Source organism: Urtica dioica, chromosome 8 (assembly GCF_054948205.1).
Source record: "Urtica dioica subsp. dioica isolate 48M chromosome 8, U.dioica_male_clone48M_v1_H2, whole genome shotgun sequence".
Lineage (NCBI taxonomy): Eukaryota > Viridiplantae > Streptophyta > Magnoliopsida > Rosales > Urticaceae > Urtica > Urtica dioica.
The window spans coordinates 44,188,671-44,330,260 of NC_142763.1; the positions used below are offsets into that span (position 1 = coordinate 44,188,671).

General features: G+C 39.8%; 12 protein-coding genes and 1 pseudogene across 19 annotated transcripts; 7 read left to right on the top strand and 6 right to left on the bottom strand.

Annotated features, from left to right (window-relative positions):
* The first annotated feature begins 6,025 nt into the window (after positions 1-6,025).
* On the top strand, positions 6,026-10,290 carry LOC149389917 (P-loop containing nucleoside triphosphate hydrolases superfamily protein). Its single transcript, XM_089621778.1, has 5 exons — positions 6,026-6,799; positions 7,158-8,386; positions 8,604-8,643; positions 9,262-9,730; positions 9,970-10,290. The coding sequence occupies exons 1-5, from the start codon at positions 6,205-6,207 to the stop codon at positions 10,019-10,021; spliced, it is 2,385 nt and encodes a 794-aa protein (XP_089477904.1). The 5' UTR covers positions 6,026-6,204; the 3' UTR covers positions 10,022-10,290.
* A 37-nt stretch (positions 10,291-10,327) lies between these two features.
* Positions 10,328-13,099, bottom strand: LOC149389918 (beta-carotene isomerase D27). Its single transcript, XM_089621780.1, has 8 exons — positions 12,837-13,099; positions 12,630-12,746; positions 12,440-12,544; positions 11,976-12,075; positions 11,804-11,895; positions 11,288-11,368; positions 11,136-11,204; positions 10,328-10,843 (listed from the first exon to the last, which is right to left on the bottom strand). The coding sequence occupies exons 1-8, from the start codon at positions 12,972-12,974 to the stop codon at positions 10,706-10,708; spliced, it is 840 nt and encodes a 279-aa protein (XP_089477906.1). The 5' UTR covers positions 12,975-13,099; the 3' UTR covers positions 10,328-10,705.
* Positions 13,100-19,361: 6,262 nt separating this feature from the next.
* LOC149389919 (pentatricopeptide repeat-containing protein At4g01990, mitochondrial-like) lies at positions 19,362-21,606 on the top strand. The gene is made up of 2 exons (XM_089621779.1): positions 19,362-19,731; positions 20,145-21,606. Exons 1-2 carry the CDS (start codon positions 19,531-19,533, stop codon positions 21,369-21,371), a joined length of 1,428 nt encoding a protein of 475 aa, XP_089477905.1. The 5' UTR covers positions 19,362-19,530; the 3' UTR covers positions 21,372-21,606.
* A 246-nt stretch (positions 21,607-21,852) lies between these two features.
* On the bottom strand, positions 21,853-26,170 carry LOC149389920 (uncharacterized). The gene is made up of 4 exons (XM_089622763.1): positions 25,099-26,170; positions 24,642-25,028; positions 23,315-23,661; positions 21,853-23,250 (listed from the first exon to the last, which is right to left on the bottom strand). The coding sequence occupies exons 1-4, from the start codon at positions 26,168-26,170 to the stop codon at positions 21,853-21,855; spliced, it is 3,204 nt and encodes a 1,067-aa protein (XP_089478889.1).
* A 988-nt stretch (positions 26,171-27,158) lies between these two features.
* LOC149389921 (pentatricopeptide repeat-containing protein At1g02370, mitochondrial-like) lies at positions 27,159-30,397 on the bottom strand. Of its 3 annotated transcripts, none has more exons than XM_089623875.1 (4): positions 30,112-30,397; positions 29,294-29,556; positions 28,392-29,020; positions 27,159-27,911 (listed from the first exon to the last, which is right to left on the bottom strand). In XM_089623875.1, the coding sequence occupies exons 2-4, from the start codon at positions 29,552-29,554 to the stop codon at positions 27,299-27,301; spliced, it is 1,503 nt and encodes a 500-aa protein (XP_089480001.1). In that variant the 5' UTR covers positions 29,555-29,556; positions 30,112-30,397; the 3' UTR covers positions 27,159-27,298. The 3 variants fall into 3 exon arrangements, with proteins under 3 accessions (XP_089480001.1, XP_089479999.1, XP_089480000.1); XM_089623873.1 differs by having other exon boundaries at positions 29,294-29,560; XM_089623874.1 differs by having other exon boundaries at positions 29,294-29,560; positions 30,048-30,397.
* Positions 30,398-30,924: 527 nt separating this feature from the next.
* LOC149389922 (uncharacterized) lies at positions 30,925-32,265 on the top strand. Its single transcript, XM_089623876.1, has one exon. The coding sequence runs from the start codon at positions 31,131-31,133 to the stop codon at positions 32,025-32,027; it is 897 nt and encodes a 298-aa protein (XP_089480002.1). The 5' UTR covers positions 30,925-31,130; the 3' UTR covers positions 32,028-32,265.
* Positions 32,266-35,376: 3,111 nt separating this feature from the next.
* On the bottom strand, positions 35,377-39,695 carry TTA2 (fibronectin type III domain protein (DUF1423)). The gene is made up of 2 exons (XM_089623872.1): positions 36,326-39,695; positions 35,377-36,146 (listed from the first exon to the last, which is right to left on the bottom strand). The coding sequence occupies exons 1-2, from the start codon at positions 39,333-39,335 to the stop codon at positions 35,596-35,598; spliced, it is 3,561 nt and encodes a 1,186-aa protein (XP_089479998.1). The 5' UTR covers positions 39,336-39,695; the 3' UTR covers positions 35,377-35,595.
* A 19,947-nt stretch (positions 39,696-59,642) lies between these two features.
* Positions 59,643-63,634, bottom strand: TWD1 (FKBP-type peptidyl-prolyl cis-trans isomerase family protein). Of its 3 annotated transcripts, none has more exons than XM_089623047.1 (8): positions 63,379-63,634; positions 63,159-63,232; positions 62,724-62,906; positions 62,040-62,129; positions 61,450-61,634; positions 61,241-61,363; positions 60,872-61,024; positions 59,643-60,150 (listed from the first exon to the last, which is right to left on the bottom strand). In XM_089623047.1, exons 2-8 carry the CDS (start codon positions 63,193-63,195, stop codon positions 59,821-59,823), a joined length of 1,101 nt encoding a protein of 366 aa, XP_089479173.1. In that variant the 5' UTR covers positions 63,196-63,232; positions 63,379-63,634; the 3' UTR covers positions 59,643-59,820. The 3 variants fall into 3 exon arrangements, with proteins under 3 accessions (XP_089479173.1, XP_089479172.1, XP_089479174.1); XM_089623046.1 differs by having other exon boundaries at positions 63,159-63,210; positions 63,379-63,633; XM_089623048.1 differs by lacking the exons at positions 63,159-63,232; positions 63,379-63,634 and having other exon boundaries at positions 62,040-62,145.
* Positions 63,635-71,453: 7,819 nt separating this feature from the next.
* Positions 71,454-73,072, top strand: LOC149389925 (protein-tyrosine-phosphatase PTP1 pseudogene; annotated as a pseudogene).
* Positions 73,073-74,977: 1,905 nt separating this feature from the next.
* Positions 74,978-77,502, bottom strand: LOC149389926 (heme binding protein). The gene is made up of 7 exons (XM_089624703.1): positions 77,148-77,502; positions 76,980-77,047; positions 76,572-76,638; positions 76,275-76,506; positions 75,764-75,832; positions 75,575-75,675; positions 74,978-75,420 (listed from the first exon to the last, which is right to left on the bottom strand). Exons 1-7 carry the CDS (start codon positions 77,397-77,399, stop codon positions 75,130-75,132), a joined length of 1,080 nt encoding a protein of 359 aa, XP_089480829.1. The 5' UTR covers positions 77,400-77,502; the 3' UTR covers positions 74,978-75,129.
* Positions 77,503-94,199: 16,697 nt separating this feature from the next.
* Positions 94,200-103,349, top strand: LOC149389927 (Carbohydrate-binding-like fold). The gene is made up of 27 exons (XM_089622077.1): positions 94,200-94,428; positions 94,532-94,594; positions 94,825-94,911; positions 95,014-95,070; positions 95,191-95,255; positions 95,372-95,541; positions 95,886-95,947; positions 96,100-96,183; positions 96,274-96,433; positions 96,522-96,637; positions 96,778-96,906; positions 97,137-97,208; positions 97,311-97,406; positions 97,492-97,569; positions 97,771-97,899; positions 98,148-98,324; positions 98,520-98,723; positions 98,816-98,929; positions 99,044-99,276; positions 99,563-99,608; positions 99,686-99,934; positions 100,171-100,401; positions 101,122-101,213; positions 101,736-101,967; positions 102,054-102,404; positions 102,797-102,870; positions 102,976-103,349. Exons 1-27 carry the CDS (start codon positions 94,300-94,302, stop codon positions 103,082-103,084), a joined length of 3,609 nt encoding a protein of 1,202 aa, XP_089478203.1. The 5' UTR covers positions 94,200-94,299; the 3' UTR covers positions 103,085-103,349.
* Positions 103,350-116,704: 13,355 nt separating this feature from the next.
* Positions 116,705-119,976, top strand: GUN1 (s uncoupled 1). Its single transcript, XM_089623094.1, has 4 exons — positions 116,705-118,232; positions 118,302-118,820; positions 118,892-119,108; positions 119,181-119,976. The coding sequence occupies exons 1-4, from the start codon at positions 116,917-116,919 to the stop codon at positions 119,628-119,630; spliced, it is 2,502 nt and encodes an 833-aa protein (XP_089479220.1). The 5' UTR covers positions 116,705-116,916; the 3' UTR covers positions 119,631-119,976.
* A 57-nt stretch (positions 119,977-120,033) lies between these two features.
* On the top strand, positions 120,034-123,456 carry LOC149389929 (pentatricopeptide repeat-containing protein At4g13650-like). 4 transcript variants are annotated; one of them, XM_089623830.1, is made up of 3 exons: positions 120,034-122,869; positions 122,942-123,182; positions 123,272-123,456. In XM_089623830.1, the coding sequence occupies exon 1, from the start codon at positions 120,136-120,138 to the stop codon at positions 122,851-122,853; it is 2,718 nt and encodes a 905-aa protein (XP_089479956.1). In that variant the 5' UTR covers positions 120,034-120,135; the 3' UTR covers positions 122,854-122,869; positions 122,942-123,182; positions 123,272-123,456. The 4 variants fall into 4 exon arrangements, with proteins under 4 accessions (XP_089479956.1, XP_089479954.1, XP_089479955.1 ...); XM_089623828.1 differs by having other exon boundaries at positions 122,960-123,182; XM_089623829.1 differs by having other exon boundaries at positions 122,960-123,182; positions 123,282-123,456.
* The last annotated feature ends 18,134 nt before the right edge of the window (positions 123,457-141,590 follow it).

The following is a 141,590-nucleotide window of genomic DNA, read 5'->3' on the forward strand; positions in this document are numbered from 1 at the left end:
AAGAGAACTCTGGGGTTGAGAGAATATTTTGAGTCGAGAGAATGACTTGAGAGTCGAGAGAATGACTTGAGAGTCGAGAGAATGACTTGAGAGTCGAGAGAATGACTTGAGAGTGAATTCAGTTTTGAGTTGAGAATGAATGAACTATTTATAGGAAAAAAACGGTGCTTGGCGCTTGTCGCTTGTCGCTTGGCGCTTGGCGCTTGGCGCTTGGTCCTTGGCGCTTGCGCTTGGCGCTTGTCGCTTGTCGCTTGTCCCTTGGCACTTGTCGCTTGCGCTTGGCGCTTGCGTTTGGTGCTTGGCGCTTGCGTTTGGTGCTTGTCGCTTGCGCTTGGCGCTTGGTGCTTGTCGCTTGTCACTTGGCGCTTGGCGCTTGGCGCTTGCGCTTGGCGCTTGTCGCTTGCTCTTGGTGCTTGTCGCTTGCGCTTGGTGCTTGTCGCTTGGCACTTGGCGCTTGCTCTTGGCGCTTGGCGCTTGCTCTTGGCGCTTGGCGCTTGGCGCTTGCTCTTGGCGCTTGGCGCTTGTCACTTGGCGCTTGGCGCTTGGCGCTTGGTTTTAGTCATGCGTATTTTTAGCATTTGACTAAATTGTCCTTTTATATTGTAACGTCGTTTTTGCAATTGAGGCGTCGTTTTTACCATAAGGAAAAGACAGCCTAACATTAACCCCCCAGTTTCGTGTGCGACTTGTCGTGCGGGAAATTTAATTGTCTGGATGTAGTTTTTCCTTGTCTTTTTGGCAATGGCCTTGGTGGGTGGTCATCTGAACTTTGAGCCCGTCGTTGATTTCGGAGCCATAGGGGCTATTAGCGACTTGATCCCGGGAATCAGGCGACCCTAATCCACGGGGGTTGGGATTTTCGAAGCCACGGAGGCCTTAAGCGACTCGATCACGGGGATCGAACGACCCTAAACCACGGGGGTCGAGCTCGCCTGGAGGTCGAGCCTGGCTTGGAGGTCGACCTTGGCTGGAGGTCGAGGCTGACTGAAGGTCGAGCTTGACTGGAGGTCGAGGTTGATTGGAGGTCGAGGCTGACTGAAGGTCGAGCCTGACTAGAGGTCGATGCTGACTGGAAGTCGAGGCTGACTGGAGGTCGAGCCTGACTGGAAGTCGAGGCTGACTGGGAGTCGAGCCTGACTGGCTGACTGGAGGTCGAGGCTGACTGAAGGTCGAGCCTGACTGGAGGTCGAGGCTGACTGGAAGTCGAGGCTGACTGGAAGTCGAGGCTGACTGGAGGTCGAGCCTGACTGGAAGTCGAGGCTGACTGGGAGTCGAGGCTGACGGGAAGTCGAGCCTGACTGGCTGACTGGAGGTCGAGCCTGACTAGAAGTCTAGGCTGACTGGAAGTCGAGGCTGACTGGAGGTCGAGGCTGACTGGAAGTCGAGGCTGACTGGGAGTCGAGCCTGACTGGCTGACTAGAGGTCGAGGCTGACTGAAGGTCGAGGCTGACTGGAAGTCGAGGCTGACTGGGAGTCGAGCCTGACTGGCTGACTGGAGGTCGAGCCTGACTGGAAGTCGAGGCTGACTGGAGGTCGAGGCTGACTGGAAGTCGAGGCTGACTGGGAGTCGAGCCTGACTGGCTGACTAGAGGTCGAGGCTGACTGAAGGTCGAACCTGACTGGAAGTCGAGGCTGACTGGAGGTCGAGCCTGACTGGAAGTCGAGGCTGACTGGGAGTCGAGCCTGACTGGCTGACTGGAGGTCGAACCTGACTGGAGGTCGAGGCTGACTGGAAGTTGAGCCTGACTGGAAGTCGAGGCTGACTGGGAGTCGAGCCTGACTGGCTGACTGGAGGTCGAGGCTGACTGAAGGTCGAGCCTGACTGGAGGTCGAGGCTGACTGGAAGTCGAGGCTGACTGAAGGTCGAGCCTGACTGGAAGTCGAGGCTGACTGGGAGTCGAGCCTGACTGGCTGACTGGAGGTCGAGCCTGGCTAGAAGTCTAGGCTGACTGGAAGTCGAGGCTGACTGGAGGTCGAGCCTGATTGGAAGTCGAGGCTGACTGGGAGTCGAGCCTGACTGGCTGACTAGAGGTCGAGGCTGACTGAAGGTCGAGCCTGACTGGAAGTCGAGCCTGATTGGAAGTCGAGGCTGACTGGGAGTCGAGCCTGACTGGCTGACTAGAGGTCGAGGCTGACTGGAGGTCGACCTTGACCTGCGAGGCTGACGAGGTTAGAGGTCAGCTCTGGGCGTCAGGATGGGAGGTCCCCTTAGGGGCGAGCCCGACTTGTCTTAATCCCGGGCTCTACTCTTTGGGTCGGGGTCGCTGCGATCACCCGTCCTGTGTCCCCAACTTCCTGGCTTGTTGGCATGTCTGACGGGGAGCGGGTTCTCAGGGGGGGTGTTCCCACGTAGTTCGTGGATTACGCCCCTCTCCGGGGAGATTAGGGTCGTGTTATCTCTCATTGTCGGTTTAGACGGTGCCTACGGTCTTCGTCCCTGCCCTCTCGCCTGTGCATGTCGACGCGGCGGGGCGAGTCGAATTGGCTTAAGTCGCCGTCGTCTGCCACTTCTTCACTGCCTACGAGGTGGGCGAAAGCCGACCGCCGGGACGCGTTGGTGTACGCAATAGAGTCTGCGCGAAAGTCTTGGGGGAGTGGGTTTTCGTGAGGGCAAGTCTTGTCGTGCGTCCTCTCTCGTTAGACGCCTGGTCGAGAGGCGCAATGTGTGGTGGAGTTGGATCGGTCGGGATCGGTCCCGTTGCCGCTCGGGGGTTCACCGGGGGGTGGGGATTCCGTGGAATCTCTCATCGAGCGTTTAGCTGTTGCCTTTGGTCTTGGTCATGGCGGGTCCCGGGTCTCGGGTTATGGATGCGTCTTAGTGGCGCGAACCTTCGAGTATTGCCGCTAGCCGCCATGTCCTCTTCGTGGCCTCGGCGATCGAAGGTGGACGGACGTGACCGATCCGTTCTAGCCTCGACGAAGGAGCGAGAGCTTTGTGAGGCGGGCGGGTGGTTTCGTGGCCTTGGCTCGACCATCGCTCGGCTAGCCTGACGGCGTCGGTGATGGTCATGAACTCCTCGTGCTCCTTCGAGGTGGTTGTGGCCGATGTCCTGAATGCTCGGATCGGGGACGTCATCGCTTTCTCCTTGAAGGGGTTCGGGTGCTTCGCCTTCGGGGTTGTCGTCGGGGATTTGCTCCGAGTCTTCAATTTCCGGTCCCAACGGGATATACTCTGGTATGTCTCGCTCGTCGAAGACGTCGTTGATGAGGGTGTCTTGGCCTCCGAGTCCCGCGACAACGCCGGCTAGACGAAAGATACTTTTCTCGATTCGCTCCATTCTTGCGTCTCGGTCGCCTTGAACGAGTGCGGGGGGAGATTCCTCTCGGGGGCGTCGTTCTCTTGGGCTTGGCGAGCTCGGGCCCGAGTGTTGAATGCGATGCTTCCCGCCGGAGGGGCGCCGCCCTCGGAGATAGCTAGGTGGCTAGCCATTTGTTGTACGTGAGTTTTGTGGTCTTCCGTGGAGGAAGTGAGTTTGCCGGTGGAGAGCTCGTGGCTGTTCTCGAGATCCCCTCCTTCTAGCGCCAAAATGTTAATGCGATTTCTCGGATAACATTTGCGGGACACGTGTCGGGGTGCGAGCTTGCGACGTGTCTCGATATTTTGTTGTCAGGGTCACGTTTCCTCGGCTCTCAAGAGGATTTGTGTTTTTTGAGGAACGAGTAGGGTGAATGGGGGGTGTGACCGTGCTCTTCGTGAGCTGCCTACGTACCCGCTATGCGGGATCAGGTCATGACGTAGTTCAGGGCGAGTGTGTTTGCTATGTGAATGGATTCTTGGATTTTTGTTTTTCTTCCTCCCGTCGAGAGGTGGCTCTCGGTCTTTGTTTATGATCCGGGGTAATTTTGAAATTGGAAGAGTATTTGGCTAAGAGAACTCTGGGGTTGAGAGAATATTTTGAGTCGAGAGAATGACTTGAGAGTCGAGAGAATGACTTGAGAGTGAATTCAGTTTTGAGTTGAGAATGAATGAACTATTTATAGGAAAAAAACGGTGCTTGGCGCTTGTCGCTTGTCGCTTGGCGCTTGGCGCTTGGCGCTTGGTCCTTGGCGCTTGTCGCTTGTCGCTTGTCGCTTGTCGCTTGTCGCTTGGCACTTGTCGCTTGCGCTTGGCGCTTGCGTTTGGTGCTTGGCGCTTGCGTTTGGTGCTTGTCGCTTGCGCTTGGCGCTTGGTGCTTGTCGCTTGTCACTTGGCGCTTGGCGCTTGGCGCTTGCGCTTGGCGCTTGTCGCTTGCTCTTGGTGCTTGTCGCTTGCGCTTGGCGCTTGCTCTTGGCGCTTGGCGCTTGGCGCTTGGCGCTTGCTCTTGGCGCTTGGCGCTTGGCGCTTGTCACTTGGCGCTTGGCGCTTGGCGCTTGGTTTTAGTCATGCGTATTTTTAGCATTTGACTAAATTGTCCTTTTATATTGTAACGTCGTTTTTGCAATTGAGGCGTCGTTTTTACCATAAGGAAAAGACAGCCTAACAGCTTCTAAATGCTTCATGTCATTTCGCGGGTGCCATTTAAGGCGCCAAATTTTTTGGACTTAGAAGCGACCCTAGAGGCGATAAGTCGCTTCTAATTTTTAGAAGCGACTGACTTCTAGAAGCGGGATGTAAGAAGTGATTTTGTCGCTTCTAAAAGTTCATTAAAAGCGACTTTTTGGCCTTTAGAATCGATTTTTTTCGCTTCTAAAAGCTTTTTTTTTGTAATTGTTACACGCCTTTCAACAACAGCACTCGTCGTTTGACATAATATCACTAAATGAGATACTAGTGATCAAATTGACTTCTATGTTAGAAAACATGTGTTAGTGTCAAAATCACATTTTGTCTCCATTTTTTTTTTTTTTTGCAGGTTTTAACTTTTCAACTCCCCAACTTGAATGCCTCATAGTTTTATATCGACATATGAGAGCCACAGTTCAACAATTACCTCAACTTGTTCTCCTACTTTTAAATTTCTACGATTGCCATAAGAAACTAAATGACGAGCCTCTCACACGTTGCTCGTGTTATTTTCAAATTCCGCAAGATGGAATGAGAAATTCGAAAAATATCGGACTAATTTGCTCTAGTTTTACTTATTTTGCAAATTAATAAGGTTTTTTTTTTGGTAAGGAATGGATGAAAAATGATTATTTTGTAATTTTTTTTTTCTTATAAACCGTAAAAAAAATTGTTTAAATTTAAGGGTAATTAGATCAGTAGCACAATAGTCCAAATTTTCTTTTAAAAAAATAGCAAAGTTTCATTTTATTAAGAAAACATCACATTAGGTTCGCAGTAAATTAATTAATTAAATAGTAAATTAAATTAATTAAAAAGAGTAAACTAAATTTACTTTTAGTTAATTAATTTATTGCAAGTTTGATGGACTATTTTTCTAATAAAATGAAGGGAAAATATCAAGAGTATCTCTCGTGTTTAATCGAAATGCGAGATTTATCCCTTCGATTTCTAGAAATATCAGACATATCCCTTCAGTTTAATATAAATGACATATACTTCCCCTAAAAAAATGTTATATTACAAATATCACCATTTTCATTTATTTTTTACAAAAAAATAATTTGAACTCCCCAAAATACCATTAATAGAATAAATATTTATTTACTATTTTATTTAAAAAAAATCAAAATCTCTCTTTATAAAAAAAAATCCTTAACTTTTATAATGAAAGTTTTTAATTTTTTTTTTTTGTATATAGAATAGAAAATAAAAAAATTATTTCATTAAGGGTATTTTGGGGAGTTTAAATTTTTTTTTTTTGTAAAAAGTAAACGAAAAATGTGATATTTGTAATATAACATTTTTTTAAGGGAGATATATGTCATTTATATTAAGCTCTAAGGATATACCTGATATTTTTAAAAATTGAAGGATAAATCTCGTATTTCGATTAAACATAAGGGATACTGTTGATTTTTTCTCTAAAATGAAATTTTTGCTATCATAGAAAGAGTAAAAGAGTTAAGGGATTGACTAATTGCACTTAAACAAATTCTTCTAAAATTCAAGTAGAAAATATTATTGAATAAGTACAAAAAGTCCAAAAGGTTTTGATTTAGAACAGGGAATTATTGACGAGTGCGAAACTATCCCAAATCCCCAATTATCGTCAAAAATCCTCAAAGTTCAAACTTCAAACCACCATCGTCAGTCGGTCAGCTTTTCTCCGTTCGACTCTCTTTCCCGATCTAGGGTTTCGAATTAGGGTTAAGTTTTCCATGTCGAAGAGAAAGTTCGGATTCGAAGGCTTCGGAATAAACCGGCAATCGACCTTCGACTTCGAACGCTCTCAACAGCAGCCTCAGAGACTCTACGTTCCTTCTCCGTCGTCTCGGTCCCACGCCCACGACAACTATGAGGATACCGACCTCGACAACATCGACTACGAAGAGAACGAAGCTCTGAAGGACGATTCCGTCGCCGGAGAGGACGATGAAATCGATCCGCTCGACGCGTTCATGGCAGGGATCGACGCGGAGGTGAAGTCGGCGCCGGAGCCGAAGGCGAAGCCGAGGATCGAGGATAAGTATAGGGACGAGGACGAGGACGATCCGATGGAGAGCTTTCTTAGGGCGAAGAAGGACCTAGGGCTCACTCTGGCGTCGGAGGCGCTGAGAGCTGGTTACAACTCCGATGAGGAGGTTTACGCGGCGGCGAAGGCGGTGGATGCTGGTTTGATCGAGTATGATTCAGATGACAATCCGGTGGTCTTGGATAAGAGGAAGATCGAGCCGATTCCTGCGCTTGATCATAGCTCCGTCGACTACGAGCCTTTCACCAAGGATTTCTACGAAGAACGAGATTCGATATCCGGTGAGTTTTGTTTAGTTTTCGTCTTGATTTCTTGGAATACACTCATTACCATGTGGTGGTTCTGCTTCTAAGTCTGCTCATTCGTTGTACTTGTTGTGTAATTTTGAGAGAGTTAGTTTCCGGTTAAAACTCAGGATGAGTTTGGAATTTTTTTATTTTTAGATTTATAGTGAGGTTCCGTTTTCGGTTGAATAAATTGAATTCCTTTTACTTCTCGCTTGGAATACAACAATTGCTTTTGAATGACGAAGCTCTTAGCTTTTACTTGGGAGTTGCATTTTTACTGAAGACTTTTCTTAAATACCCCAAATGGTTGGTGAAACTTTGATTTTTGTCTGATGCGGTGATAAATTCTTAGGGATGAGCGATCAAGACGTGGCTGCATATCAAAAGAGCTTGGGAATTCGTGTCTCGGGTTTCGACGTACCGAGGCCAGTCAAGGAATTTGAAGATTGTGGGTTTTCTCCGCAACTCATGAGTGCTATCAAGAAACAAGGTTACGAAAAGCCGACATCGATCCAATGCCAGTCTTTCCCCATCGCGCTTTCTGGGAGGGATGTTATCGGTATAGCCAAGACTGGTTCAGGTAAGACCGCCTCGTTTGTTCTTCCTATGATCGTCCATATCATGGACCAGCCTGAACTTGCGAAAGAAGAGGGTCCGATCGGAGTCATATGCGCGCCCACTAGAGAGCTAGCTCACCAGATTTACTTGGAGTGCAAGAAATTTTCGAAATCGCACGGAATACGTGTCTCTGCTGTGTATGGTGGCATGTCCAAACTCGAACAGTTCAAAGAGCTGAAGGCAGGGTGTGAAATAGTTGTTGCTACTCCCGGGAGATTGATTGACATGCTCAAAATGAAAGCAGTGACGATGTCAAGGGCGACTTACTTGGTACTCGACGAAGCCGATCGGATGTTTGACCTCGGATTCGAGCCACAGATTAGATCCATCGTCGGTCAGATTAGGCCAGATCGTCAAACCCTACTGTTTTCCGCGACGATGCCCGGAAAAGTAGAAAAGTTAGCTAGAGAAACTCTGACCGACCCCGTAAGAGTCACGGTCGGAGAGGTCGGAATGGCCAACGAGGATATCACACAGGTCGCCGAGGTGATTCCTTCAGACGCCGAGAAGCTACCTTGGCTGCTGGAGAAGCTACCCGGGATGATCGACGAAGGCGACGTCTTAGTCTTTGCCTCGAAGAAGACCACTGTGGACGAGATCGAATCGCAGCTGTCACAAATGGCTTTCAAAGTCGCTGCACTTCACGGGGACAAAGACCAGTCTTCCCGAATGGATATCTTGCAGAAGTTCAAATCAGGCGTCTTTCACGTCCTCGTTGCAACCGACGTCGCCGCTCGCGGTCTCGATATCAAGTCGATCAAGTCGGTCGTGAACTTCGATATCGCGAGGGACATGGACATGCATGTGCACCGTATCGGTAGGACGGGCCGCGCTGGGGATAAAGACGGAACCGCGTACACCCTCGTAACCCAGAAAGAGGCTCGCTTTGCCGGCGAGTTGGTCAACAGCCTGGTTGCCGCCGGTCAGAACGTGTCCGCCGAGCTTATGGATCTCGCCATGAAGGTAATGAATTTCTCTCATCGGGATTCCATAATTCTGTAATGTGTTCCCAGCTATAAGAACTAACAAATGTAAGTTATTCTGTTTAGCTTTTTATTGATGCTTGTACATCAGAATTTGTCCAGCGTTTTTTTTCCCTCTGGAAACTATTGAAACGCGATAATCCACGTCATATTATATTGCGTGACTGGTAAATTGAATATTTATCTTTAATCACCAGGACGGAAGATACAGATCGAAGCGCGATGCTCGAAAAGGAGGTACCTGTTGTTTACCTCACCCTGTCTTACATCTATCAATATTCTTACCTCAACCTCTCTGTTAGTTCTATTAATATTACTTAGCACCGATGGTCCCTGAACGTTTATGCGATTGCCATTTTCGACTAAAATGGTCTTCAACCTGTTAATATTATAGCATTTTATTCCTTTTCTATTTTTTTAAATAAGATAAAAAAACTAGACAACTTAAAACATATTTACTAACTTAAGTAACTTAATTTTATACAATAAATCAATTATATTATATTGTCACTCTAAAAATATAAAATAAAAGTTTAATTTGTTTTTAAGATTAATTAGAGTAAAATTTTGTTTCGATGATATTTTATTAAACTTATAAACAAGTTATTTAAATTTGTGTATATATTTTTAAAAGATCAGAGTTTCTTTTAAAAAAAAAAAATTGTGTATATATTTTAAGTTGTTTAGGTGTGTGTTCACTTAAAAAAAAAAAATAGAAAAGGATTAAAAGGCTTCAAAATCCAGAGGTTGATGAACATTTTGCTTGAATAAACGACTCTTCACACTGATAAGCAAGCTACTTGTGCTTAGTACATGGTCTTTATGAGTAAATAATAATAATAACAATTTGTGCAGGTGGGAAAAAAGGTAAAAGTAGAGGCGGTGGTGGTGGCAGTGCCGGTCGGGGTGTTCGTGGTGTAGATTTTGGTTTGGGCATAGGTTACAATACAGAATCGAACAACGCTCCGCCTAGTAATCCGGCTCCTCCGGCGCGATCCGCGGCGGTGAATTCTCTGAGGACGGGAATGATGGGCCAATTCAAGAGTAGCTTCGTTGCTGCTGCCTCGTCGCATTCCCCGAGTCACGGTTCCAATTCGCCGGCTAATCAGAGACCTGTTTTACGCGGCTTCGTATCGGGTGGCTCGATCGGGCCTTCTGCGAGTTCACATTCAAATCCGAGACCTGCGTTACGTGGTTTTGTGTCGGGTGGTTCGATCGGCGGCGATGGGAACAGATCTCAAACTACCCATTCAACTGTGTATGCCCCGGCTTCGGACTCCGTTCAAAACCCCATTGAAAATGCAACCCGAAGGGACTCGGAAAGGTTGGTCATACCTTTTCAGCTTTTCTTTAACGTCTTTACATGTATAAACTTTGTGATACGACCCGGGATACTTAAGGAACACGAACAGTAATATTAGTGATAAATTCGGTTCAGTATTTGAGAGATGATATAATCCCTCAACAGCTGTGGTAATCCTAATTAAAAAAATATAAATTAAGTTAGATAGATATATTACTAATTTACCCTTCCGTTTTTGTGTTCTGTTTTTTCTATTGCAGTTCTAGAGATAGGCCTCGAGAAAGGCGGAGAGCTTCGGGTTGGGATCGTTGAAAACTATACTTGATGGTCCTGCTTGAACATGAGGTCTAGTCTTGGATTGTCTATAATTTTTCGATTTTGCTTGTTGAGTTTTGTAATTTTTTCTAGTTTATTTTATTTAATTCCCTGTAAGCACTTTTTCAGGCTCGCTGATATGTATTGGTTTTGTTATCTTTGCAACTCAAAAGGAAAGTTGGAAAATTATGAGCACTAACACAAACATATTTTGGTTTTTATTCCAATATATAAAAAACTGAAAAAAATAATTTTATGGTCTGTCCCGCATATGGTTGTAGTAATTTAATTCAGAGAGTCATATTTTCACGAGCTAAAATTCCTATATTACAATTTTTTTCATTCAAAATACAAGTAAAGCTTGGATTGACAAATGAAATCAAGTAGTAAAAAAAAAATATATGCTTGATGCAAATTTATATATATACACACGCTTGCATAAGAAGAAAGAGGTGACAAGAATGGTCAATTCTTTTTGTTAATACTGGGGAGATTTTTCCTCCAGGGAAAGAGCCTGTAGAACATCTGTACCAGTTCCGAACTTTCTTTTTCTTCATCGATGAATTCTCGAAAGATTCAGTCTTACAAGTCTACTACTGTTTGTGTTTGTGTTTGTGTTTTTTTTTTTTTTTTTTTTTTTTTTTCATTCTAAAATTGAAAAGAAGAAACTCTGAAGCTACTTCAAGCCTTAGGACATTGCTCCACGTTTCTGTTACTGGAAAGTTCTCGACGCCTGCTTGCGTTAGGGCATATCTCCAAGCACGGCTCATTGAGAACCACATCATTCTCAAGCGCCGGAGGAAGTACACCGAATTTGAACTGTCACATGTAATAATTCTCTCAACCAAATTATTACATTTTACTTTTTGAAATTTAGATCACTCAAGCAATTTAAGTCATTTTCAAGTTAGATTATTGTAAAATAGCCATTGTTATACAATTGTTGAAGAACTAGCCAAACTAGCCAAAAGAATTCACTGCATTCAAATTTGAATATGCAATTTGATCGAGTTATCTACATAATGTGAAACACCAACTATTTTACTATTTTTTTTTTTCAACACCTCTATTTCATTTAGTTTCTCTACATGTAAATATTTTCTTATTTTACCTGGCAACTATAATCTGTGAAGTTTGGCTCCATCAGCAGAGGAACTCCCATGTAATCCTGGAAGAAAGACTGAGCCAAAGAAATAAAAAACATAAACTCCACGATATACATATGTATAATCATACCATCTCTACGCTGATCATCAAATTTACCTGAGTTGGAAGTTTACAAGTATTAATACAAATCCCTACACATTTGCTTTCTTCCAAGTACTTACACCTCTCCACAAACACCTACACCATTACATCACCATCGCAACTTAACAACTATATCTATATATATATATATATATATATATATATATAGGTCTTCTACTTAAATTAAATAGCCAATCGAAACTAATAGAAGAGTAAAATAGCCAAAGTTTGTCTAAGATTAGTGAAATATCCTTAAATTTCAAGAGGTAATAATCTTTTTTGACCATGTCAATAAATTTATATACAAAGGTAGATACCTGTATACAATGTAAAAAAATAAAAAAAAATAAACAATGTCTTTAGCTATTTTGGTAAAAATAATTACGAATCGTGGCTATTTTGCTAAACTTCTAAAACCCGAGCTAACTTTCGTACAAATTTTTCATATGATACATAATATTATTTAGATATAAACATTCAAACACTAAATGGAAATGGCAACCAAGAAAACATGAGACCTTTTTTTCTTACCCCGCTTTCGCACGGAGTTCCATCGGGAAGATCGATGGAATTGACTACGCAATGACCCATCAGCCATTGGCAAGTGATTGCTGTCACTCTTGCTTCAACAACAAGCAATCAATTAATCAACCAACCAAAAAAAAAAAAAAGACTATCCAGAGACTCAGAATCTGAAACTCACCGACCATAACCGCAGCCAGTTTTCCTCCGGCCAATGGAGATACGAGCATTTTGTACAGCTCCAACAGCCATGAAGGAAACAGAGCTCTCAATACCCTTACCTGTTTTTAAAATGATTTATTTTGATTACTTATTGCTGACTTGTGGGGATTGAATTATTTTGATTACTTTTATTTATTAGTTAACTATGATTTTATTGAGTACCAATCAGTAATTACCCAATTTTTTAGGGTACTATATAAAGCTAAGCTTGTAATTCCTTTTGAGTTTTTTTGTTTCTCTATCTAGGCTTATTTGGTGATAATGTAACCTTTGGTTTGATTTTATTTATTTATTTATTCTTTAAAGTAGATATTATTATTGACACATACTTAGAGTTAAAAGCATGAAAGATATTATGATTATAAAGCTAAACAAGAAGAAGATTAAAAAAAAAAAATTGTAAGTGAGAGTGAAAGAAAGTACCGAAGCCTCTTTGGTATCTGAGTTGGTTCTGCTCTTCATGACCAGACGATTCACAACTTCGATTAGTCCCTCGTACCCAGCTTTATCCGAATCCCATCCAACTTCCTGTTTTTATTTATTGATTCAATCAAACAATCCTCAAGAACAACCATGGTCCAGCTTATTGTAAAAAGTATTAATAATTAATCACCTGAACCATTTTTGTTCTAAAAACGTTGAGGAACAGATCGTCGAACACACTAGGTTTGTATTCGATCTTCGAAGAAGAAGAAGAAGAAGAAGCGATGGCATTGCTTTCGTGTCTTACCTGAGACGATGAATTGGATTAAAATGGTCAAAGAGAGAATGAAAAATGAAAAGGAACACAAGAGAAGATTTGTATATTGGTTGAACAAACCGGTCCGACGAGGGCGCGAAAAGCGCGTTTCCGATTAGGGCTCGAAGACGGGCTTGAGAGGTGAAGTGTAATTGTTGAACAAAAGGAAGAAGAAGAAGAAGAAGAATTGGTGAGGGAGCCAAAACGATGAACCAACATTTTCACTCTCTCTGCTTTTGTCTGTTCCGTCACAACCCACAAATCACAACCCAACTGTATTTAAAAATAATATCAATAATAATAGCAATTGATTTTGAGTCCCAAGACCCACGACCACCATAGATATCTGCTTAAGTAATTCTATTCATTAAATGTTATCTCGGAATATATTTATTTAGAAAAAATTAGTCATATCATATACAAAATAGCTGGAGTCACATCGTAAAAAATAAACAATTTATTTTTATCACATGGTTAAAACATTTTATGAAATCTAGTACTTATACATTTTTATAAAATTTAAATATTTAATTAATTTTACACAAGCATTAAATAATTTACAAATAGATTAATTTAAATGGATTATTTAGCAATAATATCCACATATTTATTGAAATAATAATTTTTTTTCTCGAACTTTGAAAAACGACTTTATCTTAATTTTGAATTAAATCAACGATCTCAATTGGGATCCGGTCCGATTTTTAAGATATGGGAAAATTAAAGTATAATCACAATTTTGATAAATTAAATAAATGTTTATTTTTAATTTTCGTAGAGTTTAAAAAAAATACATAACTCGTGGTCCAAATTTTTATTTTTAGTAAATTTTTGAATGCCTGGACGGACTACTATATTGACATCAATAAAGATTTATTTCTAATATGTGGTATATTTTAAATTAATGTGGTTGCTATAAAATTAACTGATATTTAAAATTTATGTCCATTCTTTAAGAAATACTCTAAAATAAAGACTCTAAAATGAACTTTTCCATTAACATAGATAGAAGAGGCAAAGCCTCTTCCATCTTTAATCCTATGATCGTCACGTGACGCTTCCAGGATGCGACACGTGCGCCTCTTCCATCTTTAATCCTATGATCGTCACGTGACGCTTCCAGGATGCGACACGTGGCGGTCCTTTTTATATCTTTTGTTTTTTTTTTCTTCCGGGTTTTAACTTTTTTTTTTGTTTTCTTCCTTCCGGGTTTTTTTTTTTTTTTTTTTTTTTTTTTTTTTTTTTTTTTTTTTCAGAATTTAACTTTTTTTTATATATTTTTTCTTTTTCTTTCCCCCGGTTTTTATATTTTTTTTCTCGGCTTTTAAATTTTTTTTCCCTCTCATCAATATATTTTGTATCTTTTTTATTTATATTTTTTTCTATCTCTTTCATCAATATATTTTGTATAATTTTTTTTATGTATATTATACTCATAATTGCTAATATTATATTATATCGATAACATACATTATCCTTTATTTTTTTTCTTTCTGCCTTTAATTTTTTTTCCCTCTCTCATCAATATATTTTTTTATATCTTTATTTATTTATCCATAACATACTAATAAGAGGCAATGCACCTTTAACTTTCAATCTAGTTCCGTCACGTGGCGCTGCTAGGTGGCGACTTTAATTTTTTTTTTTTGTCCCTTCTCTCATCAATATATTTTGTATATTTTTTTATTTATATTTTTTTCGCCCTCTTTCATCAATATCCTTTGTATAATTTTTTTATGTATATTATCATCATAATTACTAATACTATATTATATTATATCAAGGGCACTGTAGCGAAATAGCCAAAATGAAACTATGAAATTTGTTTTAGCCTATATTTCACAACTTTTAGGGATATAGCCAACAGACTTATGTGGCAATAATTAAGGTCTGATTTACCATTATTTATTAACAAATTCGTCACTTTCTCTCTCCTACTTTTTTCCTACACTTTTTTTTTACATAAAAACTTCAAAAAACCATATCTATCTCATATGAACTCGAAATTGAGTGATTCCAAATCCTACAGATGCGTGACGCCGAGATCTTCAAAAATTGATCCATTGTGTTTGATGAAAAATCATGTTTAATACCATAGATGTAGAAAAATCATGTTACTATTTTAAATATAGAAATAACTGGAAATTTTTGAAATTATCAAAAAAATAAATGGAAACGTAACTATGATGCATTAAACATAATTTTTCATCAAACATAATGGGTCTATTTTTGAAGATCTCGACGCCAAGAATTTGTAGGATCTGAAATCACTCAATTTCGAGTTCGTATGAGAAAGATACGAATTTTTGAAGTTTTGATGCAAAAAAAATTATTTAAAAAAAAAATAGGAGAGAGAAAGTGACGAATTTGTTAATAAATAAGGGCAAATCAGACGTTAATTATTGCCACATAAGCCATTTGGCTATATCCCTAAAAATTGTCAAACATAGGATAGATCCAAAATCACATGTTTAAAGTGGCTTAATTACTTACAAATCTCTTATATCAATAACATACATTATCCTTTATTTTTTTTTTCATGACCTTTAAGTTTTTTTTCCCTCTCTCATCAATATATTTTGTATATATTTTTTATTTAATTTTTTTCTCTCGCTTTCATTAATATATTTTATATAATTTTTTATGTATATTATAATCATAATTACTAATATTATATTATACTATACCAATTACATACGTTATTTTAAGTATATGTTATTATATATCTATAACATAGTTAATAAGGAGCAACTTCTCCCCCACATGCATCCTATGGCCACCACATGGCCCCGCTAGATGGCGACACGTGGCGGGGGGTTTTTTTTTTTTGTGCTTCTTCTTCTTCTTTTTTCAGCTGTCATATTTTTCCCCCTCTTTCATAAATATATTTTGTATAATTTTTTTTTATGTATGTTAATTTTTTTTCCTCCCTCTCTTATCAATATATTTTGTATAATTTTTTTTTTTGTATATTATAATCATAATTACTAATACTATATTAGACTATACCAATAACAAACGTTATTTTGGTTATATTTTTTACGATATGTTATTATTATTATAATATATATATATATATATATATATATATATATATTATTCTTGGAAAAACTATGTGGTATTAATATTACACGTAGATTTTATATTTAATTGTTTGATGTATAATACACTTTTGCAATTTAACATAACAATATTTATTATTAATATAAATATAAGAATTTTTTTTCTTTCTATTTCTTTATATATATTTTTTTAACTTCTTTTATCAAAATTAACTTCAACTTTTACTTACCTAATTTTTTTTTGCCCATAATGCTTCTAAGAAATCTGACAAATAGGAAATTATGCAGTATTTTAAAAACTTTTGAATCATAAAAGAGTTTTTTCTACTTTTTTATTTTATTTTTTAAACATCATTGACAACGATTTTCCTAGATTTAATTTAATAAAATTAAAAGTCTTAAACTTATTTTATTTTCTTTATTTTTATTTCTCACTTTCTTTAAGAAAACAATAATAATTTTGCTGACTCCCGCATCGCGTGTTTATTCAACTAGTATTATTAGAAGTTAGAACAGAAACTATGTCATATCGTCTGTAAGAGACATGTATAGCTGTCAGGGTCGGCCCGAACTCATCCGGGACCCTTGCCGAATAAACATTTTGGGGTCTTTTGATAACAATAAAAAATTAAATATAAAACAAAAAATTTAATAACATTAAATACATAAATTTTTTTTGGGGTCTATCCACATATGGGGCCCTAGGCCTGGGTCTAGCCCGCCTTACCTCAAGGCCGGCCCTGATAGCTGTAGATTTGCAGACGATATGACATCTTTTGAATAATATTAATATAGGAGATTGCTACATTTCTTAAACAAGCTGGGTTCTATCATTTTCCTTGCTAGAATATTTACTCATTATCGGATAATTTTATTAGCTGAATTTATCTGATATTCAAGCCGCACGAGTCAGACTGTTAGAACTTAGAACTTGTGATATGACTGAAGATAAATTGCACACCAATCACGGTGATTCACGGCTCATATTTATTTATACATTGCACTTCTTTACCGTCTCCAAAGAAAGAACAAAAAAAAAAAAAAAACTACCAGAAAAGAGAAAAAAAAAAATGAATGGGCCAATACATGTAAAACGTTCGAATCTTGATTGAAGATTTGGCTACCAAATATAAGATATGCAGACATTTATTAAAGCAGTTGCAATGGAGATCTCCTAGTGATATTAACTTTTATTATAACTAATCACCGCCACTGTCATGTAATTAATAAACATAAAACAAATTATATATATGAGCAAGCAAGAACAAAATCAAGAAAAATAAAGATGTTTATGTAGCAATATAAACAAAATAAACATGTTATTAGCATATATAAAAGTAAATAAGAATTGCAGTAGTAGTGTAAGGGTGACTGATGAGGATGTAGTAAGTAAGAGACTAAGAAGTGAAGTGGAATCCATAATCTGCTATGTCGATGTCGCTGAGTTGCTGTGAGGGCCCGCCGTACCAGAACGACATGTAGTCTGGGTGTTCATGAACGAGATTGTCATATTGAGGAAGCTGGAAGTTGGTGTCGTTGCACGATGACAAGTCCAAACCCGCGCCGTCCAGGAAATCCAGATCTTCCCAATTAATGTCGTTTCCTTTCCCCGAATCCGTCTCCTCGGCCGGAGAGAGAGAAGCAATGTTGTTGTTGCACTTTACCAAGGAAAACGACATGTCGTTTTCCTCACCACCACTCCCACTAGAAGAAGCGGAGGAGGAGGGGATGAAAGGCACAATATCGTTTTCTTGACCACCGCTCCTCCTAGAAGAAGCGGAGGACGAGGGGATGAAAGGCACAATGTCGGTTTCTTGACCACCGCTCCCACTAGAAGAAGCGGAGGACGAGGGGATGAAAGGCACAATGTCGTTTTCTTGACCGGCGGAGGGGTTCGCCAACTTCCGGCGAACTTTGTGAAGAAGGTTCAAGTACTTGGCCTTGATTTTCTCCAACTCTGCCACGCTATGGCAATTCTCGTGCTCCTCTCTTCTCGAACGGTCTTGCTTTCGAACCTTAGCCCTAAAAGCTTGAAGCTCCGACGCTTTCCTCTTCCATCCGGCAGCGGAATCGTTCTTCTCCGGCGGCGTGGTTGTGGAAGCGTTGGCGTAGCGGCGGAGAACTTGGTCGACGGAGGAGTGGCCGAACGAGAATGTGTTGCCGGACTGAGACACCACCAACACCGCCACCTCAGCGTCGCATTTCGTGCACAGCTCCGACGCCTTTCGGATCAGAGCTGTCCGTCGCTTCGAGAACGAAACCAGTAGATTTTTGGCGGCTTTGGGCTCTTTCGTCGGCGTCGCCATGGAAGAAAGTTTAATTAGATGAGAGAGAGAGAGAGAGAGAGAGTAGTGAAAAGTGACATAGAGCCCTAGCTCATTTATACACGCGAGTACTTTCTAATTCTGACTCTTGAGAATGTGATCGTTCGTAGTATGTTCGCATGTTGTAAAACGGAAAGTTGCTACCTTAACGGAAAGTAGAGAGAGAGAGAGTGTGTTGAGAACATGTTATGTTATACATATAATATTATTATTATTATTTTTCGCCGAGTATAATCACCTATTAATTGTTATTTATTTATTTTATTTATATTAATCGATATTTTTTTCGCCGATGCCGGCTTTGCGCTCCGTCGTCGGCATCGAAGAAAGCTTAGAATGAGAGAGGGAGAGAGAGTAGTAAAAACCCTAGCTCATTTATATAGAGATCTCTTTATATTACTTTCTAATATTGATGCATCTGATCATGTGATCATTCATACATGATACATGTATTGTATATTTCGAACATATTTTGTGCTCTAAGAGCATCTCCACTGGAGCGCCAAATCCCAGCTATTATAGCGTGGGTGCTCCAGTGGGTCTTCATATCTCACGCTATTATAGCGTGGGATGGAAATTTTGAACAGTGCAGCGCTATTTGTAGCGCTGCACTGTTCACTGCTCTATAAGTTTTAAAATTTGCTCAAATACCCAGATTTTATATAATTATTTAATATTTATCCCTAAAATTATTTAATTTATATAAAATTTAATATTTAGCATAATTTAAAAGACAACAATATTTTAAAATACAACAATGATATATGCACATTGCAATAAAATTATAATATTAAAACGGTCATAATAAATTAATATCAAACACAATTACATTAACAATTTTATTTTTTTGTGTTGTAATTTTTATTAATAGAGTGAAAAATAAAGTGAAAAATAGAGTGGGAAATAGAGTTCGATTGGAGAGAAATCACTGTTTACTGAAAAATAGAGTGAGAAATAGAGTGAGAAATAGAGTGATCGGTTGGAGATGGCCTAAAACGGAAAGTAGACTCTATTGACTGTTGATATGCTTATTCGTTTTAGCCAGTAGAGAACGAGCTAATTTACGATTTACATATAATATTATTATTATTTTTTAGCCGTGTATAATTATCAATTTTTCTGTTGCCAGAATTAATTGTTTGTAATCAGCTTTCTTCATTTTCAAGAACGACGTTGCGTTTTGAGATACGACAATTATTTGCAAAACCTACAAACTCAATTCATTGGCCCCCCTCTCTCTCTCTCTCTCTCTCTCTCTCTCTCTCTTTTCTCTTCTCTGAACTTTCAGGAGGAAAACCAGGGACATAGGCGCGAGCGTTGAAATATAGCATATTCGTTTAGGATTATTTATATAATTAATTTATATTAGGGATAATTATAGAGAAAAAAATGTTGGGAAGCCGAACAATGTCGTCGGCGGCGAGCAGAGGCGGGGCGAGCCTTCTGAAGAGACTGCGAGCTGTGGGAGGTCATGGAGTTTGGGAGACTCTGAATCTGTATTCTTCGGAGCGAAAGCGCATCGACAGGTACGAAGTTGAGTCCACAATCAAGCACTTTCGTAAGTTCCGAAAGTTCGAACAAGCTCTCCAGGTTCGTTCGCTTTCTCAATTTCACTTTCAATTTTCAAATTAGAGACACAGTTAGTAGTTCGTTATTTTGACACAGCATTTGATTTCATACCAGTATTGTCAAATAAATCGATGATGATGTTGGTTTAGGCGTTTTAAGCAATTGAAGAAGCAAAAAGAAACAAAGTTCTTGCTCTCTCTGTTACTCTTATTTTTATTTTTTTCCTTTTAAACTATTTGATATCATTAATTAGTGAGTTGAAAGCCATTTTTTTTTACTGCTACTAATTAGCCAATGTTGATCGTGTTTTAGGCCATATCAGGGTAGGATTAAGTCTTGCTTTTTATGTAATTGTTGTTTAGTTTATCCTATTTCAGTTGATTTCAAGGTTGAATGAACTGAGTTGAATTATTCTGATTTGAATTGGTGTTAAGATAATGGAATGGATGGAGATGAGAAAGATGGAATACTCTCGGGCGATGCGATTAGATCTGATATCGAAAGCGAAAGGGGTATCGGCCGCAGAGCATTACATGAAAAACCTTCCGTCCGCTGAGCAGAACCGCAACACTTACGGAGCTCTTCTGAACAGTTACTGCGCGGAGGCAGCGGAGCAGGAAGCCCTCGACATATTTGCGGAGATGATTCAGCTGGGCTTCGTCACAACCTCTCTCCCTTTCGACAACCTCATGACAATGTTCCTCAAGCTCCGACGCTACGACACAATCCCATCTCTGGCTCGCCAAATGAGGGACATGAACATATTCTTCAGCACTTACTCTTACAATTTGTTGATGAAGGCCTTTGCGGGGATGAATGACATTGAAGCCGTCGAGCGAGTCTTGGAGCGGATCCATTTGACCGATTCTCAACGGATCGACTGGACTACGTACAGCAATCTTGCCTCCATATACGCCCACGCCGGACTCTTCAACAAGGCCAAGCTCTCTCTCGCCAAGATCGAGGACATCATGAAGAGGACGGCCAGGACCCGAGAGATGTACCATTTCTTGCTCAGGCTCTATGGTTCGATCACCGAACCCAACTGCGTTTTCAGGGTTTGGAACGTCCTCAATGAAACCCACCCGGGATTCAATAATACGAGCTATCTCGCTCTGCTTCAGGCACTGGACAAGCTCAATGACATCGAGGGCCTGAGGGCTTCCTTTCGAGAGTGGCTCGATCATCATTCCTCGTACGACGTCAGGCTCGCGCACGTCTTCGTCGGAGCTCTTCTCCGTAACAATCTCTACGACGAAGCCTTGCTTGCGTTCGAAGACGCGGCGAAGAGGACAAGCGGCCCGTTTCTGAAGATGAGAGAGATTTTCATGCTCTACTTTCTAAGGATCAGCCGGCCCGATCTGGCTCTAGGCTATTTGGAGGCGAACGCGAACGAGGCTCGGTTCTTGCGTAGAGAAGACAAGGTCGTGAACGCGTTCTTGGACTATTTTGAGAGTTCGAGAGATGTCGATGGTGTCGAACGGGCTTTCGAGACTATGAAGAGGATTTACCCGCCCAATTCAGATGATTACCAAAAGCTGATGAGAATTTACATAGCAGCAGAAAAGCTTGCTCCGGAGATGCGATCCAGGTTGGAGAGAGAGGGTGTTGAAATCAGCCCCGAGCATGAGGATTTGCTTCGAAAGGTTTGCCCCGAGTAGATTAGATTAGATTATGGATCAAACGGTCTATTTGAATTCGAATTTTAGCCTTGTTGTTTCTTGGATAGAAAGTTAGAGATTTTTATTTAATAGTTTGTCACTAGAAATAATTAGTCTTGTGAAAATGTACAGACAACTGTTGCTTTATATATATACTTATTTACTAAGATTTCATTTGATCCTCTGTTTGCTAATAAAACAAGAGAAAATAAGCTTGTCATGTTTTTTGATTGAGAAATAATACGACTGAATGATAATGGAGAGAGTGTTAGGGAGAATCGGAGAAATTCTCATTAGGATAGCCAAACAGATTTACAGAGTATATATAGCTCAAAAAATAAAGGAACGAAGAAGAAAAGATGAAGAGCGGGAAATATATTTTCACGCCCAAATACTAGCACACATCATCTGTGACTAGGATTAGAAAAAGAATAAATAGACCAATAACAAAGTGCCAGGTCATAGTCTCTAATACACCCCCTCAAGGTGGACGGAAAATGTCTTTGAGGGACATCTTGGCCACAAAACTTCGAAGAAGTGGAGCTGGGAGAGGTTTCGTAAAGACGTCGGCGAGCTGGTGTTGAGTTCGGACTGGAAGAAGCTTCAAGACACCCGAACGAAGATGATCACGGACGAAGTGACAATCGATCTCGATGTGTTTGGTACGCTCGTGGAACGCTGGATGTGAAGCAAGGTAGACAGCAGCCTGATTATCGCAGAAAAGAGTCGTCGGAGAAGACGGCGGAAATCCAAAATCAGTCAGCAGTTGTCGTAACCAGATGAGCTCGCTAGAGGCCAAGGTGAGAGCGTGATACTCGGATTCAGCCGAAGAACGCGAAACAGTGGTTTGCTTCTTGGATTTCCAGGCGATAAGAGAATCATCGAGAAAGACGCAAAAACCAGTGATAGACCGACGAGAGGTCGGACATGTAGCCCAATCAGCATCCGAAAAACCACGAAGGGAGGTTGATGAGGAAGCAGGGTAATAAAGCCCCAGACTTGGCTGACCCTTGATGAATCGAAGTAAGTGATGAGCAGCTTTCAGATGAGCATCACGAGGATAGGATAAGAACTGACTCAAATGATTGACGGAGAGAGTAATATCCGGTCGAGTGATGGTTAAGTAGAGTAATTTCCCGATCAAGCGGCGATAATGAGTGATATCAGTCAACTCAGAGCCACTATCAGCGAAAAGAGTAACCCGTGGATTCATTGGAGTCGATACAGGCTTAGCGTCCAAAAAACCAAAGTCCTCAAGAAGCTGCAAAGCATATTGACGCTGAGAGACGACGATACCAGAGTCAGATCTAGAAACCTCAAGTCCAAGAAAGAATTTCAAGGCTCCCAAGTCTTTCAACTTGAATTGTGAGCTGAGGAAAGTCTTAACCTGGGCAATGATGATGGGACAAGGACCTGCGACAATAATGTCGTCCACATAAAGCAATACAGCGACAAAAGATGGACCGGAACCTCGAGTAAAGAGTGAATAATCGGATTTTGATTGGGTAAAACCATTGTGGAGGATAGCAGCAGTAAATTTGATGTTCCACTGACGAGAGGCTTGCTTCAAGCCATAAATCGATTTATGAAGCTTGCAGACAAGTTTTCCATTCCTTGGCACCCCCTGAACCTTGTATCCCAATGGTAAATCCATGTAAACTTCCTCGAATAAATCGCCATTAAGAAAGGCGTTATTGATATCAAGCTGAGCGAGCTCCCATTTTCGAGAAGCAGCTAAGGCAAGCAATAGCTTTACGGTCACAAGCTTTGCCACATGAGAAAAAGTATCCAGATAATCGATCCCTTCCTGCTGATTATATCCTTTAGCGACCAATCTGGCTTTGTGCCTTGCCAAGCTTCCATCAGAATTGATTTGTTCCTAAAAACCCATCTGCAACCAATTGATTGCTTGTCTGAAGGTAAACGAACAACAGACCAAGTACCATTCTCATGCATAGCCTTGATCTCATCATCCATGGCAAGTCTCCAATATCATGCTTGACAGCCTGGTGATAAAACTGAGGCTCAGACTCAATTGAAACAGCCAGAGCAAAGGCTTTATGGGATTGAGAAAGATTTGTGTAGCTCATGTATTTGGCAAGATTGTGTGGTGAGGTGATGATAGGGTCAGCAGTGGCAATGTTGCAGTGAAAATCCTTCAGGTAGTTTGGTGGATGACTTGGTCTCTTACTTCGTCTGTTGGAAGTAGGTGGAGTAATGGAAGTTGGGATGATATCAGGAACATGTTCAGGGAGGTTATCAATGGAAGTGATTTGTGTTTGAGGGAAGTCTGTGGTTTCATGGGAATTATCAGTGGTGAGGGTAGTGGTATGAAAAGGCTCATCATCAATGAAATGAGGTGAAGATAAGGGTTGAGACAAAGGTAATGAGAGATTGGGGAATGGATCAGGGGTGGATATACAAATGGATTTATTGTGAAATGGAAAAATTTGTTCATGGAATATCACATCACGAGATGTGAATAGTTCTTGTTTTTCCAAATCATATAACCTGTACCCCTTAATTCCTTGAGGATAGCCAAGAAAAACGCATTTTTTTTGCTCGTGGCTCGAACTTGGTTCGGTGTGACTTCAAGGTAGAAGCGTAGACGAGGCTTCCAAAGACTCTCATAGAGTCATAGTCAGGTTTGTGACCATATAGGCATTCAAACGGAGATTTGTGTGATAATAATGGAGTTGGTGTGCGATTGATCAAGAAGGTGGCTGTCAAAACACATTCGGACCAGAATTTTATCGGCACCTGAGACTGAAAAAACAGTGCTCTTGCTACATTCAGTAGGTGTTGGTGCTTTCGCTCCACAACGGAGTTTTGTTGTGGTGATTCCACGCACGAGAACTGATGTAGAATGCCTTGTCTTGAGAAAAAATCTTTGAAGACGCTACTCATGAGCGTTATCTGATCTGAGCTGCTTGATAGACTTTGTAAATTGCGTTTGAATCATTGAACAAAACTTCGGAATGATAGCATGAACATCTGATTTCTGCTTCATAAGAAATATCCAGCAAAAACGAGTGCTATCATCGACTAATGTCAAGAAATATCGGTGACCTGAATGAGAACTCACATGATAAGGTCCCCAAACGTCGCAATGCATCAAATCAAAGCAGTTTTGCGATCGATTATTACAACTCACAAAGGGCAAACGTCTTTGCTTAGCCAGAGGGCAGATCTCACAAGGCTTAGACTTATTTTCAGAATGAAAATTTAAACAATGCCGTAGTGGCTCTAATCTCTTGAACGACAAATGACCGAGCCTGTTATGCCATAATTGAGCTGAGACCTTGTTGACGATGGAATGAACTCCTGGATCAGCTTGATCCATAATGACATACAGGTCCGATTGCATTTCACCCCTGCCAATCGTTTTCATGGTGCTTGTATCCTGAATCACAAGATCAATATCCGTAAACTGAACGACAATCTTGGAATTTGCTGTCAACGCACTCACGGAGAGCAGATTATATTTGAAACCAGGTACAAAAAGCACATCACGAAGAATAAGATCTGTGTTCACTTTGACATCTCCACAATGATGAACTGAAATCACTGTGTGGTTTGGCAAAGTCACTGTTGAATCTCTTAAGGATCTCAGAGACATGAACATGGACTTGTGTGCACAGATATGGCGCGAGGCACCTGAGTCCACAATCCATAGCTTGCTAAAAAAAGGAAAAGCTATTAACAGATTTAATGGAATGAAAGGCACCTGCGATGTATGATGTCTGATTCACATCAGAATTGGAGGTCGAAGCTATGAAGGTGTTGAGCTGGCTTGACAGAAGATTAATCAACTGATGACATTGATCTGAGCTCAGACTTGTCACGGAGTTGATCTGATCATTACGAGCTCCGATTGTACCATTTGCCTCCGCAAGATTGCTTTGACCTTTAACACGAGGCTTGTAACCCGGAGGATAGCCATGAAGCTTGTAACATTTGTCCACCGTGTGTCCAAGTAACTTGCAGTGAGAGCATACAAGTCTTTCTTTCTTGTTGATCTTCTTTAGCGCATCTTCCTTAACAACCATGGCGAGAGCATTTGAGGAATCCAATGGCTTGTTCTCAATTCCGATTGAACGTTGCTTCTCCTCCTGAGTCACCAAGGAGAAAACCTTATTGATTGGTGGAATTGGATCCATCAATAAGACTTGGCTCCTTGCGTTGTTGAAGCTGTCGTTCAATCCCATCAGGAATGCCATGACGTATTCGCTCTGAAGAAACTCAGCCATTTCCTTCATGCCTCCACAAGAACAATGACAAGAGCAATTCGGTCTGAAATTGTTCAATTCCTCCCATAGAGACTTGAGGCGAGTGAAATAATTTGCAACAGATTTCTGATCCTGTGAAATGTTAGCAATTTCACGCCTGATCTGAAAAATCCTAGGACCATTGCTATGTTCAAATCTTTCCTTAAGGTCATTCCAAATCTCAACAGCACAATCACCAAACAATATGCTAGAGGAGATCTCTTTCACCACGGAATTGAGGATCCATGAAATCACGATGTTGTTGTTTCTTTTCCATGAATTGTACAACCGAACATCTGAGATTGAAGGTTTAGGAATTGTACCGTCAACAAAACCGATCTTGTTCTTCACTGAGAGCGCAATTAACATCGATCTGCTCCAGGATGAGTAATTCTCTCCATCTAACAACTGAGACACGAGAGTTGCGCCAGGATTGTCTGAATGATGGAGGAAGAAAGGACTCATTGGATCATCGATCGCTGATTTCTGCGAAGCCGCTTCAGAGGTCGTCTTCTCCAATTGAGCTTCCATGACTTCAAATCGCCGATGCAGAAACTACTGGACAGGACGAGAATTCGATGAAGAGCTTCCGATAAAGAGCTTCAGAGAAGAATGAATTGTTGCGGAATCACCGCTCTGATACCATAATACGACTGAATGATAATGGAGAGAGTGTTTGGGAGAATCGGAGAAATTCTCATTAGGATAGCCAAACAGATTTACAGAGTATATATAGCTCAAAAAATAAAGGAACGAAGAAGAAAAGATGAAGAGCGGGAAAGATATTTTCACGCCCAAATACTAGCACACATCATCTGTGACTAGGATTAGAAAAAGAATAAATAGACCAATAACAAAGTGCCAGGTCATAGTCTCTAATAAGAAAAAAATCTGTTTCTTCAAATTGACCTGCCGTCATAACGAAACATAACTGTGAACTTGTTGTGAACAAAAAAAAAAAAAAAAACATAACTTTGAACGGCAGCCAATATTTACAAAACGACACAAAACATGAAATGCCAATAACCATTATAAACATAGTTGTATTATGAAAATGTATGTTATGTTGATTTTTTTTTTTTTTTTTTAAATTTAAGAATCGAAAAAAATTCCCCCAAAACTTTTACTAAACATGGTCGAATGAAAATGGATGGACACGCAATCCATCTACCCGTATGAGGTATTTTAGGAATAGAAATATTTCGAATTCCAGACTAAGATCCAATGTGTTTCACTTGAGCTCGAGTTTGGAATCTTGACATTTTAAAAAAAACGGATTTTTACTCTATCCCGATGGAGGATTTGGCGAATCCAAATGGAGGAAGAAGAGAGTGGCGATTGTTAGGGGGAGGTTTCTAATGACGTGGTGGCTGAGAAAACAACCGACTCTCACTCGTTGGCAGTAAGTAGTGTGACGTCCAGGACGTGGAATGTATGTCAAGGAGATAGCCTTGAAGCGCCATATCTCCTTTACTCTTGTTCGTTCCTTTTCGTGCGATTCTATTCCAGTAACAAGGAATAAGTTCAGCATTTTCGTTTTATTACTTGAGAAATTAGTTATTACGTACACAATTTTCCCTCAAACAGTAGATCAGATCAATGATGTTTATACTGATAATGGAACACCACAATAGGCAGCCATACAAAAGCTTAATAAACCTATTTGGGACAAACCCTTTGCAGCAAATCCTCAAGCTCGGCGGTAACTACGATACCATCCTCATCCAATCTTGAGCGCATCTCCGTGGAAAACTCCCCGGCCGCGGCGTATACCTTTAAGAGCAATCCATACTCTTCGAAATTGGGCCTGTGAATGGGCCTCAGAATCTTGAAAACCCGCTCGGCCTTATCAACGTCCTTCTCCTCCAAGAAATAGTTGAAGAAAGCGGCCACGAGCTGGGGCTTGAACGATGCCCACTTGTTGGTCTTGGCCTCGGAGACGTTGGCTTGCAGATAGACGAGAGCAAAGTCGATCCGACGATTCTTGATGAAGTAGTAGATGAACCTCTCTCTGACGTTGAAGAACGGGCCTTTGCTCGTCCGGGCCGTTTCTTCGAACACCAAAGCGGCTTCTTCGTACCGGTCATGCCTGAGATATGCGTCGATGACCGAGATCGGGAGCCTCGTATCGTGGAAGATATAGCCGGACTGCCATTCCCGGTAGAGTGTCGCCAAGCCATTAAGGTCGTCGAGCTTCGACAGAGCCTGAAGCATCACCAGATAGCTCACGTTGTTGAAACCCGAATGAGCCGATCTCAACTCTTTCCATACCCTGTAAATTAATATACATGTTCAAAAGGTTGAAATCAGAATTTTGATTTATACTTTAACCTTTTTTTTTTTTTTTTTTTTTTTTAAAGTTAACCGGGAATAAATAAAATATGTTAGAATTTACACTATTGAGCTCATTTTGGTATTTTAAAAAAAGAAGCAATTATTCAGTGAATTGTTAAGTTCTTCAACATCAACTTCAATTTTCGGCTAATGGTTATAAGTTATAACCTTTTACGGAAACTTTTGCTGGTTTGTAACCTTTGCCTTATCAATTCAAAAAATTATATATTGGAGACAAGAGCAAGAAAGAAATACTCCACATATCCTTAAACCTCTTTCACATAAAAAGCTAACCCTTTCCTATACTTTGAGAATGAATACATTTACCTTCTCAATAAGTTTGAGTGGAAGATATGGACGAACTGTGACATACCTTCAACTGAAAGTTAACCATTTTAAGCACATTTATTTCTCTTACCTGTAAACATCTTCGGCTCGGCCGATCCCAGCATAGAGACTCATCAGGAAATGGAACGACTCTCTGGTGCCGGGTCTCATCATCCTCTCCACCTTCCCGAGAGCCTCTTTGGCCTTCTCGAAGAGCCCGGCTTTGACGTAGATGGTGGCGAGGTTGCTGTAAGTCGTCCAATCGAGCATCCCAGAATCGGCGAGCTCGATCTGCCTCAGGACTCTCTCGACCCCTTGGATGTCGTTCATCGCAGCGTGGCTCTGCATCGCGAGATTGTAAGTGTAGGTGCTCATGAAGATGTTCCTCTGCTTCATCTCCGCGGCGAGAGAGAGGACTTTCTCGTGCTTTCCCATCTTCATGTACATGGACATGAGGTTGGCGAAAGGCAGTGCGTTGGTGACCAACCTCTTCTCAGTCATCTCATCGAAGAGCCTCAGGGCTTTCTCCTCCATGGATTTCGTGCAATACGCGTTCAACAGAGCCCCGTGGGTGAGCTTGTTATTCTTGTCGTTGGGGCTCAGACTGTTCATGTAATTCTCGGCCTCCGAGACTCCTTTGGCTTTCGCAATGAGGTCGATTCTCATCGAGTGGTCGCTGTGCGTGTAATTCACCTTCTTAGCCTCCATCCATTCCAAAATCTATACCATTAACACTCATTTCTCATCATTTTGGTTTTCTCTCTCAAATCAAGTCGGAGTTTAAGTAATGAAGCAGGTTCGTATAAAATGTTAAGAACTTGACTTAAGAGGCCATGAAAATAAGTAAAGCTTGGAGAGTTTTGAGCGAGAAAGCTGAACCAATCAAAGGTTCGCTGAGCTACGAATCTCTTGTCAACAACAGTTTGTGCGGATTTACAGTGGTCTAAGAGAAATATTGAAAAAAAAAAAGTTGGAGAATGGAAGAGAACAAACCTGAAGAGCATGATTTAACTTTCCGAACCTGCGAAGCTGTTTAATGGCGGACCAAAGGTCGTACTTCTTGACAAAATGTCCCTCCGACAAATACTCGTTCAAAGTGTCGGCAACGCTGCCTCCGGTGCCTCCGAGAGCCGAGAGCCGACGGTACAGACTCTTGTCCTCTGATTCCGGCGCCGGGAGAGGAGGTTTAGGGCTTTTCTGGACCCGAGACCCGACCAATGTTGAGATGCCTCGGACACGGGCGCATTTCTTCATTTCTTTCTGATGCAAAAAAACTCTTTTGACTTATGAAATCTTGCTAAATATTGAGATGGGCGATTAAAAACCCCCACGCAACAAAAGCATAATAAAATCTTATATTTGACAATATTAAAGCTGATAGATTGGGAAAGCACTATCCATCAAAAATGAATTTCTTTCCTGAAGAAGGTTGTAACTTTTTAGTTTGTATTCTCTACTAAGAATGACGCATAATAAGTACAATGTTCTTAATATAGTTAAAAAATTAAAGCAAAGAAAGTCCGTAACTATGACCGTCAATTTACATATATCCATGATATCATTCCACATTTCAACAAACACATGGCCGATATATAGTATTAATATTTCCTTATTATGTTAGTATCCATATAAACACATGGCCAATTTACTAAATACTGCTATGAAATCGAATGCTGTGTCAAAATAACGAATTACAAACTGTGTCTCTAATTTTAAAATTGAAAGTGAAATTGAGAAGCGAATGAACCTGGAGAGCTTGCTCGAACTTTCGGAACTTACGAAAGTGCTTGATTGTGGAATCAACTTCGTACCTGACTGTCGATGCGCTTTCGCTCCGAAGAATACAGATTCAGAGTCTCCCAAACACCTCCCACAGCGCGCAGTCTCTTCAGAAGGCTCGCCCCGCCTCTGCTCGCCGCCGACGACATTGCTCGGCTTCCCAACATTTTTTCTCTATAATTACCCCTAATATAAATTAATTATATAAATAATCCTACACGAATATATTTCAACGCTCGCGCCTATGTCCCTGGTTTTCCTCCTGAAAGTTCAGAGAAGAGACGAGAGAGAGAGAGAGGGGGGGCAATGAGTTGAGGATTTTAAGTTTACAAATAATTGTCGTATCTCAAAACGCAACGTCGTTCTTGAAAATGAAGAAAGCTGATTACAAACAATTAATTCTGGCAACAGAAAAATTGATAATTATTATACTTGGCTAAAAATAATAATAATTATATGTAAATCGTAAATGAGCTCGTTCTCTACCGGCTAAAACGAATTAGCATATCAACAGTCAATAGAGTCTACTTTCCGTTTTAGAACACAAAATATGTTCGAAACATACAATACATGTATGATGTATGAATGATCACATGATCAAATGAATCGAAATTAGAAAGTAATATAAAGAGATCTCTATATAAATGAGCTAGGGTTTTTTACTACTCTCTCTCCCTCTCTCATTCTAAGCTTTCTTCGATGCCGACGACGGAGCGCAATGCCGACATCGGCGAAAAAAATATCGATTAATATAAATAAATAAAAAATAACAATTAAAAATAAATAAATTAATAACAATTAATGTCAATTCCAAGCTTTCTCCTCTCTCTCTCTCTCAAAAAAAAAAAAAAAAAAAAAAAAAAACTCTCTCTCTCTACTTTCCGTTAAGGGAACAACATTCCGTTTTAGAACATGGGAACATACTACGAACGATCACATTCTCAAGAGTCAGAATTAGAAAGTAATCGCGTGTATAAATGAGCTAGGGCTCTATTTCACTTTTCACTACTCTCTCTCTCTCTCTCTCTCTCATCTAATTAAACTTTCTTCCATGGCGACGCCGACGAAGGAGCCCAAAGCCGCCAAAAATCGTCTGGTTTCGTTCTCGAAGCGACGGACGGCTCTGATTCGAAAGGCGTCGGAGCTGTGCACGAAATGCGACGCTGAGGTGGCGGTGTTGGTGGTGTCTCAGTCCGGCAACACATTCTCGTTCGGCCACTCCTCCGTCGACCAAGTTCTCCGCCGCTACGCCAACGCTTCGACGCCGAGGCCGGAGAAGAACGATTCCGCCGCCGGCTGGAAGAGGAAAGCGTCGGAGCTTCAAGCATTTAGGGCTAAGGTTCGAAAGCAAGACCGTTCCGGAAGAGATGAGCACGAGAATTGCCATAGCGTGGCAGAGTTGGAGAAAACCAAGGCCAAGTACTTGAACCTTCTTCACAAAGTTCGTCGGAAGTTGGCGAACCTCTCCGCCGGTCAAGAAAACGACATTGTGCCTTTCATCCCCTCCTCCTCCGCTTCTTCTAGTGGGAGCGGTGGTCAAGAAAACGACATTGTGCCTTTCATCCCCTCCTCCGATTCTTCTGCTTCTGCATTTTGTTCTTCCGGCTGTATCGAGAACCACAACGCTGGCTCTAGTGGAAGCGGTGGTCAAGAAAACGACGTTCCGTTCTCCTTGGTAAAGTGCAACAACAACAACATTGACTCTCTCTCTCCGGCCGAGGAGACGGATTCCGGGAAAGGAAACGACATTAGTTGGGAAGATATTAGCTTCGATTTCCTGGACGACGACGCGGGTTTGGATTACTCATATTGCAACGACACCACCAACTTCCAGCTTCCTCAACCTGATGACCACCAAAACTACACGTCGTTTTGGTACGGCGGGGCCTCACGCCAACAAAACGACATCGACATCGCAGATTACGGTTTCCACTTCACTTCGTACTAGTCTCTTACTAAGTACATCCTCAATTCTTATTTACTTTTATTGATGCTAATAACCTTTTTTTTATTTTGTCCAAAAGTGTAACATATCATATATATAGTAGGAATGAAAAGAGATTATCACCGTGATTGGTATGCAATTTGTTTTCAGTAATTTCTCAAGCGTAGCTCTGAAGTATTTTTACCTGAATATCTGTTAAATTCAGCTGGTAATGATAAACATCCAAGGCTTGTTAGATAATTGTAACAGTATTGTCCTAGAATGGAAAGATCTATTAAAATTTTCCAAATGTTGCTTGTTGGACATATATAGCAATCTCATGAATATTTACTCAAAAGATGCCACATTTTTATTTAAAATCCAATGCCTTTACTTGCAAAAAATCAGTCCTGGCTTTGGAAACGCCCAATATTGTGCTGTGACTCGTGACCAAACTTGTCTTTGCCTTAAATAGTGTTTCTTGGGCTTATTATGAAGTTAATCTGCTCTGCTCCCAAGTTGTAGACATTCAATTGTCAGCCTTCTCCGATAACCCAACTTCCCCAAATAAGGGACTCCCATAAGTATGAACAATGACCGATGATCGTGGCTTTGTTGAAGGACGTCGTGGCGAAGTACTTGGCTTTAAGAACCGTGGCAGCCAAAGAGGAATGATTTTTAATGTAGTGGCATCCCTATTTTGCATCTTTAAAGCCCATCCCTCCTTTGGCTTTTGGCTTGCATAATTGCTCCTACTTTTTCCAATGCATTTTACGCTACGTCGGTGAACCACCCCACTAAAATCGCGAGATAAATATTTACATCACTTCGCAAAGAGAGATCGAGAGGCGAATACTCGTATCATAAGTTATTAGCTGGCTCAGCAGAAAAGGAGCGAGTCATTGACAAAGAATAAGAGGTTGATTCGCGGCCCGCCCTTGTTGCATGCGAATCCAGCGATGTCGTCGTCTTGGGATACCTTGTTTAGAGCCACTAAGAGCCATCCGCATAAATAAGGACAGAGTCCTTATTGTTGTGTGACATTTCCTTAAATCGTCCCGTTGACACAAAAGGTGTAACTCGGTATGGAAATACAATCCTAATCAACCCCCGCCATCTATTCGAGAAGCCCATTTTTTTTCATCACTGCGTCAACATATCCCCATTCGACTCGATGGCATGCTTTGCTCATATTGAACTTTAGACTGGCCCACCCATTGTGCCTGTTATTCTTCTTCTTCTTGAGAGAATGCACAACGAAGGTCACGATGATATTTGTCGAAAATCAACCTCTCGGAAATTATGTATACAATATATTGTATGTAGAATCTCGCAAACAAAAACCTCATAAAATATTGTCCTCTTAACATTAATGGCAATTTTATGTTTTATTCACCTTTCACAAAAAAAAACTTTAAAGTAAGATGCACCTGGGCGTGTTAACATCACAGATGCAGTTTATTCATGCCTAATTGTCATATTTGGTAGCAAATCCTCCATCAAGATTCCTACATTTTACATTTTGCCACATTGTTTCTTTACTTTTATGTTCTGTAATCATTGATTATTTTTCTTTTCAAATTATTTTTAAAATTTACCAATGATTTTAGTAGCAATTTTTTTAATTTTTATTATCACTGCTTTCAATATATTTAATTGTAACATAATTTTGGCTTATCTTCTTTAAAAGAAAAAAAAAATTAAGTTCCTAATTTTATTTTGGGTCTTTTTAGCTATATAACCATTTGACTTATAGTATTTTGTATAATAATCAATCTTTTGTAAATTCTCTGTAAATAACCACCTCAACTTATTTACGGTACTCAAAAAGACAAAAAAAAATCCAAAATAGGTGGGAATGTTTTTGGATATTTTTGTCTTTTTGAGTATCGTAAATAAGTTGAGGGGACTATTACAAAAATTTTACGAAAAGTTGATTATTTAGCAATTCTTAGATTTTCGGTGGCTTATTTAGCTAATTTTTTGTTTTATTTTTCTATGATTTAAACTTCAGATATTTCAGAATCCAGATGTGGCCATTTTCCCGGCACCGTGATTGGCTTCTTTTTTTTTTTTTTTTTTTTTTTTCCATCATCGCATTAAATATACAAAAGAAAAAAAAATGTGCATTCCACTTTCATTTTGAAAACGTGACAGACACTACAAATTAATAAATGTCGCGGTTCGTAATATTGTATTGGTAGGTCTATTTTTCAAAGGCTAATGTGAACCATCTTCGGTCTTTAATATGACGATCTCCTTGCAAGTCATATATATCAAAGTCTCTCTACACTTTATAAAGCCAAAATCGACAAATTACAGTTTAGGACAAAAACTAAAAAAATACCCTCAAAGAAACATCATCACCAAGAAATAGCAAAACCCAAAACATCCTCTCTTTTTCACACTCCGAATAACAGAAAATTCAGATGAATAAATGGATTAGAAGCAAATGACACTTAGAAGTTAGAACATCAACGAAGGAACCATCACAAGCAGGGTCGGATCGGATGTACTTAAAAAAATATATATACGCAGTCACTTGTATATAAAAATAAATAAATAAAAACATACAAGTAACAAGTAGAATAGTATGTTTATTTACTCGTGACTGACTCACGGTCACGGTATACTTTTCAGCCTCCAAAAAAAAACGGTACGGTTTACATTTCTAGTTCTACTCTCTATGCACAGTTAATGCATCACAATTTACAAAAGAAAATTTTAGTTTCTAGATAATTATCATCACCATATGTGTTCGACTCCCTATCAATCATCATCATTGGTTTTTCTCTTCTAAAACCGTATCAATGCACTTAAAAAAAAAACTACAATAAATAGCTCACTAGTTTTATTTCACAACAGAACAATAAAAACACATACTAAAAATTTTGGGAGAGGATTTCTAACGTACAACTTCGTTTTTAAAGCAAAAAAATTGACTTAAGACAACACACATGGTATGGTGAAGTTATCAATTCTAAGTTCAATTTTCAACCTTTATATTTTTTTTATGCTGCATTTACTTTTTATGATACTACTGTTTTGTTTTATTTGTAATCAGGTGTGTTGGTAAAAGATTAAAGATATTTGGTGAAGATTAATTGTAAGCCTTTTGTTGCTATAATACTTTTTAGCTACTTGTAAGTCAAATTTTTTTAATTATCTTTAATTTTGTAAAGCTTGTTATTATGTTAGTGTTTTGATTCTAAATCATTATTGTCGTAGTTATTATTATTCTTTTAGTAAGAAAAAAAAATTAAAGAATATTAAGCTTGAAATTTATTGTGTTTATATTGATATTTTTTATACTTTTAAATTGGCCCCCCTAAGTTTAAATTCTGGCTCCACCTGATCACAAGGAAGCATGAAATTCGTAAAAAAGAAACCATAAATTGATAAAAAGAAGTACAAAATACAACAAACACAAGTTATCAGACTCTGTACACATTTGGTTAGCAGCTCAAAAAGACCACAAAAGGATACAGATATTTAGAGACATTAATAACATTTAAAAAAACACTACAGTGGATCAAAATGAGACCATTACCTAATGAAAAAGAGAGAAAAACAAATAAAATCTAACCGCTAATCACGCAGCCAGGTTCCGCTTCGTGGCTTCCATTTTCAGCAAAAGATCTTTGATTTCGGCTTCCATTCTCATCTTCATGTTAAAATAATCGCGGTGGGCTCGTTCGAGGGCTTGGAGTTCATCGAATCTCTGCTTTCGAGACTGCTCGGCTTCGGCCAAGCGGAGCTTGGCGATCCGAGCAGTGAACTCTTCGTCGACCCTCTCGTTCTTCGCGAGTGCTATCCTTTGAAGCCCCTCCGCCTCTCGCCTCGCATCGTCCGCCCGAGTCTGAAACATTTTGGCCTCGGCTAGCTTCACTCTCACAATGCTCTCCAGCTCATCGAACAGAGGTTCCTTCCGAATCGTCTCTGAGTCGGCCAAGCGCTTAATGTTACCGTTGTTATTATTATCGTTCCGGTCGTAGCTGTAGCTCGGAAGTAAACTGGACGGCATGTCCAAGAGAGGGACTTTCTCCGTGTTTATGGATTTCAGCCACGAGGGTGGTGGTTGTTCTTGACTTGGCCCCGCCATTCCATTGCTCCCTTTGCTTTGTAACTTCAAAGAATCACTATCTGCAAAATCAAAGAAACTTTCTGAGCAGACATAACATTATTTTCAACGAGTTTAGCCCCTAGGTGTCCCGGCTGGAAACACTAGCAATTGCTAAGTGGGTATTCTGAATAATAGATATTATTGTCATTTAAAAAGCTATAACGAAAACATAGTCGTGATCGAATACTATAAATATTACCATTCAAAAAGGCCATGATGTAATTGTAAACGTCGGGGAGGTCGGACTTGTTCGTCAATCTCGCCGACATCTGTCCGGCAATCTCGTGAAGCCGTCTTCCTCGGGAGTCCTTGCTCGCGGCGAAGATTCTCTTGACGCATTCAAGCTCATTGGAGAGAGTCTCGGCAGACCAGTCCTTGGCGAAGTTCGTGAAGACCTCCTTGACGAAGCCGAACATCTCAGAAGGGTGGTCACATGCGACGCAGTGGAATTGCATCTCGAACGATCCGTGGGGCCCGGAAGCGCTTCGGCCGTTCCTGATGTAAGACTCTCTGAGGCCGCAATACGTGTGGCACCAGTGGAGACACACGTCACAGCCGACCCAGGTACACGTGTTCGAGGCCATGTCGAACTTCGAGCACACGAGACACATACACGTGCTGCAAAACCCGTTCTTCTGACTGCAGACTTTGCAGTCGCATTCGTCCACGGGGATGTGGCTTCGGCAAGAGGGATTTTTGCATCTCGAGTCCGTGTAGATCTCGGCCAAGTCCGAGGAAGAAAAGGCTGTGTCTTGGTAGAGATAATCCGGGACGCCGGTTTTGAGAGCGACCAGTATTTCCAACTGGGTCCTGTGAGATTTCTTCAGTGTTTCCGCGGTCGTGTCGGGTCTGTCCCGGAGCATTTTCTGTAAAGCAGTTATTTGGTGACGCTTATCGGGGCTCAGCAAGATTGCTCGGACGTTGTCCTTCAGACACGCCAAGTACTGTCCCGTCATCTCGTGGAATTTCCTAGCCATTGATTGTATCGGTTCCGATACGGTCCGGGCGATGACCGTCTCGACGAAATTAGTCCCGCTTGTGAGAATCTGTTGTTCTTGTTCCGTTTTGGAGGTGCTACTTCTGTACAAGCTACCGCTACTTTTCTCCCGGGACATCCTCTTCCGGTCGTGACCATGGCTTGAGCCGATATCGTGAGACCCGACACTGTGCGATGGAGACTTAACGTCATCGTGATGCCTTAAATGACCTCCTGAAAGCTGCTTATGGAAGCTGAGCTGCCTTTCCACTCCGTTGGACAGTTTCGAGCTGGCTGAATGTTGGACCTGAGCAGATTGAGCGTTCATATTGGGCTGAGACTGAGAGCTGTTTCCATTCATCAGACTCCTCTGATACAAAGGACCATCTTTATTACCCTTGGGCTCATTCTGCGACAAAGCCTGCCAATCAATCCCCTGAAAGATGGGACGGCTTTTAACTGACTGTTCGAGATTGTCCAAGGAATTCTGCGTCGTCATGGAACAGCTCGGGTTGTGATAAAACGACTGAGAACCCGAGTAAGAGACCGAAGCAGTAAACCCATCAGAATTTGTGCGGAACGTATTATTACTCATGGACTGAACGCTCGTGGCTCGACCGGGAGAACCGGGCGCGTTGGCACCAATGGGTAACAAAACATTCGGCAAGCTGAGTGTGAGATCAAGTGGCTCGAATCCAAGCTTGTCTTCCTTCCGGGCATCGTCACAGCCAGATTGAGCCGTTTTCTCCGGTCTTTTCACAGGAGAGCTACCAAAGAGCTCGAAACCCCTGCAACTCATCAGATCTCTAGCTTCTCTTTCGACCCAGTTGACATTATTACCCGCCACAGAGTCTTCCACATGGGTCGGTGGTGTAACCGCCACGGCCTTCCCTTTGTCCTTAAAACTCAGATATAGGCTCTCAGCTGGCAATTCCTTCTCCACTAATTCTTCGCTCACTGTGTTCTCTTCCGTAATTTCCTTACCGGGCCCTTTATCTTCGATATCCATATCCTTGACTTTGAGATCCGCATTATTTTGTTCCATTCGATCCGCAACCGATTGCTCGCTTCTCTCCTCTACTGTAACTTGTGCTCCTTCATCCTCACCCATGGCATCACCTTTCTCAACATCTTTATCTCCCTCGACCCCGTCTTCGGTACTGGTCTCCATGGCAGGAGGACTACCCGTTTTGGTGGCAGCATCGGAATCACCGCCGGGCAAGTTTTCCGCATTAATTGGTGATCCATCAACCACATTATCGGAAACTTTCACTTCACATGCACTGTTCTCATCAGTTTCCTTCACTCCTTCTTCGTCTTCCTCTTTACTCAATAGCTCATCTTTACCCTTGCGCTCACTCTGAATCTCGCTGATGTCGGCATCGGACTGAGCACCAACCGGGGCTTCTTCTTCCTCCTTTTCTGAATCAGCTTCATCAACCACTTTCTGATTGTTATCGGCCTCGGTTTTCTGATCAGAAAGCTCCTGAATTTCCCGCTTGAGCTCTGGCTCAACCTCCCCTTCCTCCATCTCGCTGCTACTGCCACTCTCCACCTGAACTTCATGCTCGCTCTTCCTCACCTCTGCGCACTTTGACTGCTCGCTCGCCGCAGAATCCTTTGACCACGTGGGGGATTTTGACTTCGATATCGACCTTGGCCCCCTCGGAGGAGGAGACCTAACCCTAGACTGATCGCTCCCTGACCTCGTCGGAGACCTCACGTCCCTCAGTCCCTTGTCGAATTCCTTGTTCCCGGCTCCGATCCTCCGCCACGAGGTCACGCTGCCTTCCCGCCGTGGCCGGTCCCGCTCCGACCGAAACCCCTTCGGAAAATCCCTCCTCGGCCCTGAAAAGCTCTCCGATCGATGCATCATGCTCCGATCGTAACCCCTGCTCTCTCCGCCGCCATCGCCGCCGCTTCCGCTGCCTCCACCTCCGCCGTACCGATCGAATCCTTTCCTCCGATCATAGCCGTCAAAATCGTGCTCCGATCTCTTCCTCACCATCCTCGATCCCTCGCGATCGTCCTCCGCCGAGCGATCCCAGTCGTACCGGCTCGCCGACGACGGTGAGGACAAGAGTCCCTTCCGTATATTATCAGGCTTATAGTAGAAGCTTCTGTGCGACGACACCGACGGTCGGATAGTGTTAGGGTTGGGATTCGGGTTCGAATTCGAGTTTGACTCCTTTCCGTACGAATCAAAATCCTCGCTCGATCTCAACCTCTTCATTTCTTCTCACACGCCAAAAAAGCCTTCCAAAATCTCGCCAACGCACAAAAACCTATATATATCTATATATTCGTACACGTATATATAACAATTATACATATACAACAAACACACCTCGGAATCGACGAAACCGATAGAGAGAGGCGAAAAAACCCTAGGCGCAGAGCTCGAAATGAGAGACGAATAAAGCAAGGCACGAGAAGAGTCTCGTAGTCGTAGAGAAGTGAAACGACGGCGTTTTGGTCGGCGGCGAAGGAGAAGAAATGGTGGTCGAGGCGTAAATGAGGGAGGTGAGAAAGGACATAATTGGAAATGGTGGGATGTTGGGTTGGGTTTACATCAGTCAACGCAGTTTTATGTTTAACCACTCAACAGTTTGAAAAAGCGAGAGAGAGAGAGAGAGAGAGAGAGTTTGATACGCAAAGTGGAGAGAGGAAGGAAAAGTTGAAAAAGTGGGACCCACAGTTGGTGGAGGGGTGTGTGTAGTGTCACACACAATTCCTCAAACTTTTGATTTTGACTCTCTGTCTTGAAATAAAACAATAATTAATGTCGCAGTAAATGAAGGGTCAGAATTCTTCTGCGGTAGGGCGAGATCCAGCGTTGGATTTCGGATGGGCCCACATTTGGGTATGGTAGCCCATACGTGAGGTACAGTCCTCTGTCTGGTGGATAGTCAAAGGCTTAATTAGACTCAAAACCCTATATTTAACGCTATGGTATCATTTAAAAAAAAAAAAAAAAAAAAAAAAAAAACGCTAAGCAATTCCAATGCACAAGCAAAATTGTTTTATTGCAGTGACACCGTGTTGTCACTTTCTAAGATTGATGCACACAATTTCTTTTATATAAAAAAAAATTAATAATAGACACATCACTACTTTAGAATTAGATCAAGTGAGACTCTTCAACCACATTTTGGTATTACTATTATTGATACAACAAATCATACTAAATAGTCACTAAGGTTGTGTTTGGTAGTTAACTCAAAAAGTTTTTGTTTTTTATTTCCTAATTTTTGTAGTTGTACTGAAAAATTATTTTTGAGTTGTTTTCAAAAAGCTGTTTGGTACAGTTTTCATTTTTGTTTTTGAGAAAGTGAAAAAACTGAAAAAAGTGTTTGGTACAGTTTTTATTTTTGTTTTTGAAGAAATGAAAAGAGAAATGAGGAGAAGGAGGAGAGAAGAGAAGAAATTTTTTTCCAAAAACACATTTTATTTGTTTTCAGTTTTCTTTACTTTTTTACAAAACAACTTCAAAATTTTTTGAAAACAAACACATTTTCACATTTTGATTTCAAATTTTTCAACTCAAAAACTGTTTTTGAGATAAGAACCAAACATGTAATAACAAATTTATGATTGGAAATAGGTAAATTTAGATTCGTAGATGGGCCTCAATTCTCTGTAACAAGACCAAATTAAAACTCTTGAAGAATTGTGATTCAAACACGTAACTAAATAAAAGATGAAAAAGCATGATGTAAAATCAGTTCGGAGCCATTTGTGTTAAGATCACTCGGAACTGTACAAAGATGTGAATTTGATTACAATAATAATAATGATAATGTAACGTATCCGACATGGGCTTAATTATCGTATAATTATAGTCTGAGAAGACGAGGTTGTGAGCTCCGGACTGTTCGGGACACGTCGTGTGTTAGTTGAAACTCACTACTGATGTGATCCCACGTGCAAAGGAACAAAGGCGCTTCATCGAACCTATTCCTAATTCAAGAGTACAAGACTTCAACAAAGAGTTTCATGGTTTGACCAAAGCTGAATGGAAGAAATATAAAGGTAGAGCCAAAAGCGACGCAAGAAGAAAACCCAACCACGAGGCCAAGGGCGGCGCAAATATAGGAAAGCTTATTCACGTCATTTTAAGCAGTTTGAGCTATTTATTTGTTATTTTCGTAGTTAAAAATAATAGATGAAGTTAGAGTCTTTTTAAAGTGTTTTTGGGCTTTAGTTATGCTTAATGAAGCCCATATGTATTAGGTATTAAGTTAGGCTTTTTAATTTTAATGTTATCAGGCCTAAATAAAGTTTTGTAGGCCCATTTAAACTAGGGCAACAATGTACTCCGAATTTGCTTTGTATTTTCCTATTTAAATGAGGTTTCAAGCTGAATGAAAGGCATCCAGATTTTTATAAAAAAAAATATGAGAGTCTTCTCTTGAGTTCTTATGAACTTTTATCGAACTTATCAAGACTAGTCTTGTGGCATTCAAACCCGACTCATCAGACGGTCTTTCGCAACCGTTCGTGGCATCAATCGATTTACCATCGTTCCTAAATTGTAGAACGATCCACTGCTGTGCTATTTAGGATATTGGGTCTCGGAGCAAGTCGATCGAGGTTCATATCAACTACTGTATCTCGAGACACTTGTCGTTCGAGACCTATTGGTGTGAGAAGCGGTTGCGGATCGACCGGGCTGACGAGCTTTGTATCTTCCGGTCTTCAAAGAGCGATTATCTCGAGCTGACATTTGAATCTTCTAACGGCTTGGTGTAATACCTGAACCTGCTAACGACAAATATGGGCTTGGGCCCAACTAACTTGTACGGGGCCAAATACTTCTCTCGTTAGATTGAGGACAAAATTCGACATCAACAACTATCATTGGAGTTATTTTTATGTAATGTTCTACAATTGATGATGTGCATAAATAAAAAATAAATAAATAAAAAGATTTGTTTTTATGATGTGTAAAAATTTAACAACTTATGCATTTGAGTTGCTCTAAGGGAATCTTCCTAACTACAAAATGAGAGTTTAAAAGCTCTCTAATCCAATGGGGACCCCTCATTTTGAGGATCTCAAACCTCAAAAATTTATTTATATTACATATTAATCTTTAATGTTTAATAGTATTTAATATTATTATGTTAACAATATTACGGAAATATTGAAGGAATGCAAAGACAATTTGCCAAAAATTAAATAAATAATATAAAAAATCAATAAAAATTAATTTGAAGAATACAACTCGATAAAATGCAAAAACCAGATAAACCTTAACCAGTATGAACACAAGAAGAGTTGATCGGAAAGAAAGCGTTGAGACCCATTCGGAAAGAAAGCGTTGAGGCCCGTTTGACGGTTTCATTGAAGTTTTTTATCACTCTCCTACGAGTGCCGGATTACTTGAGCGAAAGCCTCCCAGGATACAATGATGAAACAAGATAAGATTTGCACCACAAGACTTGACTTCGGCGAACTAGAACCAAGAGCAAGAAGTTAACACTGGACTACAAAAGAAAACAAAATACAATTTCTTGAGGGAGAGAAGAAAGCAAGAACACTTTATTTCGGATTCTGTTGGTATGTTATGAATGAGAGCTATGGTCTTCCTTATATAGACAATGCATGGAGTTGTTACAAACGTCTATTATTAACATCCAATCAAGAAATAAGTGTGCGTTGAAGGAAAAAGTTACATTTCGTTTAACGTTTCAAACGTTCAGTCTTTACGCGGGCCATTAAGACTCTGTTACAAAGAATAAACCGCTGCATTAAGTGCACGGTTACAACACCAATTAATTATAAAGATTTTATTTTATTAATAAATAAAATAATATAAAATCGGGAAGAAAAAAAAATTAGAGGGAAGGCCCAAGCCCAACCCGACCGCCCGCCCGCCTGACCGACGGCGGCGGCGTCGCTCGTGTATGGTGGATATGGGCTTCCCTAAGCTCTTGCCCCTCTACAAAACTGGGTCACCCTTTGAAACCCAAACCCTTTTGACCAAAATTGGTATATAAGCTCTCACAAAATCCACACGTGTTGCAACTGTTGTAAGAGCACTCCGAGCAATTATTGGTGTTTTCCAACACACTTTGAGCATCAATTTCTCATTGAATATAGCATTGATTTTTAAAAATAAATATGATGAATTTAATCAATTCCGATGAGTGGACCCCACTCAAATACCCGTCGCAACGAGGAATATAAATACAACGAAATTAATCAATTTCGATGAGTGAACCCCACTCAAATATTAGCCACAAATCAGCCACTTAAAAAGTATTAGTGTGGTTGCTATGAGTGAGGTGGGGCGCCATTATTCGTAGAGAATATTTGAGAGAATCAACCTCGATCAGAGTGAAAGCAAGTGCGGATGGTTTTTCGGCAGGTTTCACAACTCGGAAGTTGAGTGATTGTGCAAAGAGAGAATAGATGTTGGAGGGCTGAAAAGAGCCCTAAACGTCAGATTGGCCAAAAGCAAGGTGCGCGCACATGAAAGTACAGGCGCGCACGCCTAGTGTTCACACTTGTGCCGCGTGCCAAGGGCTTTTTGGTCTTTTTCTTCATTTTTTTTCACCTTTCTTCATGGGCTTGTCTCGAGTTGACTTTTTGGCCTTCGTGGGCCTGGATCAGGCTTCTTTGTGGGATTTATTTGAGCTTTGACATGGAATTACTTGCAAGTCACAAGGAATTTAATATTTACGAAAACGACCAACAACATTAGCTCCCCAAGTTCGTTGCTTAGAGGACTCCGAGTGGCGAACTTTCATAATCTTCCCAACAGTTTGAGGAAATTTAGCTCTCTTGATTCATTGTCTTTCAGCGAGCGTGTCGGATTAGATCTCACAGTGGTAGATGATTTTGTTGCGCCTTGTGACGTCTTTAATGCATCACTTGTATGTCTTTGATGCACTTCCTTGCTTCTTCAGCAAGCCATGTTTCGGTTTGTTCAACAGTCGTTGATTCGATTGTGTCTCAGAGGACAGCCTTTACTGCATCTTGAAGGTGTCTTTTGTTGTCAATGGTGCCTACAAGAAGAGTAGTAGTCTTTATTTATGTACATTTGATGTAATAAAGTCTCACGAAGACTCTTGCTTGTAACTACTGAATTATTAATAAAAGTTGAAACGTTCATTCATTCTTCCTTGTCTGTTTGAAGCTTTATGATAAACTATAGTCTTTAGTCATTAAACAAACCTAACAACAAATGAATAGTCAATTATAGATTTGCATGAACAAACTCTTCATGGTTTGCTTAAAATAGTATAGTCACAATCTAAGGATCAAAGGACTATTGATCTCAGTATGATTGTTAGGAGAATCTATGATGTCTGATTATGGGACATTGAGAGTTGAAGACTCTATAGTTCTTCCTAGGTATCTTCTGAAGGTACTGAATTGACTAATGCACTTCTAGAGACAGAATAAGAACAAACCATTTAACCTCTTATGTCTCGAAGTCACTATGTATGAATTGCATCGTGCTTACCTCAATCCTGAAATGAGACATATCATTTCATAGGTTACGTATTCTCATTTGAGAAAGTCAGAGTTCTAGATTCACTATGTGATATAGACAAGACCTATTGGTGAAGTACTAAGTTGTGAAGATGTCATGAGTAACTTTGTGATGATCTCATAGATATGGAATTCATGTACAAGATTGCTGAAATGCAATGTATATCACATCATGCTTTGTTCCTTGGAATGTGAATAAATGAACTGGCCAGTGTCCAAATTGAGTCATGGCTTTTTTGGATGAATCAATGTGACTTGTTAGCTCCTCGTTAATACATTGCTTCTAACTTATTCACAAGTGACAAAGGAGTTGAGGAAATTAACAGCTAGAAGGGTAAAATAGTAATTTTATAAATCTCATCTAGTTGATGATATTCATGAAGGGTAAACATAGATAATATTCAATGGATCCACTCATTATAATTAAGTAGAATTCTTTAGTAGAAAATATATTCATTTGAACCGAGAGATTTCAGTGTCAACTCTTTAGTGGAGTCAATTGACATTAAGCTAGAACTTGGAAAAAGTTTGTGAACTTTTGAGTCCAAGTATGCTAGCTCAAGCTTTGTTCATTTGAATCCATGAGGTCACTACCACAAGTCATTTGAGTAGGATTAGTTAAACTAGAAGCTAAGTCAAAACAAGAACTAGACAAGTTTTACGAAAATGGTCTAAAAGGTAATTTGGTCCTTTTGGACATAGGATGGTATGAATGTCAATAAATAAGTTTTTTGACATGTCACACGGCCATGTTGAGAATATTGGGCCTTGAGGATTAAATTTCATTTCATGGAATTTTACTTGAAAATTCTTAATGGGCTTTTCTTATGTTGTCATGAACAAATAAAGAAACATCTAGAAGCTCCTTCTAGAAGCCTCAAAACTGTCCAACATACCTAGAGAAGAGAGTTTATTTTGTGCATTAGTGTATGAAGATACTTGCCAAAAGAAAAAGAGGAAACAAATTTCCTTTAGAATGAAAGGTAATGGGCGGCCAAGGCTAGGAGAGAACAAATGAGGAAACAAATCCAAGGCCTTCTAGAAGGTAGCTTGCACGTCCAAATGGAAAAGGGAAACAAGGGATTTTCTCATGAATATGTGATATTCAATAGAGAAGAGGAAACTACCTTTTGAAGGTAATCCTCCTCCTATAAATACCCCACCTCATTCACAATTCACAACACACAATTTTAGAGATTGAGAACTTATCTCTCTAGACTTGTTGGCCGCCCATCTCTCTCTCTCTATCTCTCTAACCCTTCTTGTTCTTTTGTCATGACACCTAGGTCCTCATTAGACCTGGCATTTATTTTAGCTCTTTGGCTCAAAGACTTGTTCTTGAGTCATCGTGTTTAAAAGTGCCCATACACTAAATCAAACCATTCTCTTAAGACTCTAGTGGTAGAAACTTTTGTGGTTGCTCAACAGGTTCAATAAACTAGTGAGAGAGGCGAACTACGTGGGGAGACGAACGTTTCAACCTTCTAAAGGCTTCTCAACGTTCAAGCTCCATTCAAGGTTGGTACTGAATAAAAACTAAATGTAGTTTTAAGATTTTAAATTATATGTTCATGTACTTTGTCTAGGTTGTAAAAACGTTTTACGTGTTTTAAAGAAATTTTTTATATTCCGCCGCTTGCTAGAAGCGATAAATCTTTTCTTAACCCTATATCTATTCCAACATCTTTAGTGCATCTCAAGAGATAACCTTGGTGCTCTTAGGTGAGGCGTCTTTGGTGCGCCACTCGGGGCATCTTTTGTCATCGCAAGGCAGGGTAGCGAGAAACATATGAGCTACCGAATGAGATTGTGTCGGCCTTCATCTGTAAAGCGGGGAATTGATTTTTATTTATCCATACTGATCTCAACCTAATTTTCATATGGGGATCACAACAATTTTGTCCCCACCCATTGATTTATTGAAAGCAAAAAAATAAATAAAACCCTTGAGATGTTTAGGTGACAATGTGGAGAGGTTGTGCGTGATCGCCGTTATTTTCTTGGCGTTGTCAATTATTTCGAGGACAAACTCTTTTAGCTCTCATGTTCGGATGAAGTCTTCGATTTGCATCCTTAAGTGTCTGCAATCAGATGCCAAGTGATTATGGTCCTTATGGAACGTCTAATACTTGGTCATATCGGCGAGGCGTGTGGCTCTTATAAGCGTGGGGTCGCGGAATTTTTCGCGTCTTGGTGCGAGGATCTTTTCTGGCCGCGTGTTCTGCGGCGTTTAGTTTGCATAGTCGCAAAATTTGTCTTGTAGTTGAGGCCTTTGTCCCCCAGGTGTGTGAGAGCTGTCATCAGACTTTGCTCTTTTTCTTCGCAAGTCACGGTTTTCAGAGTCTTCATCCTCGCTACGGCGATCGTCGTGGGATTTTTGGCATTGAAGAAGTCATCTAGGGACATGTATTTTTATGCACAAGTCGAGAGTTCGGCCATTGTTCGCGGATCTCGCTTGACGAGGGAGCTGAGGAAGTCCCTCATTTGAAGCCCATCGAGGATAGTCGTGATCATATCTCTGTCCTCGAACTAGTTTACCTTGTTGGACTCTTATGTGAATCTAACCAAGTATCCGCAGATGGATTTTCCTTTTCTTTGTCTGAGGGATCACAAGTGAGCATTCTCTAGCATTCTTATGCAAAAAGCCGTTGAAGCGAGTAAGTACGGATCGCTGTAGGTCCTCGAACGAGTTAATCTATACATACCTCAGGTTTTCGAACCATTTGAAGGCGGGTCCGCCTAGTGTGAGGCTGAATGTCTGACACAAGATTACCGACGAATGCCTCTTCACGACCATCCGCATGCGATATTGTTGGATGTGATAAATAGAGTTTGTTTTTCCTTCGTATCGCCGGAGATCCGGCATATGAGAATCGTCAACAAATTCTTCGGTAAGGATGTTCGCCCTAAATGGGGAAGATGTAAGTTTCATCATTCCCTAGACCTCTTGAGTTATGTTTCACCGTAAATGGGGAAGATGTAAATTTCATCATTGCGAATATTGCTTCTGAAATCGTGGAGCATCCTAGCCATGTGTTGCAGGGGCATCAGTTTGGGCGAGTAGGGTTCATTGCCCTCTTTCGTTGGAGGCCTGGTCCACGAGGGTCGTACGGGGAGGAGTGACGTTGCTTTGGCTGAGCTTATTTGGCGGGCGTTGAGGTGCTGTCTCAAGTCGCCCGAGCGGCGAAGTTCTGGCACCATTGCATCCACGGGCTGCGATTCTAGCCCAATTCATGTGTGTACCTGAACGGGAGTGAGACTTCTGAGAGAAAGTGGGATTCGTGCCAAAAAGAGCATCTGTTGCCGCATTCCCATGTCTCGAAAGATCGAGACTCTGTGTGTCAGTATTGGGAGTGTTGCCACTCTCGTCTGTTTGAGAGTGGGTGCGATCACCCTCGCCCCTCGTTTACATGAACATAGTCACGTTCATCCTTGGGGCTCCCCGAGTGAGTGAAACTACCAACATGCCATGTCGGACCGAGAAGGTTCTTAATGGTGGCTTGGTCATTTTCCTGTCTTGTGAGGTGGTCTGTCAGTCGACGAACGTTTTTCTCAAGTTCAATGATGTAGGAGTCCTATGGGTTTTGCTCAGGGATCGCATCTACGATCGCTTTTCAGAGGAAAGTCTTGATTTCTCTGCTCCAGTCGGCGCAGAGTATATTGAGAGCATTCGGCGCGGGAGTGTGCACTTCCCGCAAATGTGTTGGGAATCTGGGTTCCAGGCATCACGATCAAAGGGTTATGTTGAAAATTTTCTATTTTTCCATGTCGGAAAAGATTGTTGTGGGAGCTTGTGAATGTTTCTCGAGCCCCTCCTTCTACCACCAAAATATTATCGCTGGAAATCGAACAACGCCGAAGATTTTGGGTGATTGACCCAAGGCCGGACCAAGTGTTTGTAGAAACTCGAAAGTCACGTGTTCCCTCCCATAGCTCAAGAACGTTCTTTGTCCATCGTGGAGACATGACTGTAAGAAGAAGAAGAAGAAAATAATCTTAGAAGGGCACAGAGGCGGTGTCTTTGGTGCGCGATATGACGCTCAACATTAGTCTGATTACTATTAGTAAGGTGGGGGTGTTGTTATTCGTTGAGAATATTTGAGAGAATCAAATTTGATCAAAGTGAAAGCAAGTGCGGATGGTCCTCGACAGCGTTTCACGACTCTGGAATCGAGTGATCATGTTGAGAGATAATTGTATACCTTTATCCCTCTGAAGAGAGAGGTAATTATAGTTGTTGAAGGGCTAAAAATAGCCCTCAAAGTCGAATTGGGCGAAGGTAAAGCGCGCGCATGAAAATATAGACGCACACGCATGATGTTTACACTGGCGGGGCATGCCAAGAACTTTTTGGCCCTTTTTCTTTGTTTTCCTCGCATTTCTTCGTGGGCTAGTCTCGAGTGGACTTTATAGCCTTTGTGGGTCCGGATCGGGCTGCTTTGGGGGCATTATTTGAGCTTTGACATGGAATTCCTTGTAAGTCACAATTAGTTTAATATTTCCAAAAATGACTGACAACACAAACATCTTTAAAAGTTGTCCACTTAAATATTATTTTAATATTTTATTATTATTTGTTTTCATTAATTTTATTTTCAACTTATATATATATATATATATATATATAGATAAATTGTTAGTAAGCATTGATGCCATATTTGAGTATCATTGCCATAATGATTATGACACTCTAAAGTGCTCACAATGCAATAGCAACTCAAAATGCTATTCACTTAAGCTCCAGCTAAGCATGAACACTACTCATTGGAGTCGCTCCTAAAATATATTAAAATACTATTTAAGTGTGCAACTTCTAAAAATGCTTGCATTGGAGTATTTTCTACAAATATGACATAAAAGTAATATTTAGTAAAAATATATTATTTTTTATTTTGTATAAATAAGCATCTCCTAACACTGAAGTTCCTCTAATTATTACTTATTTTTTAAATTATTTTTGAGCTTTGTGGATATTTTACGTAGTATTTGAAAAAACAGAGTCCAAATAAAAAAAATTTAATAACGTTAAGAAATAGTGGAATTTCATATATCTTTAACATACTATAAAAGAGCGCATAGTAAACGTTTCGTACGTTTTTTATATCATACGTGAGCCCACGTGGAATTTCGGGGTATCTTTCTCTCTTTGCACAGGCCTCACATTAAACACCGCACAACAGAGCATTTCTTTAAAGATAACCCAATAAATCACGTAAATAAAATTAGTTATTAACTCTGTTTAATATTGTTGTGCTTTTAAAAAAATGCTTTTAGATCCGTTGTAAGAAAAAAATGTTGTTTTTAAAAGCAGATAAATGTTTGGTAAACTATTGTAAAATAACTGTAGCTGTTATCAAAAGCAGATTTAGTGTTTGATAAAAATATAATTTAATGTTTGTAAGTAATAACTATCTATATAAAATGTAATTAATAAAAATAATAAGATATTTTTCGCTATATAAAAAATATATTAAAGTTGGTGTCTATAGATTGTAAAAAATAAATTATAATTTTTGTTCATATCAAAAAAATTATTTGATAAAAGAATATAAACATAATTAGAATTAAAAGTTAAAGTAAGATAATAAATAAGTTCGGAAAGAGAAAGTACAAATCAAAAGAAAAGCTGCGTCCAAAAAACTTCAAAAAATAGCTTTTAAATTTTTAATTAAAAATTGAAATCTCTTTTCAACTTTTTAAAAAAAAGTAATATTACAAACACTTAAATATGATTTAAATTTTAGAAAAAGTTAAAAACATACTTAATAAGTTATGCTTAAAAATGGTATTATCTTCACTCACTTAAGATACATATTTGGCAAATCTTTACAAGTCAGTTCCAATTTAATTACACTTTAAAGTTGGCTAAAGCAATAGGCACGAAATTCATCAAATAAAATATAATAGGTACATGATGTGAGGCTAGATGATTGTTGAACAACTGATTGATTTTAGTTGGATTAATTAAAGTAACTATCAATCAAATAATAAAACTGAAGGTACTAAAAGGCACACAAAATTGGTAACCATGTTCGGTGAAAAAACACCTACTCAAGTAAACTGATACATTTGGAGTGAAAAGCAATCTATTAACTCAAATAGTCAAAAGTATAAGATTATTAAGTTTGACGACTCCCTTGCAAACACCTTTGTTTTTTACTTATCCAATGGATTCTGCAATCTAAACTCCCTCATATTTGAGACTCTCTCTACCTTTCACCCGATCTTCTTATGAAGATTGACAATCATGTTAATGAAAAAACACGCTCTCTCACACATAGTACGGCGGTAAAAATTTGCAAGGCTATTTCAATTCGTAGTCGATGATGATCTCCAAGGCAGAGAGATGAACACAAAGATATGATTGCGTGAATTAACCAAACAAAAAAGTAAAGTGATCGCAAAACAAATCGTAGGTGAGTTTTATATGATACACTTCTTCATCTCTCGCTAAATCTAGTTAGCCGGATTCTCCTAGCAAATCCGATCTTATACGTCCATAAAAAAAACGGAACCAAACAGTTTGTTTAGTTTTTTTTTCACACGGGAGGAACAAGACTTAAGTACCCCGAATCTTTAACTTGTTCGAACAACTTCGTGAAGGTTTGACTTGAACAACTGTTACAATTTGTTTTGCCAAACTAAAATTTATGTCATAGAGGATCCAATCCAACATAGGAAATATAGTGATGAACATTTACATAAAAAGTACTTAAGGTTTAAAGGTTTCAATCGGAAAAAATTAGGAACTTTTTTTTATTCTCACGTACAACAACAATAGAATTACTTGGTAAAACTAAAAGGTGGCCATTAAATTTGTATATATATACATATATATATATATGGTATTTTTGATTTTTTTAATATTACTTACATCAAATTAAATATTAGGATCCTAACTTTATTAATTGCATTAGGATCTCCTGCAATTATAAATAGTATAAATATGCGAGCATTGCAAAGAACTCGTAAACATATAGGGCTTGTTTGGCAGTTAATTCAAAAACATTTTTTTACTTTTCAAATCATAAAAATAGAAAACAAAAGATAAAATTGATGTTTTGTTACAGTTTTCAAGTAATATCATTTAAAAAGTACTGAAGTTGTTTTTAAATATATCAAACAAAATAGAAAACAAAAAATCGGTGTTTTGTAAAACTGTTTTCCTTTCTCTCTCTCTCTCCATATACCCAGAGCTCACCAAAAAATTGAAACATAGAGAGAGTGTGTCTTCTCCAGTCACCACGGCATCCATAGCTCCAGAGCCTCCGTCGGAACCTCCGCGAGCCTCCTCTGTGACGACCAGAGCTCCCTCACGTAGTTGAAGATTCCGCCCCGAGAATGTCACCGACGAGAGTTCTTCATCTTCATCAAGTTAGGAGATTTGATTATTTTTCTCTTCTTCTAGGTTTGGATCTTGGTTTTCATATTTATGTAGTAGTTTTTGTTTTCATTTTTCGATTTATGTGGATAAATTGATTTTGGTCCAGATCTTGTTTTTGTTTTTTTTATTGATCTTGGGTCTTCTTTTTTTTCCGATTGATGTTGGAGTTTTGTAGGAGTTTTGTTTGATTTTTGGAGTTTAAATCTGTGTTAAAATCTTGGACCACTATTTTATCCTTTATTTGAGCTCTCAGATCAACTCATCTAAATCCAACCTCTCAATTTAGAGCTCAGTTGAATCTTTAAGCTTAAATCACTACCTTAGAAAACTAGACTCCATCTTGGTTTGTTCACCAAAAATGTGTGTTTCTTATATATGTGTGTTGGTCTGTTATTCATGATCGTTTGCTCATATTCATGGTTTGTTATCCAAGATGAGAATAATGTGTGTGTTTGCTTATTTGTGATGGTTGAGTTTGAGGGTTTTTATCTTGAAAAATTCAGTTTTTGAATAATGGATGACGGTGCTCATTAGCCTGAAGATGCCGAGACATTTTTCATTGATCTTTGTTATGAAGAGGTCAAACGGCGTATGGGGCCATCTAAATTGGATGAAAATTGAGTTGGATATGATAGCTGAATTCGGTAAGGCTAGGCTAGACAAGTTGAAGCAAAAGTGGCACCGACTTAAAAATGCCACTAAGATCTTCTAAGGACTTACGGAAGCCACTGGATTTGGATGGGATGCGGAAACAAATACAGTGACCGTTGATGATGAAATTTGGGAAACATATATTAAGGTAGTAATTTTTTATTGACTCTTTATTAACTCATATATGTTTTGTCATATTTATTGTCTCCTCTATTTTTTTTTCAGAAATATCCCGATGTGAAACGGTTTAAGAAAATGGATTGGCCCATTACGATAAACTTAAGGAGATATTCGCAGTAAGTCGGCCACCGGTGCATTGGAGATGGTACCAACCGAGTTAGCCGCCGTCGACAAAGTTGCGGCAATTGTTCGGGTGATGGAAAAAATCTTGTGTGTATCTGCCGCGAGAAGTACGCCCGATGTGGAGGAGGTTGGGGAGTCATCTAATGAGGTCTGAGAGGTTGAAAAAAATCGTTAGAAAAATCCACTACGAGAAAGAGAAAGTCTCCCATGAGCGCTAAAAGTATGGAAGTCATGGAATCACAAATTGAAAATCAGCGATATTCAAGTGATCAGTTGATTACATTTTTGGAAGAGAAAGAAGCAAGGAGAATGTCTACGCAAGCAGAGTCAATGGCTAGAGATGAGCTCCTTCTGAAACAATGTGTAGAAAAACTTACAAAGCATCAAGAGTTGTCTTTTTGCAAACAATACAGTGGATTCATGATAGAGCTTGTGAAATCAAAGGACTTGCGCATTGCATTCATGACTATTTTGGATGAGTTGACTTTACATTTCTCATGGACCTACATGATGATTAGAGACTTTATGTTGATTTGTTATCAAACTTGTGCTGATTTTTTTTTTTTGGTGCGTGGATGATAATGAATTTTTATGGGATTTTGTCAAACTTGTTGAGCTTTGATAATGGATTTATTTGGAAAGTGATCTTATAAATTTATTTGATTTCATGTAGATTATGGATTCAAGTGATGACAAAATAGTAATCTTAGACGCTCTTCTTCGTCGTGGTAATAGACGCATTCGAAGAAGGATACTAGAACAAATGCGCGAAGAATCACAACGAATTGAACGGCTACCTCAGCGAATGGCATTGGAAAGTGGGAGTGAATATGTGTTTGGTATATTATATAATCCCAACAAAGAGCCGTTGTTTGAGATGTGTCGCATGTACAAGTAGCCCTTCACTGCAATTATTGGAATGATTCGGCCTTTGCTCTCGTCCGGTCACATATCACCAAAAGAGTCGTTCATGATGTTTATGAAAGTTCTTGCACATTCAGACAGAAATAGAGCAGTTCAAGACCGATTTAATCAATCCGGTGAGACGGTTAGCAGACATTTTGGATATGTTTTCGATCCAATAAGTCAGTTGGGGCCCGATGTAATAGAGCACCCCGGTTATACAACGACACCCCCTGAAATTGCAAACAACCCAAAATATTGATCATGGTTCAAATTAAGTAATATGGCTTTTAATTTTTTTTAATGTAGCTCAATTTTGAAAGGATGTCATCTAACTCAAGGTTTCATCTCTTTGAAAGGATTGAATCGGTGCTATTGACGGTACTCATATTGGTGTAATCATGCCCACTGAACAACAGACCAATTATCGAGGTTGGAAAGGAACATGTACAACTAATGTGATGGCCGCTTGTACATTTGACATGCTATTCACATACGTACATGCAAGATGGAAAGGTTCAGCGGCAGATTCACGAAGATTGCGTGAGTTATTATTGACCTAGAATACAAATTTTTTAATACCACAAGGAGGAAAATATTATGTAGTGGATAGCGGATATCCTAACGAGCCAGGTTTTTTGTCACCGTATCGTACCGCACGTTATCATCTATATGTGTTTAGACAAAATAGGCAAATGAGTAGACCAGAAGAACTTTTTAATTATAGGCACTCATCGTTACGCAACGTGATAGAGAGATGTTTTGGCGTAGTAAAAGCTCGTTTCCCCATTTTAAACCACATGTTATGCTATCCGTTACATAAACAAGTTCGTATAGTTCTGGCATGTTTTATATTACATAATTTAATAAAAATATTTGCAAACGAAGACCCTTTGTTTACAAGATGGAATCAAGATGTTCCTATAAAGGATATTGACGGTGAAAGTTTGGAAAAAGTCGGAGGTCAAGGTGCGTAAGAGGTTGGTGATTCGCCTTACTCAAGCACAACTACACAGGCTCGACGTTTGTATACGGAGTTTAGAGATTTTATTACTCAAGATATGTGGAGTCATTATGCATGATGTTATTTTTATGATGTAAAAAAATGATTGTATATAATTTATAATAGAAGTCATATTTATGTTATGTGTAGTTAAATTTATGTTTAAAAAAATTGAGTTAAAAAAAATTCATGTACCAAACAGTTATTCTGTTTCTTTTTTCATTTTCTCTATAACAAAAACAAAATCTATACTAAACAGTTATTGTGTTTTTTTTTCATTTTCTCTATGACAAAAACAAAATCTGTACCAAACAGTTATTTCCAAACAACTGCAAAAACATTTTACACTACAACTATAAAATTAAAAACAGAAAACAATTTTTTTTTTGAATTAACTACCAAAAAGGCCCATAAAGTTTCACGATGGAGTTAACATTTTATAATATTATATTAGTTTTATTATTTTAAAATAAGCTCAAATTATTTTAATTTATACATTTTATATATAATTTTATTATTTTATAGCAAAATCATTTTTATTTTCATACTGTTAAAATTATTTATATCATTCTAATTAGATTTTGTGCTATCAAAATTAATTTTTGTATCTTTGATAATTAGTTTATGTAACATGTTGATTTTTTAGGTATGTAATGTATTTTAATTAATATCTTATTTCATAATTTGTATAATGTTATATATAAACCACTCATTCGTAGACCTATTTATTCGATCGAAGAGATTTCTGAAACACTTCTAAGAGAGTGATAAATATTCAATTTTGAAAGAACTTATTGTCACTCTTTCGGATATAATTCTCTCTTATTCAGAAGCAAAGAACGAAACAAATATTTATTATGATTCAAAGTCAACAAGTTATTTTAAATTCATGAATAGAAAATGCAATAGTATAAGTTAAATAAATGGGCGCTAAAGTATGATTTGTAGAAAGTTGATAAAAAAAATGTTAAAATAATAGATATATGAGGAATATGATTTGGTTGATGATAAAATACTATATGATATGACAAAAGAAACTGAATGAGATTAACTAAAACTGATAAAGTTTTTAGTTGGAGATTATCTTACTTAAAATTATTATTTTACCATTTAAAACTAATTTTGATCATTTGTTTATTAAAACTAGCCTTCTTTTTTATTTGCCTCATCTTATTCTTCATAACATTAAGACGAGAGGATGTCGTTTGAAAACAAAATAACAAGGGCATAAGTAAAATATTTAGTTGTTATGCACTTCATTCTAAATTAGTTTTGAGAATTATTATAAAAATAATCATGTCTTTTTTTATTTTTTATCAAATGGTTCCTCAGCATATATATATATATATATATATATATATATATATATATATATATATATAAACGTCAAAACGGCTTAAATTATGATGAATGCTAAAAACTCTCTTTAAAAAAAAAAGTGAATCAACAAATGCAACCATAATTTCAACCAATTTAGGTTACTGATCTTTTAGATAACACGTATCACCAACGACGAGTTTCATAATTACAACCTAAACTTTTCGTTATCAATCTTCTCTCTAGTCTCTAGTGTTTATATCATGTATTTTTCTTGGCAACTAGCCTTTGCTTTATGCCCTTCACAAGGAAAATTTAAATGAAGTTAATTAGAATATATATTTAGAATTTACTTATCATTTTAACATTTTTTTAACAAGCAATAAAACGTATTTGATTCAAAAATAATTTCTTTTACCACCAATATAAGTAATATGTTTATAATTTTATATGAAATAGTATTTATTAATAGGCGGTTCAATCTGTTCCAAAATTAGATATATAAAAAAAAAAAAAAAAATTGGCTACGTAAATCACATAAATGCTAACAATTGTGTTTTAGCCAACCTTTCGTTAATAATCTATAAATAGTCAAGTTGCTTACGTGGCATCTCATTAATTGACTTTGAATTTAGGCAGTTTTTTTTTAAAATTTTTTGAATCAAACCGATTAGAAAACTAGTTAACGTGATTTTTTGAATTTTTGGACGTGTGGATTTGAATAATTTCAGTGGTTGACTTTAGCTAATTAGTTTCTATTTTCGTGGCAAAACATTAATATATAATCTGTAAATATATTCTTCATTTATTGATATTATTTTGTTTTCATTTTGACGATAATTATGATCCTTGATTGGCCGCCAACTGTAATTCAAATTTTACCATTCTTTTGTGTTTCATAATTTCAGAAATTTGAATGTCCAATTTTTTTTTTCTTACTGTCACCATTGATGATTGTTCTTCAATTTCGCTCATAGATTCTGGTAAGTTTTTTTATCTGTTTTTCAATCACACTCATACTAATATAAATTGATAGTTAATTAACTAACATGCATGTAAATAGACAAAAAAAGATCAAAGTTGTAGTTATACACATACTTACAGAATTGAGCAGAAACTCAAACTTCAAAAACTGAATTAAAAATTTACTTAACTACTACATGAACATGGCATCAACAATAAATACTAGAGTTTTAGGACAGTAAAAACAGTAAATAAGTTCTAAATTCCTAAGTCAAAAGATTGTTGATTGCTTGGTTTGTCGATGATGTCATCTTTGGCCGTGTCGGAGCAATTTCTTCCTGAGCAGCGTCCTATTCATTAACGATGACATAGACATTCAATTCACAAATCTACATCTAAGTCAATTTACTATATGTTATTACTGTCATAATTAACAACCTATAGTAGCATATTACCAGCACACTCTCAAAATGATTTGTGACTTATTTACACCATTAATAGACTGTTTATAATAACTTATTAACAGCCAATTTACAGATACTTATTTTCATATGCAGATTCAAACAATTTTCTACAGCAGATTCAAAAAACGAACACTATTCACTCAAACAATACTATTGATTTCAAACCAACGTCATTCTCATATTACAAACCCTTAATTAACAGTCTTGAACAAAAACATTAGCATGCAAACACAATTTCTTGGTAAAGAAAGAACAGCCATTTTTGAAAAAAAAAAATTAGAACATCCGTCAAAAAAATTTAGAACAACCATTTTTTGAAAAAAAAAAAAAAAAAACTCGAGATATTACCTTTTTCTTCGGCATCGGGTTCGAGTGTTTATGATCTTCAATCGTATAAAAGCTTCCGAAAAACTCTTCGATCGTCTGAGTTTCGGTCCGAGATTTTTTTTTTTTTTTTTGCTATGAAATGTTTTGGGTTTTTCTTTTTTGAAATTGTGTTCGAGTGATTTGTTGAGGCTGCGTGATTTGGTGTATTAATTAATGACGTTAATGATGTTCCTCGAATAACGCGAGTAGTTCAAGTCTTTTAACATGTTGTAAATAGATTGCTATGGCTATTAACAGGAAATTAACAGAAGGTTGGCTAAAATCAAAATCCCCGTTTGGCTATAGACCTATATAACCCTAAAAAAAATCAAAGTCGAAGTGAATAATATCCAATCCGATCTCGAATCTAGTTTCGTTTCTCAGTTTTAGAAAACTGAAATTCTATAAAAAAAAAAAAAGAATATATAAAAGAAGCTGAATGGGGTCAATTATATTGAATTATGGTTTTGTTCATAGCCTAACTCTCAAAGTTAGATTAATTCTAAATTGAAAAAGAAAAAATCTGTCTCAAGACTCAAAGTCAATCTACACTTGTCATATTTTGTTGGAATATAAAAAATAATAGCTTGTCAAATTTCAATTCAAAGGGTCCACTTTTCACTAACCCGCGTCGACAAGGCCAAAGTCTTATCCATATTCCATACCATAGCCTTTGAATGGCTCGTTCAACACAAATGTCTATTTCTTCTACACCAAATTTTAATGATAAGGTTCAGGGCAACAAAAAAAAAAAAATTAATGATAAGGTCAATCCGTCAAATATCAAAACACACCAAAAGATATTACTAATATCATAGCCTTGGCGACCAAAAAGTCCAATAATATCTCATAACACCATGGCTTCTATTTCTCATCATTTCCATGTCAAGATCATGAGTCCAAGAGTCAGAAGTAATCCTCCTCCGAGGAGTCTTGTGATCATGTCTTGCCATGGCCAAGATTCAAAGGAAGGGAGTGAAGAAAGGAAAAGGGTTTCTTTAATACCCGGTTTTTTGAGGCTCGACAAGCTTGGAGAGTCTGTGAAGGAGAGTTTGAGGCCAAAGAAAAAGGGTGACTGGAAAGACTTGACCTTGATGAGCTTGTCTTTTGCTGTCTACGTCTATATTTCTCAACGGATAGTTTGTGCCTACTTTATTTGGATGTCCATTCCTTTGCCTAGACAACAATGGTAGATCTTGTGTTTCCAAATAAAACTGTGTGTTTAAGCTTGTAACCTCTTCTAGTTTTGGGTCTGTCATGTAATTTACTATTAGCAGTCTTGTGTATAGTTAAGTTTTATCTATGTAACAACCCTAAGCAAAAAAGAAAGTAAAAAAGTGTTGAATATTTGTAGATTGTGTTATCTTCTGGGAATCTCATATTGATTTGCCACAATGTTTTGATCTATGTAATTCTTAAGGGTTCAATATAGGATACTTTGAAGTTAAGTTAGCCAATACGTGAAATGAGTTTATAGACAAAAAAGGATCAGGCAAAATTGTATTAGAGATTAGTTGAAGAGATTGTAATGTATGATGTCCATCAGTATAAATTCCCTTTCCCTCGGTAATCTATATATATATATATATATATATATATATATATATATATATATATATATATATATATATATATATATATTAAACAGTTCATATGATATTGGTATAAGTAATCAAACAGAAATATGTCCATATATTGAAATAACCACTTGGGATTTTGAAGCCATAAATTAAATCCTCAGAGAAAGGCCTAAAATCATGGTAATGAGTGACAAAACAGTTCAAAGAGCAAGTAGAAAATCTGACAATGCTGATTCTGTAAACTAAGTTAAGTCATTCCACTCCAGAAATGCATGATCAAGCTAGTCGGATTTCCGGTTGTGGCATCTGAAAAGGCGACAGAACAACGAGAGTAAGCAGTGCCAGAAAAGGACGAGCCAGTTGGTTGGCTTCGGCTTCGGTGGCGGCGGAGGAGGACCGAAGATCCCTTTGTAGAACTCTTTCTGCTTCTTGTAAACGGCCTTGTCGTGGTCGTCCAATAAACGCAGCTCCCTCGTGATCGCCTTGTCTTCGGGGGCAAATTTCCGAGCCTTTAAAAAGTCTTCCCGGGCCGAATCGGTTTGCCCTAGCTCCGCCCTGGCTTTGCCTCGCCTGAAAAGCGCTTTCACGTTGTTCTCTTCCTCTCCCAATACCTGCACACGTACTCAGTAGAATTTCCCAGCCTCAACGAATAAAAACCTAATTAAGTGTCCCTCCAATCTATTTATAGACTGACATATTAGTATTTGTTCCCCTCAACGAATTACTAATTTCCCTCTACCCCTAAAAGTAACTTTCTGACCTTTGATAGTTTATTGGTAAAAAAATACAACAAAATTAACTAAATTGGGTAGTGTTTTTATTCTGCTACTCCATAAATAATAATAATAATAATAATAACAACATTAATAATAAAAACAATAGATTATGTATTGACGACTTAACTGCTCTTATGCATTTTTATTGACCATGTTATCAGCTGACGGCAACGTAAAAAAAAATATAAAAAAATAAAAAAATAATGAATGAGTGTTTTACTCAAAGTCTGCATGTTTTGTTTTAAAAAAAAAATGATTGATGCACTAGATGCTTGAAAATATAGAGCAATAAAAAAGTGATAGTTAAAATTTTAATTTCTAGTGATTTTGCAATGTGTGGTTTTTTGTTTTTATTTTCTTTTTTTATGTTTGAATGAATTTAAATATTTTTATAAAAGGCCCTTTCTTTATCTATTGGTAAAGGCCCCCAAATAGGTCGAACCACGTCTGAGTTAACTTCTAAGTATCCTATATGGACCCCTTATCTATTTGTCATTATATTTCTCTTATATCAGAATGTCCCAACAGATTTGTCACTAATATCATTTCTACTCACCATGGTGCATTGTCCAATAGCTTCATCGTAGCGCTCGAGCTTTATTAAGCAAGCCGCCATGTTAAGATGGCACGGATTCTTAACAGCCATGGCCATGTCTCGGTACTTCCCAAACAACTGGAACAAGAAGTCGTCGCCCATATATGTTATGGCCTGTTATCATCAAGAAAACACAAGACTTGTAAGAACGTGAGTGGAAATTAGCAAATCATTAGGGTTACAAGAGTAGTGTTCAATTGGTTCGCTTCTTGAATGATGAACTGAGTTTATCGGTAAAATTACTGGCTACTTCATCATCCTGGGTCGTATAGAAGAGACATCGAAGGAGTACAAAGAGTCAGTAACTGAAAAAGGAACTCGAGTTATCACCATTGAGTACTGTTGCATAGCCTCCTCAAGTTTGTCCTCCTTAAACAAAGCATTCCCGTCCATCTTTCTTCTGTCCGCTGCTCCGATCCTTTCTTCGACAGTCATTTCGCCGCGGGTTTTTCCCTGTCAAGCCCAAAACATAGCTCTTGAACATCTATAATATAATCTATAAGCATCATGGAGTTCATTTGGGATGGGGATCAACTTACTTCTTTGGTCTCGTCGAACCCAATGAGCTCAACCTCGTATATTAAATCGGCCTTGGGTGGGACGTTTGGAAAAGAAAAGTTCCCTTCTTCGCCGTAACCCAATTCCCAACCAACGTGTAACAAGGCTCGCTCACCGGACTTCATGTGGGACACACCGATAGCCAACCCTGTCAGCTCTTTCTTCTCTGATGAAACAAAGAAAGAAAGAAAAACAGCCGAAATGCCATTTACAAAGAGAGCCACATAAAAACCATGTGTTTATCTATCCATCTAACTGAAAAAATGGTACAAAAAGCAAAGATAAATCGATTATTACAATCTCCCAAAAGGATTTTATTACAATCTTCCAAAAGGATTTTATTCCTTTCCCTCTCTCTTCTCATATAGTTTCCATGCCTTATGGAATAAGATATCCTCAATTATTCAACTAATAGCTAATTATTGCAGTTATCCCAGCCCCTAAGGTATCATCACTAACAAACAACCAAGAGCCAAAATTTAAAGTGAATGACGAGTTCATAATTTCACATGCATGTACAAGTGTAAATATTTGAAACGTGAGAAAAAAAATATAACAAAAAGGGTGATACCTTTTCCTAGAATAATTTCGATCGGCTGTTGTTCAAGCCACGTGTCTTCAAACTTATGTTGTGTGCTCTCGGTCCAGCCCTTGTAGTGAACTGTCATTTGACAACACTAGTCACATAACCGGAAAAAACCAAGCAATGTTATAAGGTCACAGAGCTACATATCCGAAAAATCCGAAACATGAATGGCATACTATTCAAACCACGACAAAAAAAAAAAAAAAAAAAAACACTGTATGACGTGGAGAAGATTTGCCAAAAAAATCATTCCTTAACTTGGAAAAGAATTTGGGTATAGTTTCTGTAACATATATATAAAGACACTCAGACACAGAACAAGAACTTCGATTATAAAAATTTATCATCATTTTCATAGTCGGAGCACACAATCTCAGCAGAAAAATAAAAAGCAATGTTATAAGGTCAGAATTAGTCGCACGCTTAACAAAGCTACATATCTGGAAATATGAAACTTGATCTGTAAGCAATGCTCAGCAGATGAATAACACCCAAAAAATTGGGTCCGAAATTGCCAAGAGAATAATAGTTATCTATAATCTGTATGGACACTCAACAAAAAACAATAACTTAGATCTAACAGTCTTTCATCATTTTCGTAGTTGGTGACAGAAACACAATTCTGCAGAAAAATAAAATAAAATAAAAATTAAAACTCGGTGGTCATACCAAAGCAAGTGGAGTATTTGGATGGCTTGGAGCCATGGCCTTCCTTGATGATTTGTTTTGTAACCTTATCTTGAAGAACTTCCACCTCTGAGTCGGCTTTTGGAGGCTCATCACCATCTGGACGAGGATCTCCCCGAACAACAGCTGAACTTTCTGCCACTATTTCGCTCTCCTCATCTTGGCCTGTAAATACAATATTTAGCCTCTCCAATATTCTATGAAAACCCACTCTACGCTTTCAATTTCAAAAATACCTTAATCACGAGTAACATAAAAAAAAAAATTAAAAAAAAAAAATCGAAAAGCAAATAGACAAAAAAAAAATTAGAAAATGACTTCAACTGAAAGGAAATCACTGTACAAAAACGAGGTATCAGATCTCTCTTATGTCAATCAAGAAATAAATTTTAACAACGAAAAGGAATAAGACATTACCAAGTTGTTGATGCTGGTTCGCTTGAACATCGTCCATTTCGCTCCAAGTTCACTTACATAAATCCAAACAAAACCTTCAAACATACTAGTTTTCATAAACAATAGAGGGGAAGAACTTGGTGACGGATTTTTTCTCTGTCTTCCGCGGCGTGAAACTGGAATCATTACAAGCAACAAGAAATCGAATTCGAGGGGAAAAAATCACGAGAAATTCTCTTACCTCGAATCGGGTTCAGAACTCAGAGTCGGACGATGAAAGAATTATAATTGCGATGCGATGGAGAGACAGAAACCCTAGAATCAGATTCAAGGAAGTCGATCATAGGAAAATTGAATAACAAAGTGTTTCATTTATCATCAGTACAACTTCTTGAAATCGATTGATTTTCCATTGAAAGCTGGTGCTAAAAAATACATCAACCGAAGATGATATTGAGGGACGCTTTTTGCAATTTTGACTAGAGACAATGACCGGTACTTTTTCTTTCTTTTTTTTTTTTTTTTTAGGACAATGTGAAATAGCTCAAGGTTCGGATAGGTCAGGCGGCTATATAGCCAAAAAGGGTCTTAGGGCGCCTTCTTCGAAGAAGATTCTCGGAGCAACGTCGTCACCGGAGGCGGCGATGACAGAGACGGTGAGGGCGGCGAGATCGCAGAGGGAGTGGTGGTCGAGAAGGACGAAGCCGATTCCGCCGATGAGGACGAAGTCGATTCCCCCGGCGGCGAGAGTGAAGCCGATTCCGTCGATGAGGACGAAGCCAATTCAATTATCTGGTTAAAGTTTTTGAGAGATTGCTATTTACCAAACAAATGAAACTATGGCTATTTCGCAAAAGCAATAGTTTAAGATTGGCTAGTTCATACCATTTTTCCTGGGGAAAATGGGAAGTTCCGTAAAAAAAAACTAAGATAACAGCCAAAATATCGTTTTCTTCCTGAAATACCGTTTTTATAAAAAAATTCCTACAACAGTCAAAACATAAAAGTTATTTCTGAAATACCTATTTTCATAGCTCTAAACATGTCCAAAATTTAAACTTGAGTTCCGGGGAGGATGAAGACCCATTATTGCGTATTAAAATTCATAGAACTACATAGGTTTATATGGAGTGATTTTTTAAATTTATTAATTCATAATAAGGTGAACTTTATTGTTAGCTAAATAAATGTTATATATTCAGTCATTACGTATATTTATAGATATAAATATACATATATATCTATATAGATATAAATATATATAGATATGTTATATATATATATATATATATATCTATTTAAAATATAATTGTTATATGTATCATTAAATTATACATACATTTTATATATTTTTATAGGATTTTTGTCGATATATCTGTCGATAATCGATATATCACCTATATAATCGGTAGTTGGTATTAAAATTGTTATAGAATATCCGTCGATGTTCGATATATCCGTAAAATCAGAACCTCGGTATGAGTATCGGTATCGATATTTTAAACATTGAAATAGCTCCACCTTTTAAAAGTTGAGGCAAAATGAAAAAAATTTAAAGATGCCTTTACACACAAGATACCCAAACAATTCGACATACCCAAACTGGATTTCCCAAACCATACGATCAATAAAAAAAAACTATATAAAAATCTCGATCGTCAAAACCGTCGTAGCGATCGATCGACATTTTTGTCTTCCTCGATCACCATCGCCATCCTCATCTTCGTTGATCATCGTCCTTATCTCCGGTGCCTTCAATCTCATCTTCCAGCGGAGGATCTCGACGCGTTGGTTTCGATCACCGGGAACGAGCATACCTGATCGAAGAATACGACCAAACATCAACGCTCAGAGATCTCCGCTGCCGAATCTCGCCACGTTGCATCGGTGCTTCCGCCAGATCCCGCCGGCGATGCGGAATCACAAGCCGGTTCTCCGGCTATCAGAAGTTCTAACGCCTCATCTTCATCTTATCCGATGCGAAACCCTAATTTTTTGCCGGAATCGCCGTGATTGGGCAGCTTGACAGTCTCTAGATCGTCGTCGCCGATCTCTGTGGCCTACATCGTCATCGATCTTCATCACCACCACCACCATCTTCTTCTTTTTCTTCTTCTTCTTCTTCTTCTTCTTCTTCTTCTTCTTCTTCGAAAAGTGGATTAAATATGTTGAAAGCGGGATTAAATATTTTGAAAGCTCCGTTGCCTTCTCGTTGTAGATGACTAGACTTCAAACATTTTGTTGCCTGAAATCATATTTTGAAGGCACAATTAAAATTTTTGAAGGCACAATTAATTTTTTGAAATCATGTACCCCGACTGAAATCATGTAACTTGTTTGTTTGTTTTGAATAAGGATTAACAAAACTGAAGGCATAATTAAATTTTTTTAAAAATTTGTTGCCAAGCTTTGATGGTGGAATTAGTTTTGAAACTATTTGGTATATATAAAAAGTGCATTAAAAAATAGTGGATTAAAATTTTGGACACCTAGATTAATTATTTTGAAATTATGAAAAAACAGGTTTATACAAACATTAAGGGTATATTAGTATTTTTTTTTTTACATTATAAGTGGCTAGAGTGCACTAATTTATGAAAGCTTAACTATTTTGCTAAACATTAAGTTTGGATTGACTACTTCATACAAAAATTCTTTTTTTTTTATTGAAGCAATGACTGATACTTGATTTTCATATAGAAGTTATATGACACATTTTTTTAAATATCTTATTCTTACATTATCTAAAATTTTCAACCGATTAACTATTTCAGCACAAATATCAGAATAAAGTTATACTTCAAAAAGCCGCTGTCGTGCTTGCTCTCTCTCTCTCTCTCTCTCTCTCTCTCTCTCTCTCTCTCTCCCCAAAAAAAATCAAGATTTGGGCTTTCGATCTCCGGTATCGTCGCCTCTTCTGAGATACGGACACTCCGGTAATATCCAGCAATGGAAGACTCTTCACCTAGGGGAATTTTTTTATTTTTTATTTTATTCTTCATGTTTTGCATTTTCTTTTGATTATGTTTCAATAATTTCAGACTTATTAGATCTGGTTTTTGTATCGTCCGATCTTTAATCGTAGTGGTTTTGAATATTTATTTAGATTTGAATCTCCGATCTAAGATATGATTTTCTTTGTGCGTAGATCTCAGTCGGACAAGATCCTTAAAACCGCAATCTGCAACAGGTAAAGACCAACTTTTCCGCTCGTAATTCGTGTAGTAGTATGATAATGATTTGTTACCAGCACAAACGGGTAACCCACATGTTATTTTGTTGTATTTATGATTGTTTATGGTCTACTTTTTCATCTTTTTCCTGTGAATTTTTGAATTTCCTTGCGCTATTCTTGTAAACTAAGCCTATGGGTTTTATCAATATATGCTTTGAGAAGACCTTTATAAAAAAAATACTCCAAAAATGATGATTTTTTTTACTGGTAGGAATTGAATCATGTTCCTCCAAAATAGGTTGAAGTTCCATTGATTCAACTTAGAAGCTCATTTTTGTTGGGGAAATTTACATTAATATCACTTTACTAAAATCAATCATAAAACAAATTTTTACGATTTATTAATAATGAGTTGTGAAAAGACTGTTATATCTTTAATAAAATCAATCACGAACTTGCAGGATTTCGTAACAGATCGATCACGAATTCTACAATTTTTGTGACAGATTAGGATTTTCATGACAGATCGGTCATGAAATTGCTGATTTTCGTGATTATTTTCTGACCTATTTGTCACGAAACTAGCAATTTCGTAAACGATTTCATTAAGAGTATAACGGACTCTTTCACAACTTATTTACTAATAGATCCGTGATAATTTACACTATAGTTTGTTTTAGTAAAGTAGTGTTGAAATGGTAATATTCATATAAATTTCTCTTTTTTGATGGCATTATGGTATTTTTTTTTTTTTGCACTTTTAAGAAAATTAACAGCGTATAATGATGCATGTATTTGTTACATCTTGAAGGTCAATTACGCTTAGTACGTATTGACATTTTTTCGAGAATTTACTTTTACATACACTTATGTAAAATAATATGTTTGATTGAACGGATGTAGTTATGTTTGATTGGTGTTTAGATTTTTATTTTTGTAAAATAACATATTTGATTGAGCAGAACTAATTATGTTTGATTGTTGTTTAGATTTTTACTTTTAATGACATTGATGGTATTCTTCAGAAATTAAAAAACATGATTACATTTGTATACAAATTATAATGTCTACTTTCACTAAAAGAACTTATTTACAGTCTAAATTTTCGTCAAACTTAAACTCGGATAAATTATACAGCTTTCCAAGTTTCATAATATTTTTTATGTTTTTTTTTTCATAGATAGTAATTGTAGGTGGTGCCTTTGGAGCAACTTACCTTCGCTCCAGAGGCGACAGTGAGGCACTACGCGACACAGATGATGAAAAGGTTGAGAGTGCGACGGTGGGTCAACAGTATATTCCAAATCTAAGGATTCACCATTTTGATTTTGGGTTTCAATTGTAATCTAAAAGAACCAAATTTAAGGGAAATGTGATTCAGAGTTGGGTTTTACGTGTGAAGTTCTTAGTGTATTTATAAATGCTTAGGCGATTTGGGTTTGTTGTTGGTATTTATGCCCACAAGTAGATACAAAATGATAGATTTAGTTTAAAAGTTGTAAGGCAACTCAAAGTAAACTCTCAGTAAATCAACTAACCTAACCATTCATTCTTTGTCATAAGAATGAGTTGTGACGACTACGTCTTGCCCTGAAGTAATTAATATTACAAGAAGAGTCCAAACTAGTTTGCATAACAAACTCTTCTAATAGTTATTTGAAATAGTTATGATGGTCACAGTGAGACTTGATCTAAATTCTGAATGCGGGGGCAGTTACCCCAAATCGACGCCACTGAGCTCGCCTCGAGCATATTTCACAACGAGGAAATCTTTCAGCCCCCTGCAGTCTTCGATCTTATGACCATAGTTCTTGTGGAGACTAAAATACGCCAAATTATCTGGGGTCCATGTGTTTGATCGCGGGGCGAATTATTTCCCTTTGTTATTCCCAGCGACCGCATACGAGAAGTACCGTGGGAACCTTGGTTTACCCGACTAGGGATAAGAATGGTTTCCCTGGGAAGGTGTGGGTCCATTGTTACGCCTTTTGGGCGTATATGGATGGGGATTTTGAGTGTGTGAATTTGTTTGGCTCGGGGTCGCTTTTATGGCCGCGAATCTCTTTGCAAGGGAGGCTTTCTCTTCTTCGGCAGTATCGCACTTCAATGCTTGATGCATAGCATCTTTGATTGTAGCGGGCTGATTTATGATTAATTCCTCGCGGAATCGAGATTCATGCCATAGTTTGTTCTTTAGAGCCGCGATTGCTCCTGCATTGCTAATACCGCTAATTCTTGACATAACCCCTTTGAAGCGGGTCATGAAAATTCTCATCGATTCTTGGGCTCCTTGCTGGTTGCGATTATAGGTCAGCATCTGAAGCCTATTCCTCCACGTACATGAAGTAGTTCTTCAAAAAGACTACTGATAGCCGGTCAAAGTTATCAATAGACCTTTCCTCCAGCTTCGAGAACTACTATAAGACGTTCCCTGTGAGATGTTCAACGAAGATGCGGCAATGTCCGACATCTCTCTAGTTGTTGTTCAGATAAGCCCGATCAATGGCAATTCTGAAGGCGGTCATGTGCGCTTTCGGGTCAGTCTTCCCTTCATAGATGGGGAGTCTGAGCTTTCCCGCGTCCCTGATCCGAACGTTGGTTATTCGGTGAACGGGGTTCTACGGGTCTCATCGATCAATTTCTGGGGCGTCGCTAGTGGCGTTATACACATGTGTCTTAACGGCCTGCTGCCTGGCCGCGATATCGGCCACAGTGCGACGTAACATAGCGATCTCGTCACAGTTATAACGAGCTTCGAGCAGAGCGGGCTCGTGAGCTTTCTCCTGCTCCCCATCCTGGCGAGAGGACCAATATGGATTCCGAACTCCTCCGTTTCATTCTTTGGCGAAGCCAGTCGACTCGTGGGGCGTTCTGTCCTGCAAGGTGCGGGCTCAACAAAGCTCGCCCGTTCTCGACGAGGCTGAGAGGCCGGGAAAATAAATCGAATGGGTCTATTTCTCAAGGTCTGCATGTGTTGTTGAAGTTCGTGAGGCGGAGGTGGGAGTTCAACATAAATTTCATCCCTGTTAGGTTCGGGAGTCATTTCGACTTCCGAGAAATTTAGTCTAACTCCTGGTGGGAGATTTCTTCCCGGTCTGCTAGTTCCAATAGCATTCAAGTTCGAACCCGCCAAAGGGAGTCCACTCGTGTCAAGCGAGATTCCAATGCATGGTGTTTCGACGAGAGCGCTGAAACTTCACGCATTACGGTTTGTTAGGATTGATCCTGGTGGGCAGCCTTCTCCATGAGAGCTTCCAACATGGATTTCAGCTTGGGGATTAATTTCAGGCCGGATGCGGGGGTTGAAGGTGGGGACACCATTCGGACAGGATGTAGTGTTGTTGATGTGTGTGGTCGGAAAGGAATTTAGGCTCAGGGCATGAGAAAAACTTATTGGCTTCCCACAGATAGCGCCAAACAGTTGACGTGAAGAATCACACCAAAATAGTCTCGTCAACTTGTGATGAAATTGAATCGATTTGAATTTGTGATGGGCCTTAGATTTCCATAAGTAGCTTAAACTCAAATCCAACGTATGAACAAAAGAAAGATATATAAATTCCAAAAAAAAAAACACAAGCAGGAAAGAAAGGGTCTTATTGTACTAAGCACTTTATAAAAAAATTATTACAAGAGAATAATAGTAAATGGAAAGTAAAATAATAAGCAGATGTAACGTGCGTACTTAGGCCTATCGACTGGGTATTTATAAATGGAGGGAGGAGTTAGCGATCTTCGGTCTTCTAGGCCACGTCATGCGTTAAGCTTGAATCTATCCATCATTCAGTGTAACGCTTGTTGAGGTTGATCCGGTCTTCTTGGGGCAGTTAGGAGATGTATACTTCGATGGACAAGCGTTGTCCGAGTATTCAGGGACAATACGTGTCTTCAATTAAGTAAACTAAATCACCTCGCGGCTATAAACCAATTTAAAGTCGATGGTTTTCTCATATTGGGCCAACGTTGTGGTTTCAGGCCACGCTAGGCCAGTGTCGAGCTTGGCCCAATACGTTTATTAATGGAGGATGAAGTCCGACATCAACAACAGAGAGGTTATGAAACAAGCATGGCGATGGGAGATTCCGGGAGTGCCGAGTGACAAATTAGCAAAGATAATTAAAAAAAACAGCATGCACTGAAGGTGTGGAACAAAGAAGTCTTCGGCTTTTGTGCTAATCGCATTTGGGACTTCAAAAACACACTCTGTGAGATTCAGCGTGATTCATTTTCCGTAACAAATTAAATGTGAGGCTGGCACGGTAACCATGTTGGAAGAGTTGCTCGAGCGACAAAGCTTAATATGGAGACATAAATTGCGTGAATCATTGATGATAGATGGAAACCGCAACACGTGGTTCTTTCATACCTCCGCTAGTTATTAGAGATCAAATATGTTTGTAGTGTCGTTTATGTCTATAAAACGACAAGTTCAACAAGTTGTTTTTCTTTTATTTGTTTCATTGAATTTTCCTTTATTTCTTTTATGTTTCATGGCTATATAAAGCCCTTTACTTGTACATTTCTCATAAGATTGGAATAAACATTTTTCACTCTCAATCATTCAAGATGAGAGTTAGTTTTTCCCCAATTCTCAAATCCAATTTCTATCTATCATAACCTAGAAACGTAATATGGTATCATAGCGAATTTCCGCATTAGATTTTCTAGGTTAGAGAAATTCACTTCGTCCTCCCCGATTTCCTCGACGATCGGAAAAGATCTCCGACGCGAGCCCGGTGGAATTTCACGAAGGTCAATTTCCTTTTACCTCCAAGTATTCCGGTTTTTTGGCGCCTCTTTTTCTCGATTTCAAGTTCTTCTCACCATCGCTTCATCGACGGAGCGCATTGGAAGTTCGGAGTGTTTTTATCAAGATTCTAGTCCGGCAAATTCAAAGCCGTTTCATCAACAAGAATCTATTTCCGGCGATTCAAGCCGTGTTAACTTTCAAGATCTTCTTCCGGCGATTTTTCGCTTTGTCAAGACTTAAAGATTTTTTTTTTTCGGCGATTCAACGTCGTATCAACGGGTTCAAGATCCCAATCCAGCGAGTCCCGCCGCGTCGACATTCAAGATCTTCTCCGGTGAACTCCCGCCGTGTCAAGGCTTCAAGCTTCCTTTTTGTTGCTATGATGCCGGATAATGAAGCTTCATCGACGGAGATGGTTCATACGATTACGTTTGGCCCCCAAATCCAAAATTTGTTTCTTCTTCATTGTCTGTTTCATGACGCTTCAAGAAACCTCGACGGAAAGTGGATCGACGACGTTACTATGCCTAATTCAAGATACCCAACCAAATCAGGGTTCTTTCTTCCACGTCCGTACTCTAATGGCGTCCATGGCTGCCGTAGGAGCGAGTCCCTTCGTCTTCATCTCTCTCTCTCTCTCACATTCTGGGGAACATCACTTCACGGCGATCCAGAGCCCACCGGAAATTTTCCTCCGCCATGGACTCCGTCGCCGCTAAGCCCTTGGCGCCTTTGACCTTCCCGCCCGAATCTCCACCGCGAGCTTCGCTGAGCCCCGACCAGCTCAGGTGGTGCTCGGAAGCCCTAGGGCTCTTCAAGGACAAGCTCCGAACCCCGCAGAGGATTCACAAAGAGTTCGCTTCGCTCCAGGCTAATAGGCTTTCTCCGATCGAGATAATGAACAGAAGTACCGTCGCTTTCGACCCCGTCAACTTGAGCAAGAATCGATACACCGATGTCGCGCCTTTTGACAGCACTAGAGTCGTCCTCGAATCTTGCAAAGATTACAGACCTTCGGCGAGGGGCTACATTAATGTCAGCTTCGTCACGGCCTCTGATTCGGAGAGCGTTTCCCGGTTCGTAGCCACACAAGGTCCGCTTCCAGAGACTTACGAGGACTTCTGGGAGATGGTGATTCAACAACGATGCCCTGCGATTGTGATGATAACTCGGCTGATTGACAATTATAGGACAGAGAAATGTGGAGATTATTTCCAGGCAGAAGATCATCCAAGAGAATTCCTGTTCTTCTTAGCGCACTTGAGGTGTTCGACAAAATATCTCAGAGAAATTTTTTTTTTCTCAAAACAAGACCGGCTCTTCACAAAGTCAATTTTTTCTTCATTCATTCGATCGAGGTCTTCTCCGAGTTGTCTTCTCCGATATCAAGTTCAATCCAAGATGAACTTTCGGGAAAGTTCATCTTGCGGAGGTGTATTAGAAATCAAATATGTTTGTAGTGTCGTTTATGTTTATAAAACGACAAGTTCAACAAGTTGTTTTTCTTTTATTTATTTCATTGTATTTTCCTTTATTTCTTTTATGTTTCATGGCTATATAAACCCCTTTACTTGTACATTTCCCATAAGATTGTAATAAACATATCAGAGGCATTTGTGACTCAGGAGGAGGATGGTTGGAATCCTGGGTTGAGATTGGTGAGTACTTTACTCGTAATTTCAAAAATATCTTCACTTCTTCCAATCTTGTTATAGGAAATCAACTCGAGGAGCTGTTCGAAGATAAGGTTTCGGAAGATGTGAACAGCGAGCTGATTTGCATCCCTACTGAAGAGGAAGTTTGAAGTGTGGTATTGGAAATGGACCCTACAAAGGCACCGGGGCTAGATGGCTTTTCGGGCTGCTTCCCTAGGCGATATCGGTCCACTGTGAAAGGAGAGGTTGTTGATACGGTTCAGAGTTTCTTTCGGTCTAGAAAATTTATCAAGGAAATCAATAACACCTTCGTGTGACAATACTGAAGTGTATTAATCCGGTTTCTTTTGACAAATACCGACCAATAAGTCTCTGTAATTTTAGCTACAAAATCATAGCTAAAATGGTGGCGAATTGTTAAAAGCCCCTTATTCACAATGTCATAAGCCCATTCCAGTCCGCGTTCGATCCGGGGCGATGGATCGCGGAAAATTCGGTGTTGGCGCAGGAGATTATGTATCGGCGAAAGAAGAAACAAGGGTGGTCTCATGGAATCAAATTGGATCTTAGTAAGGCTTATGATAGAATCGAGTGGTGCTTCATCAACAAAGTACTTGCTGCAAACGGATTCGGAGATCATTTCCGAGCCATGATCCAAACGTGCTTAGCTAGCACCTCGCTCTCGGTGCTTTTAAATGGCAGCCCTCTCTCATCACTCAAACTGAGTCAGTGACTCCGCCAAGGCGATCCACTATCGCCATATCTTTTCCACTTGTGCGGACAAGTACTTTCCAGTCTCTTGCTTAGAGCTGAGAAGATTAAAGGGCTTCATGGGGTTAGCAACTCTCGATCCATGCCGGCGGTGACTCACCTAATGTTCGCTGAGGATACATTCTTGTTTTCGAGAGCCTCGACAAAGGAGGACATCTCCATTACTTGGAAGGCTATCGTCTCAGCGACTCACTTAGTCGAGAAAGCAAGCATGGTGAGTATTGGTGAAGGGGATGAGACGGACACTTGGAATAGCCCTTGGATCCCGGGGGTGGGACAGCCCCCTTCAATCCTCTAAGAGCAACTAATTATATAGATGGCTCAGTGAGTAAGTTATTCATCCCAGGGTCGCGAGACTGGGATCAAGAGCTAATCAGAACGGTATTCACCCCGATTATTGCAGATGCAATCTTGCAAATCAGACCTCGCCCTGGGTCGAGATCTGATTCTCTGGTTTGGCGTGGTACTAAATCTGAAAATTTCTCGGTGAAAAGTGCTTATTGGTTCCTTAATGAGGAAAGATTCGGCGAAGATAACCTGGCGACAAAGAAGCTTTGGAAGTTGCTGTTGTGGAAAATAATCAAAGATTGCATGAAGACCGGCGAACACGTAGGTGGCTTCTTCCCGGGCAACCAGCTAAGGTGTTTGCTCTGCCAGCAAGCACCGAAAGAAACGATCGACCATTTGTTTCGGGAATGCCCGGTGGTGAAGGCTTTGTGGTTTGGCTCTAGGTGGAGCTTTCGTACTGAGTTGTTGCGCTGTCATTTGTGACCAAGTCTGGTAAACACGGAATACCGTTTTCCACGGGGTAAGATGCCCTTGATACAAGATCTAACCAATGAGATAGAGAGCAGGTGCCTGGACTTTGCACCGAGTCAGAAATTAGCAATCTGGCTCCTGACCCGTCGTGGACGTGGATCCGTGTGGATGCAAGTTGGCTGGAAGAAGGTGGAGCGGTGTCCGCTGTTCTCATCATCGAGGCTGGAAGAGGAGTCTCTGCAGCAGCGGCGGAGCTAGAGGCGATTTTAATGGCTTCCTAATGGACTCGGGAACAAGGCTGGATCCAGTCGGACGCCAAAGTGGTGATGCATGCGTGCTCATGGAAGACGAAATAGAGGTTGTTGGGGTCATTTTCTTTTCAAGTTTTGAATTAATTTGGGTTCCAAGAAGTTTTAATGATCTTGCTCATTAAGCTTGTAAATGGGCAAAAAATCAAAACAGTTTTGGTGAGCTCTCTGATCAGACACTTAGCTTAATTTTGAGAGACACTTAGTTCCAAACTTTCAGTGAATTATCTTTTTCTGATTAATAATAAAAAAAAAAGGAGTTCAAAATCCAAAAGTTCAGCCAAAAATGCAGCTGAATATATTTGCTAAAGACTATAATTTTTTGTAGAACAATTCCACCTAAATATTCTGATAAACATTTTAAATTTCTCTAAAATACACGTCGATATTTTCATCAATATTTCAATAAAATAGATCATCAATGACATAATAATCCTACCAAAATTTGATATAAAAATTTATAGCTTTGTCACAATGTGAAGCATTTTTTTGTCTCCCCCAAAAAAACACAAATTATACATAAAAATTACAATGGGAATGAAACAGAAACGACTCAACTATCAACAAATAAGACCTAGAGATTTTCCATTGGTGAAAAGGGGATTGTCTTGGGTCTGAAAACAACCCAATACCCAACAAAAACAGAGGCACACAGAGAAACCACGGAGAGAAGGAGCGCAAAGACGCTGGACGCCCCTCCCGAGGAGTTGGAGCCGCCTCTCATGCTGTGTTGTGAAGGGACGTCCAATGAAATCCAGTCGCAGCCAACTGTGAAGTGTCCAGAGCCGTGCCATGGAAGCTCACCGAGAGGGTACCAAAGTGCCACCGACATCTTGCTCCTTTTCCCGATCATGAATTGGACGTCCTAATCAAATGCAAAAATGTCCCACTCGATAATGTCACCCATTCGGGAATTTGATAGCATTTCCCAATTAATTACTAACAACTTGATATGCAGATGGAAAAAGATTCAAGCACATAAGAACATCTTAAGGGAATCGGTTAATTAAAAATAGTACCTGTTGAAGACGATCCAAGGTTCTTAGGGGGCGCGAGAATTCAAAGTAGTAAGTGCCTTTTTTACCCTGTTCCGAATATGGACTCTCGTCCTCCACAAACCCTGTCATCATAAGATAGTTATATCAAGAAAGTAAGTACACACACATATACATATATTTATATATGGACTGCCATGATCATAAATTTACCCGAGGGAGAGTTGAGGCTACTGTGCCACCATGCTCCTTGCCAATCGTTCTGGGAACGAGAATCATTTACTGATAAAATAAATAAATAAATAGCCAAAAAAACATTTATTAATTCACAGAAGCTGAATTCAGTTTCACTCTCATGTAAAAAAAACCCATTTATTTCTCACTAAAAAATGAATAATATTTCTAATCATGGATTTCTCGCGATTACGATAAACAGAGACCCTCAAGAAAAATATAAAAAAAAAAAAACAAAAAAAACAAAAAAAACAAAAAAAAACAAACAAACAAACAAACATTATATTTATGATTGAAACTCTGCAAATGCCATACTATATTTTTATATGTTTAGAAGAAAGTTTTCGTCACCGATAACTGAAATCGGTTGATTTGTTCTCAGTCCTACAAACTCAAGAGTAAAGTGAAATACATTATTGGATTTAAACTAAAAAAAGAATCATATAAACACTGTCTCAACGATTCATCAAAGTTCAAAAACAAGGAATACCTGTGCCGGATGGACCGTTGCCATCAAGGTAGCGACAATGGGGGTTCCAGGAATAGAGATCAACGAGGTGTCCGAATCTGTCGTTCCCGGAGCCCTCGGCGTTGTCCACAGGGTTGCTACCGTAGAGCCTCCCCGGGATAGCGCTCCCTATCGAAAAGTGCATGATATCGACTTCATGGCCTTTACAAGTCTTGTTGGTGCAAGAGCTCATTCCTTCTTTACACCCACCCATCTATCATTATAATTACTTGATTAGGGTTAGGGTTGAGACTGATTGGGGATCTTTTAGAAGCTTACATTGTGATAAGTCGCTTCGTCACCGATTTGAAACATCAGAGCAACAGATGGGCATTTCTTGTTTTCACTTCACCAAAACCAAAATTTAAGACTTTATCAGGGACCAAAAAAAAAAAAGCTTTTCATGTCAACTCATAAAAAAGTTGATTGGCTATGTAATCCTGTTCATACCCACCCAAGACCAGTAATAGGAAAGATCTTTCAGCTAGCAAAAAAGATTGAACCGAAAATCTTTCAAATGTGAAATTGATCATCATGATTTACCAAAAGAAATAGAAGTCAAAGATCAAGGCACTCATAGACACAGATCTCAGATTCAAATTGAAATTGAATCACACACAATCTCAACATGAGTCTTGGTTGAAAAAGGAACTTAACTTTATGAGTCAATCAAATAAAATCACATACCCTTTTGAGTACACATAGTCACTGTCAACTTGGAGCATGAAAAACACATCACGACCATCATGCAAAGCCTGTACATCACATACACACACACACACACACACAAAAAAAAAATCACTTTTTTAATTTCTTTCAAGACATTTCCCAAAAGAAGAAAAAAGAATTATGTACCTTAAGGGTCATTTTACCAGCTTGGTACTCGTGTTCTTGATCTGGGTCGAGAGCTGGGAGGAGAGAGAATTCGTAGCCATCCACGTCATCCCAATCTTCCGTGTTGCCGTCCACAGTCACGAGTCCGGGTCTGAACTCGGCAGCAAGTTGGCTCTCCGAGTCCGACTCGCACTTCCACTCGCCCGATTCCTCGTGCGCGCTGACCCGGGCGATCAGAAGAGAGAAAGATAGCAGTAACAACACTCGAAGCATTATGGTCGCGACGAGGGGAAGAGAGAGAAAATCTTAGATGAGTTTTTGTTTGGTTTTTCAACCGTTTGTTCTCTTTCTCTCTAAACGAAATTTCTTCGAGACACGAATTTATTTATTTATTTATTCTAAGACATGCCCAAAACTAAATAGAAAAATACACAAGAAGATAAAAATTACTAAATTATTTAGTCAAATTATAAGTCCAGCCATCCTTAGAATATTCAAATTATGTAGGTCCAAGCGAAAAAATAATTATTGAGCAAATTTATGAAGAGAAAAAAGAAATAGTAGTGGTAAGAATAAGATGATGATAAATAACAACATTAATTAATAAATAATAATAGCGACACACCGGTACGTTGAAGCTAAAAGGAAAAATATTGATGAATGCACGATTTATTCTTTCGATTTTTATGAAATATTAGACATCTTTCTTCAATTTAATATAAATGATAAATATCTTCCATAAAAATATGTTATATTATAAATACCATTTTTTCATTTTATTTACAAAATAAAATTTGAATTCCTCAAAATGTCCTTAATAAAATAAATATTTTTTCATTATTTAAAAAAAATCATAACCTCTCTTTAAACAAAATCCTTAACTTAATTTAGAAAAACTAATTAAGTATCAAGACTAGGCTCATTGTGTGTCTTTCATCTAAAATTAGACTTTTATCATATTTTTGAACAAAAATATCCCTTCAAATAATTTTATCTTTCATCTCCTTAAATATCTCGGTTCTCACTCTTCTAGCGACCTCCGATGATTTCTAATGATCTCCGACGATATTCGACGAACATGCGCAAAATTAATATTAAAAAATAATGTTATTAATTTTTTACTCTATCAGTGAAGAAAATATTGAACTTCATCACTTGCAAACCATCACAAATCTTGAATGTAATCGCAAATATTCGCAATAAAATTGTAATTGTGTACAACAACAACCCATTTTGTAGTTGTTTCTCAAATTCCAATTTATTTGCGATAGTTTGCGAGTATTTGTGATAGTTTGCGATGAAATTCAATATTTTTTGTCTTTTGGGTAGCAATAACTCTTTTGTAGTCGGTGTTGCCCATCCCAATCTATTTTAATGGTTTGCGATGAAATTCAATATTTTCTTCAATAATAGAATAAAAAATGAAAAAAATTATTTTTATTTTAATTTATTTAGCGTATGATCATCGGAGATTATCGAAAATCATTGGAGATCATCGGAGCTCGTTAAAGAGTGATAGTTGAGAGAATTAGAGGGTTATTGAAGTCAAATTTTTTTGGAGGGATATTTTTGTTAACGTGTTTTTACTTATGCAATATAAAATTTCACAATAAATTAAAAAAAAAAAAAAAAAAAAAAAAGTCTACGGCTCAATAAAACTGGATTTTAAATCCTATGAATAAGTCAACATGATTCACTATAATTTTAAGTTCTGGAAAAGAAGAAAAAAGATTGTCTATTTTCTATTTAGACGACAAATATTCTAATGTCGTTTGCATTTCCCGTCGGATTATAAAAGATAACATTAGTTGCCTCTTTTTTGTAATGATAGAGTTTCATACCCCTTATTTATTTTTCTAATATAAATATATCAAAATGAAATATAAAATAACACAAAAAGAGGCACTGGTTTAACAACACATGTGAAATGTGACATAAAAGCGTACCGCTAAAATAAATTGGACCGTCGTGTCCAAATCTTTTCGATTAAACACCGTGTTCTGTTGTCGTTTTTATTTCAAGGGTATAAATATTGTCATTTCTGGATAAATGATAAGTATTTCACTATCCCTTTTAACTTATTTTATTGGATATTTGGACATGGTTATCCCATTTATCGAGCAGTAGACTTTAAATACCTTAATATATGTTTGTTGTCAAACTAATGTCCATTTTTAGTGTTAAATTATATGTAAATCTGAGACTTTATTACGAGACACACGTGAAAGAGATAATAGTCTATTATTTTAAGAGGAAAAATGACATACATGCATTGAGTTTAAGTGAAATGCTATGCTCGTATCTTTGGTTCTAAGAAACATCACATTTTACATCCTCGCCATATATAATAAAGAGGTATATATGTTAAAATTCGTGTCATGTGTATATCATTTTTTATTACTTATTTTTGAATTTGACTCTAGCAATGTCTTGCTATTTTAAATATATTGATTGTGTCCTACGTACTTTTAAAAATTTCCATTCTTTATGTATGTGTGTTGTATATGTAGTATTGTGACTTCTGTAGTTTTTATTATATGAGTTGTATTTGAATTAATTTTCGGAAAAATGGTATGAAGTAGCCAATTCAAACTATGACTTTTGCAAAATAGTCGTAGTTTCGTTAGGTATAGCAAAATAGTCAATTGAGAGTACAAATATCATTATACCCTTTGGTATATAAGTTTCAGTTTTCCTTCCGAGGCCTTCTCCTCGATCGATCGATTTCTTTCAAAATTCTTCTATTTCCCAATTCAGTTTCCCTTTCGGCTTCGGAGGAGTTCATAATCGCGTTCTTACTCGTCGTTGGCGAATTTCTCGGATTTATGCTCGCGTTCCTTCAGTTTCGAATTGCTTGTTTTTTTCGATCGTCAATTTCAGTTTCGGCTTCCTTCTCGTCGTCGGCGAATTGCTCAGATTCTCGCGTTCCTTCTCCGAGTTTGCGTTGATTCTCAGTCGTCGGGCAAATTCTTCAACGAATTCTGACAGCGGTCTTCATTAATCCAGCTGACTTCAAGGTGTTTTTGTTTTTGTTCTGTATTCTGCGTTTATGAATTGGATTTCCAGGTTTTCATTAAATTTAATCTTGCCTCGATTAATATTTGGAATAGATTGACAGGATTAATTTTGTTCATATATTCATGAGTTTAAGGTAGGATTAATTTTAATGCAGCCTGGATTAATCATATTGACAGTGTCATATTTTTCTTGAATTAGGTCAATGAAGTTCATTTGATGCTATTCGAGGTGGTCGACTTATTCCAAATGCGTCTATCCTGTAAACGAGAATCAGGTCTCATTGGTTCGTGCTTGTGATACAAGCGTTATCAAACCGCCTAAGTTCAAGACTCTTCCCGGAAGGCCTCGGAAGAAGAGGATGTGCTCTTCGAATGAATTCATCTTGTTTATTTTAGTGTTTATGAATGTTTAGGCACTGAAAACTGTTTGACATTGTAGTTTAATTCAGAATATTTTGAATAGATTAGCAGGATTAATTTTGTTCATATTTTCATGAGTTTAAGGTAGCATTAATTTTACTCCAGCCTGGATTAATCTTTCAATGAAATTAATCCATGTTATAAACATGCTATCAATTAAGTGTCATCTTGTTTATTTTAGTGTTTATGAATGTTTAGGCTGTGAAAACTGTTTGACATTGTAGTTTAATTCAGAATATTTGGAATAGATTGGCAGGATTAATTTTGTTCATATTTTTCATGAGTTTAAGGTAAGATTAATTTTAATCCAGCCTGGATTAATCTTCCAATGAAATTAATCCAGGCTTCAGTAATATTAATTCATTAATTGATTTCGCACCAACAACAACAATAAGAAAAAATTAATTAATCCATGTTAATCTTTAATCAATAAGCTGATAAATTTCCACAATCTAATATCAATCTAGATTCGTTGATTAATCTACCATTCATTAAATTTAATCCTAGGTTATAAAACTACAATCCACAACAACAAAATTCAAACAAGCTAAAGATTAACCACAACTTCTCTCGCCGAATCCACGATCCAGACCAACCCGAGCCTCCGCGCCTTCGCCGGAACATTCGCCCTCCGATTCTCCTCCATGCGTCACGAACGACGATCCCGGCGGCGCGGAGAGGCGCGACGGTCTCAAGGACGGAGGCGCCGCTGGTGACGAGGTCCTCGACGATGAGGCAGGTCTCTCCGGCGGAGAAGTGTCCCTCGATGGACTTGGCGGTGCCGTAGTCCTTGACCTCCTTCCGGCGCATGAGCATCGGCACGGCGGAGGAGAGAGAGTCAGGGAGAATTAGGGTTCAGAATAGCTTGAGAAGAATTAGGGTTCATAATCGTTATTGGGCCAATGATATAATTGAGCTTTTTAGAACTTGAGCTATTTTGTTCTTAGTTGGCAAACTATAGCTATTTTGCAAAAGTTTAAGTTCTATTGGGCTATATAGCCGCTGGACCCTTAATTTTTTTAGAATATTTAAAAAAATAAATGATATGTATAAAACAGTAACATAAATTAAAAGTGTCCATTATATACATAGTCATAAGAATTATTAAACTTTTCCATTTAATTAACTTTTTCTAAGTTTTTAGTAAATGACCACTAAATGTTATTTAAAAGTCCAAATTGACGTAAATAGCATATTAAATTTAAAAAATTAACATGAAATACAAAGACAAATTTGAAAATCATATATGTCACGTTGCCATTATAAATACAAATATTTAGCGATATAAGCCACGAAAATATAAACATGTGCATTTTAGCCAACGTTTTGTTAATTTTTTGTAAATAGCCAAAAATATGACGTAACCGAAGTTATTTACAGATATATACTAGAAATTTACTCTGCATAAATAGATTTACATGGCTATTTATAAAAAAATTAATGAAATGTTGGCTATTTATAAACACTACAACAAATAAGACAATTACCGACGATTTTTTTCGTCGGTAATAACCCTATAATCGTCGCTAAATCTATTTAGCGACGACTTTAGCGACGATTTTTATCGTCGCTAAATCTATTTAGCGACGACTTTAGCGACGATTTTTATCGTCGCTATATGTCCGTGCCTAAATATATTTAGCGACGATTTATTCGTCGCTAAATAATTACCGACGATATTAGCGACGATAATGTCGTCCCTAAATGTCGTGACGAGAAGTTTTTTTCCATTTTGAAACATGTAATTAGCGACGATTTTGTCGTCGCTAATTCACGCGCGAAAATTTCCCGCGTGAATTAGCGACGACTTTGTCGTCGCTAATTACTTCTATGTAATAATATTTAGCGACGACTTTATCGTCGCTAATTATTATTATTATTTTTTTTTATTTTTTTCGTCGTTAATTATTTATTTTTTATGGTTTTTTGTTTATGAAATTCTAAAATGAAAAATCAAATAAAAACTAAATTATATTATCCAAATCAAGAAATATATAAAATCCGATTACGTACGTTTTCGGTTATCGAGAAATATGTAAATAATAATCTACTATACACAAAATATCTAATAAAACACTAGTCGCGACGTTTGCTTTGTCGTCCCGCCGCTCGTTTTCCCCCTCCTCGACGTGAAACGCTCTGTTGCTGGCGCTGAAGTTCTGCAGGCTGCGGCGTCGGAGTAGACTGACTTGGTCCGCCGGGCGTCGTTTGCTGGCTAGCGTCGGGAGTCCTCTGCTAGCCGCTCGTCGGAGTGTGGACACCGGGCGTCGGAGTGTGGACGCCGGCACTACTACAAATTAACATATTAGGTGCGGAAGGGTATTAGGTGCGACATGTCGCACCTAATAGTCGCACCTAAGCACATATTAGGTGCGACAGGTCGCACCAGATAGTCTTCCAAGCGACTAAAAATTTCGCTGATGATTAGTGCTATCCGGTGCGACTTTGTCGCACCCGATATGATATTGTCGCACCTAATACTATTGGGTGCGACATTTGTCGCACCTAATACTATCAGGTGCGACTAGTGTCGCACCTAATGGGTTTAAAATTTAAAACGGTCAGAAATTCCCCCCGAATATTTTGGGTTCTAGAATTTCACATTGGGTGCGACAGTGTCGCACCTAATAGTCATATTAGGTGCGACATTTATGACTATTAGGTGCGACAGTGTCGCACCTAATAGTTTTAGGGTATGTTTTATACCCGAGCGGCTTCTTCTTCGCCCAAACTCACTCTCTCACTCTATAACTCTCTCTTCTCTCTCTAACTCTCTCTCTCTCTCTCCGATGCTCGTCCCCGGCGCGACCAGCCCCGCCTCCAGCCCGCCACGCCGTGAAGCTAGCCGTCCTCCAGGTACGCCTCACTCACTCTCTCTCTCTCTGTCTCACTCTCTCTCCGTCAATCTCACTCTGTCTCTCTCCGACCAGGCCCGACTCTCTCTCCGACGCTCGTCCCCGGCGCGACCAGCCCCGCCTCCAGCCCACCACGCCGTGAAGCTCGCCACGCCGTGAAGCTCGCCGTCCTCCAGGTACGCCGTGATTTATTTTGCTTTTTGAAGTCATTGATATATTTTCCTCTGCTTGATAACCCATTTCGAAGTTGTATTACTATCTTTACCTCTGCTTGACAACCCATTTTAGAGTTTTGAAATTATATTTGACGACGCATTAATTTCGAAGTTGTTGATATTTCTAGCCTCTGCTTTATGTTATATTTCGAAGTTTTTGTGCCTTGTTCTTAAGTTTGTATATCACTTCATTTTAATCATTAGGTGCTAGATAGAAAAGTTTGAGAACATTTACATTTCAGATTTTGTTTGCCAAACTGATTGGCTTATTTAGGAGTTTTATGCTTGTATTATTGTTGTAGCTTATCGGAGCGCCGCCGCACAACAGCGAAGATGCAATACGTAAGTTAATTTTTTTTATTTACTATATTTAATTACTTTATTTCTTCTTATCTAATAAGTTTTTTGTGGTTTTATTTTGAAGGATCAAGTCACCGCTCAGACGATAGATATTTTGCGGCAAGCGGAGGAGCAAAACATCGTGATCTCCCAAGAAGATGCGGAGATGTACGCGATGCGCGATGTTTTGGGAGTGCGCAGAGACTGGGAAGTCGGTTTAGGGCCTTCGATCCCAAGGTCATCATTGGGTGTTGCCCAAACGCTAGATGGAGGCTCGTCAAGTTCGTCATCTCAGACCGATCCATTGGTTGCCGAGATGCGAGCTCAGATGGATGCCCAACAAGCCGAGCTGCAAGTGATGCGGCAACAGATCGCCTTCCTCAGCCAGCAGCACAACCAGCCTCCCACGACTCCTCAACCTCCGCCTGCATCGCAACCAGGTAGGACGGATCAGCAGACGCCAGGTTCCACGCCGGGTTCTACGCCTGGTTCGATGGATTACTTGCGAGACCGTCCTTACGGAAGCGGCGGAACGAGCGGCAGTGCGTCAGGCAGCGGTGGACGAGGACGCGGAAGCGGTTCTCGAAGTTCTGGCAACTTATTCGGTAGAGGAAATTCTACTATCGATAAGTTTTATAAGAAAAAAAAATAGGAATTCATTTTTTTCGCTTTTTTTGGAAAGAATTTGTATTTTTAATTAAGAATTCTATTTTCAGAATATTATTTCTAATTCATTTAGAATTTTGTTTAATTAATATTATTTGAATTTTTATTTCTAATTCATTTAGAATTATGTAATTCATTTTTATTTTGTTAATTTACTTTTTTAATTTTTTTTGTAATTGAAAAAACATATTCGGTGCGACATTGTCGCACCGAATACCATGGCGCGAACACTTTCAGGTGCGACATGTCGCACCCGATATGCATTTACCTGCCAATTCTATAAAATTTGGCAGGAAAATAACTTGGGCATTAGGTGCGACATGTCGCACCTGGAAGTGTCGCACCCAATACCTTCTGCGACGGGTTATCCGGTGCGACGCTGTCGCACCTAATGTCGCACCTAATAAACCTTTAGGTGCGACATTTGAGGCATTGGGTGCGACATTCGTCGCACCGGATAACGTATTTTGTCCTAGTGCGGCCGTCGGAGTCTGCTGGCTGTGGGATGACGGAGCCTGCTGCGAACTCTGTGGAAATTGGGACATGAACGAGCTAAGGTTGAGGCCGGGCACCTGACTCTGTATTGTCTCGGCGAACGCGGCGAGGGTCGATGTCAACACCTCCTGCGAGATATATCCTGGTTGCGACGTCCCAGCCTCCGAACCGTAGACTTCGGCGACTTCAGCCGCCATCCGTGCTCCCTGTGGCACCAAACGTCCGACGCCGGTCAAGTGATCAGTCCGCGAACCCATAATATCGCGGATCGCCTGCTGCTCTAGGACGGAAATATCAACGTCCGCTCCTTGTTGCTCAGCCTCCGCTCGCAACGTGTTGAACCTATCGACCAGTCGATCCTGATATAATTAACTAGTTAGTATATATTAATCGAAAAATAAAAAAAATAAACGTAAACTTACATAACGTGCGGAGGCTTCAGGAGTCAACCATTCGGACTTGTCGGAATGATGTTGGCGCTTGTAGTTCGCAAACAAGCTCTCGAAAGCGCCTCTCTCGGCGCTATTCTCCATGTAAACAAAACTTCAAGTGTTAGATAATTTTAACGATTTGATGTATCATATAAACATAAAACTTACGTTCTTCATGCGATGGGTCGAGAACCCAATCGTCCCCTGTCGAGTCTTCGTCTTCTTCTTCGCGCGATTCGCCTTGTTCTTCGCTTGTATGGCCTGTAATATAAGTAAATGTACACGTAAATAACAAATCGTTTAATAAAAGGGTAAACACATATTTAACGTAAATGATTTGATTACCTTAAACTCATCGCTCGTATATCGTTGTATCGGCGTCTCCCATTCGGTGTCGAGTTTAACGGTCCTCGGTTTCAGCGACCGCGCCACATGTACGCTGCTCTTGCAGTCGATGTCGAACCATGACCGCAAGGTATGCCTCCAATCGCGAAGACGAGTCTTCGCGTCTCGAATGATTGCCGCATCGACAATCGCCTTCTTCTTCCCGATTGTCTCGAATCGCTGCTCGGATATCGGCCTCCTTCGCCGGCCCCACGTTCGCATTCGTCCACCTTGGGACCGTAGGCGAGATCTTGTCTCGGACGATCAAACCGAGCGTCTTCGCGAACGTCGCGAGATCCGGATCCATCTCGAGCTCTGGCTGCAAGAACGACTGAAACTCCTCGTTATAAACAACGACTTCCTTCACCCCGGGGCGCCGTGCACGCTCAGATCGAAGCCTGACCGTCGGCCCACGCACGGCCGGTTCAATATCCTCGTCTTCTTCTTCGACGCCATCACGTACGGGCGCCGACTGTCAATAATTCGGGAGACGGGCTAAGAAGTCATCCCCGCCTCCGCTGCCTCCAGCTCCTGTAGCAGCAGCCATCTGAAATTCAAAACAAAATACGATCCTACCGAAATTTCGGCAGAACCTCCCCTATAAACTTAAAAACCCGGCATCAAGCCTTTAACTTTAAAACCTGCATAGAAACGTCCTAAAACTAACAATAAATCAAACCTCAGTGGTTCGATTATTAAAATTCATAATCCATATCAACTAATTAATTTCACATTATTAATCATTTGTAACAAGAATTAAATACAATTCCATTTAAAAATAAATTGATTCCGTTAATTTCTAACACTTTCAAGTTACTCTCTCGCTTTCTCATATAAGATACACTTAGTATTAAAAAATAAATTGATTTGTTCGCATTGGTAAAAATACATTTAAGAAAAAGATCTTATATATATATATATATATATATATATATATATATATATATATATATTTGGTGGTTTTTGAGTTTGGTGGTTAAAAAAACTAAAAGAAAGCATCTATTCCACTCCAACCCACATATATCTTATATGTATGCTAACTCATATTACCTACATTACTCATAAATTAATGTAAACTAATTTGAAAGCGCTACTTGCAGAATTGAAAACTAATTAATATAAATAACTAATTTAAACTAATTAATTCTATAAACTAATTTAAATTACCTAATATAAATATTTATAACTAATTTAAACTAAATTATGTAAATATAACTAATTAATTCATTTACATTTCTAACTAATCAATTCATTTACATTTCTAACTAATTAATTCATTTACATTTCTAACTAATTAATTCATTTATATTTATAACTAATATATAAAAAAAGTTATATATATATAAATAACTAATGTATTAATTCTATAAATAACTAATATATATATATATATATATATATATATATATAAAGTTATAAAAAAAAAAACTTACCGATCGAGTGAGACGGGTTCGCGGGGAAGAGGGCGCGGGTTCGCGGGGAAGCAGACGCGGGTCGCGGGGAAGAGGGGAAGCAGACGGCGCGGCGGAGAAGGGGCGTCGGCGGCGGAGTGGCGCGGCGGAGTATCTGCAACGGGAGAGAGAGAGAGAGGTAAGGAGAGAGATGCATGTGAGGAGATAGAGAAGTAAGGAGAGAGAGAGAGACTTACAGGGTAGCGTCGACGGCGTCGGCGGCACACGGCGAAGGAGGGCACGGTGACGGAGGGAGAGAGAAAAAGAGAGAGAAAATCGATTTAGGTTACAGAAAGAGAAATGGGGAAGCTGGGTCGCGATCTGGTTTTTAATGACATTTACCGACGATTTTATCGTCGCTAAATGATTTCATTTCGTCGCTAAATGAACTTACGTTAACCAGGCATTTAGCGACGATTTCTTCGTCGCTAATAGTAAATTTCACATATTTAGCGACGATTTTATCGTCGCTAAATCATTTCGTTTTAATTTAATGGGAGGGATTTTTCCCTCTTTAAAATTCGTCAAAATTCGAAAACATTTAGCGACGATTTCGTCGTCGCTAAGTGTATAGCGACGACGAAAAACTATTTAGCGACGAGAAAATCGTCGCTAAATGTTTTCGTCTGAATTAAATTGGAGGGATTCTTCCCTCTTTAAAATTCGAAATTAATTCAACATTTTTAGCGACGATATTTTCGTCGCTAAATGAATTCAGAAATAATTAGCGACGAATTTATCGTCGCTAATTATTTTCCCGCGAACTTAGCGACGACAAAACAGAATTAGCGACGATAAATTCGTCGCTAATTTTCTTTGCCGCCAAACTTTAATATTTTTCGCACCAAAGAATTAGCGACGATAATATCGTCGCTAAAAGGGTGATTAGCGACGATTTATTAGCGACGACTTAATCGTCGCTAATAGTTTCGTCGCTAAATGTGGTATTTCTTGTAGTGAAATTTTTAACGTTTCATATGGCTAGATAGCCATTGGACCCTTATAAATATTTACTTAAAATTTACAAAAAGTTTGGTATTTAGCAAACCTCTTATGTCTATGGATTTTGTTGATGATCATTTATGATTAACTTTAAAATCTTAGTTTATAACTTCATTATTGTGTGTAATCCGAATTTCTATGTAAAAAAAACAAATCAATATTTTCCTTAGTTTAGAAAATTTGAATGTATTTTTTGAGTTTTTTGTTAAATTAGCTTTAGAATATGAAAGTTTATATATAACTAGTTGATTTTGTATCCAAAAATTGGTGTAAATTTGGTTGGATCCGAATTCTTGAATGTATTCGTGTTTTTTTTTTTTTTGTTAAATTAGTGTTAGAATATGAATGTTATGTATACTTGTTGATTTTGTATTTGAATATTTGTGTAATTTTGGAGGTTTATATAGATTTGGAGATGGGGTCTTCACCTTGCCTTTTTTTTTATTCAGGTTACGGGCGCGGTCACCGTTCATGATGATTTTCATGTGACCTGTGGGCCGGATCGATCACGAAATGCATCACTTCCATTACACATCAGTCACAAAATGCATCAATTCCGTTACACATCAGTCACAAACTGGATCCATCATGTGACACATAATAAGTCACGAAATGAATATATTTCGTGACACATCAGTCATGAAATCAACCAAAACAAATTCACAGTGTGTCCAACTTTATCTTTACCTCATATGATCCAAAGCACAAGTCCTGGTTTTGCTTCTTCAACAAACTAAAGTAAGCAATGAGGGAGAGAAATAACATGGTCGTCGTATCTGACCGAAACATCGGGATCATTAATGTCGTGAAGAATGTTTATCCAAGAGTTGAACATGATTTTTGCGCATATCATATGAAGAATAACATCAACGAAAAATTCAAAAAAAACTTGGCAAAGAATTCAAATGGAAGTTGTACGATGCAGCCAAGATGTATACTGTCTTTGAATATCAAATTTTATGTGCATGTTGGACAAGAAAGACCCGTACAGCCGTACCTTGTGAATGAAGTACGAAACGAGAAGTAGGCACATTCTTTCGTTAAGACCTCAAGGTACTCGATCGTGAATTCAAATAACTTTTAGTCGTTAAATGCGCTAATCGTAAAAACAAGGTCGTTGTCGATAGCGAAGTGCCTTTATTGGTTGAGGGAGAGAATGCAAGTTTGGTTCTACGAACGAAAAGAAAAAACGTCATCAACTCAAAGTGTGCTATATGTGAAATATCTTGCAAAACTATTAAAAAAAACCTTGGTGACTCGACTGCATAATGGTATGTGTATTTGTTATGTTTAATTTTGTTTGAATGAAGTGGTCATATCCTAATTCCATGGCATTGTGTCACGAAGTGATAATATTTCATGACATATTTATCATGAAACCATTATAGTTCGTGACAAATATGTCATGAAATACTATCACTTCGCAACAAATTTTATGTTTACAAGTATTTTTTGAATTTGGCACATATCTCTTTTGTAATTTCCTTTACTGTTTAACTTCAAAGGTGATTACATTTATTGTATTTATTTTAATTTGCACGGACCTCTTTTGTAATTTCCTTTACTGTTTGATTTTCAAGGATGATTTCATGACAGATTTGTCATGAAATCATGTAATTTCGTGATACATCTGTAACAAACTCAGGTGACTTCGTGACACATCTGACACGAAGTCAGGTGAGTTTGTGACAGATCTGTCACGAAATCTTGTAGTTTCGTGACACATCTGTAACGAAATCAAATAGTTTCACATACACACAAAACATTCAAAACGAATCGAGATATTTTAATATACATACAAAACATTCAAAACGAACTGAGATATTTTAACATACATACAAAACATTCAAAATGAAAGCTGGTTATTTATTATTCCAAAAGAGTTAAATTGTATCATACAGACATACATAGAAGTGTTTTTGAAGTAGCCATCTGATTGACATTTGCATGTGTATGTAATCAACAAAAATATTCAACATACGAAACACTTTTGACACTGTTAAATCAAACTGAAGAATTCCTCAGGTTCATGTCCCTTCTTCCTCGATTCCTCGTCGTCAATCCTTAGGCTCGAATCCAAACCCAAAACCAAATAAGAAGCACTTTTTTAAATGTCCAAGAATAACAAAGTGACAAATAATTTTATCCTTTATGGTATTATCTTTTGACCATTTGGTATCCACTTTTTTTTTCCATCTCTCAACAAAAATGGCCAATTTAAAACATACCGGTTACCACCCCCATTTTTTTTTGGCACTCGTTCTAATAATTATTTCAAATTTAGTTTAAACAATTGAATTTCCTATCAATAAAATATCATTTAGCAACCTGTTTTTCGCTTGCTTTGTAATAGAGCTATAACATCTTCTATACATAGAACATCATATTGTTGTCAATGGTGCCTACAAGAAGAGTAGTAGTCTCTATTTATGTACATTTGATGTAATAAAGTCTTACGAATACTCTTGCTTGTAACTGCTGAATAATTAATAAAAGTTGAAACGTTCATTCATTCTTCCTTGTTTGTTTGAAGCTTTATGATTAACTATAATTTTTAGTCCTTAAAACAAACCTAACAACAAATGAAGAGTCAAATATAGATTTGCATGAACAAACTCTTTATGGTTTGCTTAAAACTGTGTATTCACATTCTAAGGGTCAAAGGGCTATTGATCTCAGTATGATTGTTAGGAGAATCTATGATGTCTAGTTATGGGACATTGAGAGTTTGAAACTCTATAGTTCTTCCTAGGTATTTTCTGAAAATACTAAATTGACCAGTGCACTTCTAGAGACAGAATAAGAACAAACCATTTAACCTCTTATGTCTCGAAGTCACTATGTATGAATTGCATCGTGCTTACCTCAATCCTGAAATGTACCTCAATCCTGAAATGAAACATGTCAAGTCATAGCTTACGTACTCTCATTTGAGAAAGTCAGAGTTCTAGATTCACTATGTGTAATAGACAAGACCTATTGGTGAAATACTAAGTTATGAAGATGTCATGAGTAACTTTGTGAATATCTCATAGATATGGAATTCATGTACAAGATTGCTAAAATGCAATGTATATCACCTCATGCTTTGTTCCTTTGAATGTGAATAAATGAACTGGCCAGTTTCCAAATTGAGTCGTGACTCTTTTGGATGAATCAATGTGACTTGTTAGCTCCTCGTCAATATATTGCTTCTAACTTATTCACAAGCGACAAATGAGTTGAGGAAATAACAGCTATAAGAGTAAAATGATAATTTTGTAAATCCCATCTAGTTGATGATATTCATGAAGGGTAAGCATAGATGATATTCAATGGATCCACTCATTACAATTAAGTAGAATTCTTGAGTAAAAAATATATTCATTTGAACCGAGAGATTTCAGTGTCAACTCTTTAATGGAGTCAGTTGATATTAAGCTAGAACTTGGAAAAAGTTTGTGAACTTTTGAGTCCAAGTATGCTAGATCAAGCTTTGTTCATTTGGATCCATGAGGTCACTACCACAAGTCATTAGATTAAGATTAGTCAAACTAGAAGCTAAGCCAAAACAATAACTAGACAAGTTTTACAAAAAGTGTCTAAAGATTAATTTTGTCCTTTTGGACATGGGATGGTATGAGTGTCAATAAATAAATTTTTTGACATTGTCATATGATGACAATGGGTTCAAGTCACATGGCCAAGTTTTTTGACATTCTCATGGAATTTTATGAAAATTCTTAATGGGCTATTCTTATGTTGTCATGAACAAGTAAAGAAACATCTAGAAGCTCCTTCTAGAAGCCATGAAACCGTCCAACCAAGAGAAGGAAAGAGGAATTATTTTGTGCATTGATGTATGAAGATACTTGCCAAAAGAAAAAGAGGAAATAAATTTCCTCTATGAGGAAAGTAGATGGGCGGCAAGGCAAGAGAGAGCAAGCAAAATAGGAAACAAATTTGCTTTTAGAAGCATGAGTTGGACGTGCAAGTTGGGAAAAGAGGAAATGAATATTTGCTCATGAATATGTGATATTCTATAGAAAAGAGGAAACTACTTTTTGAAGGTAATCCTCCTCCTATAAATACATCACCTCATTCACAACTCACAACACACAATTTTGAGATCGAGAGCCTCTCTCTCTAAGTTGGCCGCCCCCTCTCTCTTTCTCTAGAATCCCTTCTTGTTCTTTGTTTTGGCACGTAGGTGAGACCTAGCAGTTGTTTCAGCTCTTAGGCTCAAAGACTTGTTCTTGATTCATCGTGTTTGAAAGTGCCCACACACTAAATCCAACCATTCTCTTAAGACTCTAGTGGTAGAAACTTTCGTGGTTGCACACAGGTTCAAGAAGACTAGTGGGAGAGGCGAGCTGCGTGGGGAAACGAACGTTTCAACCTTCCTAAGGCTTCTCAACGTTCAAGCTCCACTCGAGGTTGGTACCGAGTAAAACTAAATGTAGTTTTAAAATTTTAAATTATATGTTCATGCACTTTGTCTAGGTTGTAAAAACGTTTTACGTGTTTTAAAGAATTTTTTATATTCCGCCGCTTGCTAGAAGCGATAAATCTTTTCTTAATCCTAGATCTATTCCAACACATGTATCCTTGAGCATCACATGTGAGCAAACTCATGGACAACTAAACAAATACCTTTTGATTGGATTTCAATGTCAAAAGTTATAAATCTCTAAATCAAAAGCTAAATAAAAAACCCCTAATTCACTGAGATCACCAAAATTCGTCACCAAAATTCGAACTAAAACCTTGATGAAGGAAGATTACTAACTGAGAGAGAGAGAGAGAGGGGGAGAGAGAGAGAGAGAGAGAGAGAGAGAGAGAGAGAGAGAGAGAGAGAGAGAGCCTGAACGAATCGATGGATGGAAGACTAGCGAATGCTTTGTCGGAGCACCAATAGAGAAATGAGACGGGAAGAAGACGAGAACCTTGACGGTTGCAGTGAGGCTTCTGGTGGAGGTAGAGGAGAGGAGCACAAGTGGGTGAACGAGGAAAATAGGCCTCTGTGAATGACCATGCAGTCTCTCCGCTTGTAGAAAACGAAGGAGAACAAGATTTGCTGGAGATGAGGTCGATAAGGATTTGTGGTCGTCGACGAGGTCTGACGAGATTCTGGCGGGCTTCTAGGGTTTATTGGATGAGCTAGGCAGTTGAAAGGTTGACACCCTCAAATGAGAGCCTTAAATATCGAGAATGAGAGCTGAGGGGAGAGAAAAAGAAAATGGAACAAAGTAGAAAACGAAAAAGAAAAATGAAAAGAATATAATTTTTTTGTTAAAGGTAATTTTGTAAGAAAACAATTCTCTCACCTAACTTTATTATTAGATGTGTCAATTTTGAGTTTTGATTGATTTTTGGAAATGCATACCAAATAGTATTATTACTGTCAAATTCCGTAAGATGAGGTGGAAAAGGAAAATTCATTTATTCTTCTAATTTAAATTTGTTTTTAAAAATTAATATTATATTTATAAATAGATAATATGCGGAGTTTACTAAAATAACTTTTATTTGAGTCTCACGTGAAAAAGTGTGCATAATTAATTTACGGATTTGGCTCAAAACAGACGGAAGAACTGTAATGATATAAAACATGATATTATGGAGTTTTTATATCACGAGAAACACATTGTAACAGGTGTAGTTCAGGGGGCAAATATGTCATTTTTATGTTGTTTTTTTATATTTAAACTACAAGTGTTTTAGTGTCGTTATATTATTAAACGACTAGTGTTTCACTGACCAGGGATAAACAATTTAATTATAATAAAAAAAAACCTTAAACCCTCCACTCATTTTAACACCAGTCTCAGCGACTGAAGAACAGAACGAGCTATTAAATATATGTGAAAAAATAAAATAAAATCAGATCTGATTCATATGATATATATACACGTATAGATGCACTCTCTTCCGGCGAACGCGACGATGAAGATCGTTCACGCTATGATATTATTATTCCTTGTTGCGCTCTCTTCGATTTCTTTTACCCTTGCCGATTCCATCCATGGCTGTGGTGGCTTTGTCGAGGTAAGTCATCTCTGTCTCTCAGTTTTATTTTTATTGATACTCAAATTGAGCTTTATTACTTCTGGATTTGATTATCAAGTTTTTTTTTTTCCTTCGGTTTTAGGCAAGTTCGTCACTGACCAAAGCGAGGACAAGCGATGTGAAATTGGATTACTCGCACATCACGGTAGTTCTTTAATTGCATATTATTCTGGGATTTGGAATTTGGACTGGTATTTTTTCTTTGAAATCTGTAATAATGATTGATTGTAATGGTATAAAAATGTTATAAGTTTACAAAAGGAATTGGCCTTTTTAGTGAAAACAAAAAATCTTTTTTTTTTACAAGGCTTTGATTGATTACGAAAGCTTTGTGTTGAGAGAGATGTGATAATTTGGATCTGTTGGTGATTTCAGATTGAACTTCGGACACTCGACGGACTTGTCAAAGATCGAACTCAATGTGCTCCGAATGGTTACTATTTCATTCCAGTGTACGATAAGGTATTCATTTTAGTACTCGACCACTGAGTCATTTTGAATCGATGTTTGTTGTATCTGTACTGTTCTGTGCTGATCATGTTGTGTTTTCAATTTGTTTGTTAGGGTTCTTTTGTTATTCAAATCAATGGACCAGAAGGTTGGGCGTGGAACCCAGATAAGGTTCTTATAAATGAACATTCATCCATGCTCACACAATATTCCTGGATTCTGACCGCTTGTTTGTTTATTTATTAATTTATATTTTCTTTCTGCGTATTGAAGAAATGTTTTTTTTCACAGGTTCGCGTCGTTGTTGACAATGGTGGCTGCAATGGCAACGAAGATATTAACTTTAAGTTTACCGGGTTTGTTTTATCAGATCTCTGCTTATGTTTTGTTTCAGTTAGTATCTTTGTTTCTGCGTGGTTGGCATATTTCGGTTAAATAAATATAGTTGACTTTTTTGTTTATTTGGGTTTAGGTTCACGATCTCTGGTAAAGTCGTCGGAGCTATCGGCGGTGAGAGTTGTCCGGATAAGGAAGGAGGGCCATCAGACGTTAAAGTCGAGCTTTTATCTCTGGCAGGTGATCTAGTTTCGTCTGTTTTAACTTCACCTGGAGGGAATTACTTGTTCAAGAACATTATTCCAGGTAAAACCATGATTCTATTTGAAATGACTTTTATCCTTAACGTTTAAAAATAGTCTCAGAGTTGTATGTTTGATAAGTCATAGAGGTCTGTCTCACTGATAAGAACCTCAATCATTTTAGCAGTGAAAAATACGATAAACAAAAATATGATTTGTAGCTTTTCCGTACTTCCGAGAGGTTCTCTTTTATTCGAAGGAATTTCTTCTATTCCTCTACACTCATATAACTATAGTTCCTCAATCCACTGTAATTTTATCTATTAATAGGCTAAGATATCATCAAACCGCCTGGTAAGAAATAGCTAATTGTTTCACTCTCCTATATGTTGTTTTCTTCTTGTTCAGGGAAATATGAACTGCGTGCTTCACATCCTGATTTGAAAGTTGAGACAAGGGGTGCAACAGGAGTATGTCTTATTTATTTATTTATTTTTTTTACGTCGTGTCATATGATATTCTCTTACCTCTCATTTCTTAATCCACATTTTTTTACTAATCACGGGACGACATTGATGCGTAAGCTTTTTTTAATTACAAGAAATAACTAAACCTTTTTCAGGTGAATTTGGGCTTTGGGAACGGTGTAGTCGATGACATATTCTTTGTCCCCGGTCATGATATTCGTGGATTTGTTGCCTCACAGGTAGAAGTTAGAGCTTTTACTTAAGACACTTGTAGTGGAGACTTGCTTATACTTATTCACTTTTCTGAAATTTTATTTCCTACTGTGCAGGGAAGTCCAATATTGGGAGTTCAAGTCTTTCTAACCTCAGGTGATGTCTTAGAGGTTGATTGTCCTCAGGGTTTCGATACTCCCCCTGGAGAAACCAAGGCTCTATGTCAGGCCGTTTCTGATGCTCAAGGAGTGTTCACGTTTAAATCTGTACCTTGTGGTAATGCTTCATTCATGTTTGTCTCTGTAGAGATGACCAACGTAAAAAAAAGACTATTATATTGCTTATTTACTTCAATAACTGGCAGGAAGTTATGGGCTTGTACCTTATTACAAGGGTGAAAACACGGTATTCGATGTTTCACCTCCGCTCATGTCGGTGACTCTTAAACATCAGCATGTGACGGTTCCCCAAAAATTTCAGGTAACTAGGCTAACGTGGGATGATTTCTCTGGCTATTATTGGCTTTGAAATAAAAAAGCTCTATTTAGCTGTATTGGATTTTGTTTTATTTCCCAAGGGATTCTTTATCAATTTTTTTTTTCTCTGTAAATTCCCCACAGGTCACTGGGTTTTCTGTTGGTGGTCGGGTTGTTGATGGAAATAACATGGGAGTGGAGGGTGTTAAAATTATAGTTGATGGTCATGAAAGGTCTATCACTGACAAAGAAGGATATTACAAGCTTGACCAGGTATACGTGCAGTGTTTTTAATACATAATAACGAAAATATGTGAATTTCCTCCTTAAAGGTGATATTATTTACTTTTCTATCGTGCTGTTGAATTTGAAATGCTAAGCATATCATGGCAGTGCTGAGATCTTTATACGTAGTTGCAATATATAGAAAACTAATATTTTTAATGGCTATATCGATACAACAGTTTATTATACTTATTTTCTAATTTTGGTTAACATTTTAGGTTATGTCCAATCGCTATACGATAGAGGGTGCTAAGGAGCACTACAAGTTTAGCAAGTTAAAGGAATACTTGGTAAGTATTTATGAGATATTTGGAAACCACTCGTGTTCGATTGTATAAGGTATGCTGATTATTGTTTATTAAATTTCTAATATATTTCTGATTCTGTTGCAGGTATTGCCAAACATGGCTTCGGTTGTGGATATTAAAGCAGTTGCTTATGATGTATGTGGTGTGGCTAGGACAGTTGATTCTGGTTTCAGGGCAAAGGTAAAAAAAGATAACTTTGTTCTCTCATCAGCTTCTTCAGTTTTGCATTCTTTTTGGGTTAACTGTGTAACATCTGAAAATATAGGTTGCTTTGACCCATGGACCAGAGAATGTAAAACCCCAAGTGAAACAAACAGATGAAAATGGAAACTTCTGCTTTGAGGTATAATAACTGTTACGCAGTACTGGTCGGACTTGATCGATCAACTTCTTTCTCTGATTGAGTCGTAGGATAACGATATTAAGCATCTTTTTTCAAGCGGCGTTTGTGTATTTGGTCGATCAGTCGTAATCCAAGACATTTACTTGCGAACCATATGTCATGAGGAATTTACATATTTTCTCTATCTTGAATGCTGTTCAGGTTCCAGAAGGTGAATATCGTTTATCTGCACTTGAAGCCCAATCTGACAGTGGTTCTGGGTTGATGTTTTTACCAAAGTATAGGGATGTCACAGTAAAAAGTCCATTGCTGGACGTCGAGTTTTCTCAGGTAAATACTATTCATGGGTTTTAAATTTTTTTGCTAGTTTAATGAGTTTCAGTGCTGCTGTTTATTTGGAATTTATTTTTCTTAGATTTGTTTACCAGCGATCGCGACTCTTGGTGATCTTTCCTTTTAATGAAAATTTTCACGACCTTATCGATTTTCCTTTTTATTTATTATTTATTTTTATTTTGAAAAAAGCTTGATGAATACAATTGTGATATTGTCATGATTTTTCTTTGGGTAATTATCAGGCGTTAGTCAATGTACATGGTTCTGTAGCATGCAAGGAGAAATGTGGTCCATCAGTTTCAATCGCTCTTATGAGACTGGGTGATAAGCGTAATGCTGAGAGAAAGACTGTTAGTTTGACCGAAGATAGCAACCAGTTCTCGTTTTCGAATGTCATCCCTGGAAAGTACAAGCTTGAGGTTTGTGCTTATTTCTTTATAATTTTTGATGACCCTTTCAATGTACCGGTTTCGCAATAAGAGTATTCTTCTTAAAAAATGTGTTGCTACCTGGTTTTGACTAGTTTTACTTTCCCATACAATTTAGAACTGTTTAACATACGAGCTCTTTTTAATATTGGAACTCTTTTCATGCTAATGAGCGTATTGCTTTAGGTCAAGCACAAATCCCCAGAATCTACAACTGCTGAAGATAATTGGTGCTGGGAACAGAGCTCCATTGATGTCAGTGTTGGTGCTGAGGATGTAGACGGAATTGAATTTATTCAAAAAGGTTACTTGATCAGCATTATATCTACCCATGATGTCGATGCATATATGGCTCAACCGGATAGATCTCCCATGAATTTGAATATCAAGGTAGGTATCTCTTAGCCAAGACCTACCTAGAAACCAGCACCATTATGAAATTCTCGACATATACTATATCGTTGCCTTTTTTACTATTGCAGCGAGGTGCACAAAGTATCTGTGTAGAGCAGCCTGGTGTGCATGAACTATACTTTGTAAATTCATGTATTTCTTTTGGAAGCGCATCAATCAAGATTGACACTCTTAACCCATTGGTATGATGCTTATTAAGGTCTTAGACTCGAAAAAAAAAGTTGGTGGTTCTCTTTTGTGGCTTGCTCGAGTAAAAACTTCCATCACCACTCATATTACGATCTGTTTTTTGATAGCCTATTCATCTAAAAGGAGAGAAGTATCTCCTTAAAGGAAAAATCAACGTTGCGCCAAGCTCATTTGAAAGTGTGCATGAGTTGCCTGAGAAATTGGTCGTGGATATCCTAAACAAGGAAGGCAGCATTGTCGATACTGCAACTTCTGGACTAATCTCAAGTGGAGCTCAGTACGAATATAGTGTATGGGCTAATCTTGGAGAAAAACTTGTATTCGTTCCTCGAGATCCAAGGTACATTTAGTTCAGTGACCGAATGGCTGGAAATGCATTTGTTAGGGGAGTCTTTTTCTTGATTACTTTTAACTTGTTACCACCATATCTTATTCCAAATGAGTAGCTTTAGCTGATAATTTATTATTATTATTATTATTATTATTATTATTTATTTTTCTATTCCCGGTCCAAGGTTCTGGCCTATGTTCTGTCCTTTCCTATTCAAGAAGCCATATTTATGTGACAGACGCACAATTGTTTGCATTTTTATTTCTCAATGTCTGATGTCTTACTATGTTTGTAGGAACGATAAAGAAGGAACTCTATTGTTCTATCCCAGGCAAAACCGAGTAAGGAACAGAGTTGTTTTTGAAATTTCTTGTCATTTGATATGTATGTTTGGCATTCAATTTTTTTTCCCTTGCAGGTTGTGGTATCAAATGATGGTTGTCAAGCTCCCTTACCTACATTTACTGGGCGCAAGGGCGTATACATTAAAGGATTTGTCTCTCCTCCGATATCTGGAGTTCATGTTAAAGTTTTTGCAGCTGGGGACAGTAAAGTAGCTCAACTTAGGAATGGTGAATTAGTACTTGAAACTGCCACCGAAACTGATGGTTCTTTTCTTGGAGGGCCTTTGTATGATGATATAGACTATAATGTTGAAGCTTCAAAGGTTTGAGAACTATTCTTGTTACAATGTTTTCTCATAACTCATGTCAAATTTTTGCATTAAATATTGAGGATTCAGTAGACAGTTGTTTTGAGTTTTATATCTGTTTAAAGAAAAAGGTTCTGGGTTTGAGTCACATTTTTATTGAACATTCGTGTATACATCTGTAGCATTCAGAACCTACAGAAAGCTCGTTTTTCATTGGTGTCATTGATGTTATTCTTCTCTCTCTATTTCAGCCTGGCTATCATTTAAAGAAAATTGGACAGAATTCATTTTCTTGTCAGAAGCTTAGTCAGATATCTATAAGCATATATTCGAAGGATGAGACCAATGAGCCTATTCCTTCTGTGTTGTTATCACTGAGTGGAAATGACGGCTACAGAAACAATACAGTGTCGGAGGCTGGCGGAGCGTTCCTCTTCAGTAGCTTATTTCCCGGGACTTTCTATCTCCGCCCTCTTCTGAAGGTACTGCTCTAAAAAAGTGATATGGCCCGGGGATTTAGATCTCGTAATGGGAACAATTGATGATTAGATTTTTGGTAATAAGAAGGATGAAGAACACAAAGCTCCACCGGAACTTAGTCTCCTCGTTCTTGAGAGAGATTAAATTATTGGTTGGAGGCTGATTTTCTCATTGACTTAGGGTCTCTTAAATAGACCTAGGTTTACAACCTAATGGGCCGGGCGCAATACTATAAACCTAGATACACAAATAAACCCTAATTAATTAACCTAAATTCGGAATAATAAATATGCATCATTAAACCCTAATTTCATAATAGAAAACCCATAATTTCTCAAATTAATAACCCTGGATTCTAAGCATGTAACAAAAAGTCTTTGAAACTATTACAATTCTATAATTTTCTTTTAGTCCCTCTGTCCGATGTACAGACTAGGTAGTTTCATAAACTCCTTACAACTATTGAGCTCGTATAACATTTCCCCCCTCGTCTATTTTAATTTGTAATAGTTTCCGATTTGGTAAATAAAGATGATTTACTCTTGAGATTTTACCTTCATCATATTTTAATTCGGAAATTTACTAAAATACAACTCAAGTATACCATCTGCTTGGTAGGTAATGGATAGTCTTAGCACCGAAGAACTGATTGATGGTATGAAGTTTAGTTTATTCAAGTTCAACTTCTGTGCTCAGCGAATTGTACTTTGTTCTTTTGGTAGGAATATGCTTTCTCTCCTTCAGCACAGACGATAGAACTTGGTTCGGGCGAGTCCAGAGAAGTTGTTTTTCAAGCATCTCGCGTGGCATACAGGTTTCTTTCTTCAGCCTACTCCGTTGTTCTTTCTTATGTTTATCATATATAACTTGGAGCACTCTTCCGGAATTATGATTCATTTGTGTAATTAACCTATTTCCTAAATTTAACATGGGATAACTAATTAAAACAAACGGTAATTTTATTGATAAATTTAGTTCACTATTCGATGATATAGTACTACTATACCACAAAGGAAACTTGAACATTAGAGTGACCACAAAGGAAACTTGAACATTAGAGTGACAACTCTTCTCCTAACCCTAATGACCCCCCTAATGACTTATTTGTAGTCAAATGTAAGTAAAAACGGAATTAAATAAATAGTGTACAAATTTACCCTTCCGGGTCAACAATTTCATTCATGTCCTCGTTATAGCCCGGGATTTGGATCTCTTAACGGGAGCTGCTTAATTCCATAAGTGAAAACCCTAAATAGCTAGATATGTAACAGTCTTCGAAGTTGAAAATGTGTTCTTATTGCAAGCTTAAGAAAAATTCCTCTTAATTGCTCTCCAGTGCCATGGGGGTTGTCACTTTGTTGTCTGGCCAACCAAAAGAAGGTGTCTCAGTCGAAGCCCGATCAGAGTCAAAAGGCTACTACGAGGAAACAATGACAGATTCATCTGGGAGTTATCGTCTGAGAGGATTAATTCCCGACACAAGTTACATCGTAAAAGTAGTAAGCAAGGATGGTTCAGAGGGAAGCAACAAATTCGAACGTGCGTCGCCAGAATCCAGAAGCATTGAGGTAATTAATCCTTCTTAAATACATGGCGTAGAAATGAACAAAATATTGCTTTTTCAATGCTAAAGTTGGGTGGTTGTGTCTAATAGGTTGGATTGGAGGACATAAAGGGATTGAATTTCCTTGTCTTTGAAGAGCCCGAGACCACTATCTTAAGCGGACACGTTGAAGAGATCATAACAGAGGAATTGCATTCACACCTTTTGGTCGAAATCAAATCGGCCACCGATTCGTCCAAAGTCGAGTCAGTGTTCCCTCTTCCACTCTCCAACTTTTTCCAGGTCAAAAACTTGCCCAAGGGAAAGCACCTTCTTCGGCTCAAGTCTAGCCTTCCACTTCACAAATTTGAATCCGAGGTTGTCGAGGTCGATTTCGAGAAGCACTCCCAGATTCACGTCGGCCCGTTGAAATACTCCATTGAAGAGGATTATCACAAGCAGGTCCATTTCTTTCTTTATTCACATTATCCGAATACTCCTAATAGTTTGGGTCCTCTATTCAAGCTAGCTCCTATAGTAAAACGTGTTAAATTTAGTCCTTAATGTTAAAAATTATTATTTAGTCCGACAATCCATTTTGATAGAAAAAATGTATATCCAGAGTATTTGCATTACTCTTTATTTTAGATGACTTGTACATCTTGAAACGTATTTGTTTAATCAATTTAATTAATGTTCTAAGCCTAGAAGCTAAGAATACGATGTTAGTTGAGGACTGAAATTGACACCCTTTAATAATTAAAAAAAGGCAAACCGGAACAAAACGAACAAACTTCTGGGACTATTTAAGATTTCTCCTTAAGATGAACTGTCTCCGATCTGGTGTCCAACAGGAGTTGACAGCGGCGCCGGTCTTCCCTCTTGTTGTCGGTGTCTCGGTGATTGCTCTTTTTGTCAGCATGCCAAGGTAACAAGTCGCTAACTGTTACATGTTTTTTTTCCCCTTCTTCTGCTCTGCTTTAGAACAAAATCACGAGCTATGCTATGCTTATGTTGTGTCTCTGTTGTAAAGGTTAAAAGACTTGTATCAATCGGCAGTTGGGACACAAACGCCAGGTGGGTTTGGCTTGGCCCCAAAGAAAGAAGTCCGTAAACCAATTTTGAGAAAGAAGACGTATTGATTCCGCGTCACACTTATTCTAGAAGGCGTCAACATTTAGTTCTGATTTTTGATGCCTTTAAAATTAGCTTTTTTATACCTCATTTAACTTGAATAGTCCGGTAGAGTTACGGTTAGGCCTTGTATTTTCTTCTCTATATACATGTTAAACCTGATTTTCCGCCTATTGGGCTCTTTCTCCTTGAGTAGTCTGAATTAGCTTTATATTTTTGTTTTGTACAATCTTTTAGACATACATTTAAACATTTGATTATTTTTAGTGGCTCCATCACCTCCTGAACTAAAACTGAGCTCATGATCCTCTTACCAGGCAACTAATCCAAAATATATAGTGTGAATTACCCCGAATCAAGTAATGTGACTTAAATCAGTATTTCAAGCAAAACAACGTAGGTGTAAATTGTTGGGTACCAATCAATCTCACTATTTTAATTGAGTGAGGCCCAGGCCCAACTAAATCTCGACAGGCTCAGCTGGACGAGGCCCAAATCGGAAGCACAAATGCTTCTTCACCATGATGGATTATAAATAATCACGCTATCTAGCTAATTAATTATACGATTATATGATTTAGATTTGTTTAAATGAGTAGTAAACATTAGAGAGCAATTCAAGCAACCAATTTATAAGAGATGAAAGGAATATCATAACACTTACGAGTTTGAGTTGAGAAATTTCATTTTATCGACCTAAAAGTTAACAAAATATCGAGATTAGACCTCATATTTTAAAAATATCAAAAAAATGGATTTTGTCTCAATTTCGGACACAAATGCCCTTTTGAACAAATAAACTCATTCACTTTCATTCTTTCTCTTCTCAATCCCATATTCAGTCTTTCACGCTCGATTTCAACAAGATATAACTAAATTCGACGAGATACGAGGGAATCCGACGAGCTATGATAACCTAGAATGATAAAGTTTCATGTGAATTTGACTTTTTCCGCTTAAAATGCCCCAAAATATGAATTGTATCGTATAGCATCATACATTATCGTACGGTATCGTACACTATCGTATATTATTGTACATTATAATGCAATTTCATTTGTATGAATTTTACAGTACATTATAATGATAATGTATCGTATTTCATCATATTGTATTGTACACTATCGTACGGCATCGAATATTATCGTACGTTATAACTATAATGTACATTATAATTGTATGATTTTTATCGTACATTATAATGATAATGTATCGTAACTCATCGTATTCTATCGTACGACATCGTATAGTATCGTATGTTATAATTATAATGTGCAATAAAATTCATACAAATTAAAATATACATTATAATTATAACGTACGATAATATACGATGCCGTACGATAGTGTACGATATAATACGATGAGATACGATACAATATCATTACAATGTATGATAAAATTCATACAAATGAAATTTCGTTATAATGTACGATAATACACGATACTGTATGATAATGTACGATGCTATACCATAAAATTCATACTTTTTTGGGCATTTTAAGCGGAAAAAGTCAAATTCACGTGAAACTTTGTCATTCTAAGTCATCATAGCTCGTCGGATTCTCTCATATCTCGTCGAATTTAGTTATATCTCGTCGGAATCGAGCGTGAAAGATCGAATGAGGGATTGAGAAGATAGAGAGTGAAAGTTAAATGAGTTTATGTGTTCAAAAGGGTATTTGTGTCCGAAATTGGGACAAATGTCCATTTTTAGATATTTTTAAAATATGAGGTCTAATTTCGATATCTTGTTAACTTTTAGGTCCATAAAATGAAATTTCTCTTTGAGTTTAGCTACAGAAACTTCCAATTGAGTTCGTCAAGATCAAATTTTGAGGTACAGTTACTAGATCTTCAAGCTTTGGTCTCCGGTGTTGAATCTTTGGGAACGACGACTGGAATCTCGTCATTTGGATTTCCAATGGATGATATCGTAATCTCCGAATGAACAAGAATAAAGTGTGAGCTCTCTCGTTATCTCACAACGACTACCGATTTAGGAGTCCGGGTCGTGTTGTGTTTTTGGGATTGGAATCACGAATTTCAAGGGAGAGTGAGAGAGAGAAAAATCGGCCACCACAAAGAGAGTGGTCAAATTTTTTCTCTTCTTTTTCGTGTGTCACACGTATGTCTTTTTGTGATCTCCATGACTCATATTTATAGTGATAGGATAGAGATATTTTAGGAAGCCATTAGGGTTTTCTTATTCTCCTATATTCTTTCATATTTTGTAGTTAAGCATGAACCATTGGATCTTGACTACAAATTATATTTTTTTCTCTCATGCATCATATTAGAATCTAGGATATTATATTTTCTTATTTTTCTCATATATTTAAGAAATCTAGATATTTGAGAATAATAAGGACAATATGTTATTTCCTTATTTAATGGAGATATTATTCTCCTAAATATTAGGAAATTATCCATGAGAGAGAAGAAATGACAATATCTTATTTTTTTTTATTTAATGGATAGAGAATATCTCAACCATTATTCTCTCCTAGATATTAGGAAAGTAATTATGAGAGAAAATAAATAATAATATCTCATTTCCTTATTTAATAGAGAGAGAATATATCAACCATTATTATTCTCCCTCTTATTTATTTAGTTATCTGATTTCTTTTTCATAAATCTAGCAACTAATCAAAGAGAGAATATTGGGTATTTAAACCCTATAGTAGGCGGCCAACATAGGTGTACTGGGCCTAGGAATTTTCGAATTTTACAATGTCCATGATGCCGAACTTAAAATTCAATTAATTATATACTTGTTCTAACAATAAATAATTAATTCCACAATAAATATTTAATTCGACAAGTAGATAAATTTCCGAATGAATGCTGCTAAGAAAATTTACAAGTGTGAGATTGTAAACAATAAATTTTACTATTACTTGAGAGTTTTTAGTCATTTTTATCAGAGCCGACTTGGGGACTATGAACCTAGTAACAGAAGCTCCTACAAATTTGATTAAAAATAGACGAAAAAGTTCTTTATCTTATTTAATCAATTCGTCAATCTTGGTGATACTCCACAAAATGAGCCAAGGCTGCACTCTTCTTATTGCTAGAATTATATTTTACTCATCGTAAGAGTGTCCATTGATATAGTCAGTTCATGAGTTTAATCCTCCCGGTTCAACTCGTACCGAAAAATGTCAATTATTCCGTTATACCTTTCTTGGTACATATGAGCCCTAAGCATCGTTACTTCCCCAATGTAAGATTCTTTCGTATGTACTTACTACGAAAGTGTGCACAATCAATTGGTTATGGAATTAACCCTTAGGCGAGTGTACATTGTGTTAGGAATATTGCCCACTAGAAGATGATGATTACTAAATAAGATAAGAAGTTACTTTATTAGTATAATATGATTAGTGGGTTGAGGTATGATAAAATTCAGAATCAATAACAACTATCATACGTAGTCTCCCTATCAAACTGAGTCGCATGCTAGGCATCCGAGTTCGGACGGTGAACTAAAACAAGGTCGATGACTGATATGCGACTGGAAAACATTATCTAAAGTCATATATGTAGAACATGAGTGAATGTTGATCACTCAGTGGGAGCATTCTAAAATTTTGGTAAGTGTACGACCTGGACAGACTTTGGTTTGGATAGATGTGTCGTTTAAGGACCGTTACGACGCACTAGCCGATGTCGCTTATGATGTTCATAGTGACGCTTGATCTAAATCCTGAAGTAATCAAGGACTTCTAGGTCATGTTACCGGGTTATTTGATTCACCACATTAAAGGCTAATGAAATGCTGACTAAATAGGTGTTTTGAGAAGTCGAGAGATGATCGTAGAAGAAAATGATTTACAGATACGAAATCCAGCCTTCCTGAAAGATACGAAGTCGAGAGATGATCGTAGAAGAATCTTTCGCTGGGGAAGCAACTGTGCTTAGGGTACATATGTAACGAGAAATGTATAATGAAACAAATTGACCTATCTCGATACGGGTGAACCTGGAGGATCATGATCACGTATTGACTAAATCAGTGGACACTCGTCACGATGAGTAAATATAATTCTAGTATTATGGGAGAGTTCAGTCTTGGCTTACACGGTACTGACCAAGATTAGACAAAACGATACGTAAAAGATAAATGATTGTTTCGTCTTTTGATCGAGTTTATTAAGCTTCAAATACTAGGTCCATAGTCCCCGATTTGGTTTCAATAAAGGCGGATAAGAACGTTCATATAATAATGGTTTCATTGTTATAGTCTCATTTGTTGTAATTGTGATTCACAACATTAATTCTGAAAAACGGGTATTTGCGAAATTAAATAACTATTTATAATAGAATTGTTTATTTATTGTTGGATCAAGTAAGTAATCAATTAATAAATTATTTATTTATTGTTGGATTAGTTAAATAAATAATTTTGGATTTTTGGGCCGGGCCTTGTACTGAAGAAAAAATTCGCCACCTCCCTACTAGGAGGTGGGCGATTTTTTGATATTGTTTTATACTAGTTTATTCTCTTTATTTGTTCCTAAAATAAAGGAGAGAAAATATAAGAAATTAGTTATTGTCCTATATTCTCTCCTTATATTTAGGAGATATAATATTTTCCTATATTCTCTCAACAAATATTTATATTTTGGTATAAAATAAAATCCTAGATACTGATGTGATGGATGATCGAAAAAGTAGGATTCATGAGATGAGATCAAATGGCTGAGAATAAATCCACTAGTGTGAACACAATAAAATGAAATAATATATTCTAGAATATCTCCTTTTAACTGCTATAAATAGGGGGCTGATGAGAAGCAAAATTTAACCTAAACAATATTAAAAAGTTCGGCCTCCTCTCTTTGGTTTGGCCGAGACTTTACTTCTTCCTCTTCCCCTCGGAATCGCTTCAATTCCATTCTTAGAAATAAGAAAAAAAGATCTGAAACACGTCGTTTCAAATCTAAGTGAGATCAAGAATCTTTGCCCACTCATTAGTCTTATCTTCCTCGAAGATTACATTTCGGAAGACTATGGTGTTATCAACACGATGAGAAGGAATCCGAGAGTTTCAGAGTCATCCCGAAGGTCTGATCGTGAGGAGTCTTTTATAGATTGAAGAAGGATTGTGAAAGCTTGAAGGTTCGGTTCGTGAGCCCAAATTTGTTCACTTGCATTAAATTTATCGGTTGCTTGACATATTGCGTTAGCTCTCATTAAATAATGTAAATCTAGATCTTGTTTAATTAATAACCATATTTTAATTAGTTTATGACAGCGTAATTAATATTTTCCGCATTTAAATGGTTGTTTGAGGTGCAATAATCACCAGCACATTGACCTTCTTTCAGGAAGGCTGGATTTCGTATCTGTGAATCACTTTTCGCTCAAATCATATCCCGAATTTCCAAGACATAAGTGTTCTGGCATCTTCAATTTGCCATTAACAAATGAGTCAAAGAATCCGGTAATACAACCCAGAAGTCCATGACCACTTCAGGATTTAGACTGTGTCTCACTATGACCATCATAACAAACCTGGTTAGTGTGTCATAACTGTACTTAAACGATACATCAACAACCAAAGTCTATCTAGGTCGTACACTTACTAAAAATGTAGAATGCTTTCACCAAGTGATCGACCTTCACATGCGTAAAGCGTTGAAATCAACAACCAAAGTCTGTCACTTGATATCCACAAAATCTCAGATGAGATTCTATTTGAAACATTACAGAGTTGTATTCGCTGACCTTTTTTGAAATCTTAGACATGTAAAGCGTTCCATTTATCACAATATACTGGAGGCATTATCTCTTTCTTGTGAAAATACTTATCATTCAGCTCATTCTAGAGTAAACTTGGATCTCTGGTGGTGAGTAATAAACAAGATGTAAATGTATGAGTATTAAAATGACATAGCTAATCAAAGTAAAATATTAAATAAAGCAGTTAAAATAAATTTGCAATTAATAACATTTTTCTATAAGGTGACAGAGCCTCATATGTATAGAAAATTGACATTAATTATAAATAGTATTAGATGTAGTTCACAAGACTTTTCTATAAAGTGGCAGAGCCTTCCTGTATATAGTTTTATGATGTTATACATTACTGAAGTTAAAATATTGTAAGTCACATCATATTAATATAAGGTGGCAAAGCCTCATGTGTATAGTAATCTGGTGCTATGCAATAAATAATAGTTATACGAGTTTTAATGTTTAGAGTATTATACTTACGAGTTGATTCTAACGAGATTGATCGTGCTGATAACGTGTTACAAAAACCAAAGCAACAATTGAAACTAAAGGTATTTTAAACACTAAAGCAGAAAGAGATATAGAGAGGAGAGATAGAGAGAGATATTGATAGTGAAAATGTAGAAAACCGGGATGAATTTATCTTCATGCATTCACTTGTTTTTATAGTAAATTTGGTGTATTTAGTCAACATAGGTAATTAATTATTTACCAACATTTCTTGGCTTTTGAGCATACCAATTATTTACAACACTTTCAAAATTGTTTCGAATTCTCTTGCCATTTTCCCCAATTTTCGTTGTTATCTTTATGATTTTTTACCATGTTGATACGAACCTCGGCCGACTAAGCTCCGAGACCCGATACCCCAATAGAACAGCGACGGATCGTCTACAATTTAGGAACGAAGGTGGATCAAATGATGCCACGGACGGATGCGAATGGCCGTCTGATGAGTCGGTCTCGAACTCTTACACGCACCGCTTTGTAAGAAAACCCGAGTCGTTCTAAACGAACCAAAGAGAGAATGAAAATCCTCACAGAAAAGTGTTTAACTCGAAATCAAATTGTGTGTCTTCCATTCAGCCTAAAGGCTTAATTTATAGAGTTTACAATGGTCAAATTCGTAGCTCCATGGGCCCCATAACCTAATAAGCCCATTTAGCCTTATTTAAGTACTAATAAACATAAAACAAAGGACCAGCCCAATACAAACATATATGGGCGTTTTAAATAACATGTCTTGGCCCAAATAACACAAACTGAAATAGAAAAGTAGGAATAGTCCGACTAATTCAATTCAGCCCAAATAACATTCTTCATTAGTGTTTCTTGGCTTCCTTGAATTCTCTCCTTTGCGAGCTTGTCCCCTTCTTCATCCTGGAGCTTGATGATCAGATTGTTAAGCTCATCCTTGAATCTCCTCGCTCGAGCCCTCGTCACGGGTCCTTCCGACACTTGGTATTTTGCTTGCGGCTCATTTTGGGGCATGTCCTCATCATTCCCCTCGTCTTGAAAAGGATTTTCCCTCAAATCATGATCTGCATCAAAAGGAGATAAGTCAGTCACATTGAATGTAGCACTAACATTATACTCACCTGGAAGATCCAATTTGTAGGCATTATCGTTGATCCTGTGAATAACTTGGAATGGTCCATCGCCACGCGGCTGTAGTTTGGACTTGAGTTGCTCCGGAAAACGCTCCTTGCGCATATGTAGCCAGACCCAATCACCGGGTTCGAAAATCACTCTCTTGCGGCCCTTGTTGGCTTGCTGCGCATACTGCTCCGTTCTTCGCTCAATGTTGAGTCGTGCCCTCTCGTGAAGCTGCTTAACAAGCTTTGCTTTCTGTTCACCATCTAAATTCACATGCTCAGACATAGGAATATGAGATAAATCCAACGGTTTTAGTGGGTTAAAACCATAGACAATCTCAAAGGGTGAGAACTTAGTAGATGAATGAATAGCGCGGTTATAAGCAAACTCAACATGTGGTAAACAATCTTCCCAAGTTTTGATATTCTTCTTAATTATTGCCCTCAACAAAGTCGACAAGGTCCTATTAACTACTTCGGTCTGACCATCAGTTTGGGGGTGACAAGTAGTCGAAAACAACAACCTAGTACCCAACTTAGCCCATAAGGTCTTCCAAAAGTAACTTAAGAACTTGGTATCCCTATCCGAGACAATCGTCCTAGGCATGCCATGCAACCTAACAATCTCTCGAAAGAACAAATCAGCAACATTAGAAGCATCATCGGTTTTGTGACAAGGGATAAAATGTGCCATCTTTGAAAACCTATCAACCACTACAAAAAAAGAATCACGACCTCGCTTAGTCCTAGGCAAGCCTAACACAAAATCCATAGATATATCTACCCAAGGTGAGCTAGGAATAGGTAAAGGTGTATACATACCGTGTGATTGAACTTTCGACTTAGCTTTCCTACATGTGACACAATTACCACAGATCCTCTCAACATCACACTTCATGCGAGGCCAATAAAAGTGCTCTTGGATCACTCCTAGAGTTTTTGCTATCTCAAAATGTCCCATAAGGCCCCCACCATGAGCTTCCCTAACTAACAACTCCCGAAGAGAACAACTAGGCACACAAAGTCTACCAAGCCTGAACAAAAATCCATCATGCCTAAAGTAATCTCCCGACGCCATCTTCTCACACTTCGTAAATATCTCACTAAACTCTCGGTCTTCTGGATACAACTCTTTGATATGTTTAAAACCAAGCAGTTTAGCATCTAAAGTGGAAAGTAAAACATACCTTCGAGAAAGGGCATCGGCTACCACATTCTCCTTACCTTGTTTGTACTTGATGACATATGGAAACGGCTCGATGAACTTCATCCATTACGCATGCCGTTTGTTGAGCTTTTGTTGTCCCTTCAAGTACTTGAGTGACTCATGGTCGGTGTGGACCACAAACTCTCTTGGAAAAAGGTAGTGCTGCCAAGTCTCTAAAGCTCGAATCAATGCGTACATCTCCTTGTCGTAAGTGGGGTAATTAAGGGTGGTCCCACTCAATTTTTCGCTAAAATACGCAATCGGCCGTCGATCTTGCATGAGAACTGCTCCGATTCCCACGCCGGACGCATCACACTCAACCTCGAATGGTTTATCGAAGTTAGGTAATGCGAGACAAGAAGGGTTGACTAATTTTCCTTTGATTGCGGTGAACGCCTCCTCTTGTACTTGCCCCCATGCGAACGCCACATGTTTCTTCATCACCTCCGTGAGCGGGGCATCGATCGTGCTAAAATCTCTGACAAAGCGCCTATAAAAGCTCGCTAAGCCATGAAAACTCCGTACTTGTGCTGCATTTGTCGGTGTCGGCCACTCTTGAATAGCTTTCACCTTTTCCTCATCTACCTGCACTCGTTTAGAACTTACAACAAAACCCAAAAAAACAACGTGATTGGTGCAAAAGGTGCACTTGTCAAGGTTAGCAAATAACTGTTCACGTTTGAGTACAATAAAAACCTCACGCAAGTGTAAGACATGATCATCCAGGGTCTTGCTATAAATCAAAATATCATCAAAGTATACCACCACAAATTTACCAATGAACGAACGCAAAACATGATTCATAAGTCGCATAAATGTGCTAGGTGCATTAGTCAAACCAAAAGGCATCACTAACCATTCATACAACCCAAGTTTAGTTTTACAAGTGGTTTTCCATTCATCCCCCTCTTTCATTCTAATTTGGTGGTACCCACTCTTTAAGTCAATCTACACACGCACCATGTAATTCGTCTAGCATATCATCCAATCTAGGAATGGGAAATCGATACCTGACCGTGATGTTGTTGATGGCTCGGCAATCCACGCACATCCTCTGGGACCCATCCTTCTTTGGAACCAATAGAACTGGTACGGCGCAAGGGCTCATGCTCTCTCTAATGTACCCCTTTGACAAAAGTTCCTCTACTTGCCGTTGCAACTCCTTCGTTTCCTCAGGGTTGGTTCGGTAGGCCGGTCTGTTTGGAAGCGAGGCTCCGGGTACAAGGTCAATCTGGTGCTCAATCCCCCGAATCGGTGGTAGTCCTGTTGGCATGTCTCGAACAACAACGTCCTTGAACTCCTACAAAAGAGAAACAATGGCAGTAGGTAGAACCTCGCCATGTTGGTTAGTGAATAAGGCAGCCTCCTTGTACACAAGTAAAATCATCGGCTGTTTGGCAAAGAAGGATTTCCTCACATCACTCTTTCCCGCAAAGAAGTTGTTTTGTTTTCTCTCACCGATTTTGTTTTTCATGACCCCATCTTTTCTTTCATTCCCCATTTCTCTCTCTGGTTTTCTCTCTGGGTCTCTCTTTTTTTTTTCTCTCTGTTTTTACCTCATCCCTTGGTTCCTTTCCCTTCTCTAGTGCCCTAAACCTTTCTCTTTCTTGTTGCATCTTCAGTTGATCTTCATGAACTTGCTTTGGAGTAAGGGGCGCGAGGGTGATGGTACGATTCTTGTGCCCGAGGGAGTACTTGTTGGTGTAGCCGTCATGAGTCACCCTCCGATCGAATTGCCACGGCCGCCCCAAAAGTATATGCCCCGCGTCCATTGGTGCCACATCACAGAGCACCGAGTCCTTATAGCTACCAATCCGAAAACTGATAAGGACTTGTTTGTAGACATGTACCTCTTCACCATCATTAAACCACTGAAGCTTGTAAGGACGAGGGTGATTTGTCGTTGGAAGTCCAAGCTTCTTCCCTACAACAACGCTGGCTATGTTCGTACAACTACCTCCATCGAAGATAACACTGAACACCTTCTCACCAATATGGCACATGGTGTGAAAGATGTTTTCACGCTGCTCCTCATCATCTCGTACAATCTGTGCGTTCATTGTTCGTCGAGAGACCAACACGAGCTCTGCTGGTGCCTCAATTTCCTCGTCTGACTCTTCTCCGGTACACTCTTGATCTTCCTCTTCATCATCGGTAACCATATCTCCGGTCGGAAGAATCGTCATGCTCCTCTTATTCGGGCATTGATTTGCGAAGTGACCAACTCCCTGGCAGTTGAAGCACTTGATATCACGATTTCTCTGAAATGTCGTCTCCGGTTTCTTTTGAGCACTGGGACCAGAACTAGATGTGGTTGGGGCCGTGGACGTGCTTGGCTTGGCTACGTCTCCTCGTGGTTTGAAACTGCTCTTCTCGTCTCGGTTGAAGGTCTTCTTCCATGCAAGTTGTTCTGGAAATCGACTTCCCCGCAAGCTACCCCTCGTCTTGAGCTGCTTCTCAATCTTGTCGGCCAAGTGAACCAAATCCTCCATCTCGACATAATGCTGCAACTCCACTTTGTCCGCTATGTCAGGGTTCAGCCCGTTGATAAATCTGGCCATGGTAGACTCGCGATCTTCCTCTATGTTTGCCCGGATCATGGCAGTCTCCATTTCCCGGTAGTACTCCTCAACACTGCGAGTGCCTTGCCGTAGACGCTGAAGCTTCTGATAGAGCTCTCGGTAATAGTGGTGAGGCACAAATCTCTTCCTCACGATGGCCCTCATCTCATCCCAAGTCTCTATCGGCTCCTCTCCAGCCCGTTGCCTACTCGTCACCAGCTGATCCCACCAAACAATAGCATAATCAGTGAATTCAGCGGCAACAAGTATTACCTTCTTGCGTTCGGTGTAGTTGTAGCAATTGAACACAAACTGGGCTTTCATCTCCCATTCAAAGTAGGCGTCCGGGTCACTTTTCCCTTGGAATGTTGGAATCTTTTGCTTGATGCCACCAATTCCTCCGTCTTCTCTGTCCCTTCCTCCTTGCCTTCTTTCGAACACTCTTTCATTTCGTCCTCCTCTCCTATAATCCTCCTCTTCAAAATCATTCTCCATCTCATCTTCTGTCTCCTCCCTAGGCTGTCTTCGTCTTCCTATGTTGGGAGCTTGTTGGCCTTCCTCCACTCTCTCAACACGTTCTCGTAGTGGCTCCAACTCTTCCCTCATCATCTTTCTCATCTCTCCTATCATTGCTTGCATCATCAGCCTCCGGTCTGGAATTCCCTCATCTTCCCGTTGTTAGACATGGTTGCTGCAAGATATTGTTAGTAACAAAAGAAACCTCACAAAACTCTCCCTCACGTGTTTACACTAAAAAAATTATCACTCTGCGCTCGTGTTTGATAATGGCGATAGTTATTCTCTCTGCCTTTTACCACTCACTCAAACTCTCTATAGGCTCGTACCGAACTACTCAGAGACCAGAAAGGTGATGAAAGGAAATTCAAAACCGATACACCAAAACGACACAACGACATAAACAAGAAAAAAAACGACACCCAAACGACACAAACAAGAAAGACGACACCACGGAAAGTTATGACCAGGGGTCTTAAATGAGTCCCAAAAACAATTCTCCCAAGGTGCGACAATCAGCCCAAAATGTGTCAAATGGTCGAAAAAAATTTTCAATAGGATGTAGGGTACCTTAAAACGCTCCAAAACACACAAGGAATCTATCAGCAAAATAAAATTTCTTGAGGTCAAAAATACTTTTTTTTTTTGATATCCTGGAGATAATTACTAACCGGAATTAAAAGTGAATGATAAAAAGAAGATAAAATAAAAACGAGATAAGGAAAGTATTCTGGAATAAAGGAAATAAAAAACAATCTGAGATTAAATTGACAACCGAAATCAGGGAAACTAGGAAATAAAGATACTTCCTAAATTAAGTGCAAAAAAATCGGAACGGCGGTATGGACCTCTCGTCGTCAAAGACACATTGAAAACTAAAGAAACGTAAAAACTCTAAGACCCAAAGCCATATCTAGACCAACCTGTAACCAAAACCAATAGACGGCACAACGGCGGTATGGACCTCTCGTCGTCAAAGACCGACACGAAAACCCACCCACAACCGACACCCCGAGACGAGCAGCGAAGCAGAGCTTCCGGCACTAAAGGCTGAGACGACGAAGCAACACCCAAAGTCGGAAGTACGAGGAGAGCGCCGGGGGGCCAGTGTTGCAGGCGCATTTCCAAGCATTGAAAAATGCGGAGTTGTGGAGAGGCTGCCGAAATATTGCAGAGAAAAAGTCTGAAAAAGCTAAGATATGAAAGAAAAAGCTTAAAGAAAAAAAATAGGCAAAAAAACTGAAAATAAAATAGAAGACACCGACTCCCTTTCAAGTTGGATCTCACTGCAACAACGGCGGCCAGGACCTAGAAAGGTAGCGGCGCTTAAGAACGAGGGAAAATTGCTGTCGATTGCAATTTATTATCATTAGACAAATTAAGTTTGTTATTATATTATGGAGTTTATTGCTTTGTTTAACATTAAATAATTCACGACTTTTTTTTCTTCATCAAATTCGTAAAAAGCTTAGACACTTTTGTTTTATTTTCGGTATAACAAAAGAAAGAAGTAAATGGAATAAAAAAAGCCATTGCTACTCACTAGTTTTTTTTTAGTTTATTTATTTTTTATTATTTATTTATCGAAAGAACCACTGGCTAGTGAGCGATAGAAATCAAAGCGCGTGAGAAAATCTATAATTTGATAAGATTTCGCACAGAATCTATCCATTGGCATATAAAAAAGCTATCTAACGTTCCGTTTTAGTTTCCACGGACGGACTGTCCGAATCGGACCAATCTTCCTAAATTGTTGGCCTAATTTTAATCCCCAAAATGTCACCAAACCTTTGCCAAATGTCTTGCATCGCACGTTCTTACCCTACCCTATTTAACAAAATATAAATACCCTTTAATTCGTCTTTATAGTAAACAAATTGACAAAACACGGTGAAAAAAGAATACATATCAGTATTAGTAGAACTATTATTAATTTATACTATTTACAGGTCAGTAAAGAAACCTAATGATTTAATAATAATCAGAAAAGACATACATGGAATGGAACGTACAACACTAAGCCAAAGAAAGTCAAAATATACAGTCTCTCTCTCTCTTATCTTCTCGCGTCTCTTTCTCTCTCTGAAACTCCTCGGAATCCTCAGCAGAGTCTTCTGTTGCCACACTCAGCCATGGCTTCTTCTTATTATTTCTCAGCTCTCAAATCGTTCTTCCATTTCTGACCTAAAGCTCGAACCTTTACTCTCGTCTCTCCAATGGCGTCGACGCCGCCGCACTGCTCAATCACGGCCTCGAAGCCGTACCAATCGCACAACCACCACCACTTCGCCCAAAACCCTAACATCAAGAACCAGAGCCGCCACGCCCACCCATGGCCCGCCACACAGAAGGTGGTCTCTCTCACGAAGCCCTCCCAGACTCCTCCGACCCGACCCGAAGCGACTCTCCGGTCAATCTGTCCCTTTCCCGCCCAAAACTCCGACCTCGCCGCCGTGTTCTCCGGCCGCCGATCAACCCGCTTCGTCTCCAAAATGCACCACGGGCGGCAGAAGAGCAGCCCCGCCTCTTCCCGCCACAGCTCCGCCGCCGAAGAAGCCCTTGAAATGTCCGCTCAGTTCAGAGACGATTTAGGGTTGGAGAATTTCTTATCCGAATTCGAGGGTCGGCTGTGCGGCGCGGACGACTACACGTTCCTCCTCCGCGAGCTGGGCAACAGGGGCGAGGTGGGAAAAGCCCTGAAATGCTTCGAGTTCGCGGTGTCTCGAGAGAAGAAGAGGAACGAGCTGGGGAAGCTGACGTCATCGATGATCAGCACCCTGGGGAGGTTGGGGAAAGTGGAGACGGCTCGGCGCGTGTTCGACACTGCGGTGGAGCGAGGGTACGGAAGCACGGTGTACTCCTACTCGGCACTCATCAGCGCGTACGGACGCAGCGGGCTCTGGGAACAGGCCCGGCGGGTCTTGGGGTCCATGAAGGCGGCAGGCCTCAGGCCCAACCTCGTCACCTACAACGCCGTCATCGACGCCTGCGGGAAAGGAGGAGCCGAGTTCCGCCACGTCATCGAGGTGTTCGACGAGATGGCCGCCAACGAGGTGCGGCCGGACCGGATCACCTACAACTCGCTCCTGGCGGTGTGCGCCCGGGCCGGCCTGTGGGAGGCCGCCACCTCGCTGTTCGAGGAGATGGTGGGGCGCGAGATCGACCGCGACATCTACACCTACAACACCCTCCTGGACGCGGTGTGCAAGGGAGGGCGGGTGGATCTGGGCCGTCGGATCATGGCGGAGATGCCGGGGAAGGGCGTGATCCCCAACGTGATCACCTACAGCACCATGATCGACGGCTACGCCAAGGCTGGGAAGCTTCAGGAGGCGCTGGGCTTGTTCGGGGAGATGAAGCTCCTGGCCGTCCCCCTCGACCGCGTCCTCTACAACACCCTCCTCTCCATCTACGCCAACCTCGCCAGCTTCGACGAGGCCTCCAACGTCTGCCGCGAAATGGAGGCCTCCGGGATCAGGCGAGACGTCGTCTCCTTCAACGCCCTCCTCGCCGGCTACGGCAAGCAAGGGAGGTATAGTATAATCCCACGATTCTTCCTCTCACTCTTTATATAATTCTCACATTTTGAGTATGTTATTAGGTACGGGGAGGTGGAGAGGGTTTATTGGCAGATGAGAGAGGAGCGAGTGTCTCCGAACCTGCTGACTTACTCGACTCTCATCGACGCCTACTCGAAGGGCGGTCTGTATCGGGAAGCCATGGAGGTGTTTCGGGAGTTCAAGCGGGCGGGACTGAAGGCCGACGTGGTTCTCTACAGCGAGCTCATCAACGCGCTGTGCAAGGCTGGGATGGTCGAGTCGGCGGTGTCGTTGCTGGACGAGATGACGAGAGAAGGGGTTATGCCCAACGTCGTGACTTACAACTCCATCATCGACGCGTTTGGCCGGCCGTCCATAGCAAAGGAGGGGAGTTCGTCGAGTTTGTCGATGGTGAAGATGTTCGGGCGATTGGCGGTGGACAAAGAAGGGAAGGCGGCGAAGAAGTTTGAGTTTGAGGGGAGGCGGGAGATCATGTGCATCTTGGGAGTGTTTCGGAAGATGCACGAGCTGAACATCAAGCCCAACGTCGTCACATTCTCCGCCATCTTGAATGCTTGCAGGTCTGTTTTCTTTCTTTCTTTTTATTATCTTGTAAGAATTTGGTTAGAGTGTTTGGATGTGCGGTGGGCAGTCGGTGCAACTCGTTCGAGGAGGCTTCGATGCTGTTGGAGGAGCTGCGGGTGGTGGACGAGCAGGTGTATGGGGTGGCCCACGGGCTGCTGATGGGGAACAAGGAGAAGGTGTGGGTGGAGGCCCAGTCTCTGTTCGAGCAGGTCAAGAGCATGGACAACCCCACCGCCTCCGCCTTCTACAACGCCCTCACCGACATGCTCTGGCACTTTGGCCAGGTGAGACCGAGACCGAGTCCGAGAGAGTGTTTGTTTGTTTCAATTGATTGATACTAATCACTGTGTGTATAGAAACGGGGAGCGCAGATGGTGGTGTTGGAAGGGAAGAGGAGGAAGGTGTGGGAGGGGGAGTGGACGAGGTCGTGCGTGGACCTGCACATGATGTCGTCGGGGGGTGCACGGGCCATGCTGCACTCGTGGCTCCTCAACATCCGCTGCGTGGTGTTCGAGGGCCAGCAGCTGCCCAGCCTGCTCAGCATTCTCACGGGGTGGGGCAAGCACAGCAAGGTCGTCGGGGACAGCGCCCTCAGGCGTGCCGTCGAGTCTCTCCTCCAACACATCGGTGCCCCCTTCGAGGCTGCCAACTCCAACCTCGGCAGATTCACCTCTTCCGGCCCACTCCTCGCAGCCTGGCTCAAACATTCCGCAACTCTCGACCTCCTCCTCCTCCGAGACGACCGCACTGTGCCTTCTTCTTCTCCTACTACTACTCACACTAGCTTCCAGGCTCTTACCTTGTAGTGTTGTAGTGTTTGATTTATTTATTATGAAATCTTGTATCAATAGTTTTGCTGTGTTCATAGTTTTGATATATAGGTTGGTAGTCGTATCACAGAATGCGGTGTTCATAATTATTTTATCTTGACTTGAAAAAACTAGAGAGGAAAGTGTTCTGTGATGATTTTGTGTAACCTTCGTTGGGCCAACTACTCTGGCATTGTTGCCTCTCAATGTATATTCGACTAGACTCGGCTCTCTGTCTGTGACACCAACCCTTGCTTTTCTATACTTATAAATTCGTCAAGTAATGCTTATAATTTTGAGCGCAAAACAACACAGAATCAATGAATTACACAGAAGTATAAAATCACAAATTTTACTTGGCGAGTCATTCCGCTAGAGTCTTAAACATTTCCGAGCCCATTTTCCCTAGTTAACAAAATGAAATAAAACCAGCATCGTCATCTTTTTCTTTTCTCTCGTTTTTCTGCCAATGAACACATGCGCGTAGTTTGGTTACTCTGCCATGGGAATGAGATGGTCTTTTTCGATTATCACTCGGACCCCATTACTTTCTATGTTCTCAACCATGTCAATCAGTAACGTAACCAAGACGTTACTTAAAGTCGAGCCTAGAGAATTTTGCTTTCAAGACTGTCTCTCGCTCCTGCAAACTCTCGGTGGTGACTTCAAGGCTTTGGGATATGGAAACTCGGTTCATTGCCTTTGCGTCAAAACTGGGTTTGCTTCAGATGTCTTTGTACAGAACAATGTGATGAGGTTTTACGCTAGTCATGGTGAGCTTGAAAGGGCCTGCCAAATGTTCGACGAAATTCTAGAACCAAATTTAGTTTCTTGGACGACCATGATCTCCTCTCACGTCCACAGCGATCGGTACGAGGCCGGTTTGAGCATTTTTAACCTCATGTTACGATCGGGGTCAAGTCCGAACGAGTTCGCTTTCTCTTTGGCACTCAAGGCGTGTAGAAATACCCGCGAGTTTTTCACGGGCTTACTCATCCATGGAATGATATTGAAGTCCGGGTTCGAGTCGGACACCTTTTGTAGTTCCGCGATCCTCGGGATTTATCTCGAGTACGGTGACGTTGAGGATGCCTATAAGTTCTTTAACGGGATTCCATCCGAGGAAAGGTCCGAGGCTTCGTGGAATACGTTGATCAATACTTTCTTTCAAATGTCTAGCGCCAGCGAAGCTGTCGAGTTGTACAAGAAAATGAGAGCCTCTGGTGTATCGCCAAACAGTTTCACTTATTCGATCTTACTTAAACTCTGTTCCAACATGTTAAATCCTCAGCTCGGGCGGTCGATTCACGGCCAAATCGTTAAGCTTGGGTTTGAGGAAGATGTTATAGTGGGCTCTGCTCTTGTTGATGTGTACGCGAAATTGGGTTTGGTCGATGATTCTTGTCATTTGTTTCAGAGTCTGAAAGAGAAGGACAACATTGTTTGGTGTGCGTTGCTGTCGGGGCTTCATCAAATCGGAGACGCAAATCGAGGGCTGACTTTTTACTCCAAGTTTCTCTCCGAAGGTAATAAGCCCGACCCGTTTACGTTTTCCATTGCGTTCAGTCTTTGCTCGACTCTAGAGGCGGAATATATCGGTACCAAGACACATTGCAGTCTCGTAAAACATGGGTTCGTGATAGATTCCATTTTAGGAAGTTGTCTCATTAACATGTATCATAATCTCGGCATGGTTCCGGACGCTTATGAGTGTTTCCTCGAGGTTAGATCGAAGGATGATTCGTGCTTCTCTGCTATGATCAATGCTTTGGTTTCGAGCTCGAACAACGAGAAAGCCCTAGAGCTCTTCCTGGAGATGAGAAAATTGGGTTTCCCTCCGAGCCAGTTGACTATCAGCTACATTCTCCGATCTTTGGCCAATCTTGATATGATAAAGCAAGGAAAGACCTTTCATTCTTATGTCCTTAAAAGCTACTACGGCGGCGCTGAATCTAAATTGTCCACTGAGAACGCTCTCATCGAAATGTACGGTAAGTGTGGGCCGATTGCCAGTGCAGAAGTGGTGTTCAAAGGAATGAAAGTGCGCAACGAGTACTCATGGACAACCTTGATGCGGGGCTTTGGCCAATTCGGGAAATTTGATCAAGTTTTGGGGCTATTTCGTAACATGCTTCTTTGTTCTCAGCTTGAAAAGCCAAGCCGATTCACAGTCGTCGCTGTCCTTCAAGCTTGCGGGAAATTGAGAGCATTGAGCCGAGGAAGACAAGTCCACAGCTACTCCATAAAGTCAGGATTCTCTTCCCATCCTTTTGTCGGAAGCTCGTTGGTCGCCATGTATTCGACGTGTGGAAGCGAAATTCGAGACGCTTTTCGAGCGTTTTCGTCGATGAGGGAGCACGATATCGTCTCGTGGTCCGCCATGTTGACAGCGTGGGTACAGAGCGGTCATCACGAGGAAGCGCTGAAGCATTTCTTCACATTGCGCCGCAGCACGCTCGATTTCGACGAAACCGTATTCTCTACTTGCCTCTCAGCTTGTGCGGGCTTGGCTGCAACAGAGACCGGAAAGTCCTTCCACGCCGTCGTCATCAAGACGGCGTTGAATTCAAATCCACACGTCGCCTCTTCAATCGTGGACATGTATAGCAAATCCGGATTCATCAACGAAGCGCGTCAGTCCTTCGACGAAACGAAATACCGTAACTTGGTGACTTGGACGGCCATGATCTCCGGCTACGCTTACAACGGGTTCGGAGAGGACTCGGTCCAACTCTTCAACGAGATGAAAGAAACCGGACTTGAACCGGACGGTATTGCTTTCATCGGGGTTTTGTCTGCGTGCAGTCATGCGGGGCTCGTCCGAGAAGGTCGGGGCTTCTTCGAGTCCATGAAAAGTGACCACGGCCTCGAAGTGACCGTGAATCATTACGCGTGTATGGTCGATCTCTTCGGCAGAAACGAGCAAGTGGACGTGGCGGAGTCTCTGATAGAGGACGCTCCGTTCGAGCCGGCGTCGAAATATCTTCTGTGGAGGGCATTATTGGGTGCTTGCAATACGCACGGAAATGTCGGAGTGGGAAACCGGATCGCACAGAAAATGCTCGACTTGAGACCGAGAGAACCGTCGACTTATGTTCTTCTGTCGAACATCTACTCGTCGGCCTCGATGTGGGACGACTCAATCGGTGTAAGAAGCAAAATGAAGGAAGCGAACGTCGTGAAACAACCCGGTAGTAGCTGGATTCAACTAGCTAGCTGAACCTCGGTTTTCGCATGTAAGCTTGCCTAATTAAGTCCTCTTTTTGCTTTTATTGCTAGTAAGTTATTGGATCCTAATTTGTTGACAGCCTATTTATTGGGCATAGAAAAATTCTACAGCTTCAAGGAAGATGGGAACTTGCAGGAATTTGGATGGAATTTTTGAAGAGAAATTTGGAAATATATGATCCTTTTTAGTCATTTTTTTTTTACTCTTTAAGTGTCAAATATGTGAAATATATGGCTCTGTAAAGACCTAACTACGATGGTCCGTCGCCGAATACGACCGCATCCGACCCAAAATAATATTTTGAGGGTATTTTTGTCCAGGTAAACTTCCATATCAGCTTTTCATTACTCGTACAACTTATATTTAATTGATTTTTTCAATAACACTGTTAATTTAAACTTTAATTTAGTTGTTTTCAGTTATGCTGTACATACGCACACGCGGAGCTTGTCTTTATTAAGAATGTCAATATTAGCTTCGATCGATCGGCCACGAGAAGCAAATATTCGGGTATTGAGTTATCAAATAGATGTATATCAGGAATTCGTACTGTCTAAAGATGTAATTTAGCAGCTGTGAATTTTTTTTATTATGGTTAATGTTATGGGTCATTTTCCCTTCACAAGAAAAGTTACGGCCCAACCCAAAAGACGCATGTGCAAGGCCCGTCCCAAAGAGAATCACAACAAGGCAAGGAGCCACGTCATCGATAGTTTTATACCTTATGACCCTGACAAATCATGTCACGCCACGTCATCGGTAGTTTTATACTTTATGACCTTGGCAGGTCATGTCACGCCACCAGGGACGGCTCAATATATTAGGGGGCCTTGGGCGATCAATTAAAATGGGCCTTTTTATCATTAATTAATCATATTTTTAGAAAAGACCAAAAAAATTACTCTCTCACACATACACACACATATATATGTGTGTGTATATTATTTTTCTTTTTATGATAAAATTGAGTTTCAAAATGAAATAATAATTACTATGACAATACATAAAAAAAATACTTGTTTTATATCATAGATAATAATAAAAAAATAGAATTGTTTAGAAAAAACCCAAAAAATAATCTAACCAAGATGTTTATCCTTCAGCGAAACTTATATATATTTGTGTGGTTTAAATACTTTATAAGTTTATTTGAGATAATATAGTAAAATAAGAGAAAGAGATCAATTGAGACAAATAATGGTAAAAAAAAATGTTACCTGTTTCATAATAATAATAATAAAATACTTGTTAATTGTTAAGGTTACAAAATTCTTTGAATTGGTATTATTGTCAACGCATGCTTGGTACATAGCTAACGTATGAAACAGTTGGCATTCGTATAAGGAATACTATATATATAAGAGTCATTATAACTAACTAATGTTAACGATTTTCCAAAGAAAAAAAAAGAGACTAATGTTAACGCAATATAAAGACAACTGGACTATTAGAGATACGTTCACTATCCCCTATAGAATACATTGGGCCATTTTTCTACCATAAATGTACTGGGCTGAATGAAATGCTCTTAAAAACGGGGCCTGCTCAGGGTGGGGGCCTTGGGCCGTTGCCCTTCTCGCCCTCCCCTTGAGCCGGCTCTGCACGCCACGTCATCGGTAGTTTTATGCCTTATGATCCTGGCAAGTCATGTCACGCCACGTCATCGGTAGTTTTATGCCTTATGACCCTGGTAAGTCATGCCACGCCACGTCATCAGTAGTTTTGTGCCTTATGACCCTGGCAAATCATGTCACGCCACGTCATCGGTAGTTTCATGCCTTATGACCCTGGTAAGTCATGCCACGCCACGTCATCGGTAGTTTTACACCTTATGACCCTGACAAGCCGCGTCACGTCACGTCATCGATAGTTTTATACCCTACGACCCTAGCAAGTCACGTCACGTCCGGCTACCCATGACAGGACGAGTCAAGTCACTCGATCGTGCAGGACAGGAGGCCACGTCATCGGTAGTTTCGTGCCTCATGACCCTGGCAAGTCACGTCACGCCCGGCCACCCATGACAGGACAAGGACGAGGCAAGCCACCCGGCCGGACAGGACGCGTCACGTCCCGTTACTCCCCCGGCGAGTCAAGACGAGCCTCCTGGCAGGACAAGTCAAATCACCCGACCGAGCGAGACAAGGGGCCACGTCATCGGTAGTTTCACGCCTCACGACCCCGAACAGGATGCGTCGCGTCTCGTTACCCTCTGGCAGGTCTCGTTACGTCTCATGACCCCCCTGGCAGGTCTCATAACTCATGGGCACGTCCCATGACCCTTCGGTAGATCTCGTCCGTCCCCTCCCAAATAGGACCGTCCCTCCAACAATAGCCAAATGACGAGACTACCCCGACCCTCACACCTCTACTATAAATACCCGAGACAAACACTAGTCAAGGGTTGGTTTTTTCTCTCTCTCTCTAACTAGACTCTGTCAAAACCCATATTCAGCTATTTCTCTCACTAGAAACACCTTTGAGACCGAAATCAAGAACAAAGAGAATCAAAGCCACTCCACTCACACTTTTTCACACAAAAACGAGGAACGGTCTCCTTCCATTCTCTCTAGAGTGGGAGAGATAAGTTCAATCTCTCTCAAAACCCGAGGCTCCCAAGCCAAATTACATTCCCTCTACGATCGTGTCCAAGAGCTTGAGAAACCAATTCTCTCGTTCTTCGTTCGATAAGAGGAATATCCCTTTACTAATCTCACAGATTCGAAGACACGTGGCCAAGTCCGCTCACGTCACGTGTCCATTAGTGTTGAACCAAAAAAACGGCTTAACATTTTGGCGCTAGAAGGAGGGGTTCTCGAGTAACAACCACGAGATTCCACCGGCAAATCTTTCCTCCACGACTTTGAAGGTTCACCACCTTAGGTACCGAAGAACGTGATTAGGAACTCTTCTCACGAGATGGCCAACCGCGTGACCGTCTCCGAAAACGCAGCCCCCCGCCCCGCGGGGAGCATTGCGATGAACACTCGGGCTCAAGTCCAAGCCCGCCAAAATCAGGCTCAAAACGCCCCCCAGGCGAGCGTGACCTCCGACCCCGTCCAAGATGAGAGGGACGCACGGATGACGCGCCTGGAAGACAATCTTTTCAGGTTGACTGGCGCGCTGGCTAGAATTGGGGGGTACGAGCCCGTCCTGGAAGGAATCTTCGGGGGAAGGGAGCAGTTGGAGACCCCGCCTGAAAGCGAAGGGCGCGACCCCAGGCCAGACGAAAGCGAAGACGCCCCCGACCCAAGCCTCTAGGGTGAAGAACGCGAGCGTGCCCAATGCACGCCACACCGCCCGGACATACCAGCAAGATGCCCCCGACCCAAGTTTTCGGGATGTCGATCGCGAGTGCACCCAGCGCGCGCGGCACCGCCCAGACATTTCAACCAGGTGCCCCGCGAGAACCCGCCTCCCCAAAACACTCGCGTGCACTCCGGCACATACACCGACGCGTCCCGACAGTCGGCCTTCGACCGCCTCGTAGGCAGGGACAAAGTGGCAGACAACGACGACTCGCGCCGATTCCACTCGCCCCGCCGCGTCGACGTACCCAGGCGGGAGAGCAGGGATGAAGACCTTAGGCACTGCCTAAACCGACAATGGGAGATACCACGACCCCAATCTACCCCGAGGAGGGCGGAATTCACGAACTACGGGAACACCCCCTGAGAACCCGCTCCCCCGTTGAGACATGCTAACAAGCCAGACAGTTGGGGACACAGGACGAGTGGTCGCGCCGCCCCCCGCGGCAATACCTCTGACCCCCGACAGCGAGCTAATGAATATTGTGCAGTTGCAGAGGGAGATGCGGGAGCTTCGAGCGACAAATCGAGTGCTTCCAACTGAGAAGATAAATCGATGACCTCATACAAGGAGTTTAGCTTAAAAAATTCGTCTTACAGATGGTAACTTCCAATGCAGCCCTGCTAGCCGGCGACCCTAGAGCATCGAACAACGACAGCTTGAAAGCACGAGGGTCACCACTATCCACAAGGACGATCGAAGGAAGGCGGCAACAACCCCACTCAATATCTTGCAGCAAAACGCAAAGCGAAATTGTTGTTATAGTTAACCGCGTGAACGACGGTGAAGTCAGTCTCATAGAGTTTCTTCCGCAATCTCTGCAAGATTCCACAAGAAACTGGGGGGTTGATGATGAACAGGGACTGGAGACGTCAAAAACGTCCAGCCCAACAGCTAGGAAGGCGGGTGAGGCGCCCTCTCGGGCACTCACGCGGGTAAAAGACGTCAAGTACGTCCAACCCAACAGCGAGGAAGGCGGCGAGGCGCCCTCCGGGGCACTCACGCAGGTCAGAGACGTCAAGTACGTCCAACCCAACAGCGAGGAAGGCGGCGAGACGCCCTCCGGGGCACTCACGCGGGTCAGAGACGTCAAGTACATCCAACCCAACAGCGCAGAAGGCGGCGAGACGCCCTCCGGGGCACTCACGCGGGTTAGAGACGTCAAGTACGTCCAACCCAATAGGAAGGAAGGCGGCGAGGCGCCCACGAGGTACTCACGCAAACAGGGACTCGAGACATCAAAGATGTCCGGCCCAACAGCAAGGAAGGCGGCGAGGCGCTCAAGGGGCACTCACGCGAACGGGGACTCGAGACATCAAAGATGTCCGGCCCAACAGTAAGGAAGGTGGCGAGGCGTTCAAGGGGCACTCACGCGAACGGGGACTCGAGACATCAAAGATGTCCGGCCCGACAGCGAAGAAGGCGACGAGGCGCCCATGAGGGACTGGAGAACAGGGACTGGAGACGTCAAAAACGTCCAGCCTAACAGCTAGGAAGGCGGGTGAGGCGCCCTCCTGGGCACTCACGCGGGTCAGAGACGTCAAGTACGTCCAACCCAATAGGAAGGAAGGCGGCGAGGCGCCCACGAGGTACTCACGCAAACAGGGACTCGAGACATCAAAGATGTCCGGCCCAACAGCAAGGAAGGCGGCGAGGCGCTCAAGGGGCACTCACGCGAACGGGGACTCGAGACATCAAAGATGTCTGGCCCGACAGCGAAGAAGGCGACGAGGCGCCCACGAGGCACTCACGCGAACAGGGACTCAACATCAAAGATGTCCGGCCCAACAGCAAGAAAGGCGGCGAGGCGCCCAAGGGGCACTCACGCGAACATGGACTCGAGACACCAAAGATGTCCGGCCCTACAGTAAGGAAGGCGGCGAGGCGCCCCTACAAAAATAAATTTTCAAACAGGAACACCAAAAGACCAGGTTGGAGCGCCAGACAGACGACCGAAAAAAACATGTCACAACAAGCAAGATATTCAACACAGTATGATGACGTTAAAAGGTGAAGGTTAAAGACAACTCTCATTCCACCATTTGAACACCACAAAGGAGAGTTGAATATATACCTAACTAGGCGCACAACAAGTCACACCGCGTCCAAAAGTCATAAATCAATCAAGTGCACAACAAACCGCGTCGTACCCAAAACAAAAAAAAACAATAGAAGCTAACTAAAACGCAGTGAAGGCAACCTCAATCCTCGCCGTCAGAACCGCCATCCCGACCATCTTCCTTATCTCGACTGTCCCCTAAGTCCACTCCCGCCTCGCCCTCGGAAGGACCATCTTGGTGATTCCCCTGGGCGGCAGTCGTGGACGGCTCGGCCGGATCCTCGGGAGTCACACAAAGAGGATCGGGGGGAGCGACCGCGGCATCAGGCACGGCAACCGCAGGCCGAGCTGCGCGAAACTCCGCATGAGCACCCTCGACGTCAAGGAACGCGTAGGTAAGCGGGAAGCTCGCGTTCTGCTGGAGGAAACCGCGATGGCACAACGTGACTCCCTTCCAGAACATCTTGTCGGAAGCTCCCTCCCACGCCGCATTAGTCGCCTCCAGCGTCTCCTCGGCCAGCCTCTCAAGCCGAGCAACGTTCGCGGTCGCGTCTGCCAAGCTGTCGCGAAGAGACGCGATCATCTTTTCGCCATCTCAAAGCTGAGCTTGTAAAGAGGCAAGCTTTTCAGCACTAATCTTCGCCTCGGCCCGGAGGGACGCCACCTGCCCCTCGAAGTCAGAAATCTTGTGACGGGTGTCAGCCACTTCGACGGCCTGCTCGTCGGATGTCAACATTAGCGCCCTCAGCTCCGAGGTGCGCTCGCCTAGTTCTTTCTTCAGCCGTTCCACTTCGACACGAGAAGCCTCCTGGCCCTCCTCGAATCCGATGTCCCGTGCGGCCTGGACCTCAAGCCTCAGCCGACCCACCTCCTCGCGAAGGGAATTCTTCTCCATGGCAACTTCCCTCTTGTCATCTCCCATCTGCCTAACGAGATCGCGAGAGGAGCGGAGCAGCTGGGAATTGTACGTACTCGCGATAAAGAGCTACAAAATAGCACAAGGCATGAAATACTAGGATAAACAAAATATTGCGAAGCAAATGGGAAAAGGAAAAAGACTCACTGTGCGAGAAAGAGTCACCGCATGATCCATGGAATCGAGTTCACATTTCTCAATCACCGACTTGAGCTCTCGAATCCTAGTCGCTTTCAGATCAGTAACGCAGCGTTCGTCGAGATCGTCCACAAGCTCGATGAGAGTCGGACGGGTAGGACCGCGCTGCCTCTTCGCCGGCGGCCAAGAGGCACCAGAGCCAGGGCGCCCCGAACCACCGTCACCCTCTGATCGGGGAGGAGCGCGGGCGTTACGGGCGTGAGTCACGGCCGGGCCTTGGGCACCTGACATGTGTCGAAAAGCCGCGGGCAGGTCCAGCGAAGGCGTAAACCTCATCCTCTCGCTTGGAGCACGAGAAGCAGATGCCAGGCCGGGATCGCAAGCGCCCAACCCGGCACGAGAACCAGCGGGAGGATCCGGGAGGGACGTGAACTTCCTCCTCTCACGATGATCCCAAGGAGCCATGCCTGCATACCACATAAACAAAACTTCGTCAACAACAAACACAAGACAGAGAAGCATAAACAAGCAAGCAAGGAGAGAAGCTCTCTCACTTGGATGGTCTCACCCCAAAAGCTCCTCAGCCTAATGCCTCCAAAGCACCCGGGAAAAAGGATAAAAAATGAGGAATTTATAGTCCTTTGAAGGCGACAGCAGAGGAAGGGTACTGCGAACAAGCCTCCCACCTGGAAGCTAGTGCGCTCGGAAAATTAGCGAGGCAGACAACGGCGCGTCGGAAAATCTTAGAGTTTCTCGAATAAACAAGTTCTCCGAGAAACTCGGGGGGTTAATGTTATGGGTTATTTTCCCTTCACAAGAAAAGTTACGGCCCAATCCAAAAGACGCATGTGCAAGGCCCGTCCCAAAGAGAATCACAACAAGGCAAGGAGCCACGTCATCGGTAGTTTTATACCTTATGACCCTGACAAGTCATGTCACGCCACGTCATCGGTAGTTTTATACCTTATGACCCTGGCAGGTCATGTCATGCCACGTCATCGGTAGTTTTATGCCTTATGACCCTGGCAAGTCATGTCACGCCACGTCATCGGTAGTTTTATGCCTTATGACCCTGGTAAGTCATGCCACGCCACGTCATCGGTAGTTTTGTGCCTTATGACCCTGGCAAATCATGTCACGCCACGTCATCGGTAGTTTCATGCCTTATGACCCTGGTAAGTCATGCCACGCCACGTCATCGGTAGTTTTACATCTTATGACCCTGACAAGCCGCGTCACGTCACGTCATCGGTAGTTTTATACCCTACGACCCTAGCAAGTCACGTCACGTCCGGCTACCCATGACAGGACGAGTCAAGTCACTCGATCGTGTAGGACAGGAGGCCACGTCATCGGTAGTTTCGTGCCTCATGACCCTGGCAAGTCACGTCACGCCCGGCCACCCATGACAGGACAAGGACGAGGCAAGCCACCCGGCCGGACAGGACGCGTCACGTCCCGTTACTCCCCCGGCGAGTCAAGACGAGCCTCCTGGCAGGACAAGTCAAATCACCCGACCGAGCGAGACAAGGGGCCACGTCATCGGTAGTTTCACGCCTCACGACCCCGAACAGGATGCGTCGCGTCTCGTTACCCTCTGGCAGGTCTCGTTACGTCTCATGACCCCCCTGGTAGGTCTCATAACTCATGGGCACGTCCCATGACCCTTCGGTAGATCTCGTCCATCCCCTCCCAAACAGGACCGTCCCTCCAACAATAGCCAAATGACGAGACTACCCCGACCCTCACACCTATACTATAAATACTCGAGACAAACACTAGTCAAGGGTTGGTTTTTTCTCTCTCTCTAACTAGACTCTGTCAAAACCCATATTCAGCTATTTCTCTCACTAGAAACACCTTTGAGACTGAAATCAAGAACAAAGAGAATCAAAGCCACTCCACTCACACTTTTTCACACAAAAACGAGGAACGGTCTCCTTCCATTCTCTCTAGAGTGGGAGAGATAAGTTCACTCTCTCTCAAAACCCGAGGCTCCCAAGCCAAATTACATTCCCTCTACGATCGTGTCCAAGAGCTTGAGAAACCAATTCTCTCGTTCTTCGTTCGATAAGAGGAATATCCCTTTACTAATCTCACAGATTCGAAGACACGTGGCCAAGTCCGCTCACGTCACGTGTCCATTAGTGTTGAACCAAAAAAACGGCTTAACAGTTAATATGCCAGGAGTCGATGATTTCCTTCTGCATCTCTCTGTATTCTTACGCAGACCCATTTCGGCCCAGAGAGAATCTTGTATTGATTGTCCTTTGTTATTACGTTTCATACAATGTAAAAACTCCTTTGTTTGACAGAAAAAAAAAAAAAATTTCCAGAAACAAACTGGTGCTTCGATTAATGATTCATATACTCTCAAATGAAGCTTAAAGTAATTTCTCTGTTCGTCGTACACATTTAAGCCAATCATTATGTAACCCTATGAACAATCTAGAAATGCCTTATAATACGAGAAGCATGTAAAGCTAGAGTTGTTTTTTTTTTTTTTTTCTACCCATAGTTCCATTCAATTTTGATATTTTGTTTAATAAAATAGAAACCGTATATGGAAGAAAGACTTAAATGTGGACGAGAGAGTTTATTTGATTCCCATAAGTGATAATGTCTGAAATGAATCCAGAAGCACGTCCTTAAGATGATGCTTGTTAATGACTGACATTTTTTTTTTAAACAATTAACTACAGCCCTCTGCCATATGCAAGCAGATCTTCAGTTCATTTCAGGTTTAGAATCGCCGACGACTATCTCCTCCCATCGGAACGAGCGTAGCGCATATCCGAGCATTGATTCTTCTGCGATATGCGACTTCTCGTCATTCATTCGAATGCTTGTCGAAAGTGAAGAAGTGCTCTGCTGATGTGGATCCACGTCCGTCGAAGGTTGTAATCTGATCCTACATCCTCAAGCTCGTCACTACTCCGATACCACTTGTTATGCTCCGTGATATTCGTATTAATCGCAATAAAAACAAAAGGAAATACAATGCGAGAAATGGACGGATCTATTTCCATTTATAAATCCATATCCCATAATCAAAGCGATAATTTGGCCAATTCTATCAGTAAACTTTAGAGAGAATATTGCGTATCCATTTTTAACTTTTTTTTTTCTTTCTTTCTTTTTTTATCCTCTCCTTTTTCTTTTCGTATTTCCTTCACACTCTTCTATTTCTCTCCCTCTCTCCTCAGCTCTCCAATCTCCTCAATCACCATCTTCATCTACAAGTGACGGTCCTCTGATAAAAAAAAAGTGACGGTCCTCCACCGCCATCGCTGCAGAATCACTAACACCATCATCGGAAGAGCATTTTCGAGGCAGAGCCTCTCTGATCTCTCGCTCTACTTTCGGCGAGCTCTGACGATGATTCTCAGTACATTGGCGATCGTTGATTGCTTCTCCGCCGCAAGGCCGATTTTGGCATCGTTTGCCATCTGGTACGCGATTTCTGTTTATTGTCTCCGCTTGGGCTTTTAGGTTCCAGATTTTTAAATGGTTTTTTTATCAGTTATTTAGAGAGAGAGAGAGAGAGAGAGAGAGAGAGAGAGAGAGAGAGAGAGAGAGAGAGAGAGAGAGAGAGAGAGAGAGAGAGATTGAAGAAGAAGCGGGGGTTGACGGCGACGATGCGGTGAAGGGTTTGGAATTTGCAGAGAGGACCCATGAAACGGAACATGATTCATTTTCCCACCTCAAGTCCAAAGAAATCTCGAGCTCATCCCATGGCGGCTCAGTCGCCAGCGCTGAGCGGAAACAGCTCCGGCGCCATACTCAAAGCAAACAACCTGTGAAACTGGAAATATGCTATTGTAAATTGATGTGTTTATTCCATTGATTTGTTGCCATTTATATAGGCAAATATCAGATACAAAACGTGGGAAAAAAAGGATAATATAACAACTAATCTTCCTAATACTAAGGAAATATAACAAATCAGGGAAACAAATAAAAACCTATATACAAGGTAACTATACGCATAAGACTCGTTCAACACCCGCCGTTAAGTTGGAGTCGGGAGAGAGACTCGAGCACGCCCAACTTGGAAAGAAGGTGATGAAAAGTATCTGCACCAAGTGGTTTTGTGAAAATATCGGCAAGTTGATATGAAGAACGCAAGTAGCTGGTGGAGATGAGACCGGAAATAATTTTTTTCGCAGACAAAATGACAATCAAGCTCAATGTGCTTTGTTCGTTCGTGGAAGACTGGGTTGTTGGCGATGTGTATGGCGGCTTGGTTGTCACAATGAACGGTGATCGGTTGTTGAGGAGGAAAACCGAGATCGGAGAGTAGATAGTGTAGCCATTGTATCTCAGAAGTAAGAGTAGCGAGTGATCGATATTCGGCCTCGGCTGAAGATCGAGAGACAGTGGACTGCTTCTTAGTTTTCCAGGAGATAGGACTTGAACCAAGCATGGTTATATATCCAGTAGTGGAACGACGAGTAATAGGACAACCAGCCTAGTCAGAATCAGCAAAGCCAACAAGCGAAAGAGAACTAGTGGCGGAAAGGAGGATTCCTTTACCAACTGACCCTTTTAGATAGTGGAGAACACGATTCGCCGCATCAAGGTGGGTTGAACGAGGAAGTTGCATGAATTGACTAAGAGTATTCACTGCATATTGAATGTCAGGACGAGTGACAGTCAAGTAAAGGAGGCGACCAACGAGACGTCGATAAATGGATGGGTCGGGAAGTGGTGTACCATCATCAGGAAGTAGATGAAGGTGTTGTTCCATAGGAAATGGAGAAGGGCGGCACCCAAGGTGACCAGAATATGAGAGAATATCAAGAGTGTATCTACGTTGACATAAAAAAATGCCTTTCTTCGAACGAGATACTTCGATGCCAAGAAAATATCGAAGAGTTCCGAGATCCTTAATTGAGAAAGAATTGGCAAGAAATTGTTTAGTCTTAGAAATGACGGCTAGGTTGTTGCCAGTGATGATGATATCGTCAACATAAACAAGGACAAAAACACTGATTTGGCCTTTGACATATGTGAAAAGACTGTAATCAGAGACAGATTGGCGGAAGCCACGTGATATGAGAGTAGAAGAAAATTTAGAGAACCATTGGCGAGAGGCTTGTTTAAGTCCATATAGAGATTTGTGTAATTTACAAACAGATGCATTACCCGCATGAGCGAAACCAGGAGGAAGTTTCATGTAAACTTCTTCATGGAGATCACATTGGAGAAAAGCATTGTTGACGTCGAGTTGATGAAGGGTCCATCCTTCAATAGAAGCGATGGAGAGAAGAAGCCGAACGGTAACGAGTTTGGCAACATGAGCAAACGTGTCATGATAATCAATCCCTTCAATTTGATTGTATCCTTCTGCAACGAGACGAGCTTTATAACGCTCGATGGAGCCATCAGAGTTATAGTTGATCTTGTATATCCATTTACAACCAATTGGTATTTTTCCAAGAGGTAAAGGGCATAGGGACCAAGTATGGTTAGCGACAAGAGCATTAATTTCAGAGGACATGGCAGTGCGCCAATGAGAAGATTTAACCGCTTCAGAATAGGTATGTGGTTCAGTATGATCAATAATGATGGATATAAAGGAACGATGAGAAGTACTTAAAGCGGCTAAAGAAAAGTGATTGATAAGAGGAAATGGAGTAGAAGTAGAGACATTAGTACATATAAAATCGCTTAAATGAGCCAGGGGTTGTCGAACTCGCGAGGGACGGGCAGGCGGCAGAAGAATCACCGTATCCGGGAGAGATTCAACAGCCTCGTGAGAAGGCGAATGAGGTGGTGGAGTTTCAACAACCATAGGTGCGGAAAGCGAGGATGTAGAGGAGAGATCAGATTGATAATCATTTAATGGAGTAATGCTTATCGGAGGAGTAGTAGGTGGCGTATGAGGATGATCACGGTAAGGAAATATAGATTCATGAAAGACAACATCGCGAGAGACATAAATACGACGTGTGGATGGATCATAGACCCGGTATCCCTTTTGACCAAAAGGATAACCAACGAAGATGCCAGGTTTGGCACGAGAGTCAAACTTATGTTGAATATACATATTTTTAGCGAAACATAAACATCCAAAGACTCGTAGTGAAGAATACGATGCGGTAACACCAAATAAAAGTTCATGAGGAGATTTAAATTGAAGAATTGGTGTCGGTAATTTGTTAATGAGATAGGCAGCGGTAAGAATGCATTCTCCCCAAAAAAATAAAGGAAGATGACTTTGAAACCGCAAGGCGCGAGCAACATCGAGAAGATGACGATGCTTTCGTTCAACAATCCCATTTTGTTGGGGTGTGGCAACACAACTACGTTGATGAATAATGCCATGAGTATGACACCAAGTTTGAAACTTTGTGCACAAAAATTCAGTCCCGTTATCTGAACGAATGGTTTGAAGTTGTGGGAGGAAAAATCCACCAGTTCCGGTATTTATTTTAGATATATTTCCATTGAATTGTCGATTAATTTGATTAAAAAAATGTGTGATCATGTGAAAAGTTTCAGATTTATTTGTCATAAGGTATATCCAATTACAACGTGAATAGTCATCGACAATAGTTAAAAAATAACGAGATCCATTCAGAGAAGGAACGGAAAAAGGTCCCCAAATGTCAACATGTATTAACTCAAAACATTTGGAAGAATGAGAGAAACTAGAAGGAAATAATTGACGAGATTGCTTGGCTTGTGGACAAACATCACAAGTGAAGTTTTTTATTTTGAACAATATTTGGAAAATTACGAACAAGAAAATTAAAACGGGAATTCCCAGGATGACCAAGACGTGAATGCCATAAGTCGAAATTATTACATTGCTTAAAAGAAAATGCTTTATTTAAAATGGGAATGCGATCCAAAAAATAAAGCCCATGTTGGAGACTACCCTGATCAATCTTCTCCTTCGAGGAATGGTCCTGAAACACACAGTGAGAAGAAAAAAATGTGACTTCACAATTGAGATGTTTAGTTATTTGTGAAATAGACAATAAATTAAATTTGAAAGATGGGATATGAAATACATCTTTCAAAATGAGATTGGGTGAGTACTTAATGACTCTAATATGAGTTATCGATGCTATTGATCCATCAGGAAATTGAACAGATATGTGATGTTGCAATTTAGAATAAGAAGAAAATAATGAAAGTGAGGTGCATATATGATTTGAAGCACCAAAATCTATAATCCAGGAAGAAGAAATACAAGATAAAATTGTACCTACTAAATTTGCGGAATGGTCAGCGGAAGGATCAGCAACAGTGGTGTCATGTGCTAAGAGAGCCATCAATTTCTTGTATTGGTCTTGAGTCAGGGAAGATATTGGAGCTGCATGAGAGTTATTGCTGCTGTGTGGTGTGGGACGTTTGGCCTGGCCGTCGGGGAAGCCGTGTAGCTGGTAGTAAGTGGCTCGTGTATGGCCGTGGCGGTTGCAATGTTCGCAGAATGGACGTGGTCGCTTTCCCGAGTGTCGATTAGATTGAGGAGCAGCAGAGTCCTCGTTGTTGTGGCGATTATTCCACGATGCATTTCTGGAAATGTGGAGGGCAGCATAGTCCACGATCGTAGGCTGTATGTCCAGCTCCTGTTGTTTCTCTTCTTGGCGCACCAAGTTGTAGATCTGTTGAACGGAAGGAAAGGGCTCCATGAGGAGGATCTGCCGGCGTATCGAAGAGAAACTGTCATGGAGTCCTTGTAGGAACTCCATGGCTCGATCTTGATTGATTTGATCGATGATGGACTTTGAGTTCGCGCAGATGCATGGAGAGATGATGATGATGCTGTTCAACTCGTCCCAAAGGGACTTTAATTGAGTGAAATATGACGAGACGGTCATACCTTCTTGTTTCAGGTTTGAGATAGATTTCTTTAGCTGGTAGATTTTCGGTGCGTTAGACTGAGAAAAACGATCTTTGAGGTCAAGCCAAATCTGAGCGGCAGTCTCGGAGTAGAGGATACTTGGCCGGATTTCAGGAGAAACTGAGTTTAGAATCCATCTGCTCACTAAGTCATTGCAGCGTTCCCAGTTTAGGATATCACCTTGAGCAGTAGGCTTCAGCAATGTTCCGTCGATGAGGCCATATTTGTTCTTAGCTCGTAGAGCCATGGAGATTGCTCGGCTCTACGTGGCATAGTTATCACCCGTGAGAAGAGGTGTAACGAGAACAGCAGATAGACTTTCTAAATGGTGAACATCATAGAGATTGGTTGTAGCAACCGGAGAAGCGGTGTTGAAGACCGGAATGATTTCTTCGAGATTGAGATCGTCAGACATATTGAACGTCTACAAAAAAAATGAAACAAATTGATCAGAGAAAATTAAAACAAACTGATCTGTGAAAAGAAGAAAAAAAAACTGATCACGGAAAGAATAATTGATAGACGTGTGAAATGGAGAAAAAAAATGATAGCACAGTGATAATATCAATGAATGAATGTTAACAGTTATAGAGAAAATGAATTGATTAGATAATGAATGAATGCCAAGAATTGATGGACGTGAATATGCAGTGATGAATAGCAGTGAATGAAAATTGATTATGATAATCAATAAAAAAAATGTTTACTTCTATGCTAATGAATAGCAATAAATGAGAGAATTGATTCTGATAATCAATAAAAAAAATGTTTACTTGTATGCTAATGAATAGCAATAAATGAGAGAATTGATTTTGATATCATCAATGAAATAAGAACAGCAGATATAAAACGAAAAAAAATCGCAGAGTATAAAGGACGCTCTGATACCATGTGAAACTGGAAATATGCGATTGTAAATTGATGTGTTTATTCCATTGATTTGTTGCCATTTATATAGGCAAATATCAGATACAAAACGTGGGAAATAAAGGATAATATAACAACTAATCTTCCTAATACTAAGGAAATATAACAAATCAGGGAAACAAATAAAAACCTATATAGAACGTAACTATACGCATAAGACTCGTTCAACACAACCCATTTCTCAAATTAATTCATCTGTTTATATATTTTAAACAATCAAACTAGCATTTGACTTTGAAGTGTATTAAGTTTTCTTTAAGAAGTTTTCAAAAATGATATTGAGAGCACGTGTAACTTCAATTAACCATGCAAATAATAACATAACAAAACACAAAAATGTATCGTTATCTGAACCAAAAATTCATAAAACAATGAAAAATAATAAAGTATTTCAACGCCCTAAACATCAACGAATTCATGTATAGAGACCAAATAATCAAGTCAACATCGAGATTCAAAACCCTAATTGAACAATCGGAAAGGACATAATGGATGGAAACATACTCTCTTCTCCAAAATTGCAGCGTTATGAGCTCCGTCGAGCACCTGTTGCTGAGGGAGAGTGACACCCTCTCTTCTCTTCTATTGGAAATTATCTTCGCGCTTGTTCTTCTTGATTTCGAACATATTGTCCTATCTCTGACGCCTGTCTTGTATGACTTCTTTCGCGCCTCAGCCCTCGCCGGAGTCGTGGCTGCAGCGTATTCTTCAATGCCGTCCTTCAAAGACCACAAGAATCCTAACCCGGTGATTTTTGGGAAATGGTCAGCAGCAACGGTAGTACTTTTAATAGTTTTGACCAAAATAAACTAAAATATAGTTTTAGACACTTTTAGTAGTGGTTCTATTGTCAAATGTTCATATTAATTTTATTTTTTTTTCTCATTTTTTTTTCTTTTTTTCATTTTTACACAACTTCTCTCATTTCATTTTTTGTTTTTTTTTTCACATAGGGCGGTGGAGGTTGGGAATTTTTTTTTCTCAGTGCCGTCACGTCCAAAAATCACAGATACAAATATTGTAGATATATATGTCTACAATTACATAAATTTGTAAACATTATGTCTACATTATCGAAATTGTAAACGTACATGTCTACAATTACAGAAATAGTAGATATACATGATTTATCGACATACATGTCTACATTATCAAAATTGTAAACGGATATGTCTACAATTATAAAAATTGTAGATATACATGTTTATAATTATCAAAATTGTATACATACATGTCTACAATTGCATAAAGTTGTAGACAAAATGATTGTAAAAAACATTTCATGAAAATAAAAAGATTTAAAAAAAATCATAACAACTGATCATTATATTCATTGAAAACATCACAAAATAATAATGGAATAGAAAAAACTATTATAAGACTGAATGCTCATTTTCATTTCTATTCAAGTGCTATTTTATAAATTACACTCCGTTCGTATACATGAATGTCGAACTCTCGTCTACAAGAGTTCTTATTGTCTGGTGTGTTGTGGTTTACATGAACAAAACCATAACAAAACAAATAATTCAACAGATTAAAAAACGTACAAAAAGTGTGTTTGTACAAATTAAAATCATTCTACGGTTTTTCTCCAAAGCGGTCGAGTTCGACTACCTCTTCGATCTGATCAACCACAGAAGCCGCGGTCAGTGCACCTAAACAACAATACAATCATACCATCACACATTGGTTGTTTCCTTTCAATTAAAGTATGATTCTTTCACCAATGGACTCAAAGGTGACAATAAATTTTTGTGTACACAAGTACCATGGTTCGATATATGGCTAATTACAAAATTAGCCAGTCCTGAACTATCCCATGTCCTAACAGTCCTGCAAAGTTATTGGCATTGAGAGCTGACCTTCCCAGAAGTGGACATTGCTCTTTTTTTTCCCTCTCAGTAACAAACAAGCTTCAAACTTCAGTAGGAAAAATAAAAGTGATTCACCGTCAAAACCAATCAGTGAGTTCACTCTCCATTTCTTTATATACAAAATCCATCAATGAATCACAATTCAACACAAAGCTCGACGAGGTTATCAATCATATTCATCAAATTTTGAAGCAAACCCATAAAAAAGCAAACCCCAATCGTTGTGTCTCCACGCCACGGCGTCGCGGCCGAGAGCCACAGTGGCGGCGACAGTGCCGGTCGAGAGAGGACGCTGAGGGATGAGGATATCGGCATCAAAGAGAGAGAGAGAGAGAGAGAGAGAGAGAGAGAGAGAGAGAGAGAGAGATCCATCCACCACGGCGACGAAAAGAGCGTGAAGAGCTCATCTGGCACGGTGGAGGAGCTCGCCAAAGAAGACCTCGTGAAGTGCAGCACATGGCTATCCATCGGGGTGGACCTCGAAATTTTCTGAATCGGGGTCCGACGAGAACGACAACGACAGTGAGAAAGTGATCTTCCACGACCGATGTGGAGGAGCTGAGATTCGTCGATCGTGCTCCGTGATGGTTGCGATTTGGACATAAAGAAGAGGAGGGAAAAAATATGACGGGAGAGAAGATAAGAGAAAAGGAAATAAGAAAAAGAAAAAAGACGGTGGAGAGAGGGAGTGGCGAGAACTGAGAATTTATGGCAGATCAAAGGAAAGTAGGAAAAGAGAAAAAAAAAATAAAACACAAGGGTAAAAAAGAAATTTTATGTTGGGTGTACTACTAAAAGTGTCCAAAAACATGGTTTGGTTTATTTTGGTCAAAAGTATTGAACTCACTACTACTTGAAGCCATTTCCTATGATTTTTTTTTTCTTTGGGTAGTAGTTGTTTATTTTATTTTTATTTTTTTATATGTGGCTGCCCTGCAGGTCCTAACCGATTTTTCATCAACTAAGAGTCAAATCAGCTAATCCAAGATTTTATACAGTCATATGCTTATATTTTATGTTAACTATTAGGCATAAAAAAAGCGAAACTATTGGTAACTTAAAAGTTATTGTTAGAATACTTTGAAGTTCAACATGCACTTTCTTGTAGTACAAGAGTTAATGGGAATTCCGACAACTTATGTAACCACGTTGGAAATGGAAAGGATTACTAAGATATACGGAATGAGTACAAGAAAAATGTAAGTAACTTCCTTATGCAGTTTTTTGTAGGACCTCATTCTTCTATCTCGTTGGACTGTCACAACATCATAACTCCACATTAGTATGATATCGTTCGTTTTGGGCCCAAATCCACACGATTTTGATTTTTGGACTCTCTCCCAAAAAATTCATACTAATGAAGTTGGTGTAACACTTATATCCAAAACAATCTTTGAATGTGAGACTTGGGTTGTTACTCTTACAATTTTTTGCCATGGTGGTCCCTCCCGGACCGCCTGGGTCCCACGAGTGAATAGAAAGTTGGATCTATATTTGTTTTTGTGATTCATGTGTATTTTTGGGAGATGGACATATTTATGACTACATTTCGATAAATTTTTTGTTTTTCATAAAAAAAAATGTTTATGATCACTTTGTGATAATGTTGTCACAAAATTAAGTGTTTTGTGATAAAATATTATC

Excerpts from the sequence above, each read along its gene's own strand:
- LOC149389917 (XM_089621778.1), top strand. The coding sequence starts at position 6,205 with ATGTCGAAGAGAAAGTTCGGATTCGAAGGCTTCGGAATAAACCGGCAA. Across the intron at positions 6,800-7,157 it reads AGAACGAGATTCGATATCCG|GGATGAGCGATCAAGACGTG; the intron begins GTGAGTTTTGTT and ends ATAAATTCTTAG. Across the intron at positions 8,644-9,261 it reads GCGCGATGCTCGAAAAGGAG|GTGGGAAAAAAGGTAAAAGT; the intron begins GTACCTGTTGTT and ends CAATTTGTGCAG.
- LOC149389929 (XM_089623830.1), top strand. The coding sequence starts at position 120,136 with ATGGGAATGAGATGGTCTTTTTCGATTATCACTCGGACCCCATTACTT.
- GUN1 (XM_089623094.1), top strand. The coding sequence starts at position 116,917 with ATGGCGTCGACGCCGCCGCACTGCTCAATCACGGCCTCGAAGCCGTAC. Across the intron at positions 118,821-118,891 it reads GCCATCTTGAATGCTTGCAG|TCGGTGCAACTCGTTCGAGG; the intron begins GTCTGTTTTCTT and ends TGCGGTGGGCAG. Across the intron at positions 119,109-119,180 it reads TGCTCTGGCACTTTGGCCAG|AAACGGGGAGCGCAGATGGT; the intron begins GTGAGACCGAGA and ends CTGTGTGTATAG.
- LOC149389918 (XM_089621780.1), bottom strand. The coding sequence starts at position 12,974 with ATGTTGGTTCATCGTTTTGGCTCCCTCACCAATTCTTCTTCTTCTTCT. Across the intron at positions 12,747-12,836 it reads TTCGCGCCCTCGTCGGACCG|GTAAGACACGAAAGCAATGC; the intron begins GTTTGTTCAACC and ends TCATCGTCTCAG. Across the intron at positions 10,844-11,135 it reads TCACAGATTATAGTTGCCAG|TTCAAATTCGGTGTACTTCC; the intron begins GTAAAATAAGAA and ends TACATGTGACAG.
- TTA2 (XM_089623872.1), bottom strand. The coding sequence starts at position 39,335 with ATGAAGAGGTTGAGATCGAGCGAGGATTTTGATTCGTACGGAAAGGAG. Across the intron at positions 36,147-36,325 it reads CATCATGGCCTTTTTGAATG|ATAGTGATTCTTTGAAGTTA; the intron begins GTAATATTTATA and ends TTGATTTTGCAG.
- LOC149389919 (XM_089621779.1), top strand. The coding sequence starts at position 19,531 with ATGTTGGGAAGCCGAACAATGTCGTCGGCGGCGAGCAGAGGCGGGGCG. Across the intron at positions 19,732-20,144 it reads AGTTCGAACAAGCTCTCCAG|ATAATGGAATGGATGGAGAT; the intron begins GTTCGTTCGCTT and ends ATTGGTGTTAAG.
- LOC149389920 (XM_089622763.1), bottom strand. The coding sequence starts at position 26,170 with ATGGAAGCTCAATTGGAGAAGACGACCTCTGAAGCGGCTTCGCAGAAA. Across the intron at positions 25,029-25,098 it reads TCAGACATCATACATCGCAG|GTGCCTCGCGCCATATCTGT; the intron begins GTGCCTTTCATT and ends TTGTGGACTCAG. Across the intron at positions 23,251-23,314 it reads CAAGGCTATGCATGAGAATG|GAACAAATCAATTCTGATGG; the intron begins GTACTTGGTCTG and ends ATGGGTTTTTAG.
- LOC149389922 (XM_089623876.1), top strand. The coding sequence starts at position 31,131 with ATGGCGACGCCGACGAAGGAGCCCAAAGCCGCCAAAAATCGTCTGGTT.
- LOC149389927 (XM_089622077.1), top strand. The coding sequence starts at position 94,300 with ATGCACTCTCTTCCGGCGAACGCGACGATGAAGATCGTTCACGCTATG. Across the intron at positions 96,907-97,136 it reads GATATTACAAGCTTGACCAG|GTTATGTCCAATCGCTATAC; the intron begins GTATACGTGCAG and ends TTAACATTTTAG. Across the intron at positions 97,209-97,310 it reads GCAAGTTAAAGGAATACTTG|GTATTGCCAAACATGGCTTC; the intron begins GTAAGTATTTAT and ends ATTCTGTTGCAG.
- LOC149389921 (XM_089623873.1), bottom strand. The coding sequence starts at position 30,246 with ATGTTGGGAAGCCGAGCAATGTCGTCGGCGGCGAGCAGAGGCGGGGCG. Across the intron at positions 29,561-30,111 it reads GAAAGCGCATCGACAGTCAG|AAAGAAATGAAGAAATGCGC; the intron begins GTACGAAGTTGA and ends TTTTTGCATCAG. Across the intron at positions 27,912-28,391 it reads CGAGCCGAAGATGTTTACAG|GGTATGGAAAGAGTTGAGAT; the intron begins GTAAGAGAAATA and ends ATTAATTTACAG.
- TWD1 (XM_089623047.1), bottom strand. The coding sequence starts at position 63,195 with ATGGACGATGTTCAAGCGAACCAGCATCAACAACTTG. Across the intron at positions 61,635-62,039 it reads CGAAATTATTCTAGGAAAAG|AGAAGAAAGAGCTGACAGGG; the intron begins GTATCACCCTTT and ends TTGTTTCATCAG. Across the intron at positions 61,025-61,240 it reads CTATGCAACAGTACTCAATG|GCCATAACATATATGGGCGA; the intron begins GTGATAACTCGA and ends TGATGATAACAG.
- LOC149389926 (XM_089624703.1), bottom strand. The coding sequence starts at position 77,399 with ATGCTTCGAGTGTTGTTACTGCTATCTTTCTCTCTTCTGATCGCCCGG. Across the intron at positions 75,833-76,274 it reads CAACGGTCCATCCGGCACAG|TAAATGATTCTCGTTCCCAG; the intron begins GTATTCCTTGTT and ends TTATTTTATCAG. Across the intron at positions 75,421-75,574 it reads CCTTGGATCGTCTTCAACAG|GACGTCCAATTCATGATCGG; the intron begins GTACTATTTTTA and ends GCATTTGATTAG.